The sequence below is a fragment of the Embiotoca jacksoni genome, unplaced genomic scaffold, assembly GCF_022577435.1.
Source record: "Embiotoca jacksoni isolate LCO1_2020_lvr unplaced genomic scaffold, fEmbJac1.0.p SCAF_12, whole genome shotgun sequence".
NCBI lineage: Eukaryota > Metazoa > Chordata > Actinopteri > Embiotocidae > Embiotoca > Embiotoca jacksoni.
In genome coordinates this window covers 16676947-16785786 of record NW_027185252.1, presented here as the reverse complement: position 1 = coordinate 16785786, position 108840 = coordinate 16676947, and the positions used below count along the sequence as shown (strand labels likewise).

The window sequence follows — 108840 nt, the reverse complement described above, 5'->3', positions numbered from 1 at the left end:
ATGTAATGTTTGAAGCCCATGTAAGAACTTTTCCTCGTATTTTCCCCATGTTATCATGTGTTGCAACATGTGGTAAGCATGTGTCATACATGTGATCCTATCTGTCCCATGAGGAAAAGATTGAAACTCACGTATTTTTTCTGTAAGAGTACACCAAAAAGCAGTTGATCATCCCAAAGACAAGAGGTGCAGATATAAGTACAGACCCAGTAATCTGTATTTTTTTTTCAGTTGGTGAAACCTGATGGATCCTCTGAGGAGCCCTGCTCTCTCCTCCGCGGCCCAGTGAGCCTTAGTGTTTTTGCTCCATGCAGGGACATTGATTGGAAAGCGACTGCTGTGTGAGTGACTGGTGTCCTGGCCCGAGGCTGCAGCAATGCATCACTCCACATCATCCAGTCACACAGAGATCCCCACACTTTAACACGGCCCTCAGCCTCGGACACACACTCACACCTCAGAGAGGAAAGGTCGCACCGAGTTTGACCAGAGTCACACAGCTGGTCTACAATGCTGTGCTGATTCTGTTCTGGGACTTAAAGTGTGATTTATGTGAGGATAAACACTGTGGATGTCATTCGTGTGGTGTTATTAATCCATGTGATGGTTTGGGTTGCAGCTCAGCAATGAAATGTTTTATCATTTAACCAAAAATCCCTCCCCAAAGGCAGGTGTTCACTTTATTCTGTCCACCTTGTTCTCAAATTTAAAAAAAAAAATGTGTTTTTTAAATCCACTTAATTGCATTAATGCATTTCAGTAACGAAGTAACTGAACGAGTAATTAAATCGCACACACCTGATGCCCCTTTGAAACAGTGCATGTACCTTTAAAATGAACCATTACACATCTAATGGTAATTGTTGATAATTTTCCCCCGCAGAGCGTTAATGAGATGGCTGACCTGCTGTTAAATTGTGCTCTTAAATTTCCTGTAGATGCTGAGACGCCTGCTGCTTCGGAAGCAGCGGGGCAGTGAGTGGTGAAGCAGTGAACCTCCTCCCCCTGACCAGCCAGTCAGCCCAGCAGCAGCCCGTCGATGGGACACTAAAGACTTCATCTGGCTGCCCGGAGCCGCGAACGCAGGACGCGCACTGGTTTATACACTGACGCTCTTTATTCGATCGGTTTCCTCTTTTTCGTTTTTCTTCAAAAAAGGAACTTTTTTTAATCGCGTTTTCATTCAGAAACTTTCACTTATGGTTCGTGAATATGGGGTCAAGTTGTGGTTTCTCTCGGGGAAACATCGTCGCGCTGCTGCTGCTCCTGCTTGAAGGTAAGATTCATCATCAGTTTTACTGTTGAAGTGATCACTGGAGAGGAAGAGATGAAGAGGTGATGAAGTTGGAAAACATCTTTACATCTTGCACTAAAGTATGTCCAAATTGATGGTGGCTTATTAGAAAAAGATAGTTATATTAATTAAAACTAAATTGAAATGAAATAACACTTTTATATGAGCTCTGATAGTCCAAAGGAGAATATTTTAAACTGTGCCTGCTTTATGCATTTCATACGCATTTGTTCTGAAAGCATCATTGTTTGTGTGAAAGATCTTCTTTATCTCTTCCTCTCCTGTCAGTCAGGGCAGCAGGAACTAAACTATTGTTTGTTTTTTATTTAAATTCACCACGTTTGTGACTCTGCAAAACAGAAATATAGAGAAAAAAGGTTTCTTTGCTGCTACAAACAGCCAATGGACCTGAAATCTAGTTTGCGACAGACAAACACACATGACTGCTCATGTGTAAAGCTGAATCGCTTTGCTAAATTGCAGCATTTTGGAAACTGAGTGATTTTTAAGGCTTTCTGTTTTTTTCAAGAAGTGTCTGAAAAGGCACGATCACAATGCCAGCAGTGTCTCATCCTGCAGAAATTGATACGTGCATTGTGCTCTGGTTGTTATGCATGGTATGGCACATTGAACCCCCAGAGTCAAAATGAATATAGCTCTATATCATAATATTATAATCCCATTCAAAATCCCACAGCCCAACTGTACCAACACGGTCCTGCCATGCAGTCTATATTTAAAGTGTCTCTCATAGCTCAGGAGTGTGTAAATCTCAGCGTGCAGCCTGTTTGTCAGATGTGATGCTCGGACAAATATAGGCCATTGCGTGGAATTCCTGGATTTGTTTTTGGACTTTGAACTGGTCTTCTCAGAGGTTACTATCAGTGCATTCATCAGGGATGTAGAGTGTAAAAGTAATATCATCATCAGAGTCTTTTAGTGGAATTGAGGTGTGAAAAACGGTCTTAATTTTCATGTGAATGGGTCACTGCTATTTCATGCCTGCAAAAGTGGGGGTTACTGAGAAACTAGGAGTACGTAACCACCCAGGGGAGCAGTTTTCTGCAGAGTTGTTAAAATGATTAATTTTAAGTGGGCATACTTGTGTGCAGTGTCCGCTGCTTATTTTTAATTGTATAGTTTTCAGTGCACAGAGTGATGTAAATTGATGTTCCTCTCACTCACCCTACATACATCTACATCTCCCTTCTACTTTGCTCTCCATGTATTATCACTGAAGCAGACATTTCTCCTGATATTTATAGAAGAACACCATTGGTCCAGTTGGATTTCATATGTCAAGGACGTGATGGTAATTAAACGGGTGCTGAAAGCTAAACCCTGCGTAAATGCGGCATCCATCACCTGCCCGTTTGTTGCAACAAAAGACCTGCACTTGTCCAGGGAGGAGAAGAGGCGAGCTGCAGGCAGGTGTGCAGCAGCTGCTCCCATCTCTGGGTAAACACCGGCTGTTTGTTTTCTTTAGGAAAATATCTCCTGTTATACAAGTGCACACACCGCTCCGACTGCAGGTCGGACATTGGCTTCCCCTTCAGATGACACATCAGATTGATTTTACAGGTTCAAGCTAGTGAATTTGTTTCTGACTGCTGATGTCATATAATAACACACTTCTCTCAAACATTTTAAATTTCCAAATGATTTCACAAATGTGTCGGGGCTCATAAATGCTGTGAGGCACGTTTTGTACAGCAATACCTGTAATGTGGATTTTTCAATGCCATACAAGTCTTCTAATATTTGGTAGACTCTAATGGATGGGTTTAAGTCGCAGCACTGTATGTGTTTGGTGCTTTTTACCATCCCTGGTCCAGGTTACTGATTAATTTAGTGTTTGCTGAGGTCATCAAACAAAGGAATTTGGCAATCAGTGCTCACAATTAGAGTAATCAGCACTTTCAGATGTTGCCCTGCACTTAAAACTGGAGTTAAATGGGAGAAGTGATGTAGTAGAAAACATAAATTGGGAGCTTATGTGGATTGTGGAGTTGGATGCAGTTTGGATGTTAACATGTTTATAATTTAGAAAAAGATCCAAGAGGAGTCTTTTGTGGATTTGTAAGGATTTAAGTGTTTTGTTTTTCCACTGAAATGACCTTTAACCAATTTGATGTCTTTAAATGAAGGCTGATTTATGATTAGAGTAGTTTGAAGAAGAGATGAAATCCTACAGTGTTGATTGGCATCTTCGCAAAGATAAACAAAACGCTTGGTCTTCAAACTCAATAGTTCCTTTTGTGACTAAACCTGCTGAAAGCATTTATTGAAATTAACCGAGTCCTCTTAACGCAGTGATCCATCACTCCCACAAGAGGAGACACAGATGTTTTCACATAAAAGCATTGATCCGTTTATCTTCCGCCGTGACCTTGCTACTGTATCTTTGACCCCGCCTCGCCCTGTGACCTTTGAAACCTTAACCAAGTGGTCATCCTCAGTGATGACCACCCCCCTCTTCCTCTATCCCTGAGGAAGCCTCCTCAGCTCCTCCTTCCCTTCCGCGCTTTAGAACGGTCATTTTCATCAGCATCTTTTGCTTTTGAGAAGGACCAGACCGATAAATCTCATTTGATACACGCTGCTATTTGATTTAGCGCCTTATTAAATTATATAATTTAGTAAAGCTTCTGTCTCGTGTTGCATATGGAAGCGTTGTAAATCTTGTCAATTTTCCACTCGTGCTGTCACTATGTCTCTTTTAGTATAATTGGAAAACATTATATTACAAGCAGAGTTTATCTTCTGTATTCAATTGTGTGAAACTGCTGAGCTTTTCTTTGAATCTCAGGAAGAAAAACAACATTTTTTTCAGAAGCTGGACATGGATGTTTTTTTTATGTTATTTTGGAAGGTTTATGCTATTTTTTTTTGTTATGGCACACAATACATCACGCTATGATGTAAAACCACATCAATCTGGCCTCAGCTTCTTTCCACCCATTTCAAGAAGTTAATGAGTAACAGTAAACATGCAGATGCTCTGAAACCAGCCGTGTTGGGGCAGTAAGTAAAACTGTTCAATCAGAGCACGGCCGCAGCATTTTCAGCCTTTTTGACTTTGAAGCTCCTCTTTTTTCCAGCTCAATTGTTAATCACAAAACTTTTTTTTAAATGTTGTCATCTCATTAGTTTACTGACCAAGCTGGACAGTGTTTGTTTTTTTAAGTATTGTGTCTGATGGAGAGGCAGCCCTCACTTCATTACGACTGCCTTCGCCGAGAGTCCCACTGTTGCTCCTGCTGCTGGCGCTGCCGTTGCATGGATGCTGCTCCTACCTGTCAAAGCTCTGTGTCTGATCCTCTAGTCAGTTCAGGGTCACACTTCCCTCTCATGCATGGGTAGAATCTAATTTGCTGTGGTGAAAGAACAAGGAGACATTGATTGAGATTTCGCCCTCGAGGCATTTAGTCCTCTCGTTTCACATGGGTCTTGACAAGTTATTTTCCAGTCGCCTAGCGGAGCGCGCTGTGTTTGACCCATCATTTACAACAATGAACAAAACAAAGAACAAGCTCAGCTCATTTGAGTCCACATTGTCCGTGAGACACTGCAGGAATGAATGGGAGAGAAAGTAGCTCAGATGCTAACAAACATATAATCTGCCAATTTATTGCAATTTCTCCAAATAGGGATATTTTTCTTATTGCTCTTTATGTATATTGATGCTTGCTCCTCCTCCAGCAGCCCCACCCTGGCGTTCCTCTGTTTGATCTTTCACTTTGTTGAAGTTGTAAACATGTTGGAGATCATTTTTACACCACTTGCTCGTGACAGAAAGCTTCTCTTTCATTTGTGCTGGAAGATCAGCGTCCTTCTTTCTCTGCCATTAAGCAATGGCCCTCCGTTGGTTTCTATTCTGTAATCCATCAGATTCACTGTGAAACATGATGCTTGATGCTGTGACACTAAATAACAAGCAGTCAGAGTCCAGCAGAACTACAACTATTTATCTGAGCAGTGCTATTTTAGTTCAGATTTAAAGATGCTAAAATGCTCCACATACCGTTGCACCGTTAAACTGGAAGAGAGAGTCCCACAATTAAGCCATTTTATATTTAATTACATTTTTTAAGTGTTTATTTAATTAAAAGAACAGACCTCTTTATACAATGTGCACTATGTGTTAGTTATACATTTGGCTGAGTTTAGCCATGTTGGCCAGTTAGCTCTAGTATAGCAATGCTGCTTTGTTGTTTCGTCTGACCACTTTGGACCAGACTGAAATATCTCAACAACTATTGGATGGATTATCATGAAATTAGACATTCATAGTCTACAGAAAATGACATTATTGACCCCCAGACTTTTATTGAGCACCATAATTAGGTCAAGATTTTAATTTGTCCACTAGCTGCACAACTAATGACGTTCTCATCAGCCTCAGCTGCACGTTGTGTTTGGAGCTAATTAGCAAATATTTCCATGTTAGCATGACAAATATTAAATGTACCAAACATTATAGTGTTGCTATGGATGGCCATGTTAGCAGCGTTACTGGTGCTACTGATGTTGCACAATGCAATGCCCAATGTAAATACAGACTCACAGAGCCGCTCGACTCTTCCCTGCTGCGAAGGATCTGTTTTGGTTGTGATTGATTCTGTTTATTTGGAAGCTGTTAATAGTAGCAAATTTAAAAGTGGTCAATTAAGCTGAAACCTTAATGAAACCCGTGGCTGCAAACTCTCGATGCAAATACAGATTCTTTTACTGTGTTTTGCTGCAGGCAGTTACAACCTCATGTCAGTGAATTTGATAGCTTTTTGTGATGAGGACAGATAGTTTTATCAAAGCAGTCTAATGACTGCTGCATCAAACTGGAGCTCCATGATGCACCACATGTTAAATCTTTGATGCCACAGTCATCCCCAGAGGAATCCTTAAACTGAATTTGTACTTGCAACTAACCCCTAAGGAGATGTTCTATTAGATTTCTCGATGACGGATGAACATGCTTCATTGGATCCCAGCTCGTGTATTCTCTGTGGGCTAATTGGATTACACGATGGGGTAATTGATTATTATGTTATGGTATGCATCATGGTAAACTGAGTAATCTACCTGGTGCCGGACTGCCTCCTCCAAACCCAGATTAGATATCTTCTGATGAAAAGTTTGACGAGTGTGTCATCATGACAGGAAATGACTTTGTTTCCTTCAGACTGAAAGCATCACAGTCATGACTATATTAAACCCAGGTCCTGATTCCAGTGTGATATGATGAACCGATGGTGCATAATGATACAGGAAACTGAGGGAGAGATATTTCAAAACATTATGATCAATAATAGCTTTCATGAGTGGAATTATGGAGGAATGTGCAGCTTTTTAGTTAATTGAATCTTTGAAGAGAACAATTCCCATAACTGTAACATCTTTGGAAGCAGAGTAATGACGATAGGTTTCAGAGTGATTATAATATTTATAGCGTTTATACCACCGTGATATAACTGGGCGAACTGCTCCTTAATGTTGCTGGCTGCAGCTACTTTGTGACACATGATGGATTATTTGAAAGTGTGGATATTGATGGGATAGATTGTTGGAGCTAGCTGTGAAATTAAACCTGTACAGTCATATTTCTGTGGACATGCACACAGATGCCCAAACAAGTGCTGCAGAGATGATTGCACACATGCAGCCATCAGCTTTTCCCCTCCTGTCCGTCTCATCAGCGGAAAACAATCAGCATCACTGTTGATTAGTACGTTTATTGATTGGTCTGCTGCCAGATACACGGCCTTTCCAGTGGGTCGTTACCAGGGACAGATGCAGCGCAGATTGACCTTGGGAGAGGAAAAGGGCATGAGGCTGAGCTCTCACCACGCAAGCTCCAGAGTACGAACAAGATTACAGAGAGGATGAATCACACAGCAGCCAGACCAGGTCACTTTCCCTGATCTGCCACGCTGTTGACAAGGATGCTCTTTGAGGACGTCTGGGTGGGTGGGAGACCCCCACTTTTGTTTCACTGAGACTTAGAGGTGGATTCACAGAGGTAGATTAGTAAGCCTGTGGGTCACTCCAGAACATGAGCTCATAGCTGGTAAATCTATCAGCCCGAGCACGCATTGAGCTAATTGAGTTCCTGTCTTTGTCTGGGACGATGGAGAGGGCGTCCCACCCTATCAGCTCTGACCAGGCTGAGACACGCTGAGGTCTGTGGCTGGCTGAGCGCATGGCTTCAGATTCTGTGATGAGTTTTGTCCTTTTCTTGCTCTTGCACGGTTAAAATACGAGACATAACAGAAACGCACGCACGCACACACACACACACACACACACACACACACACACACACACACACACACACACACACACACACAGACAGAGCCATAATTAACTCACAGAAACTGCACTCATACGTGTACAGACGAATGAGGACTTTCCACTGCTGTTGTTTTCATGTTTTTCCGTGTTCAATTTCACCATCCACTCAGCAGTACATGATATCTATTGTAAACATGGATTGCTGCAATGGTCCTCCTGTTCAAACACTGGCTTTGTTTGCAAATTTACTCACTCTGGCTTTTGAAGAAATGACACTGTACGTGGAAGCTCAGCACCAGTTTTTTTTTTATTATCGTGATTGGAGGCTGTAAAGCGTCTGCTTATGATGCTAATGTTTACATACTTTGAGGCTCCAAAGCTGCTCAAAACAGCTCATCATCCACCTATAAGTCCAAATCTAAAAAGAGTGCTCAAGGCGTAGCACCAAAATAAAACCTTTGCTACGTCTTTTATCTTTGAAATCTTTATTCAAAATGTCATAAGTGGCGAGATGTCATCACTATCTGTGTTTCTGTCATTCTCGTGCATCATTTTAGGGAAGGTAATGAGTCATGCTTTGGAAAGTCGTCATCATGGCTTCACAGACCAAAGATGCCATTTGCTCTGAGAGGCCTGCTTGATCCATTCAATTAATTAGTTTTGATATAAACTGCTTGCTTTCTGTTGGCTTCTGTCCTGGAAAGAAATTGAATTTTGAATGATATAAACGAATTGTGTTGCACGGGGTCCAGCCACTGTGGCTTACAGCCAAGGCCTGCCTCCATAAATGTGTTCAGCTCCCACTGGTTAACATGTTGGACCCTCTCGTTTTGCTTTCAGAGCTGCTGTCATCTGCTGTGTTTGATTCATGACTTTGTCACGTGTACAATTTAATTTAATTTATTTATCTAATAAAGAGCTGCAGAAAGTGAATATTTTCTAGGTTGTAAAAAAATAAATGAAGCCAGGATCTTTAATATGAAACCAGCACAGACATTAGTCTAATAATGTGTTATGATAATGATTAAGCTGCAGGTTTCCACTCTTTTCGGGCCTGTCTCAGTATGATAATGGCTCCCTCTAATGGCCTCTTTAGGTATACAAATGAAAAGCTCCACATTTTCAAGAGTTTCTCACATAAAATCATCATATTCTGTTTTACCTCGCTTTTATACTTCCTATATCATTACTGAATTGTTCTTTCCAGCTAATTCAGAGTAAGACCATCCATCCAAGTTGAAATTTTAAGGCCTGCACCTACTGTACATTAGTACAGTACATCTTCCAGTCAGAATACATTTGAAAATATATATATTGGTATGTTTAATGCTGAAAACACAACTCTCACCTTTTGTTTATCTTCAGAGGAAACATTTGATCCATGCACACATATCAAAGTATTCTAGTCTGATCTCTGGTGTGATACTATCCCAAATATACTTTGAATGATGTCCTGTACCTGGCAAATCAGGGTAGCACAAACATAGCCAATTTAACAGACTTAATTTTTAATTAAAGGGTGATTGGTACGTCTATTGCTTCAGAAAATGTTTCTTTTCTTAGATGAATTTTCAAATTTGTCTGAATAGTTCACTGAAATTACAGTGAAAGAAACAAAATTGATGAATGAGTTATTTCTGAACCTGCTTCTTCATATCCTTATTATTTTACTTTATTATATTATTATATTTTTTTTACATTTAAAAGCTTTGCCAGTCAATAAACAAACGTGAACTGTGAAATTACAGCCTCTTTAAGCCAAATACAAAAATTTATTATTTCTCAACCATTATGGCATGAATGGTTTTAATTTGGTTGTGGTAGATTTAGGATGTGGAAAATCCTCCCTAAAATGTTGGCAGTCTTGAAACTGACTCCCAACAGGATTAACAAACAAGTGGTGCGCTGTTTGTTTTTGTCCTGGGGACACTTTTAATAGAAAGGTCTGCAGACTCACTGAGTGTATCTCCATCCTGCAGGAAGGACGGCCACATTTATCCATCAGCTCGGCCTCCTGTCATCTAAACCCGGCAAAATTAAATCAATGTCTGAAACCAGAGCTGAGGCCTCAACTGCACCAGCAGAAATAGAAAATCTAGTTTTGCTGTCTGCTAATGACATTAGTGCGTTCCCTAAATGGTCGCCTACCGTCGTCAAAGAGGAACACAACGGGGATATAATTACAGGAGGAACACTCACATCTCCATTTTCCTGTAAAACACACAGCCTGCTGTAGCGCTTTATGGATTACCCCAACACACACACACACACACACACACACACACACACACACACACACACACACACACACACATGGCCTGCACTCCCCTCTGGCAGGTAATGATTCATTTCTCTTCCATATCATGTTATCCCCTGTAATTAAACTTCTCAAGGTGAACACAAGGAGAATCGGAAACCACATGTTATTGACCAGATGAGAAATTCATTAGAGGAGCTGCATAAGTGTCATTTGAGCCTTCCTTTCAATTTCCGCTAAGATGAAGGACGCATCAGAGGAGGGGGAAAGAATTGGACCTGTCATAATCCCATGTATGTGTTAATTTCCATTCAGTGGCCAGACAGCATTGTCAGTTAGTATTGTCGCCACAGTTAAACATCTAGAAAGAGATGAATGATAACTGCTGCTGTCCTGCTTTGTAATAACACAAGGTCTCTGGTCTTATTTTACAGTTATCACGATGTTGTCCTTAAAGGACCAGATTCCCTATGATTCACTAATTCTTATTATTTCTTCTCTGTGCAGGAGCGACAGGTCTCTACTTCCCCCAGAATGTGTACATTGAGACGATCTACGTGGGCCAGCCGGTGGGGACGCCCATCCTCCAGGTCCACGCCATGCTGAACAGTGACTCCGAGCGGGCGCACTTCTACCTGTGCAGGATGAGCTCTCTGCGACGTCCGGCCTACAGCTCCTGGTTCCACCTGGACATCAACACCGGAGTGCTATCCCTGAACAAAACCCTGGAGGAGAGCGATTTTGCCTTGCACTGTGAGTCAGGCCTTTTCATAGTGATGGAAAGTACAGTCCCGTTTCAGTGCCAGGTATCCTCTGGACATGAGGGTGAATTCATTCCTTGATGCTCTGTGCATACTAATTATGCTTTGGCTCTGCGTTCAGGATGATAATGTAATTGCATGCAGGCTAAAAAGAGCCCAGTCATCAAAAAGAGTCGAGATTAAAATGCTTCTTGTTTTTCTTCTGGCTGTGTGTCTCATCAGATCAAAAGTCGTGGTCGGTGACCAAGCTGTCCCTTCATGCCATGGTTTCCCCTAACTACCTCAAGAGGACTCTGTGCATCACCAAAAACTACGCTCACATCATGCTGGACTTCGTCAACGCCTCAATGCCTCAGTGTGCTCACACAGACATGAAGGAGTTATGCTTCCCGCACAGAGACAAGTCCAACCCCCACATCATGGAGAACAGGTTCCCCGGGGCCCTGCGGCAGCTCCAGCGTCTCACCAGACTCAACGTGTGCCCCAACTACACCATCTCCTACAGCGTGGAGTCAGGTTAGACACATTAAACACCTTTTTTTTTTGTCTTCTCTAAGTAGAAATAACATGGGAAAGTCCTGTTTTTTTCTGTAAGGGTTTTAGGATGAAGGTGTGACACAAAGGATAATATAACTAACTTTTAAAATTTGGACACATTGTTAAAGATGAAACCAGAAGGTTCCAACCTGTTTGTCTTCTGACGTCTTACAAACAGCAGAGTGCAGTCGGAGTCACATTTCAGATGTCTGAGTTTTTAAGAGCTCCACTAAATAGTGATTTTTTTTTTTCCCAATAAACGTAATTGTTTCATTTCAATAAATGTTCAAATGATCCAATATCTCACCAAAAATCTAAGATTAGCGAAAAACAGATTTGTGGATGAGAACTTTGTTTTTCCTCCCAGAAATCATCTGACGACCCCTCAGAGTTATCTGCTATCCCTGGATATCCAACTGGAAATAAAGTAGTTCAAACTAACTCCACTGAAGCGTCACTATAATTAATCTAACCATGTAATATATATCAATATATCAGTCAGAGGGAACACATCAGAACTTTTACTTTCATACTTTAAGGACACTTTGCTGCTAATACTTCTGTACTTTCACTGAAGTAGAATTTTCCCTGCAGGACTTTTGCTTGTAATGGAGTATTTTCACAGTGCTGTGTTGGTGCTTTTACTTTAGTAAAGGATCTGAATCTTTGTTGTTAATCCTGTCTGCAGACACCCCGGCACCTTTTGCTGTAGATGAGAACACCACAGAGCTGGTGGTGACGGCGCCGTTGGACCGCGAGGAAAGTGAGTGCTACAGACTCCTGCTGGTTTGTACGGTCCGAACAGAAACTGTCATCACCAAGGTGGAAACTTCGCTGGATGTGTTTGTCGATGACGAGGATGATAACGCACCGTATGTGAACGGAACAGACACAGCAGATATTATCATCAGCTTCAATCGGACAGCGGTGAGACGACTACTGTAACACTGAGCGGATCGATTCTGGATGTTTTATAGACACAACGTCGGCTAAATTGTCTCATTTTGACTTTTTTTTCCCAGGGTGGATCTTTCGGCTCCTTGTTTGTCTTTGACAGGGATTTGACGCCCATCTTTCCCCCGGACAAGAGTTCCAATAAGTACGTGGGGATTCTGCTCAACAGTGATCCATGGATAAAGGAAACATTTGACATAAAAAGCACCTTCAGTGAAAAGAAAGCTGCTCACAGAGGCATTCGAGAGACGGTTCATGACTACAGTGAGTAACATAGAGTCTACTGATAAAGATCTTTTTATGAGGACATCAGCTATCAGGGAGTGACTCATGCTCACGATGTTTCCTTGACTTTAGAGCTCGTCCTGAAGAGGAACTTGTACGTGACAGAGAACCGCACCCTGCGTCTGGACTACCTGGTCAATGACACCACCTATCCCGGTCTGGAGGGAACAGTGTCGCTGCACTTCAACGTCACCATCTTACCCGTCCACATCCGCTTCGCCAACATCACACACGTATTTACAGTGACGCGCAGAGCTTCTGTTTACGCACAGGTACTCCTGACTGCAAACCATACTGACCTGTACCCCTGTTTAGTCTGCTGCTGCTGCCTTTAGTGACACTTATGCATTTTTTTTTAATGCATGAACATGATAAACATGCTCACTGAGAGAGTTATAAAATCATTTTCCAACGAAAAAAAACATCTGCTCACTTTTTCCTATTGCAGACACTGAATTTGATCTATTATATAAACTTTTAACCACAAAGATCTTCAGAGCATTAGACATGCCAAACACACGCAGAACATATAATCTGTCCCTCATTACAGCCCTGTGGGCAGCAGAGAGTCCAGGGTATGGATCCAAAGGAGCCCCTTTTGCAATGATTTGTATCAATATTAATCCCTTGAGAGAAGTACTGAGTTTCAGTGCCAAAGCTCATTATTCATTCTTGAGAAGGGTTCATTACAGACATGGAATACGGTCCAAAGTGTAAAACTGCAAGTTTCCTTCCAAACAACCCAAAGCACACTGTAGAGTCCATGAGAAATGACAAGGCTTTTATTTAACATGGCAAAATGTATTTAAAATGACCAATGCGGTGCGACCCACACAGCTCTTCATCAGGGTCATCATCAGAAGTAGCTTGCACACCTTTATTATGTCGCACTAATAAGCTGAGTGGGAGGGTACGAGCCTTTTGGTCAAAAACCAGGAAGTGATACACCTTCAAATGGAGAGAAAGGAAAAGCCAAAACCCAAATGTCAATTACGAAACAAACAACATGTTGACCCAATCCTTTCCACAGCCTGGTCTTATTTATAAACACAAACATCTACTGACTATAACATCACCAAAACCTGATAATTTTCAATTGTTGGTGCATGAAAGTGACGAGTAACAAAATCTAGTCTTCTTTTTGTTCAAAAATGTGTGAAAGACTGTATGATGCTTTATTGGCTTCATATGTGATTTTCCCACCGGATTGAGGCAGAGAGAAAAAAGAAAACTTCAAACTAAAACTGATTGACTTGTAGGTGGTTCATTCACTTGTGAGGCTCTCTGTTGGGGCAATAAGCCACCAATTTGGTGCATTTTAGTACGCAGTGTCTCCCATCAAAAGCTCTCAGTGTGTTTCAAAAAGATCGAAGCCCATTTGAGGCAGTCTGGTCTGCTAAAACATTATCTGGTGCACAATTTTGTGTAGTCAGCAGAGGGTGAAAACTTCTAGAAGCATTAGTAAATGTTGCTCAGTGATTCGAATGTATTACCTTTATGCATTGAAGTGGCCAGAACTGCAACATGCTTCAATGCAATGCTTTGATACTGTAATAATTGTATGCCTAAATAAGAGGATAAGAATACATCTTAAATGTTTTTCAGTGTTTATTTCATTATATAGAGACAATAGTCAGTTTAACATCTTAAAAAAATTGTCATTGACTCACTGTTAAACATACAGAGAGACTGCCACCTGCTGGCAGTAAAAATAATAATAATAATAATAATAATAATAATAATAATAATAATAATAATAAATGAAATATATTAATCAATATACAGTATATAGCTGTCCACAGTGGTGTTTACCTCCTGTCATTTAAACTTTCCCTCTCTTCCTCCATCTCCTCTCAGGTTGGCAGAGTGTGTGTGGAGAACTGCCAGCAGTTCGACGGCTTCAGCGTCACATACCGACTCGAGGTGCCGGATAAGAACGTGTCGGCCGACTCACAGTCCTGCTACGGAGCCATAAGCATCATGCAGGGCGTAGACGGGAGGTGGGGACTGCTGTATGTGAACGACTCGGAGGCGCTGCGCAGGCCCGAGTGCCAGAACCTGCAGTACCTGGTTGTAGCTCTGGAGGAGGAAACACAGCTAGAGGCGAGCACTCAGATCACCATCATACTAGATGGTGAAGGTAAGAGTGTAACCAGCCAGGGACCACTTTACCTTTTACAAAGCTTTAGAAAATAAAATAAAGATAATTAAATTCTTCACATCGTCATCTAATCTGTGCTAATATTTAATCTGCTTAATTTTAATGGGTTCTGTGATCACTTGCTGCTGTTAAGGAGCACTTCACTTCCTAATTTACACCAAACACTTGTGCAGACTCTTTTCAACAATTTTAACTTCTACCAAATGTCCTCTAAACATGTGCTTATGTGTTCCTTTTGCTCTGTTGTTCATAGCCAACAAGGTGAGTCAGAAGAGCCAGCAGTTCCTGTCCTGTGCAGAGAACAGACAGCGAGCAGACTGCGAGTCTGTCCGAGGCCTCGGGGCGACGATGGGGAGATGCCAGTGGAGGCAGGGCAGTGAGAAAGGTACTCTTTATTTAACAAACAGTTCAAAACAAATCACACTGTGGTTATTTTTTTGTAATCATACATTGTATCATTGCTGAATAATTACGAGACCGTGGCCACGTTAAAGGCGTTACTGGAACAAATTAAAGGCCCAGATCCTTCTTGTGTATCCTGCTCAGTAACATCCTTTTTGGAACAGGAAGACTCATGGAAAATGTGGTATTAATTTAGTTTAAAAAAAAAAAAAAAACCCACTGTGCATGGCCACATGTTGCAGTGTGACAAAAACAAAATTTGTTTTTGGCTTTAAAATACTGGCATAGATACTAGAATGTGTCGTCATATCTTTTGTTCTGGATGTTTTCCTGCTTTAGTTTTTCTCTCCTTTGTGTTCATATTTCAGGAATATCAGAACACTATTCGACATGCTCCCCCGACCTGCGGACGTGTCCCGATAGCTTTTGTGATGCAGTGGAAAGTAAAGACATGTCAATATGCCCGCAAGACTGTACACGTAAGAAACACATGCTTTTACACTTATATAACACATCCTGTGTATTTTTTTTGTCACTTTAACCTTTATTTATTCTTCAAAAATAGAAGGTAAGAAAGAACATAACAGATGACAAACTTATCAACACTGCCTCTATGCATTTCCTCTCCTCTGTCATACGCCTCTGTGCATTTTCACAGTTCTATTCTTACATCACCACTTCAAGTCTTCTATTCTGTCCATTTTCTCAATTTTTCATCTCTTTGTGCTTTTTGTAATCTCATTATATGTGTCAGTTTTTCCATTGAGTACATTTCCTCTACAATTGTGGTCCATTGATCTTTTGTTGATGCTTCTACTTTCTTCCAATTCCTTGTAATAATACCTGTCATTTCCGGTGATGCTTTTTTCGGTGAAATTACAAAGATAAAGTACCTTACAGCCCAAAGGGATCTAACGTTCGTTGTAGCACTTCACATACCATTTCCCAAAACACAACACATCCTGTGTATTACATATGAAGTAACTTCATTCTGCATTGCATAAAATATGTTCACATTTTATTTGTCTCTGCAGAGAAACCTGTGATCGGAGGCCATGAAAGAGGTTTGAGCGGGAACGGGATTAAGGCGTGCTACGGGACCTGCTACTGCTTCTCTGAGAAATGCTTCTGTGAGAAGGAGGACATTGAAGGTAAGTTTTCATAAATCACGCTGAACTGTTGGTATTTAAGTGAAATACTCCCTCCATGTCACTCCATCTTAAAAACGAACCAGAATGATTGCTGCTTTCTTTAAAAGTGCGTCATGCTCTCCTCCAGAGGCGATATGTGACGACATGTGTAAAACCATCATCGCCACGGCTCTGCTCCTCTCCTTCATCGTGTCCATCCTCCTGTCCTCGTACTTCATCCACCGGTACCACAAGAACACACCCAAGCCTCCGATAGCATCCGCTGAGATGACTTTCCGCCGGCCAGCTCAGGCCTATCCAATCAGCTTCCCAGCAAACAACATCCGCCGGGGTTCACAGGAGTCCATCGAAACGGACACCTTTAAAATACCTGTGAGTTTCTCTCAGCCTCTAACTGGCTTTTATCTCCTCTGTACCGTGTGTTGGAACATTTGAGAAGTTTGACATGTTGTTTTATTGTTTCAACAGGAGGATCCAAAGTGGGAGTTTCCTCGTAAAAACCTCGTACTTGGCAAGACTTTAGGAGAAGGAGAGTTTGGGAAAGTTGTCAAGGCAACAGCGTTCAGGCTGAAAGGAAAAGCTGGTTACACCACTGTGGCTGTGAAAATGCTTAAAGGTAAAAGTAGCCAGGCAAAGACCATACGGGCCCGGAAGTAACGATGATATACGAGGAGTCTGAAGAGATGAATGGTTTCATCATTACAATCCCTGCTTTTCCTCCACAACAGAAAACGCTTCGCACAGTGAGCTGCGTGACCTGCTGTCAGAATTCACTTTACTGAAGCAAGTCAACCACCCGCACGTCATAAAGATGTATGGAGCATGCAGCCAGGACGGTAAGACTTCAGTCTTCCTGCCATCCTCCGTCAGGGTGTGTTGCAAACTGAGTCTTAAGTGCTGCATTTCTCTGAATAGGTCCATTGTATCTCATCGTTGAATATGCCAAGTACGGGTCGCTCCGTAATTTTTTGCGAGAGAGCCGGAAAGTTGGCCCGAGCTACATGGGCAGGGATGCCAACCGAAACTCCAGCTACCTGGAGAACCCAGACGACAGGGCGCTCACCATGGGCGACCTGATCTCCTTCGCGTGGCAGATCTCCAGAGGCATGCAATACCTGGCAGAAATGAAGGTAGGCGACAAAGTATTCTGAAGAAAATTAGTGTGTGCTTACTAAATAAATTTTGTAGTTGAAACATTTGAAATTGCTGAAATACGAAACTTAGTCAAAATGATAAAATAACCCCCAAAATGTAAGGTGTCTGACAGTAAAACTCTGAACTGAACTGAATGAGGCTGAGTTATCAATTCAAATGAAACTCTTGACAGTATTTGATTAAGTTTAAGTTCATTCATTGTGAGGAGTTGAAGTGTCAGCTGAAGAATAAGAGACGAAAGCAGTTGAAGTGTCAGCTGACCAGTTTTGGTGAATAAAATTTTAATTTAAACTACGGCAGAAGAGTTGAAGACACTTCAAGTGTGTGCACCGTTAGCAGCTGAAATCATTTGGTTGTGTGAGGCCCTTTAAATGAGCATGTCGGTCCCACAGCTTGTTCACAGGGACCTTGCAGCACGAAACGTCCTGGTAGCTGAAGGACGGAAGATGAAGATCTCCGACTTTGGTCTCTCCAGAGATGTTTATGAAGAGGACTCGTATGTCAAGAGAAGCAAGGTAGAGAAAGGAAACTGAAAGGTATTAATTATCATGTAAACGTAACAATTTAAAAATAATGATTAACGATGTGTTTCTCTATTATCCAGGGCCGTATACCTGTTAAATGGATGGCAATAGAGTCCTTGTTTGATCACATTTACACAACACAAAGTGACGTGTGAGTATCATCAGAAATTAAAGGCTAAAGTTCGACATTTTGGAAACTATGCTTGTGCACTTGCTTGCAGAGAGTTGGCTACAGTCAGGAGTCAGCGAGCATAGCGAAAAGACTGAAACATGGAGATACAGCTCGCCTGGCTCTGAGCAAAGAGAACAAAGCCTACTAACCAGCACCTTTAAATCTCACCAATTAACACGTTGTGTCTCGTTTGTACAAAATCTGATGTTTAAAAACAACAACTTGGAGTCTAAATGGAAAATTGTTGCTATCATCCAAGAAGGTAGCCAGAAAAAAACAGGATGGACAAATGAGATACACTTTGACCTTTAGAGGTGGTGACTTGGAGGCTTTGTTCAGACATCTTCAGACATAATTTGACAAGCTGTTTCCTTCCGGTTCCAATCTTTATGCTAAGCTAAGCTAACAACTTGTCAGCTGTCGCATCATATCGGCAACCAAGTGAATACGAGTATTTCCAAACTGTGGATCTTAGAAGATGATCTCATTCTCTATTTATTGAAATGTTCTTATGGGCTCCTGTGTTTCTTTCCAGCTGGTCCTTTGGTGTGCTGTTGTGGGAGATAGTGACTCTGGGAGGGAATCCATACCCAGGAATCGCTCCTGAGCGCCTGTTTAACCTCCTGAAGACGGGCTACAGGATGGAGAGACCAGAGAACTGCACGGAGGAAATGTGAGCTCTACTTAGTTACTCTGTCATCTCCGCTCTAGCATCGAGTGCTGTAACTCCCCGCCACCTCATTAAGACAGTCAGTCGTGGAAAATGACTGTTGAGAGGATTAAATTCTACTTCCTTCACCCACTGTGAAACTCTCTCCTCTCCAGGTACAACCTCATGCTTCGATGCTGGAAACAAGAAGCAGACAAGAGGCCGACATTCTCAGACATCAGCAAAGAACTGGAAAAGATGATGGTGAAAAGTCGGGTAAGCTGTGGCTATAAAATACATTATAGTAAGTTATTCATGATCCACCGCTGGAAAGAAGCGAGGGGGAGCTATTAATCAGCCTCTTTCCGTGCATTACTGGCGCAAATTTGACCAAACTTGGGTGGTGCATCATTGAGATCTGACAGTCAGAGTTTAGGGATCTTTGCTTTCCACTGCTTGCAGATTTGCAGCAGAGCAGTAAATCATTTCTGCTGGACAACATGTACTGTTGGCTTCACACACTCACACACACACACACACACACACACACACACACACACACACACACACACACACACACACACACACACACACACATGAATGAGCTGTCACTGTTCCCGAATGCTGCAGATACCATAATTGATGTTTAAAGAGCAATCCTAAAATGTGGCCTTGGTGCAGAGCACACCAGTCCGGCTGATGCTGTTGAACAGAGGCTAAATATAGAGAAGTTAAATGCAGACATCCCAGAATGCAGCAGGCTCTTTCTTGTCTATTATCACAAAGGGGTAGTGGCCAAGTCACTTAAAGAAAGGTCTTAGACCAGCGTCTGCAGGATCTTGCATGCCTTAGCGTGCGGCGACTCCTCTCCCCCTGAGTAAGCCTAATCGCACCTTCATCTGTTCCTGCCAGGATTACCTGGACCTGGCGGCGTCCACGCCAGCCGATGCCCTGCTGTACGACGACGCCCTCTCTGAAGAGGACACACCCCTAGTGGACTGTAATAACACCCCTCTCCCTCGAACCCTCCCCTCCACATGGATTGAAAACAAGCTCTATGGTAGAATCTCCCACGCATTTACTCGATTTTAGAAACAGGACACACAACACAAGCTCTCTTTTTTGGCAACTTGTGATTGGCTTTTTCCGTAGTCCAGTGTGTGTGACTGTGATCTAGGCATGCCTTTTGCTGATTAATGCTGACATATCTCCCATTTCACCGTAAATGAGAGGCTCAGCGAAAAAAAGATCTTGTGTCTTGACTTTTTTTGTTTTAAATCGGACCTGCTTCTAATGTACATGAATGCTGACCAAATTTTGTAAATACACCTGAATATACCCTTCAATTCTAATTTATATGGCACTGCTCATACTCATGCTTCACCTGCATTTAATTTGTAAATAGCTCATTTTTCCACTCCATCCCATTCCCACTGTCATCAATTCATGATTTGTTTGCATTGGAGGAAACAGTGTGTAACATTTGAAACAGGTCCTCACTGAATCAATCACTCATCGTGGTTTGAATTCCAGATTGTCTTAAATTTGCTGACTTTTTAATGTATATTAGCTATTAATCAATAATGACTCAACAGTGCTGAACGGATAAACAGTAAGGCTTTTGAATGCAACTCTCGGGGGACACTGATTAAAAGTAAAGACCATATTGGACTAATTACTTACATCTGGATTTGTGAACAGTTACCAAAAATCATTATTGCCTCGATACATCACAGGGGAGCCAATAAATACTGAATTATCATATTTAAAGTCATAACTTTCCACCTCTGAGCAGCAAATCAGGACTTGTTTCAGAGAGCGGCCCTGCAGAGTTTGATTTGAGAGCCTTGCTGTCTGCACGCTGTTTATCTTTCACTGAGTGCAGAAAAAATGATGTGTTCTCGTTTTTAGGCATGTCATACCCGAACTGGCCTGAGACGAGCCCGGTACCGCTCAACAGACATGATGCCACTAATCCAGTCTTTACAAGATATGCCAATGATAGTGTATATGCAAACTGGATGGCTTTGCCTTCACCCGCAAAAGCTGTGGACAAGCTCGATAGCTAAAGACAAACCAACCCTGTAGAAAAGATGACTAATTGGTAGATGTGTATATTTCTGTAAGACTGTACATAAACAATCTGATGCTAAAGTGGGTTCCCTTTTATTTCTGTTGCACGGGTGTTCAACATTTAAAACTGGGGTCTTTTGGCTGCAAAACCGGCTGGATCAACACAGACCATGCTTCATTCAGCTCTTCAGTATGTTAATTATTACCTCACAGGTCATGTTGGCCAAGTTGTATCACTGCATGACTCTTGTACCAGATTGTATGTCAGTGTCAATGTCTTTTAAGTGCCTGTGCCGCTTCCGAAATAGCCTCCAATTGTTAATGTGCGACTGTGAAGATCTTGTTCCAGCCCAGGAGTTAAAAGGGGACGTCTTTACCATCACCTGTTGTAGACAGCCGGGATTCAAGTGAAATGCTGGACTTGTTCTGAAAATGTAAAGTTTCTACTTTAGAGGATTATGCTCCTCAAAATGTCAAAGACCCATTTTGTGTTTCCCCCACAAGATGTTTCAAAGGTGTTCTTGCCAAAGAAAAGTAATGCAGACATGTTCAATGAACGGTTTTCTTACTTCTGTTCTTGTTTTCTTCTTCTCTTTTCTTTTCTTTTTTTTACTTGAAAAATATCATCTAGTGAGAGCTACTCCAGTGAAAGGACATGAGGCTTAAAGTAGACCATGCTCCGTGTCAGACTACACTTCTGGTTTTATTCACTGTAATGGCAATCTTTGTGGATAAAGTATTATTCTGTAAACCATGGAGTGTTATCACTGTTCTGTTGTTATTATTTGTTTATGTTCCAATTAGTAATAAACAATAAAAATGTGCAGTTTTTCTGTCAACTCATGTCTCTGAAAATAGATTTGAAATAAGATTCTGTGAGTGATGACTTAAATGTTCTTTTTTTATTATTTTGGGTGCCTCTTCCAAACCAGAGTGTGAACTCTGCTCCACTCTTGTTTGGATCGTAAGTAATTATCTAATATTGAAAAGATGATAAATGTTGTTTTTCAGGTTTTAGAGGCAGAGTTTTGTGGTGTAATTTAGGGATAAAGTTCAAAAGTAGCTTACCAAATAATAGTTTATTTGTTTCTTTACAAAATAAAGCACGGAGAATTCATTTTGAATAAACTTGAAATAGGTTTAAAAGTCTGCTCAGATTAATTTCTGGTTCTGTAGCTGAAGTGTAAAATTTTTATTATCGAAACATACATGATGTTATAACCAAAACCCCTCCTTACTTGTAAACACTATCATATTGATTGAACATTGATCATTTGAAGCTCTCTCTTAATTTTTGCAGCTCAGTATCAACTGGTTAAATCCCCTGTGACTGAAATACATCAGTATCTCACAAAAGAAAGAAAAAAATAAAGGAAATGTGTCTTAAATATTGATTAAAATCTGTGATGGACAGTGTTTCAGTGCTTTCCACATAATATCTGCTGGGAAAGGCCCCAGACTGCTGCTCCCATAATGGGAAATCATAAAGGAAATGAATAAAGTATGGCTAAAAATAGAACCTCAGGGGAACATTTCCTGATTTAAAAGATCACATGTTTCAACAATGACAATAAAAGATAAATCAGCCAGTTTGAGCCCACTGCAGTTGTAATTCAATTCAGAGTTGTCAGCTGGTATATCATCACAGATAAGAGGGTTTTTTTTTTATCAGATGGGAAACACAGGAGAAAACAAGCAGTTAAAACAAGCAAATTTATGTTGTAATAAGTTATTAGACATATAGTTTGTTACTGTGCACGTGTAAAAACGAATATCACAAAATGAAATATTAACTACAATATTTAAACAACAACGACAATATTTTCATATTGCTAAAATGACAATTAATTGGTTATTTAAAAAAATAATAATGAACGTTATTATTATGAACCGGGAGCTTCGGCGTGTTTGATGACGAAACTCCTTACCAAAGCTCCCATTGGCTGGTTGTTGACCGGAAGTAGACTACGACCCACTCTTTTCCCTTTGCTCCGTGGCATTTTGTTTCACAAGCTGCCCGCCGCTGCTGGTTTCTGACCAAACCCACAGCTGTGAGCACAGGCAGGGATGGACAAAGACAGGGTTGGGTGAGTAACTGCTTTGTTTAATACTACAAGTGATTAACAGGCACTCTAATGGATAAAAAAAAAATAATAATAACATGAAAGCGTAGTGAAGCGCTGCACACCGCTAAGGTAGCTGCAGAAACGTTTGAATATCCGGTTTAGATTTTTCCAAAATAAGTGTACACGACATGTGAACTATCTCTGTGACAGGGAAACCCAATCATTTCATTTAGTCTTCATGTTTTGAGAGAGACCAGGCAGAAAGTCCTGTTGTTTGGCTGAGAGTGACTTCATCACCGGTTGCGTAATACTTGGGTAAATATTATGCAAATCTATTGCTGCTCTATAAATGTGTTGTCGTTTTTAGTGGAGGCCAATCCAAACTTTTAGTCCGGACGCAGGATGTATTCATACAAAGCTAATATAAATGTGAAACTTTGTACCATAGGTTTCAAGCTGGTCTGTAGTTTGAATGATTTTCATGTGGTTTTTCTTTTTTACGCCGAGCTGTTGAACGAGGAGATCTCACAAGTGATCTGTTTGACTTTAAAAGACAACTCCTCTGACTCATTGAATTTAACTTTGCTTTCTGCAGGCGTAATGTTTGTCTGGATGACCTCACTTTGGGACAGAAATATACTGTTTTAAGTATATCACTTCCTTTTTGGGGTTTTTGAGCAGCTGTTAATTCAGCCATTGGTTCCTCTTTTCTGACATGTGGTTAAACACCTTTACAATGTCAGTGCAATGATGTTTGATCAAGTATATTTTAGTTTGAATGGTTGTGATCTCAAAAATGTATGAATTGATAAGTATTAACGTAAACTAACTTCATTGTAAGGTTACATTCAACGGCTGGATTTCTGTTTCGTGTTAGACATTAACGTCTCAAGGCAGAAAAAAATAAATAAAAAATAAAGTATTTAACAATGTAAACCAGCTCTGTCGTGCTACAAAGAAACAGTTCGATAGCATTGGAGCGGTGGTTTCCAGGCTGGGCTCCTTGGACTCAGAGCCCTGCTGGTTTTCATTATGTCCGTCTGGAGACTGATTTACACCCGACAGGTGAAGAGAAATACAGCATTACTTTGTGAGCTCTGGACTGGAGCTGTGTGACCTTCGGGAACCAACTGTGTGTGGTCTCTGGTGGATGGAAGAGGTGTAAAAGCTCCTCAAGGTTAGAGACTGAGGATTTCCCTCCCGGCTTCTTATAAAGGATTAATGAGTCTCGTATGAGATTTCTTTAGCTTGTAAGTCTTAAAATAATCAGCGAACAACCTTAAACTCTGTGGCTTTAAAAAAACAACAACAACAAAAAAACAAAACATAATTTGCTCTCTTGTTACACCCTTTTATTCCACAAGTCACCTCTTGGCGTCTACAGTGCATTGGATTGCCGTTCCACAGTTTCGTGCTTTTATTTTGAAAAGGAAACGGTTAAACCGGAAGGGGATCTTGTGCAGCTTGCCCACCAGATTTCCTCTGTCTGCTGTTGTTTGGCTGAGAGCGGCTAGCCGCCGTGTGCTAGCCCTCTGGAGGGTTAGTAGCTCCTGTCTCTGCTTCCTCACGGTTAAACTGAACCTTACAAATGTGAAGTCCTTGTAGAAGTTGGACACATGTTGAACACGTTGAACAAAGAACAAATCATTGGCTGAATGAGACTGTAACTGGCAGGTTGGTTAATTAGCAAGGGTGGTTGAATGGTAACACACAGCTGTATTATTAAGTTAGTGTCTGATTATCTGCTAACCCCTCAGTCTTTTAATCTGGAGGGATTATCTGCAAGTATTCACAAATGGCTCCCTGACGACTAAAGCGTGTATTTGTTCTTTTGTGGATTTCTGTTTCCCACAGGTGATCACTTCATGGATCTACACAGGACCAATGCATGAAAACACTGATGCATTGGAGCCAAGAAGCAAAGGCCTCATGCGAAAATGAGTGAAACGCCGCTCCAGATCTCCGAGATGATGCGGGGAAACATGCTGCGAGGGATGTGAGCGGAGGGAAAAGGGAATGCAGACGTGCCAGCCATAGCTTTTATGAGAGCGTGATGCCCAGGCGGGGGTTTCCACTCCAGGGTCGGGTCCGCTGGCTCTTCCTGGGCCTCTTCCTGCTGCTGGTGTTGCTGCTGTTCGCGTACCTGCTGGAGTGCAGCCCACCGGCCGACGTCAGCCTGGTCCTGCCCGGCCTGGCGGGAGAGGCGTACGGGAAGGAGTACTACCAAGCCCTGCTGCAGGAACAGGAGGAGCGCCACCTGAACCGCGCCGCCAGTCTCAAGCGCCAGATCGCCCAGCTGAAGCAGGAGCTGCAGGAAATGGGTGAGAAGCTGAAGCTCCTGCAGGACAAGAAGGAGCCTCCAGGGGTGCAGGGTCTGTCTGAGAATAAGGACCAGGAGCCGGGGGATTTGCTGGAGTACCTGCACTCTCAGATCGACAAGGCTGAGGTCAACACGGGGGCGCGGCTGCCCAGCGAGTACGCCCTGGTGCCCTTCGAGAGTTTCACCTCCTCCAAGGTGTACCAGCTGGAGATGGGGCTGACGCGGCACCCGGAGGAGAAACCCGTCCGGAAAGACCGCAGGGACGAGCTGGTGGAGGTCATCGAGGCCGCGCTGGACATCATCAACAACCCCGACGAGGAGGACGGCGTGGAGGACGACGTGCCGATGCAGAGGCAAACCTACACGGAGGGTCACTTCACTGAAGGTGGGACGGACACGCCACCTCACCGCACACCGGTCATGATGTAAATGTCTCCTCAGAGGAGCCGGGTTTTTCACGTTGTCTTATTTTGGCAGGACTGCACAGGACGGAGCGAGACAAAGGGACACTTTACGAGCTATTCTTCGCCAAAGAGGATTCCAGCAGCTTCCGCCACGTCACGCTCTTCAGGCCCTTTGGTCCGCTAATGAAAGTCAGGAGCACATCTGTAGAAACATCAGGAATGATTATCAACATCATCGTGCCGCTGGCGGGCAGAGTAGAGACCTTCTCGCAGTTCTTACAAAATTTCAGGTGAGGATGAATCAGAAACGGCCGCGGCGTGCGAGACGTGACCCGACACGCTTTCAGGAGACACGTGGGCCTGGTTTGAATCACCGCGGTGTAAAACCACGTGAAGTGTTCTCCGTTAATTTGAAAAATGCATCTGTTGTCAGGGAGGTGTGCATCCAGCAGGACCGACGCGTACATCTCACCGTGGTTTATTTTGGGCAGGAAGGCCGACAGGGAGTGAAGTCCTCTTTGGAAAAAATGTCCAGGTTTGTTGTTTGACAAAGATTTGTTTCGTTTTAGTTACTTTCTGTGTTTAATGCGTCTTTAGATGCGACTCTAAATGTTTGGTGTTTCCCGTTTCACAGCGAGGAAAGCTTCTCCAATTACACTCTGATCCCGGTGGACGAGGAGTTTTCTCGGGGTCGAGGTCTGGACATCGGAGCCCACGCGTGGAAGAAAGGCGACGTCTTAATGTTTTTTTGTGACGTTGACATCCATTTTACGCTGGAGTTCCTGAACACCTGTCGTCTGCACGCTGCCCCGAGTTGGTTTCATCAAGTTGTTGCTCAGATTTACAGCATTGATGGTCTTTTTGTTGTCGTTTTCAGCTCAAGCTTAAATGTACTTCTTTATTTATTTATTTTTTCTAGATAAAAAGGTTTTCTATCCAGTGGTGTTCAGTCTGTACAATCCTGCCATCGTCTATGGGAACTTGGAGCTGGCTCCACCTATTGAACTCCAACTGGTAAGAAGTGTAAAACTTCTCTTTCAGCTCTAAAACAAAAAGATGTTGTGATTCTGTGTTAAATTCAGCCAAAAGTTGCGCGTTGACTTGTCAATCACAGGTTGTCGTCTGCTTTGAAATAGATTCACAAGAAGGATGCTGGATTCTGGAGAGATTTTGGGTTCGGGATGACGTGTCAGTATCGCTCTGACTTTCTAAATATCGGTAAGCGCTGTTCATTTGTTTTATGATACGATTCTGAATTGGCTTTTTGGCGTTTTATTCAACATCTCCCCGAACGGACTTTATTCCTCCAGGTGGTTTCGACCTTGAAGTGAAAGGCTGGGGAGTGGAAGACGTCCACTTGTACAGGAAGTACCTCCGGAGCGACCTGATAGTGATGCGGACCCCCGTGTCAGGTCTCTTCCACCTGTGGCATGAGAAGCAGTGTGCAGACGAGCTGACGCCGGAGCAGTACCGCATGTGCATCCAGTCCAAAGCCATGAACGAGGCCTCCCACTCTCACCTGGGAATGCTGGTTTTCCGAGAGGAGATCGAGGCTCACCTGCGCAAGCAGGCCTTCAAGACTCAAAGCAAAACGGAGGCCTGAGCGGCCTCCGGGTTCCCCTCATCATTCCTGCGTCGAGACTGTGAGGTGTTGATATTGTTATTAACGCACGACAGCAAAGACATGTTTACATGGATGCTTCTTGCATTTCACCGCACAGCTGTAGACAAATGAATGTACGAAAATGAACAATGTGAAACTTCACAGCGTGGTACAGTCTTACTGAAGACCTACAGCAGTCAATGATCAAACTAGCAATATTTAACTTGCTGGAGGAAAACGTACTCTTGTAAAAAACAATAATATATGTTGTGGATTGTTTTGATTGGGAAAGATAAATCTCTCATGAAGCCATCAGACCTGCTCCAAACACAGCAGCCAGTTTCTTCTCCACCTTCGCTGCTTCACAACCATTCAGCGTTCTTTAAAAAGGTTTCAGACATCGTCAAAGACTGACAGCTGTTAGTGTTTGGACGGGTTTTTAAATGAAACGAAAGACATGAACTTTTACTTCACTTTTAATTTGGAGATGAAAAATGCAATTTGAAAACACAAGAACCTAAAAGGTTCGTCATCTTCGCCTTTAGATCAGTTTACAACGTTTCACTCATCAGTTTGTTGGCCGTTGTGTTTGGAGCCATAATGTTCAGTTAGTGCTACGTTTTGTTCAGACTGGCAGTGTGGGTTAAAAAAGGGACCTTATTGTGTATTTTATGTGACGATCAGTCACAGATTTCCTTTGTTGAGGACCGCTCCTAAGGAACTAGTTTACCAGAGAAGCATGTTGATCCGATGGAAGCAGCAGAGACCTGCTGACAGCATGCAGTGCAACGACATCAGCATCATCGTCCAAATAACAAACATTTGTCATCTCTGCTCAGAGAATCACTCACAGCTCTACGATTCCTAAAACTGGACTGAGACTGAATGTTACTCTTGTAAATACTTTTCTAATATTCCTGTTTCATACGCGCGAGCCGAATACTTTTGTGCCTACATGCTTAAAGTAATTAAATCCTGACCAGATTGTTGTGAAAATGTTTGAAGCTGTCGGTTTGATCGTCTCATAATGAGAGAGGATGTTACGGGCGTTTACGTCGGAGAGTGCAGCTAACAGAGCAGGCGATAAGTGCTTTACCTCCCTCATCATGGAAGCAGGTCGATCTATCATCTCATCTGGTACTGTAATTATTTCTAAACCATTTTTATTTTGCAGATATTTCAGCTTTTTGTAGATAGGTCTTAAAGTCTCCTCCCCCTGCAGGAGGAAAGTTCTACGTCTTCCTCTCAGCAGAACAAAACAACTCAAACAGAATAAACACGTGCAAGGTAATGATTTATTTTGAAATTTTGGCAATGAAATAAAACTTATTGAAGGCTGCATCAACTGCTACGACGTCATTTCTGCTGTCAGCGTTTGCTCTGATGAGAAATGTTTTTAGTTATCTTGACCAGTTCTATAATTTAAGCTATAAAAATGTAATATGAAACTCGTCAAGTGCCTTTGAATCTACCAACTCATTTGTATGTTTCTTAATTTAAGACAAATGGCATAATACCATTGTATTATTCATCTGTATACGATAAACTACATCAATACAAAAGAAAAGAAAAGAAAATAGAAAAAAAGAAAAGTCCAGTAGAACTGACATGGAATAAACCAAAAAGGAAAAGAGGCTGAGTTTCGATGTATTAATGTGCGATCTGTTCTGGATGGATCCCCGTGGTCTTGTAGATCTCTTTGAGAATCAGCAGCGCTGTGTCTTCAGATTGCCTACGAAACAACAGAAGTTCAGTCACACGGTGAACGAACTGCAGCAGACGAAACAACAGAAGTTCAGTCACACGGTGAACGAACTGCAGCAGACGAAACAGCTTCTTCATTCTGTTATTTCCACCTGAGCTTTTCCTTCTAAATGCAGTCGGAAAGAAAAACTCCGAAAATTAGCAGTAAATTAGGAACCATAGTGCACTGCAGCAGAAATGGGATTATTAATGAATAAATGTCATGTTTTTTTAAACATCACAGATTAATATTAATTAATTAATAATGATTATTTGATCTAGAAAACAACAAAACAGGGAAAACATTTATTTTCCCCAAAAATTAAAGATAGAAAAAAAGACTTAAAATGGAGATCTTGGAATCATCAAACTTTTGAATTTTTTTGAACAGATGAATTACTCAAAAGATTTACAGATTATCAAAATATTAGCCGAATATCTTTCTGTCAGACTAATTGATTAGTTGATTAATTGTTTCAGCTCCAATTTTAACCGCAGATTCCCACTGATTACTAATGGAAGAGAAGTTGTGTGTACCAGTAGCAGAGATGACTCTGGAGGGCAAACAGGTATTCGTTGAAGCTTTCGATGGGTTTCTCCTGCAGGACGTAGTCGATGCGGTTTCCTCCGTTTAACATCCCAACCTTCACCTGAGGCTCTTCTTCTCTTGGTGGCTCCGGGCACTCGGGAATCTTGTTCTCTGTGACAAACCACAACAAACGTGTCACCTTCATACAATAAAGAAAAAAGCTGACGGAAGAGTCACATATCGGGAGGAAACTCACCCTCCTGCACCTGCTTCTCCTGCTCTTCGATCTGATTGGCCACGATGGCCAGCTCGGCCTGAAGTTGGGCCGACGAGGTGTGAGCGCGAGCGAACTCGTTAAGCGTCTGCCAGGCGGTCTTCAGGGAGCTGATGAAGCCGTGCTTCAGGTCAGAGCCCATCCTGGAGAGGCTCTCCTTCAGCTCTGAAACACAGACACACTGGTGAATCCTTCTGTAGGTTCAAACTCATAGAACTCGTTTAATTAGAGACAAAACCAGTTTCTGCACTTCCAACACACAGTGTGACGATGCAGAGAGAAATGGGCACGCAGTTATTTTTGAGATGCCATCATTAGACCTTTGTGTCTTCAAAATGAAACAACAATACTCTTATTAAATGGTAAAAGTTCAATATAAAACCACCGAAAGAAACCTGACTTTGACCTTCACCCTAAGAAGTTCACCATTGTTTTATTGCACCATAGAAATGTCTTTGTATTTTGCCACCACAGTGTTTCAGGCACTGACCTGAGGGCATGCAGGAAAACTAGACAACAGCTTAGTCCAGGCTCTTATGAAGAGTGTCAGCATTAAATATGAACATTTTAAACACCTATAGCTTCATCCAATATGTCATGCCGGGATATTTGGGTCGACGCGAGCAGAAAATAATCCCAGTGAGTGTCATCATACCGAGATGGAGCCTCTTCCTTCCTTTGTGATGTGGGATCAGAACGGGCTTCAAGTCCAAGTCTGGCATTATCATGGGCTCCATCCTGTACGCCACCGGGTCCAACTAAGACAAAGTTCAGCATTAATGATTCACGTCATCACAATCTGATCAAACGTTTAGCTACTTGGTTTGTTTTTTGTATCATTTTTTTTTTGCCATCATTTGACAGCACGAGCAGAGACCGAGGAGTTCCTCAGCCGGGGGTCAAAGTGTGGACATTATGGTTATGTGGTAAGCTTAATAAGCATTTGGCTGCTGAATGAAATGCCACTGCACAAAAGCAATACTTACATACTGGCAACCAAAGACAAAACAACATGCTATGATGAGTTTAATTAGCAGTAATTCCTGCAGAGCTGCATACCGGGTGATAAATGTTGAAGAATCCCTTGCACGTGGGCAGCTGGTACGTCTCTCCGATCTTCTCGAGTCCCCGGACTGTCAGAAACATGCCGATCGGAGAGCCCAAGGCAAAGAAGTTCACTGGCTCAAAGTCCAGAGCGTGATACACCACCGACACCTGCAGAGGAAGAACGGAAGGTCGCGTTGAATCCTGACTCAAGAGTCCGCTATACGTCATCTTTAGGAGCAGCAACGGTTTTCCCTCGTCGTGTGTGCAGTCAGATTTATTTACCTGTCCGGTTCCAACTTCAAAGCAGTTGTAGTTGACGTGGACGGAGGAGACAGCGTTGCCCACCGGACGCTTCTTAACCAGATCAGGGAGAGCTTCAGGAGCTGGTGGCGGCACCGCGACCTCCTCTTTCTTCTCCCGAGCAGCCTGATGCGCAGCCTGTGAAAGCACCACAGACACAAAACCAGCGTGTTAGTTGCTCGTCACCATCTGGTTCTTTACCTTGCAGATACTCAAGAGACAAACTCACCAGCTTAGTCACTCTTTCTTTGACAAACTTGGCGATCTTCTTTCTGGGACCCAGCGGGATTCCCATCTCCTTCAGGTCCTCAATGGTGCACATAAGCTGGAAGAACATGTGAAATGGACAAAATGAAGCCGACACCGATGTCTTATCAGAAATAAATGTAAAGAATAACATCAAGGAACCCCACTGTTATGAAAATACTTTACAGATTTGACCTATGCAACAACCATTTGTGACGCTAAATCGTTTTGTCATTTCCTTAAACACCTTTGAAAAAAACCAAATCATGCCTCTTAATGAAGCAGATGTGGTGTTTCATTCTTACAAAAGATTCAATGTCAATCTTCTCCTCATCAAACGTAGTCTTGTACTCCGTCAGGCCCAGATGTTGCAGCACAGCAGCCAGATCCTCAAACTCCTCCCCGTCTTCTTTGGGCTGCTCCTCCACAGCCGGAGGGGGGGCGGCATTGTTTCCCTGTGTGAGTGGGGCTGTCACCTGATATTAGGAAGCAACATTTACAGCATTATTTTCAAAGTGTCCATTATGAACATCAGTATGTTAAAGAAGACATTTGTCATCAGTTACTACATGCATGGCTTTAAGAAGGAGAATAAATACAGCGTTTAAAATAATAACAGATGACGTGTTACTCCAATTATTTCACATGAACTGTTGCCTGACCTGTTTGGTGTCTCCGTTAGTGGCAGGTATGGTCGGCATGCCCAGTCCAGGAGAGCCGTTCTTCTGATTTGAAAGCAGATCAAAGAGAATCAGGGAACCTGCGAGTACAAAAAAAAAAAAAGGAAACGACGAAGGTAAAAAAACCCAGAAGGAACCATTGACCAGGTGTTGAAGCAGATGAACTGGTTTATTACCTAAACTGTGTCCGGCTACTGATATTCCTCCTCTGTAGTCTGGGTTCCTCTCCATGAACAGGGCACTAAGGCGGTTCATCTCGAGAGCGACTGCATCCATGATGGTCTGGCAGTAAGTGGGACTGTTGTAGAAAAGCACATCTAACAGAGTCTCATTTGTAAAGTGACGTAAACGTCCGGTGCTGGGCAAGGTGATCTTCTTTATCCTCCTGCAAGGACAAAGCAGAGAAGAGCTCATATTCATTTATGTGCTTGAAGAGATTAGTCTGGTGATATTCTATATTTTACTTATTACTCAGAAAAGACAAACCAACAATGGACATGTTATTCCTCTTTGCCTCAGGGAACACTCGTTTTGAAAAAGACACATCACTGATTCACACTGTTGAACTGGCAACACCATGAACACACTGACTGGAACGTATTCAGTCAGACCACTAACAGCATCCAGCAGCTAGAAAAAGAGTCTTTGGAGGAACAAAGATGTCTGTTACACTGCAGGAAATAGTCCTCCGCAGATGTTCTGTTTATCCATGTCTGTTTTATGTTTACTAAAAACTACAGAGGTCAGTTTTGTTTGTTTTTTTAAACTAAAATTATATCAAATGTGACCTTATTTTATAATTTACATGTGACAGACAAATGCGTTTTGGTCTTTTCAGCATCTGTTGACAACAACAAAAACATAGTCTAGTATTTTCACATGTACGTATGCGACATGTTAATGAATGTAGGATGCCATGACCTGAACGTATAACTAACATTTACAGATGCAGAATTTCAGATACTTTTATTCAGACAGACTAATATATACGAACAGGAAATGTGGGGAAAGAGAGCAGCGAGATAACCGGCAAACCAAACCGATGACTCATCTGCCGACAGCGTCTGCACCCATGTTTTATGCAGCCTAACTAATGAGCTGTCCGGCCACTATATTTTAAATTTTGAGCTCGAGCCATTTTTTTTTTTTTTTTTTTTTTTTAAACAAACAGCAGCAGATAACAACCGCAACATGCGAGTCCGCGTAAACCTGCCTGTCCTCACCTGTCCACCCCGGTGGCGTCTCCGTGTAGAGCCGTGTGCCACTGGACAGGTAGGAACTCCACTCGGCTGATGGCGTGTTCTTCCAGCGGTTTTTGAAAGTGGCTGTGCAGCAGCTTCAGAGAGACGCTGCGGAAGTCGTCCACTGAAAGCACAACGCGCCGAATTCGTATAGTTTATGTCATAAATAATCACCAACGGTAAACAGCGCGAGTGTTTTGGTACTCACCACACTCGATCATGCTCCTAAACCTCAGGTCGCACACAGGACCGATCCCATGAACCATGAACACGAGATGATCCGCCTTCGGCATCTCACCTGGAGGAAGGTGCACATGGTGGAAATGTTGAATGTAACTTCTGTTGCTGATCGACAGGCTCAGTTATCGCGCTGCAAACATTGCAACTTCACCTAAAGTCTGAAATATGTATATAATTAGGCTGCATTACATTTATGAGCAGATATTAAAATGCATCTCTCGGTTAAATCTTAATTCATTTATTTTCCATAAAATAGATTCTGATCACTGGTACTTTCCCTTCTATTTTTCCACAGCTACTCTCGGTGGATAATATCTTTATCTCTATAAGTGCCAACAATTAGATTCATTTAATATGAGTAGAGAAACTCCACTACCATCGGGTACTTCATCATGGTCATCATCAATCCCTCTCTTCACCACTCTGGGCCGGGTCTGCCCGTCCTGAGTTGTGCCCCACTCATCTGGCATGGAGGCGGGCTGAAACTGTACTATGACCTGCAGAGGCAAACAGATCAATGTTTATTATCAGGATCCATCTTTACAGCGCCGCCACTAAACACCGATCAAACAGGGCTTTACCTTCGGATTGTGCATGACAATAGTTTCTCCTGATGGGAACTCCAGTCTGCGGTGCCACTGGTTTGTAGACACTGCTTTCTTATATTCCGCCTGAAACCGACACGAATATATCATGAGGTTGACAGAATCAATACAGAAGTTGCACGTTAGCCCGCTGTAGTACTGGCTGAAAAAATGGGAATAGCAACGTCACACAAAGATGTTATAACATTGTCTCGCTGTCACTCAACTAAATCTGGATATACAATTGTTTTTTTTTCTCAATTGCTCAAATTTAGAGGTGAGACGAACCTCCAGCTTGTCACTAAAATCCTCGGAGTAAGGAACAAAGCGACTGTCCGTGTCCCCTTTGTAGAACCAGCTGCAGCGCCGGATCTCCATCGGCTCCTCCTCCCAGTACACCGCCGTCCGCATGCGGTCGTAGAGCTGCACGTCGTAACGGCCTCCATCTGTACGAACTATCACATTCTCTGGGTCTGGTTGAACTGGGGGAACAAACAAAGGCCACAACAACTTAAGAGCAGATCAGAATTTCCCTGTGCGGTGATGATCGGGTCTTTGTGGGTAGAAACGTCCACAGACCAGCACGTTGTCATACCCGAGTTGTACGTCTCCTCAAGCTGAAGGGAGTCGATGACACTGAAAGGAAGCCAGACGCTCTTCGACTCCACCTGCTTGCAGTAGAACCAGTGAGGCTGAACGGCTTCATAGACATTGTAGGTGTATTGCATCATGGGACCTGCGGGAACTATGGCTCCTGCAGCGGAGGGTGGAGGTGGAGGCCCTTGGATGTGTGTGGGAGGAGGCTAGAGGGAGAAAATGTGGCATATTTGATACCCATCATTTTTTTATGGAGTTCTTGGCACGTGTTGAATTATCAAAATAAGCCTGTTTGACAGGCACTGACTGGGTTAAATGTACCTTTGTAAATGTGGGTCCTGACATGGGGAATGTCTGTGGCGGGGAGCCGAGAGAGTACGGGCTCTGCTGCGCTGCGTGTGGCGGCGGCAGGATCTCTGGAGCTGGAATATAAGGACTGGCTCTGCTGCTGGAGGCAGTGTGTCGGTACGGGTTGTGACTCTGCGGCTGCATCTGTGGAGGCGGTGGGGTCATCGAGGCGGGCGGGGGAGTGTGCCGCCCCACGGGGCTCTGGTACACGGCGCCGCCAAACGCCGGATGGGCCGGGTTCACCTGCGAGCCCGGAGGTGGAGCCGCGTTGACGCTGCTGGGAACAGAAACGGGTCCCACCGTCGTCGGGGCCGCGGACAGGGCTGGCGGTGGGCACGGCGACTGGCCGATGGACGCGAAGGGGTCACTGCTGGTTACGGGGCTGGAGAAGTAGTTGAAGGTGGAGGGGGCAGGTCCATTCCCAGAGGTCTGTCCTAGAAAACTGTCTTCTTCTCCAACATCAGTGGAATCTTCTAATGGACATCAAAGTGGAGAGGGACATTTATTTGTGACTGCAATCAACATGTAAACACACCTGAACTCTGCTGGGGAACTGAGCATGGACAAATACATATTCATTTACGATTATCTTCAACTAATGTATTCTTTTTTTTGGTGTTTCATAAAAGTCTACAACGGACTTTAAACTGCTTGTTAACTCAAAAGGGTCTAAACACTTTGCAGACTTCCTCATAATGTTTTGATGATGTGACCCAACAAAATAGGTGTACAGTAAACCACCAGACAGTTGACAGTCTCGCCAAAAGACATCTTTGACAATTACACTAACCCTGCGTGACAAACGCCACGTCACTCAGACACATTGTCTGTCCACGTCTCTTTCTTTTTCACGAGAGACCTGACAGCAGCTCAGGAGCCCGGTTAGCTCGCGTAGCTTAGCGTGCTAACGAGCCGGCTAATGTTCAGACGTTTCCTCGGCCGGTTCGTCATCTCACCTCCCGACAGCACCGCCGGACCGGAGGCCTGACTCACTGGCATGAAAGGCAGGTTGAAGTTGAACTCCGGGGCGGCACTAAACAGTAGATTTGAACTGGTGTTGGGAGCGTTGTTATTTTTTCTATCTGCCATTTTTCCGTTGAATTAACACGTAGCCAACGACCGAGCGGGACACCCTCGGGACAACCCCCTCGGGACACCTCGGGACGGCTCTCCTTTCCGCACAGATGCTCCCGATCTCCGACGTATCGAGCTCGGGTTGTCAAACCCGGACCCGCCGTGACGGATGGTATGTAGATCTGGTGAAACCACGCCGTTAATTCACCCGCAGCTCGCCGAGCGGAGGGAAAAACAAACGCGTCGTCTCACTGCCGCCACCTACCGACCGGGAGGCGCTCAGCGCTCGTTTCACTTTACAAATAGGCACAAATAAGAAGACACGTTTTTCAGTCGTAAGTAGTTTTACATAAAGAGCACGCTATTTGTCCCGCTCGCTCGACCGCGGACCTCACACCCAACCTAAAACACACGGCGCCGTGAACCACCGTCGTACCCGGCGTCAAGCTCCGCGCTCCGGTTGGCGCGCGTGTACAAAACAAACCAACCACGCTCTTCGACCGATGACGCAAGTTTCCCGCCCTCGCTTTCAGCAGCGGTCCCGTGTGTAGGGGGAAAGTCAACAAACTAGTGTTTACAGAACGGGTTTTTTTTTTTTACTTTGGTATCTTTTATATCCTCCCGACGTTTGTCTCTGGCTGACGATGCCTTCGACACACGACTGGACCAACAACCCTCTGGACGTTGTTGAAGGGATGTTTGGTAAGACACCGGAACTTCACTCGGCGACAGCGTACCGAACCCAGCTAGTTAGCTTCGTGGCTCCGGACCATGCCGACCATCCGCTTCACGTGCAGCTGCGTCTTCCGCGTCCTTTCAGAAAATGCAAGACAGGTTGATAAAAGTCTCTTCGTTTAATAAGCAGCTTGTACCCGCAGCGGTCTCACTCTGAGGTGCAGTTTGATCTGAACACACACGTCCAGACTTAAAATCCACAACCTGGGATTTCCACAGCTCGTGAAGTAGCTCGAAATCAATTAAAAGTTATTTCTCTAAATGCACGGGATTGATTGGGACCTCAACACAACACACTGATTATTTGCTGGGTTGTTTTTTTTTTTGTCACGATTTAAATGGTTTGATCACTATCTCAAAAACACATAATTACTTTTTTTGTTTTTTTTTGTTTTTTTTAAAGCAAGCAAGTGCACCAGTTTGTGAAGCACTTGGTGAATCACAGATATATTGTGTAAAAGTACTTTTCACTTTTTTAAAGTGGACAAAAATGTGTAAAATTAAGTATTTCATTGCAGGGTGATGCTATCTTAAGATTTTTAAGTGAGCAGTAACAATATTTTTTTTGACATTATAGAATAATCCTGTTGCTACTTTAATACAGTCATAGTCAAATCCAGAAAAACATGAATATAGGGCCAGTTCACAGTGCTGTGTATTGGCAATAATCTGGTGATACAATATGATGATGCACGATTCAAGATTGCAATATTTTTGTGATACTGTAAGCAAAGCCATATATTGCATCTTTTAAAAATTATAATTTCAGGTAAGATGTCAGAGTATACTTCCTGTCTCAGTTAATGTTGGAGTCAAATGGTTGAAAGTGAATTATAACACTGCTACATCGCAGTCGAGGATCTAAACACGACACAAAATGAATCACTGATCACCACAAATCTTAACGTGAACTATTAATTAAGAATTAATACCGTTTTTTTTTAAATTGATAAAGTACAAAACACATTATCACGATAGTTGAATGTCTCAATATCATCTTCCACCCCGTCTAAGAGTGGGCGACTTGGCAACCTTGAACAATATCACAATATTTCAGGGTGTTTCTGTGATAGTGATATTCTTGATCAAATACTGAGAAGTATTCTGTTATTAATTTCAAGAACTTACAACAGCAACAGTGTTAGAGTTTTATGTGTCAAGAATAAACAGTTTGCCTTAAAATAATAAGGAAAAACTTTGTTGTACATCTAAATCACTTTCGCACTACTGAGGTCGCTCCACTGTGGCACCTTTACAAGTCCAAATATCGCCATTATCACAATATATTTCTTTTCATCATATTAAAAATTATACTGATATTTTAAAGCTTTCCTGAAAAATTATTTCTTTTATTTATCTTGTGCTTTCTTTGTGACATTTGTAATGTAATGACCAATCCATGCTGTTGTGTAGTTTTAATAAAAAAAAAATAACATGATGTCTTGTTGATATTTCAGCTGCGTCCCAGAACAATCCAAACCCTGGATGGGAGGCGAAAGCGGTCGAATTTTTCAAAGATCATCTGAAAGAGCAGGATGCTCGTAGCTTGGTAATGCAGAATGTAAATAAATAGATGGCTGTAAATAGTCCATGTCCCGACCTGCTTCAGCACATTTAAATGTCTCCCCCGTTGATGCAGATCCCGTCTCTGAACGACGTCCCTCTGCACTACCTCAAGCCCGACAGCCTGGTGAAGTTTCGGTGTTTAATCCAAGACATGTTTGATCCAGAGTTCTTCATGGGAGCGTACGAGACTGTCGATCCATCCACGAAGGCTAAAGTACGTCCCTCCTCTTCCTCCCACGTGACGCTGTTTGTAGCCTCTCATGTGCTTTGGTTGCATTCGATCATGTCTTTATTTTTCCCTCCTACAATCCTCAGATGATGCGATGTGGGAAGTACAAAGATGTGACAGAATGTGGGGTGAGTCCACCTCCGTGTCCAACTCATTCACCAGGTCCCTGAACGCCTCATTTCTTTACAACCGCGTCTCTTGTGTTTCATCTCCAGGTGGATTTTAACTCCAAAAACACTGTGACTTCAGAGAGACAGACTTTCTACTGCGTGCCAATCCCCGGAGAAAACCCCTGGGTGAAGGAGATATCCTCATCTCATCAAAATAATCATTTCATTCTTCCCTGAAGGAAGAGCTCCTCAAACAGGAAACAAACCTGTGTGAAAGTGTTTTTGAATGCTGCTCCGTAGTTTTCCTTAATTCTGTTGCACAGGTATGCCGGCGCGAGTCAAGCTCGAGTGGTTCCCTCCACGTCGTATGTGCCGAGCAGACAGAAACGCAGCTACGAGGAAGACGACGACATGGACACACAGCCGCAGAAGCAGCGGGAACAACATACTGGTATGAGCTGCTTCTTAAAGGTTCCCCATCTTACTCGACTCCTGGAGCTTTATTTTCATTCTTGACATCCGTAGTGTAGTTTTAAGAACCACAAAACATCTGAATATAGTTAAAAATGTTCTCCCTTCAGCTTCTCTCTGGAGCTTCACCAAGAACAGGCTGTTTATTGTTTGTGTCGTTAAGGCCCATTGATATCAGTGACTCTCTCTTCTGATTGGCTGACTGAGTAACGCACACCTAAACCAATCACAAGCTTTCTTCAGTCGTGTATTTGTTAGCTCTGCGATGAAACGAGATAAAAAGTTTGGACAATGGGCCACGCTGAGGGCAGACATGTGACAGGAGCACGAGTTTGTGACATCACATCACTTATGGAAATCCAAACAGCACATTTTCTGAACACAGGCTGAGTGACTCTGTGGACCGAGTGTTTTAACACTTTTATATTATTTATACAGCACCTACACATGCTTCATGGTAAAAAGAAAAATCTGACTTTATGCAAAATGGAACCTTTTAGTGAGGATGTGTGGCTGATTGCAGAACAGAATCTGCACATTCAGTGTTCAACTACGAATGTTTTAATAGACACGGATCATATTTTTTCTCTTTCCTGTGAAGATGAGGCCAAATTCACTGTGAACATTAGGAGCAGTTCTTGGTGCAATGAACAGACATTCAACCACCACAAGGTTCATTTAGTGCTTTTAGTGCTTAATCTGGAGTCATCAATTATATCTACTAATTATGAGTGGATGGAGTTTGTAAATATGCACATTTTCTTTAGTTTCAGAGCACTTTCAGTTATTCTATGAGGTTTTGATCGCATGACATGATCTTCATCAGAAATCATTAATATCTGCAGTTCAGTGACACCTGGCCGAACTCCAGAACACAAACTGGATGCACCTCGTGATGACGTGATTTTGCCGTTTCCACGGTTAAGACCTTTTTTTTTTTTTTTAAGGAGAGTTTTATCTGTATCTCGCTGCAGGTCCTCAAAGTCCAGCAGAACACCACGGCAACGGTGACTGTAAGCGGCAGGAGACAGAAGCTCCGTCCAGCCAGACTGCACCTTCCTCCCATCTGGACCTCAACTTCCCGCTGCCTGGAGAGAAAGGTCCCTCCTGCCTGGTGAAGGTGAGCTACATCTCATACTTTCCCGTCATCACCTCATTTCCAGAGCTGAACTCTGAATGCAGTGATTGAAGGCTGATTTATCTCACATCAAACACTTGGTTGTAAAAAGGGGATTTCAGCGCTTTTATCAGCCGACTTACAGAACAGGTGACAGAAAGGCGTGTGTCGTTGGCAGGTGTACGAAGACTGGGACAGCTTCAAACTGAACGACACACTCGAGGTCTTCGGCATCCTCTCCGTCAGTCCTGCTCTCAGCGCTCTGGCGGAAGAGAAGTGAGACAAATGGAGATTAAACTGAAGTTTCCTCCGGCGGCGAGCTGCCTGTTTGTTGCTCACGCTCGGTATTTTTCTGCACAGAGACGCCTCCTCGTCCCTCCTGGACCCGACAGAGTCGATGGAGACGGCGGAGGAGCAGAGGGTCCACAGCCCGCCGGCCTCGCTCGTCCCCCGCCTCCACATGCTCTACGCCAAGCCGCTGCCACACAACAACCCGCTGCTGCCCTGCGCAGCCCTGCAGGAAGACGCTGCCTGTAAGGACAAACAGCACAGTAGGAGAGTGACTGTAAATGCCAGCGATCATGAATATGTTTCAGCAGACGGCTTTTCACAGTCACAGGAGATCAGGAGAAATATTCAGCCTGCTGCAAATTGCTGACCGGGCCACGCAGGTAGATGAGCCAGCTGCAGTTCATCTCGTTAGAATAACACGTTGCCTAATAAGGTTGAACACTGGGTCGGTTCTGACACGCATGTTTCACGTCTTAAAAGAAAGTCATTTCAGACTCTAAAAGTGACACTTTTCGATCCGCAAAAGGACGACTGAGTAAATATCAGTTAAAGGAGCAGTGTGCAGGATTTAGTGGCATCTAGTAGTGAAGCTGCAGATTGCAACCAGCTGAGCACTTCGTCTCACCCTTACAGTTGTGTAAGAGAATCTTAAGTGGCCACGTTGGGATCTCTTTTAAAGCCAGTGTTTGGTTTGAAATGAAGACGTGACAACTTTTTATTTTTGAATATCACTTCGGTGACTTTCCTTGTTTTTTCCTGGACTGTTTGTCCTTAATTAAAGTAAAATCAATAGACGGTGAAAATAATTAGCAGATGCAGCCCTGATCAGATTTATCATTTTGTCTTCTTGCGTCGTCTGTGAGCCACCGTGACTCCATCTATTTTTAAACAGAAACCTCGTCGCCCTCCCGCTGTGTGGGGAAACAGAAAAACGGGCTCATTATATCGAAGTTCATTTGTGTTGTAAAGCTTTCGAAGAAGATGGTGAATGTTTTCCGCTGTAAAGCTTTCAAAGCGCTCGCAGCTGCCTGTAGTTGCCAAAGGACTTGTTGTAACTCTTTGTCTTCCTCAGTTTTGTCTTCGACCCTGAGCGAGATGTCCTCCGTCAGGACGGAGCTGCTCACATACTTCACTCATGTCCTGCTGGGAGACGCTCTGGCTGCCGAGTACCTCCTCCTGCATCTCATTTCTAACGTGTACGTAACGTTCAGTGTGTCACGTTTAAACGAGGAAACCTTTCTATCTTTGTTTTAGCCGCTTCAGGTGAGGAAGCGTTTTCATCTCGCTGTGTGTTTTTTTTCTTTTAGGTACACTCGACGGGACATTCTCCCACTGGGCAAGTTTACTTTGAACCTGAGTGGCTGTCCGACTGTCGCCTCGTACACGGAGCGCCTCTACCAGATCATCCAGCAGCTGGTGCCTTCTGTGAGTTGTCAATCAAAGCAGCTGCTAGTACTGGGTTTATTTATTTTATTTTGTTTTTGGCTGAACTTGCGTGCACTGATTGTTCCCCCACCCCCCACCACCACCTGCAGTCGCACTACTTGGGCATGAGCCTCCAGATCATGAACGAGATGCGTTTGGTGCCTAAGAAGGACTACGTTGCGAACCGGCTCGTGAGCGGCGCGCTGCAGCTGGCCAGAAACACCTCCCTCTTCCTGGATGAAACCCAGCTGGAGCAGGGACAGCTGGACACAACAGGTGAGGCTCCGACAAACCACTAGGGGACGCCACTGAGGACGCACTTCCCTGCAGCCCTCCGACGACACTCCTCGCACTGACCAGGCTGGATCTGTTTCTGTGTTTGTGTCCTGTGCCGTAGGTGTGCGTAACGTCACGGCGCTGGGGAACCTGATCTCGTGGCAGAAGGTTGATTATGACTTTAACTACCACCAGATGGAATTCCCCTGCAATATTAACGTGCTGGTCGCGTCAGAGGGCCGCTCGCTGCTACCGGTGAGGACAAAGACGGATGAGACGTGCAACCGCAGAGTGCAAACTCACCCCAACCCATCTCTGATCCCTCCCGCTCTGCCCGGCCCGGACAGGGACGGGTTAGGTTTCCCGCAGGCTCTCATGAGACCGAGTCGTGTCAGACGCTGGAGGTTGTTTCCAGCCAACGTAACACTGTCCCCTCGGTTGCCATTGGTCGGCCGCCGCAGGCCCTCCGGCGGGCGGCTTTGGCCCGAGTCGCGCTCCGTTGCGAACAGCCTGAGGAATGTGCTGTGTGCTATTCCTGTGTGTTGGTCTAATGGGTTGCCATGGGGGCAGCTGTGTGCCATAGGAACAATCCTGGGAGAGGCATCAGGCTCAGCCATCTATTAGTCCTGCAGTGAAGGGCAGCACGCTGTAAACAACTCCCACGGTTGATTAGAAGTCAGAGGTGCGTGGCTGTGTTTACAATCAGCTGCTATTGGCTGATGAGCAGCTGGAGGGTCCGTCTCATCAGACGCTTCACCGTCAGCTCACCAAGGCTTTGCTCCTGTCTGGCATGCTCTGAAGTTTTGAGATAAAGCCAGAGCAGGCGTGCCCACAGCAGGCAGGGACAACTTTTTGCATAGCAACACCTGTAAAAAAACAAAACAAACAATAGAGCTCTTCTATGTACACAGGATCAATGAATTTCTTCCTGTTTATCTCCACAGTATGACTGTCGGATACACCTCGAGTCTCAGGTGACTCCGTCCCACATGGAGGAGTATCTCAGCAGCATCCACCTGCATCCACAGGCCTCATCGCAGCTGAACAAGTTCAGGATGTACCTGAGCGTGGCTCGGCTGCTGGACTACAGCATCTCAGAGGAAGTGACAAAGGTGAGACGAGCTCTCATCTTCAGAATTCAAAATGAATGAGGAGCATCTTAACAACCAGCTGCCGCAGGTTCATTGTTCCTGTCTGTTTATTGAGCCGCATGTTATCGTTAATTTAACTGCTTGTTCTTTTTCTCCTGGCCTCAGTCAGTCGAAGACGACTTTGTAGATATGAGGAAGGATGACCCTCAGAGCATATCTGCTGAGGACCTCCACAGGATGCTCGCTGTAGCGAGGTGGGCTGGGAATAAGTTTATATAATCATCTTCCCTTCTCTATTGTATTTACTTAGAAGAATAGCTGCAAATAGTGTTGAACACAACAATAATTCATCGTGACTAACAATGCTGTTTGTGACATAAACAGAGTGACAGTAACTTCCTGGGTCAGTGCAGCCAAAATAAAAACGTCAAAGTTATTCACATTGACTCACTGCATGTGTCTCAGCCAGGGGAGTCAGCTTTATTAAGCCAAGCTGTGTTTGATGACTGTGCCTCCGTCCGCAGGCTGCTGTCCCTGAGCTTTGGACAGACCTCTCTGTCCAGAGACAGCTGGCTGAGAGCCAAACACATCGAGATGCAGAGGAGGAGCCGGATGGAGCAGCACAAGTGTGTCAACGGCAACGAGCCCTGATCGCACACTCGGAGGCAAATGAGACGACTTTTGTTTTTTCTTTTTGATACTGAAAAAAAAGTTTGTAATAAAGATGTTTTTCATGTGCCATAAAGTACAGGTGTTGAACTTTATTACTGCACCGAGTTGCTCAACTGGCTCATGTTTCATCAGCACCGGGGACTTTGTGGTATCTGCATGTAGGTCTGTGGGGAGGTTGTCATGGGGTCGGAAATTATGATCGACTGCACACTTCTACTGAGCGTGATGCTCGTGTATTTATGCAATATGTAAGGAAGAACAGTCCAGGATGTGATCAGTCTGTCAGTGGTTCCATAAAGAGGCGTTACAGTGGGGTTGCAGTGCATTAAGCTCTCTTTACAGAGACCAAAGCACATTTGAGAGTTCAGAGGTACAGAGGCTTCAGATGACTCATCCTTCACAACATTCTCGACAAGTGGGTGCCGTACAAGAGATCGGTTCAGGCCTCAACGCTCGACCCCTGCTTGTGGTGTTGGCTGCGTTCTGATGACATAGTTTGTTCCCTTTCATTGTTGTGCCCTGTTCTTCTCCTTCAGGGAACAGAAGTTATAGTCATAACATTTTGTTTTGAGTGGTTTCTATCCTGGTGGGAGTAGCTTCTCCCAGGATGAGTTACCCCATCCACAACACACGAGGGGTCACCGAGTGGTTCGATGTGAATCAAATTGAATGGTCTTCACAGTCACCAGATCTCAACTCAGTTGGACACCTGTGGGAGATTTCAGACCATCAGACGGCGCTTTCCACCACCACAATCATCAAAACACCAGAATAGGGAACATTTTTTGAAGGAACCTAGTTTATCCCTTCAGTAGTTCAGACACTTGGAGAATCAACTAAAGCTGTTCTGGCAGCATGTTTTGGCCCAACAACTCAGTAAGACACTTTTTTGTTATCCTTCTTCTGGTTTTACAGCAGTTGGCATTCATCCAGTTTATTGGTGGATTACTGCCAAGTGTTGCCTTTTCCTGTCAGCCGACTGTTTATCACTTAATGGAATTGATGACATGTAGGTTGTATGTTCAGTAACATCTCAGTTTATCTTTCTGACTTAAATTCACAGCCTTCTGTGGAGAAATGTTTGGTGCAGACACAAATTTATCTGTTTACAAAACAGTTTAAACTTCAAAAATGAATAATGAGGTCAGGAGGATCATTTCCTGTGGTGCATTTTCTGTTGCATTAGTTGGCATGGAGACCGCTGATGGATTTGACAATAAACCTCATGCAACATGACATTTACTTGTACTTTTTATTCCAATGGAATATCTTCTATAGACAAAAAGTGTACACACCCAAAGAAGATAAGAATAAATAGGATACTTTAATATACAATACAATCTCCGTACACCGTGGAAAACAATGACAACAGTCAGTTGGTAAAGAGGAAACGCATGACTTCAGACATTCAAATGAAATGGTGCTAGAAAATGTGCTTTAACAGTGCAAATCAAAATGCTTGGAGATCTCTCGTGACAAGACGAGTTGTCATGACGTGGGGTCCTGTAATGGGCAGGAAGGACGACCACAGACGGAAGAGGTGATTGCAAAAAAACAGCACTTAAAAAAAAAAAAAGATTAAAGAAAAATCGCACCCAGCAAATACAGAATTGAAAGCAACTGCCAGCTTTTGCGTTATAAAAAGCGGACACCGACACCATAGCGTTGTGGTCTCTGTCAGGAATGTTGAGGATTACTGGTCCTTGTAGCTTAATACAGCCTGTTCAGGACAGAACGAGCTTCTGCTCTGCTTGAGAACTGCTCCAGTGTTTCAAATCCCAGTTTTAAAAAAACACCTTTTACCGTCAGCATTTAAAACTTTGCATCGCAGCTATTACCTTAAAGCTTTGGCAGCACCACACACTGTCAGCAGCACCCGCAAAGCAGCCGAGTCTTATTTAACACAATTATAATGACCAGATCAAATATACAAGAATCCCACATCTTCTCTGCTGGTGAGCAAGCTGACTGCAGAAAACAGGTGAATATGAACACAAAATATTAAATGTGTGACCCTTTATCTTGGGATATTTCAGCTCAAAGCGAACCAGATTATTATTATTATTATTATCATCATCATAAGCAGACACCAGTATACACAGTAGGATAAGGTGGCCATGGTTCGTTAGGATTTCCTCTCTCGGTCTATAAACAAGGTCCTACGGGAGATTTCACAACAACCGAGGCAAAACCTCACTTCTTGAGGTTAACAAAAACAATGTTTCCAGCATCTTAGCATATAAATATAACTAGGGCTTAAACGTAAGCACTCCTAAATACCAGCAGGAGGGATGATCTAACAGACAAACTCACACATACTGTACAGTACAGAAACACAGCCAACCCACTGTTTACACCTCTAAAAAACCTGCTCGTTTCCACGTATGTGCCATCATTTAGACGAAATATCCCAAGATAAAGCGACAGTAAACCCTGAACATGATCTTTTTTTATACAGTACACCAAATGTAACATGTAAGAATGGATTTAAAAAGGTAGATTTTGCCATAAATACCTGATATACATTATCCCACTTCAGTTCCCTGTTAAGGCAAATATGCTTTCAGTTTAGAGGGGGGAGTGTGCATAAAGCGTCAGTGTTCCTAATAATTGGGTGGGTGCGATTGCATATATACCTACTATATGCTACTCTCCTGTCTTTGTCACACATGCAGTGTCAATGTACAACCCTAATCAGTACAACCATCAGCAGAATAGTTATTTCAATACATAATATATTATCAAAAACAACCCCAACCTGTACTTTTCTGGTTCTTCGTGGTTGACAATGACAGTACTGGGCGTTCTTTTCCAAAATATAATGCTCATACCTCTTTAAACATTTTAAACTTCCACCCTGCCATCAATACAAAAAAAGCTCTACTCAGGGACAGATAAACAATACTCACTGTACATATTGACAACCAGGATACTCCTACTAAAGGTCTTGTTTAGTCATTATCTCTATAATGATATATCTTCTAAGTTACACTTGACAACATTGATATTACATAGGATTAACTACGTACGGTATGTGGTCTGGCTAGTTTTCTGACAGCTATACAGAGGCTAATATTGAACACGGAGTCGTCCTTTGGGAGTCACAAAAGGTGTTTCGGTCGTTTTCTACAACTACCAAATCGAAGGTTATTACGAGGTCGACGGTAAATCACAAACGCCAATAAGTGACCTGCACACACAGGGATGACGTACAGTACACGGTAGAGTCCGAGTCGGGTCGCTCAACATGCAGCTAATGTCTTTAAACTGCCTTGTCGAGATCAGTTGTTATTATTAACCTCACATGCGAGCATTGTTGGTAATCCAGTAACTTCAGACTGAGGACAGTGACATGTTTACATCACAAAGACACTCTGCATACCACGCCGGAAGTACAGGGGTTTAAAACGTCTTAAAAACCTAAATATCTTCTTTATTCTTAGTTTTTTTTGTCTCTTCAGATAATCATGGTGAAAATAAGAAAAGTGCAGCTATACAACAGTTTACTTGAACTGCAGTATTTCTGGAGTGATCGAGGATTTGGATTAACATGCACTAATTTCAATCAAATTTTCATCGACACTTAGGAATTGTTATAACTTATTACTACGACTGTTACGTTTAAAGCAGAAATGTCATCGTGTCACCATTACTGCCGTCTCATAGGGAAGGACCGCTCATTATTAAAACAGAGGACGTGTGCCAATATTACCAATCGGTGTGCGAGGTTGCACGGCAAAAGATCTGGGAGTCATTTATAACAACAAAAATCAGTGCGCTCAAGAGAAGGGGAACCCATCATCGTGTGGAAGTAAACATGGTCACTGTCATGTTGGTATACTGTATTTGTCAATTCTGTACAAGAGTCCTCGTTAGCGTGAGCGAGTTTAACTGAAGGACGGGTCCAAGAGCACACGTCTCGGCCGGGAGGCGACGCCATGTGCAAGCTTTTGCTGCTGCTACCATACAGGAAGTTTCTACGTGACGAACGACTACAAAATCCTGCTACAAGGAAAGCACTAGATCTGAATGATCCTGGTCTGGCACTGCGTAAACATTGCCTTCAGCTCGCTCTCTTGGGCCTCGCTGACAGTGTCTGGCTCGGGGCTCTTCTGTACCTTTGCAACAGCAAAGTTGATGCCCTGGGTAAGTCCCGCCTGGGTCAGGCTGGCCACCTGGACCATGGAACTCTTGATCTTGGCAAAAGGGGACACCACGCGGCTGCCGTTGCTGTCGGCAGGCGAGGGGCCGAGGCTGCCCTCCATCTGTGAACACAGACTCCTCTGGGAGCCTCCTGAGACTGCAGAGCTGGGCTTCTGGACGGAGAGGAGGTTGGAGCTGGAGGTAGAGGTCTGGACGTCGAGCTGGGATGGCCTGGGGAGCTGGGGCTCCTCCTGATGATTCTGCGGCTCTGAGCTTGGCGGCTTGTCTGAGTCTGCTGGGGTCTTATTCTGCACAGGCACTATGGGTTTGGGTGGAGGTACAGCAGCGGGCAGCTGCTCCCCGAAAACCTCGACAGGTTTGGTCTGTGCATCCTGGATAAACTGGTGGCAGTAGGCATCGATGGGAGTACCAAAGTCAATCAGAATGGCTTCTTCAGCCACTGAGGCGGTGCCGGGAGACTTGTCGTCGCTGACTACAGAACAGCTTTCTTGCTTTCCGTCACAGCCGATGACTCGGATCACGGAGGGGATATTTAGCTCCACGCTACCGATGGACTGGGAGCGGCTGGCCAGTCGTGGGTTTGATGCTACAATGCCGCAGCTGGGCAGCACATAGTCCACATTTTCTAAGGATCCAGAGCACGGGAGCTCCGGGTCTGAATTATAGGAGTCCGAGTCTGACAACATTTCATAGTGCTCATCACCCATGTCTTTTAGGGCTCCGGTGCCGGGGTTGCTATCCGATGTCTCCAAGCTGCTGTCCGACTTCCACAGATTGACATGCATAGTTGGTTTTAGGAAATTGACTTTTACGTCCGGCTTGGAGAAGTTGCCCAGCTTACCGAGGGGCTTGAAGGGGCCGATGTTTACGTTTGTCTTGGTCTGTTTCACCTTCTGGTTGAGCGAGGAGAATTTGTTGAGGAGGAAACTTTTGCCCTGTGCCAGGCCTGAGCTCCCCTGGACCTGGTCGGCAGGTTTGTTCTGGATCCCCATTATATCCTCGTGAGGTTTACTCTGCCTCCTGCAGCAAAGATACAAACAACTGAAGAACATGATCCATAGATTGACTCATTGGCTCAAAGCACTGCAACATGATCGCTGAAAATGTTTACTGTCACCGGCAGAGATGAATGCTTGTCATCTTACAGACCTCCAGTTAGTACTCACCTCTCCAGCTTCTTTTCAACAACAAGCAGGTCCAGCCCGGTGGCCTGTTTAGTTATGCGGAGCATCTCAGCTATGCATTGTAATGTATCTGAAATATGTCACAATGTAGCTTCAACCAGTATCTGCAGAATATGTCACTTTAACAGTTTCCTCCTCTTGCAGTTGAAAAGATCTAAAGAACTGCATCCTACCTTTTCCATCGTCCTCTGGGTTTCGTGTTGCTGCTCTCAGTGTGTGGAAGTATCCACTCATCTCTTCACTCCTGTAGTGCAGACGCATACAGCAGAACTTTGGCTTGCCGAACAAAGTAGGCTCCGGACCTGGACAAGAATAACTCAACTTATAACATCCGGGGTTTTTTGTGATTTGCTTTCCTAACATGAATCATGATCAGTGAAGTTATTGCTAAAAGGTTACTGAGAAACTGTTAAGCACACTTTTGGGAAGTGTTGGGTGACTCAGTGAGTGGACAAGAACCTTCACTTCTCCTTTAAGTTGAACTTCTTACCAATCTCGATCTTATCCAAACCCTCTAAGTTGAGACGTTGGTATTGGTTGACCTTATCTGCCTCTTCATCGTAGCTAGGAGAAAGTGAAACATAAGTGAGTCCATAAGAACAATTTCTAAGGAGACAATTATGCAAAATCAAAGTGTGACTTACTAAGCAATGTAATAGGCTTTGTCAGACAGGAGCAGCAGCACATCCACGTCTTTGTTGGTGGCATCAATGAGGCTAATAAAAAAAAGAAGAGAACGGTATCACGACTCTTCATCTACATCCCTGATTATATGAAGTTAATACGCATCAACCTTCAGACAGGACAGCTGGCCACTGACCTCATGTCACAGTTGATGAGGGCCCAACCTCCGTGAAACTTCTCATCATCTGCCAGCAGCAGCTGCATGTAGGTCTGCAGCAGGAGGCTGACCTGCTCCTGAGCTCCTCTTTGGCTCTCCTTCTCTTTTTCTTCATGCTCCTTCTCCTTACTGAAGATGGAGTAGAGGTCCTCCGTTACTGGCAGGCCCATCATCAGATCTGCAGGGAGAGCCACAAGATTTAGGAGTGTCAACCACGGACAGACTTTTGGACAACGTGGGTAGAGATACAGTATAGATGCACACAAACAGCGGGAATATCTATCTTTTTTTTCATACCAATGACTGCTTGTCTGTAAGCATCCCTGAAGCGGTTCAGATAGTAGCGGTTGGCCGAATTCACGCCATCCTTCATTACACCAGCCAGTTTCCTCTCCCCTGTCCTGGTGAAATCTCCCTAAAACACAACAAAAAGTACGCGATAAATACAAGTGGAAACCCACTGTGACGTCACCCAGTGGTTTGTGGAGTCCTACTTTGAAGTTTTGAGTCTGGCGTTTGGGCCATTGTCACCTTGTTTCTTTTTTTTGGAGCCAGAAGTGACCATATTTGGACGAGGGGGTGGGGAGGAGCGAGGGGTTGATCTGAACGAGAACCTGAGGACTCTACACACGCCCACCTAAACCACCAATCTCTTTGCAGAGCAGGAATCTCAGTCAAACCAGACACGCCCCCAAACGCTATTATTTTGAAGCCTAACATCAGATTATCTGTAGGATTATTTTCAGAAGGAGTGAATTTAGCTAATGACACCAGAATGACTTGTAGAAAACATTTATTGACTTTGTATTTCAGTCTGTTTGTAAGAGAAAGCATTTATCCCAGTATCTTAAACCATCTACTGAACCTATTACTGAAGAGAAGAAGGGCCAAACTCTGCCTCGGTTGTAGATGTGTGTTCAAAGACGATGATGTTACCTTGAGTGCTGCTGTGCCTGCGTACTGTCGGCTGATGGTGTCGCCATTGTTGGCCCACATGACCTGATAAATCCTGTAACATTTGAGAGGCAGCGGCTGCTCTGGAGGCATTACACCCAGTTTCTTCAGCTGCAGGAGGAAAAGTACATCTGGTGAATCACATGTCATCTTTTGCAAAGACAATGTAATCCAAACTTTAGAAAGGTGCCATATAAAAAAAAAAAATCCATTACATGTATCATTATATTGATTATTTTATATTGCTCACACTGGCACTCTTTCTAAAATCTTACTTTAAATGTACAGATGAATTAAAAACAAATGTATAAATGTGTCCACTATGTGGTTATTACAATTACTTCGATAGTTGAAGAATCAAATACAATTTTACAGGCACTAAAATATTTGGAGCAGTTCAGCTTATTCAGCAGGATGCGATTATGATAAGGAACAATGCACCTCTCAGCCTAAAAAAGGTCCCTGGTACAAGGAGTGGAAAAATATATTTAGAAAGCAGCAGCTGTGAGGCAAAACAGACAAACGTAAAAAATGGTTGATCATTTCTTTGTCTGGGTTCAGAAAATAAAATAAATCTCACCTGCTGCTCCATCACCACCCGAGCAACAGCAGCTTGGACCACGTTGGTCCTGTCAAGACAGTCCATGCAGTTGACTCTAAAGATTCCCTCCTGCTTGCAGATGACGCCTGCTTGGTCCACCCTGACAGACGGAGACACGTTCAGAATGAAAGACATTCATGGATATTGGTGTTCATCTGATCAAAATTTCTCTAATCAATTCCAAAATACTATCATGACACTTACCAGGCCCACTTCATGTCAGTGATGATGTCAGAAATCGCGTCTGTCAGGATCTGCACATTTTCAAACTTCATACCACGGCTGAAAACAGGATATAAGAAGTGTAAAGGGGAAGTATATGAACTATGGCATAAAATAGATTGTTACATACACAAGTACATTCACATGGCTCAGAAAAGAGTTCTCACCAGTGTTCATGGAAGTCAAAAGAAACATATGTGAGGTTTGGGTTGTTGTACAGCAGGACTTGCTTCAGATATGCGTCACCAATTACTTTCTCCCGTCCACTTTGATCCACTAAGTTAATAATGACCTGAGAAGAAAAATAATGAGTATCAACATTTTCCTTTGTATCTAGGCCTCTCGAGCCCATTCTCATATTAAAACAGTGAATTGCTAAATATTAGAGGAGGACTAACTATACCGCAGCCTTATCACATTAACAAAGTTGACAACGTTTAGTTCTACTTAAATAACATGACTTCTAACTTCAACATTACCATTTACACTATTTCAAAAAAACTAGTAAAAGATGACAGGAAACATCAGCAGTTCTTGTTGAGTCATTTTAGCTCTTCAGCTCAAACACAAGAACCTCAGTGAGAACATTCAAACTATGTGCAGCCACCTGTGGCAGAATAACCACAATGGAGATAAATATAAAATACCAACACATGACTGATGCACGCAAGTGCACCAAAGAAAACAATCTAGATTCAAGCATTCACTATTGCAAAGCAAAGCAAACCTACTTGTTTCTTGTACAGATTGAGCTGTTCGTCAAAGTGAGAAGCAAAGTAAGACATGGTCTCCTTCTCCCCTGAAACATCAGACAAATATGCATATAAACGATTTTCATAACAATTAATCAGACTAGAGAAATTAAGACATCTGCAGAAAGGTTTTACATTTTGAAAACAAAAGGCTTATTATCTTGGTGTAGCAATAAGAGGCTGAAGCAAAGTTTTACCAACAATTCCTCATACAATCTACGATTTTTCCAAATTCAAGTCAGGAAAAAAGACGTAAGAAAGTAAAAAAACAAAAACAAAGAGGACGCTGGTACTGTCAGAAAAGTATTTGAAGCTACAATAGTAATTGCATCTGTGAGGCCGCCTGTGCCTACACAAAGACTCAGAGAAACCTGCTGACCTTTCTCTAAGCGTGGCCGGGGATTGTAGCGATACCCTGCCTGGCTCCAGAAGACAGGCACGGAGCCACGGCTCTGCACAAAGGACAGAGTGTGGCTGTGCACGTGGATCAACTGCTCCGTCTCCACATAGTTAGCCACATGGCCATCTGTATCCACTCCTCTGCGTTTGTACCGCATCCCTTAGGGGAAGGAGGCCGCATCAACACCATTCAGATTATTTATATCACAGATCATGCTTCACTTGAAGAGTATAAAAGAGGTAATTGTCTATAACAGGGTGTTCAAAGCTTTAAGTGAAAAAAAAAAAAAAAAAAAAACCTGTGCATTCACAGTAGAAATGTGTCCTAGTTACACAACAGAAAGGATATATTTGGACTGAATCAGAGTTCAGGCGCGACACACTCTCAGAAGCGCTGACAGTAACTTGTGGCTCTACCTGCGCGGTGGCGGCTGCGTCTGGAGATCAGAGCCACGGTGAAGCGAGGATGGATGTCATCAACGCAGGTGACCTCCTTCGGTGGGGTCTCGGGGCTGCTCCGCTCCTCGTCAGAGGTCTCATTGTAGTTCACCACCAGCTCCTCCACCTGCACAAAGCCCTGGATGACTGGGATCACCCAGAAGTCAACCTCCGGGACCTGGAGCATCCGAGCAGTATAAACAGAGAAGATCATTAAAATCCACAAAGAATCCAAAGAAGATCATTTTTCAGAACAAAGAGCAGTTAACGCTTTGTTTTAGTACATATTTTGATACTCTGATAAAAACCCTGATAATTATCAGCATGTCCAACTACCACACTCGCACAGCATGGCTATGCTCTTTAAGGCGACAATAGTAAAAAAAAAAATAAAAAAAACACGATGGTGTCAAAAAACAAACCTGGGAACAAAGTGTGTTTATTAAACTCCAATTATTCAATTCTTAAGAAATAAAAACACCAATGAGCTGTTTTTGTGTGTGTGAGGAAATCAGTTACCTGAAGGTTAATAAGATCTTGGATCATGTGTTTATTCCAGAAGAAACGGTCGTCCACCTTTCACAAAAGATAAAAACACAATCAGTCAAAATAAGGAGTTTTTGTAGTATATATCTAGAAATAAAGGAACCTGAACTCCGTGGTGATATTTCTCTCCTCACCTGTTTCCACAGAGGTAAGCTGGACTTCTCCGAGTCTCCCTGGCGCTGCACGCTGTTGGTCAGGTCGTAGGTCATGCTGTAGTAGAAGGAGTCCGAGTCCATGAATACCTTGTACAGCTCATCCAGCAGCCGCCGCTCCAGACGCTCCTTCTCTTTGTTTTCTTTGACCTGGAAGGCAGGGGAATACTGGATTGGGCGAGCAGATAGAAAACAGCGGTGAGTTGACAAAGCAAAGAAGGTGAACTCCTGTGAGAAGTTTAAAGCCTTTAGAGAAGTGAAAGATGGGAAAGTAGTATGTCTGTTTGAAGATGAAGAAACGTGTATGTGCGAACAACAAAACAATACCTTTTTCTTGATGGGCACGGCCACGTTAGATTTGATCTGACTAAAAGTTTTCATCAAGAACTTTGACTCATCTGGAGACTGGGCCAGTTTCTCTGGTTTGTCGATCCCAAAATGATGCTTCTTGCAAAGCTGAAAAACAGGATCCTCGTTTACATTTATGCAACTTTATAAATTTCAACATGACTGAGCTATTTAGAGTGTAAAAAATGTTCAGTATGATGAGGATAGTATACGTGGATTTGGTACCAACTTTCTTCAAACAGCAAATAAACAAACCAGTAGATCATTATTACCATCATTATTATTATTAGCCAAAAAAAACACATGACAGTGCGGTATATAGTTCAATTTTTCCTAAATGAACACAGTAATCTAACATCTACATTGATCTAGAGGACTTCTAGGCACAAAATGGGACAAGTTGTAAGGATGCACAATAACATCAGCATCATTGGTATCAGCATTGGACAAAAATGAACATTTATGCCGATATTATAGGCCGATAAAATGACATTTTAATGATGCTTAAATGCTCAACGCTTGACAAATTTCTTGATTAAATGTTGTGTCTCCAAAGCGCGGGTGATCTTCCATCGAGCATGAACGAAGGAGCAAAAATGTCAGCGGTGTGGAGATTTTTATTAAGAAACAGATGGCAAAGTTGCTTCCTTCAATGCTACAAATTCATTTGTCCCTCTTAAGAACTGTGGTCCTGATCATGAGGACGTATTTGTGAGGAACAAAGAGATTGTAAACACATATCGGTATCAGCATGGGAAATTGGCCAGAAGAATTGGAAAATATCAGCATACCGTATATCGGCCAAAGAGCCAATATTGTGCATCCCTAACAAACAGTCCCTCTGCAGTACAAGGACAGTGAACAACAGGACGAGCTCTAAAAGCGTATCCACTAACATTCATCTTCCTCTGTGATTACTCACTTGAAAATATTCTGCCTCACCGTCCGTGAAGCTTCCCTGAAAGACTGAAATCTCAGCAATATTCAACTTCCTTTATCACCTAATGCAGTGATTTTACATCTGCATTTAATTCTTATTTTTAATGTGTGGGCTCAAACCAAACAGATCTTAAACAAAATGTAAAATATATCTACAACGTATTTTGCACCTCTGGCAGCCCACCGTCACGGATGAATCACACACTGACTCACACAGGCTAGTCTCGAGCACATTAAGGATTCTCACAAGTACTGTTTGAATGACTGTCAGGAGAACTGAATGTGGTAATTAAAAGAGATGTTCATGAATTCTGCTTCTCGCGTCTCATTTACAGTATTAGTATGCACACCTCCAGCTCCAGCTCCTGCGGCTCTTCGTCAGACAAAGGAATGACAGCTATCTTGGTGATCTTGTAGACTTTGTGGTTTCCTGGTAAGTTGCCCACCAGTGCTTTCTGGCGGATTAATACGAGGCCGAGAGGAAGATCTGCCGGGAGGAAAGAGGAGAAGGGGGAGAGGCGTCATGGTGCAGAATTCCTCACATTCTGAAAGGTGTGAAGAAAGCAGCTGCACGCGAGTCAGTAACCGCACATCTATTTCATAAAGCAGCACAAGAGAGCTTGTAAGTAAATATTCATATGATTTTAAACTATCTGATTTACTAATATTAATACAATTATTCTTCCGACGGGTATAATCTCTCACCGAAAACAAAATCTGATTTATCAACAATTGAATCATCACCATCAGCTCCCTCCTCTTCATAACTACACACATTTCAAAGTACATTTGCACTGTTTTTTGTTTGTTTGTTTTTTTACCACCTTTCCTTGTGAATAAGAAACATACTAAGCACTGGATGATTTGGTAACAGCCCGTGTTTCCAGGAAAATACTGGCAAGAATGTGACAAAGCAAAAAAAAAAAAAAAAAATCTGAGGATAAAATGTTCAAGCTGTTAATTCTCCTCTTACCTGTGTGAAGCTGAATCTTTCCAATGACACCTTCCACCAAACCCAAACACACCGGGTTCCAGGCTAACAACAGGTCAGTAGCTGAAATGAAAATATGGAGATGAAATATCAAAACAGAGCCGTAAGATACAACCACAAATGATTAGTGAGGGCCTACAACTGACTCTTGAAAGGTCAGAAACAGCTCAACCTATGAAACAGAAACTACTTCAAAACAGTCATGACTTCCTGTTACAAACTAAGACCTGGTTTTAACACAGGACAACTCTCTAAGCATCAGTGGCATGAAGACTTGATCTGCAACTCGAAGTAACAACTAGAAGGATCCCTCTAAATCTGAGTCAGTCTCGTTTGGCTTCGTGCTCTATATAAAAACCGGGAATTAAACATAAAAGAAAATCAGTCTAGTTTAATTTTATTGAAGAAAAACTCGATTAGTCTGCTTGTGTTTTTTCTTTACAAACATCAGGCCAAGTCAGTCATAGCAAAGGATCCATTCAGTGAGTAACTAAAACGGGAATGCTTAGCATTTGTGATGGATTAAACACTATAGTGGAGGAAATTGGAAAAATGTGAAAGGCGTGGCAGAGGGTGGAGGACCTCAACTGTAGCGGCTTCAGACAATTACTCTTCCTGTTCCACAAGCCACAGAAACCCATGTGCAGAGAAACCGCCTGCGAGGGCCTCAACACGGAGAAGCTCTCCCAGAAAAAACTCTTAAAAAAAAACAAATACTACAACTTCACTCCGAATGTGTCGCATCACAGAGAGACTTCACTGAGAGCTGCGGAGTGGAAACGCAGTGAGGAGTGGAAACCCTTTTTCCAATTAAATAATGAAACAGTGGTGCAACAAAAAACCTGTTCAGGATGGCTGCGCCGCCAAACGACTTCGGCTGGCATGGAGGACAGCGTGCACGGCCTTCTGACTCTCCTGAAACTTTTCTGGGGTAGTTGAGCCGTCCTGTCCCGTCAGCCGGAGGGGGAGAGGTCGTGTGACTCCCACCGAGCCGTGGCATTCATTTGATCAATGCTTTGTCAGAGCTCGGAGCCGCAGCGGTACTCACTTCTGCAGCATGACTGAGGTGTAACGCCAGCAGCTCCAGCTTGACATACTTCAGGAACACATAATATGCTGGTTTCAACTTGTACTGATAGTGTCTTCATCTCCTTTTACGTCAGGAGGGTATTGTAGTTTAATTCAACGTGACACATGCACATCTGAAGCTGTGGTTGAAGCCTATTCACCTTCTCATATTGTTGCATTACGTCTGACTGATCAAAACAAGAAGTAAAAGAGTTAAATTTCCCTTTCAGGTTTGTAACATAAGAACCAAAATAATAACTTTGGAGTCTGTTTGGGGTGTTGGCACTCACGCAATGAAAGCCGGGGCGATGATTTCAAGGCTAAGGAGTGGCACATCAAAATGTTCCCATCTCTTCTTTCCCAAACAGTCAAGTCTTGTTGGAGACACGTTTGGTTTAGTTCAGATGAAACGATCACGATGTCGTGCGTGACACATGAACGAGTGACAGATTGGACTGAGCTGCTGAGATAACAGTCACATCATGTTTGTCAGCGACCAGATAGGCCACTAAATACTTGTTTTTTTTATTTTATTTTATTTTTTAATTTTAAATCGTATTAATGTGTCGTGAGGTTAACGCCAGCGTTAGTTTGAGGTAAATGGCCGGCTGTCACCCAGTACGCACCCGGTCTGACGGTCATCGTCCCGTCCCTCCGGCTGCACCACAGAGCCCGGTCCCCGCTCTGGAGGATGTAGTCGTCTTTGGCTTGAAACAGCTCCATTTTGTGCCCCTTTACGAAAACAACTAACTAGCTGGCTCGAACAACCGGGCGCGGGTCTTCCGCGTCTCGACTAGCCCCGGTTAGCTCGTCTCCCGCGGGCGGGCGGTGAGCTACGGCAGCTAGCTACTGAAGCGAGCTAGCAGCAGCAGCTGGATGCGTGTCGGATTTGTTTACTCCGCTTCTGCGCATAATCGTACTCGAAGTCCCTTTCTGGCGGAGGAGCGACCTTTCCCGCCCGTCATCCCGGGCGGAGCGAAGGCAAAGGACGCGGCGGCGGCGAGCGGGGAAGTGTCCCGGTCCTGACCGGGCTGCTGTGAGCCCGTTCGAGACGTAACCGTCGGTTTCCTGCTCCAAACAATAACACGTGACGCGCCGTCATCGCCGGTGTTCAGGTGATTCACTGAAGACCTGCAGAGTTCAACCACCTCAGTGATCCACCTCAGTGATGATCCACCTCAGTGATGAACCACCTCAGTGATCCACCTCAGTGATGAACCACCTCAGTGATCCACCACAGTGAACCACCACACGGTGATGAAGTCATTCAAATGTTCACGACAAAGTCTTCATTAGTCAGAATTAAAACAACAAAAAATAAATGTATGGCTTCATTTTATTGGCTCTTGTCAGTCATTCACAGTCACACCTTTATTTGTGTCCTCTTTTTTTTTTTTTTTAAATAGTGTGATATTCATATTTGATGGTAAGCGAAGCAGAATGTCTTTCAGTGGCAGAAAGTCCAATGAAGGAGAGGTGGTTTTGTGTTTTTTTTTAAATTAGGGGATTATGTATAAAAAATAATCATCAGTCAAAAGTAATTCAATCTCAATGTTGATGTTATAAATTTAGATCATTTGTCAAAATTGTAAACACATTCCCGACTGGGAATGAGGCGGCCAAAATGTCCTGTTATGACTCAGTGGGTCCATGAGGGAAAAGGCAGGAGGCAGCTGAGCGCAGAGAGAAACACAACTGTTAACCTCACCAGTGTAAAGCCAGACTTCAGAGATGACGACTGGGTCAGGGATGCTTTTTTTTTTGAGGGAAGTGGAGGACACACAAACATTGGATTGTTTTGGCGAGGCAGAAACATGGCGGACCTTGAGTTCAATGTCAGGTGCTGTATGCTACCTTGTGATTTAATTCTCTTTGAATACTACTTAGATGCTCCAATATATACATTTAAAAAGTCTCAGACTTTGCAGAATCTTTAGGAAGCCAAGCATCAGTCAAAATCCATGTCAAATACATTTTATTTTCAACCATACCAACGTGACTTTCTTTCAACAATGCGCCAGCCAGCTACTAATAAACTGTGATCAACACTAAGCCACGATCCATAATTCGTAAAAGTGTGTCAGGCAGTGACCCTACATTACAAATGGCTTACAATCTTATTAGAGTGGCAAATTACTGCACAAACAGTGAGTGTAATCATAGAAAGAGCTGATCCTTTTTAGCTGACAGATCAGAGTGTTAATGAATTGGGCATTTTCTCACAGTTGGCATTTTCAGGCTTTCAGGCCGTTTTTGTGTTAGTGTTATTACAGATGGTGACTTTGGTAGTTATACAATGACTTTCTGACTATCTTAAAACTGTGATTCCTACTTAGCACCAAGTGCTGATTGTCTCACATGTCAAGTAAGAGACACCTCTCACCCCCCGGTTTGTCATTACACATTCATAATTGTACCAAAATACTTTATAATGATATAAATACTGATATCATGATTTGAAACAACAAGTAAACCAATTCACATACAAACACTCAAACACGTCAATCAAAACTCGTTTAACTGATATACTTCAGATGAAGCGCCGCTGATTTTCAGCATGATACATTTCAATGATGGCAAAGTGCAAAGACAGCAAAATCAGTAATGCACCAAAAAAGCAGCATCTAATAAACATCTTCACTGTGTTGTGTGACAAAGCAGCTCCAACATTGCCATGTGGCGGTAAAGGGGGGAAATGCTTCTATGTTGACTCAGTTTTGCAGTGAGTCCTGCTTTAAAGCCCCAAATGTGCTGAGTGGATTAAGAAAAGCTTCATACAATATTTGATCAGACAAAAGGCAACTACACAGAACATTTCTTAAGAAAATACTTCTACTTCTCTTCCATTCATTGATAAAGGCCTCTTATTCAAATTTTTATTTTGCCCTGCGCCTGTTGTCAACATCTTAATCATGACAGCTGTCTTATTATGAAGACATTGGCACAACAACATTGGCTTGAAAAACATGATTGCACTGAGCTATCATCAATTATGTGCTGAATGGCTGGACGTACCAACACTGTTAATCAATGCATGCAACTTTCACAAATGCTGTAGGTCGAGGAGGAGGAGGAGGAGGATGAGGATGAGGAGGAGGAGGAGGAGAGTTAACCAGAGCAGACTTGTTCACTACCAAATATACAGCAGGTGATCCTCCTCTGCTCTTTATCACGGAGTCTGCAGTCATTACGAGATCTCCTTTGCCATCTCAACATTCTCCTTGGTGATCATGCTTGGCTCTCCTTTCTGCGTCAGGTTGTCTCCCTCCATCGCTGTCTCGCTGGCGGGCCTGGCCGGCTGCTCCTCCATCTGCTCTAGTTCCTCCAGTATGTTCTGAACGCGGCGGACTCCGTCCCGTCTCGCTTGCCGTACGTCTGCGCGACCCTCGGGGTCCACAGAGTCCAGCGCTAACAGCTCTTTGGTCAGCAGCTCCTCCAGTAACATGTACTTCTTGTCATTCTTCTTTCCGTCGAAACATCTCACCTCATGCTCCAGTTTAGCAACTCGTCCGACTATCTGCTGCACCTTAGTCAGGCCTGGGTGGGCTGGACACTGAGCAGCTTGTTCGGCCTCGACCCTTACAGGTGGGACCTCAGGGGGAACAGCTGCCGTGTCCTGGGCCTCTGCCTTTGGAGGTATTTGAACTGTGATATCTGCAATATGTTGCTGCGGTTGCTCGGGCTTCTGGGGCAGCGGGAACTGTTGCTGCATTAACTGTTCAGGCTGCTGAGGCTGTGGAGACGTCTGAGGCGGTACCTGCTGGAAGTGCTGAGGTGGCTGAGGTGGAGGCTGTTGGAACGGCTGAGGTTGTTGAGGCTTTTGGACGTCGGAGTCTGTGTGCAGCGGCTGGGGGAGCGGCGTGTTCTCGGGTTTCGGGTGCATGCTTTGTTGAGCCTGGGAAGACAGAAAGAGGTTATCGAGGTCTGTCACGATGTCGGTCAACTTTTCAAAAAAAAACAAACTAAGCTAGAACACATAAAAGTCTAATTACCTGTGGTCTTTCTCCCAGCACTTGCGTTATAAGAGGTGACTGGCTTCTGATATGAGGTGGGAGGTGAATTGAAGCAGCATCTCGATGTTGGGGAAACACTATTGGAGAAGCCCTTTCTCGGGGAGACGGCATTGCAGCTGAATAGCCGGGCCATTCTTCTGTCTGAATGCGATGGTAGGGCTGCTGATGTTCGGGGTAAGGGATGCGCTGAGAGTAGACTGAGGGATTTAACTGAGGCTGCGTTTGGCCTCCTCCGCCCTCATGGATCACCGGGATAGGGATATAACCGGCTTGAAGACCGGTGCTGCTGGGTCGTGCTGGATGGTGATGTGGGACAGAATAAACCTGAAAAATAAAACATCACATTCAAACAGTGAAAATTCAGTTTTTGGTCATTTGCCTTCCATCTGAAAAATATGTGGTGGGGGACATAAAATCAAGTCCAACCTCTGCTGTTGGTGAAACGGGCGATCCGACCATCCCGGCCTCGGTGGGGCAGCTGTCTAACGGTCCGTGTAAAGGTGATCTCGGCCTGCAGTGGAGCCCCGGCGTCGGGGAAGGTGTGCGCCCGTCTGTGCGGATGTTCTGTGCAGTGCTTGGCTGGATGTAGGAATAACATGGATGCTGCTGCTGCCTCAGCTCTGCACCGTCATGGAAGACCGGGATGGGAACATAACCGGGGCGAAGAATGGGGTGCTTCATCTCCCTCACGAAGGTCTTCTGTGTCTCCTGAGGACTTGGTTCTGGCGGTATGTTGGGCCCATTTGCCGATACTTCTCGAACCTGAAACACATTAGGATTTAAAATGTTAAAGTCTCACTATTTATTGACAACAATGAACATTAAGAATCTTGTGATTTGTTACTTACAATATTAAAACCAGTAAAGAGCCAGTAAAATACAGAAAACTACTCAAAGCACTTGCAAAACATTTAATTAACAAAATTTGTGGTCAACTTTGATGTTGTTTTCTTCACAAATATTCAAAGTATTTAACTATTCAACCAAAACATGGTGATGTCCTTTACTATAAACACTCCAAACCTGGTTCGTATTATTATACCTAAGCATGCAGCACCTGTTAATTATTATTAAACATGCTTTAATACATTTTAACCAACCTATTCTTGCTTATAGAGTAATAAAATGAACATTACTTGCATCTACGTGAATAGTTTAGCTGCTTGCTCCTCCACTAAAAGAATTACATTTTAGTCGATGTAAAACTGTACAAATGAATATGTGCGGCTTAAACGTGTTGTCAGAAAAACTTATCACAGACATATTTACACGCGCAACCAAATGGTTTTCAAAACATGGAGGTATTTCTAATAGGGAAGTGTTCTCAGTCCAGAGATAACTGCAAAGGTTAGAGGTCAAGACGTCCCACTCACACAGCGGGATGCCAAAAGTATCACCTCTCCGAGTCTCCGATAAATAAATGATTGACGCAGACCCTGGTGCGTTTTCCACTCGGACAACTGTTGTTTCTGTGTTGGATATTTTGCTCCACAACCAGAGTGACATCACCTGGATGAATTTCATCACTTGTCCCAATAGTTTTGGCACGCCCTGTGAACTAACATGGTGTTGGCTAATCAACATGATGTCATGCAGAGAAAGAAAACTGTTGTTTGCTCCGCCATTTGGTACATTTTAAAGAGAGGAAAGACAATATGTGCATTATTAAACTGATCTGGTCTCATAAAAACAACGTCAAATATCAATACTGACGTCCTTATTGGGGCCTTACTGTTGCAGGAAAATAACAATGATATCACATAAAATATTAAAAACAAAGCATTAATTTACACTACACCTGCTCATGACAGCTGTGGAGCAACAGGTCTGATAGTTCACTCTGTCCATGATGAAACTGAGAAGTGATCAAATGCTTAAAAACAAATCAAAAGGACAAACACTGCATTTAAATGTTTAAAAACCCGGTAGCGTGTTTTCCTCCAGGAACAAAGTTAACACATAGCTGTGAACGACCCTTCGCCCTCTGCCATTTCAGTGTGGGACACCACACGCTGCCAGCACCGTTGCACCAATTTTATCCCCCAACAGCTGTGTCTTTCTAGCAGATTCCTCTGGACACTAACTTTGGACAACAGTGTGTCTCTTCTCTGAGACCGAAGATTACCAGCTGGCAGGCTGTGAGGCTCCATTCAGCCCACAGGGTTGTTGTTTTTTTTTGTTTTTTTCTCTCTTTCTCTCGCTGTCTCTGCAGACCTGATATGTTTTCCCAACATATTTGAATCCAGTTTGAACGTGATATGCGGGGCAGCGCCTCCGGCCGTACACGCTTACACACTCCGCACACCAGCCTCGATCCTTGTAAGGGAAAAAGTTTAATATGAGCCGGACGTCGCAGTGTTTCCCCGCCGTGAGACAAAACGGCTGGTAAAAAAAACAACAACAACAAAAAAAAACCCCATTGGAAGCGTTTACATACTGCAGGGTGAGTCATCGGGTAATAATAGTGTTAGATCATGACACGGGAACATAACGGGGTTGATCACCCGTTATAATGGGCTTATGAGCTGTCCGTGAGGGGGAGGCGACGGCGCCAAACAAGGCCTATAGTCAACAAGAATAATATATAACTGTGTAGCTCACCGCTAACAGACACCGGACCACCGGACCACCGGACCGAGACGTGCACCGGCGGAGCGCGACACCGAACCGTTGTAACAACCGTTAACCGTTAACTTTATCACGCCGCTCTTCTTCTTCTTCTTCCTTTTTTTTTTTTTTTTTTTTTTTTTTTTACCTTTCTCGTGTCGTGTCTCGGGTCATTCCAGGTTGTGGTGCGGTTGTTGTGATCCACGAAGAAGGGCCATCCAGTCTGAGGGTCAATTTTTACTTCCCATCCGAGCGGCAGAGGGTCGTTGTCGTTGCTTGCCATGGTCGGTAACGGCGACTGTGTCTTCATGCCGTTCATGTTGCAGGTTGTCGAGCACTGAGACATTTTATACAGGCGACGGACGCTTTAAAGATTCCTACAAGTGACGTGGGAAAAGTGGGCTGGAAGTTTCTCGAAATAGCAGGGTTAATGTTGGGGGCGGACAGCGCCGGAGACGGTGGCACGGGTTCCCGAACTTGTTATGTGGCAGCAGCCGGACTCCCCCCCTCCCCAACACGGACTCAAAGTGAACCTCTGACCGGCATTTCTTCAGGTTTTCCCAGGACGCTGCACCTCGGAGCATTTCTTGCTGTTGCTGTCCAAGTCGCTTCTTCCGACAGCTCACCCTTTACAGACCCCCTTACAGCCCCCTCCGTGATCCGTGTGCGTCCCTGGACCCAAAGTTTGACAACCATTGTCTGTGTATTAAAACAAGGGGAATCCCAAAGCCTGTTCTCCATAAATAAAAAGCGTCTCCAAACAGACGTACACAGACTCCCACATCACACGTGTTGTCCAAGGAGCCTCAGTCTGGGTTGATTTGGTACACGATTACGTAACTTGTGGTGTAATGCACCTCTGATGACGGATCTCCCCTTCATCACAGGACTACTCCAATTCTGCCTCATACTATAAGGAAAACACGAGTAAATCCAGGTCTTCGTCACCTGGCAGGACATCTGTCAGGAACCCCCACGTGGAAAGTGAGCATCGCAATGGAAGACAACAGATTTCTGTATTTTGGTACATAAGACTGATTAATAAAACGCGTAGCCTGCTGAGACAATTCCTTTAAAATTTTAATTATACCTGCAGCAGCTTCTTTCCAAATTCCCCCATAAAACTGTTCCTGGAGAGATATGCCAGCTTCATAGACAATATCATTTATTATAGGGATTTGGGGTTATTTATATTGTAGATGCAATATAAACACAGGTGAATTCTGAGATTATTGGTCCCCTGAGCACACACACCTAAAAGGCCCCGTTTCCCACGACAGGTACACTGACTTGCAGCCAGTGCAATAACTAAATTCACCTTACCTCAGGGCACATTCAGTAACCACGAGCCTACAATATATTCATGCTGTTGTATTGCGCTTGTTGTTGTTTTTTTTTTATTGTTATTATTATTTCTCTCCACAGAGTTGAAGGACCCATAAGACATTGTGTACTCAGCCGCTCTGGAGTCCTACAGATAATCTGAGGGGATAAACACTCACTTAAAATGTAAGCGGTTTCTTTCATGTAAACATCTTCAAAGCGCATTTTTTTATGCCATTCCTTCATTTTTTTTTTTTTCAGTAGTACTTTTGAGGCTCTGTTTTTGACATGAATTACTAAACCCTCTGATGATGTGACAAGAAATACAAATGACAGTGACTTCACGCAGAAGCTATGGCGCAGGGGATCCCTGAGCTCTTAGGCCCCCGGGCTGTCCGGTAATCCATCGGAGAATGCAGGAGATACAACTAAGACACAAAGCAGACAGATTTGAATTGAATTGAATGCCGATGTGAGTGTGTACTATAGTGAGAAAAGCATTTGTTACAGTGATTGTTCGGCTCTACATTATTCAGCTGTAATAAGTGGAATCATAAATGCGTTTAAATCATGTTGCGAAATAATAATTAAAGGCTTCATTTAAATAAGAAGTTTCCAGCATATTTAATCATATGTCGCCGGAATATTTGGATACTAGGACCAAAGGCCTCTCTAACTTTTGCAGGCCTACCAGGGTTATGTATCTGGTAATCACCGAGCACTGCTCCTGCCTCGACCCCGCTGTGAGGTGTCGTCAGTGGACGTAAAGTCATCAGTGTTGCTATAGCACAAACCGGATCCTCCAACCTCAAGGAGAAGAGTAACTTCATATAGGTTTTTTTTAGTTTTGCATTCTTCGTGTTGTTTTTGTTGAGAATCTTGATTATCTTCACGTAAATCAATCAAACTATTATATATTTTTCAGTTTTGATTTGTTTGCCACCTTCAGTCCCCCGGGACAAATGTTGATGTTGTTTAGTGTTGTTAATTTATAAAGAAACAAATAACACGTATTGATTATTGTGTAAATGACCAGTCTGTTTATGGACCTATCATTTGTTTAAACTTAAGATTAGCTCTTAGATCTTTCTCCTACAGTAGTGAGCGCAGTTTAGTGCCGTTTGTACAGTTAAAATATAAAAACAGAAATGATGAATCAGACATGAACGTGTCCGTCAGATCATGATCTCTCTGGTGTCTTCTTCACGCTGACAACTGCGCGTGTTCCAGAAAGGTCCCCGCGGCTCGAGGCGCCGCCGTGAACCGTCGTACAGCGGTACATAAAACAAGTGCACCTCTGCATCCAACTTCAAAATAAGAGTCACTTCCGCAAAAAAAAAAAAAAAAACTTTGCAAAATATAATAAACTAAACTAAACTAAACTAAACGTGTTAGCTCCTTTGGATTTCACAATTATTCATTAACCGAAAATAGTTTCCTTGAAGAAGTGGGTAATTTGCATTGTTGTTGTCTTTTTGTTACTTCCTCGCCAGGTCTTTTCACGCGCATGCGCGCTCTCTGGACTCGCAGTGTGACGTATGCACTGGTGCCCGGTTAGCTAGCTTATCAGCTAGTTAGCTAGTTGTTGTTGTTGCTAACCGCGTACATCGCCAGTTACCGTCAGCTGACCAGCGAGTTACTCACGTTTTGTCGGCCTGGTCACAGTCAGCATCGGTCATGGACGACGAAAGCCACCCAAGAACCCTGTAAGTAACTGAAGGTGTCCGGCGGGGGAGCGTTACTTATCGTCAGCTTTCGCCGACGTCGTGAGCCGGTGGCTAACTTAGCTCCCCGTTGTTTCCACAAACATGGCGAACACCGGACGACGCAGATACACGCTTCACTTTAGGATCATTTACATCACGGTTAAATAAATACAATAACAACATGCTTCGTGCGCGTGTGTGTGTGTGTGTGATCCGTAAGCGTTTCCGGTGACGACCGTGTATGTTGTCCGTGTCCGTGACACCGGGCCCGGTCAGAGGGAGAGACCACCGCGTCGGGACAAAACGTCTTCATTTGTTTACGCGTGGCATCTTTCCAGAAGTCTTACTGTCTTGTTGGCTGTCTGCCATGAAGCAGGGTGAGCTGTCCTTGACCCGGCCGTCCTCTGTCCTCTCCAGATATGTGGGGAACCTCTCGAGGGACGTAACAGAAATATTGATCCTGCAGCTCTTCACCCAGATCGGACCTTGTAAAAGTTGTAAGATGATCACGGAGGTAAGCAGGTTGTTTCCGTCATTCACGTCCTAATATTTCACCCAAAAGTTGGGAGGAAAACCGATAAAAAAAAAAAACCGACCCGTACTGTTGTTTAAAACATGAACACAACAAACACAGCCGGTTGTTTTGAACTTTCGTGTCCGACCTGGTCTCTTGCAGCACACGAGCAACGACCCGTATTGCTTCGTGGAGTTCTTTGAACACCGAGATGCTGCTGCAGCCCTGGCAGCCATGAACGGGAGGAAGATATTAGGAAAGGTAGGACAGCAAGTCTGCTCTAAAACTACATGTTAGGTGGGTCTTTAGTTGTCTGAAATCCCCGGTGAGCTGTGATCCTCGTTTCTAGTAAAGAAAACATCTACTTCTCCGGTTCTCCGTCTTAGTTTTAAATGCTGTCTGTGAATTCTCTGTTTCCAGGAGGTCAAAGTAAACTGGGCCACAACTCCAAGTAGCCAGAAGAAAGACACATCCAGTGAGTGTTCACCATTTCCTTTTTCTTTTTTAACTTCTGAAATCAAAGTTTACCAGAGGTTGGTAAATGGTTTCTGTCCTGTTTGCTTGTCTTTTGTTTTGTCCCAGATCACTTCCATGTTTTTGTGGGTGATTTGAACCCTGAGATTTCCACTGAGGACGTCAAGGCTGCATTTGCACCTTTTGGGAAAATCTCGTAAGTTTTCACTCTGAAGGTTATTTCTATTAAGGCGCAAATCAATATTTTTACTGCCTCAGTACCAGCATATTGATTTCTCTTAAGTCAGGCTATATTAAGGTACTTCATAATATTCCTTTGTAAGCTTATGCTCATCTTTGACCATGTTTATATGCATGCAATACGGGTACAGACTTAAATGTAAATCTAAAATATTTACAATTTCATATCAGCGAAATTTAGATTTTCGTGACTCAAACACTGAACGGTTGACATCCTGAAGGATTTTGTTCCTCTTTAACAGTTTATGAGCTACATTTGATCTCGGATGCATTATTTAGTTTTTGAATAAAATCATAACCTGCAGCGTCCCTGGTTCTAGTCTGGTTGGAGATCTTTCTTGTAAGTCATAACCACCGCCACACCTCCCTCTCTCTCTCTGTGTCCCTAGCTCTCACACTTCATTTCCTGGCAACCTTCTCCAATAAAGGCATATGATATCCCATTACTCTCTACAAAAATAAATACATTCTAATAAAACACACAAAATCAAGAAACTGGCTCATAAACTGTGATGGGGAAACAAACACAATGTGGCCAACATACATTACCTACCATTTATATTTTTGATTGTTCAGAACTACAAATCTGCACTGTGTGTGCACTCCTTTAACTCCTTTAAAGAAAACCCGACCAGGCAGGCTGCTACATGAGCAGGTTTTATTCTTAATGTGTAATAGGAAAAGAGTAAAACCCAAGTTATCTAACGTGTGACTGAATGCTGAGAGGATAAAGCGGGTATAGATAATGGATGGATGGATGAATGCTGAGAAGTAAACAGAGATTCAGTGTTCAGGAGAGCACCTTTTATTTTTGCGTCATCTTCTTTGTCACACTTACATTATGTGCAAAAGACCTTACATCCATGCATGTAAACATATTTGATGGTCCTACATAATGTTAAGTATTCAGTAAAAGTAAACATCAGAATGGACCTTTTACATAATATGTATTGTCTTGTTTTGTTTTTCAAAAGCGGATTGGATCGGCCTCATTTATGAGATTAACACAATTGCAGTGAATTTACTTGCTCTTTATGTATTGTCTATTTTTATAACTAAAGTGTCAGCTTTAAGCCTCTGCTTGCTTTTGTATGCATATTTAGGGTGTGGTAAGTAAAACTGTACAGTGTGTCAGCAAAATGTAAGCTGTGTGTATGAACCTGAACAGCTTTTAGTTGTGGGTCTCAGTGAAATAATAGCACTTTGGTTATTTTACAGAAATGCTCATAGGATTGGACAGGAGCTTGAAGGCTAACAGCAAGGAACTGTGCACTCTGGAGACTCAGATGTAGTTTTTTTCTCTATTTATTCCATTCTTTCCATATGTCTTTATTTGTAGATGCCATGTATTAACATGATCTAGCTTAGATTAACGAATTCCAATACACAATGTACTCCTCTAAAGCCATGTTTAAATTGTCTCATTTTGATTTGCATAGTGTTGTTTTGTAGTGCAATGATCCTCTTCCAAAATTTCTGAAAATGTCAATTTCTCAAAATTTGCAGCTCCCCAAACTCCATACTCCATATTGGTGGTAAAGAATTGACCAGGAAAAATAAAGAAATCTGTTAACAGGCCATGTATGCCTTTTAATTCCTTTTTTCTCTTTTGATATTTTCTATGTTTTTATCTGTAGAAAGAGCACCAACAACAGATTTTTTTTTGAATGCATGGTAACCCATAAATCAGTAGCCTACTGTTGTGAGGATTGAGCAAAAGAAGTGGTGCCCTAGTGGTAAAGATCCATTAATACATCTGAAATTATTTACTATAGGCTGCATGTTTTTGTACTTGTTTTTTTCTTTTCAAGTGTTACTTTGAAGTTATTATGCGAGTCAGCGCTCAGTACAAGGTCATGATAGCTAATATACCTTAATGTAGGCCAGAGTAGAGGATTCACAGTTCAGTGTGTTTTGCGTGGTTCCTTTTGGTTTGAAGATTGAAATTGTAAAGTGCTCTGAAGTTGTTTTCACGTTTCCCTCTAGGGACGCCCGTGTTGTGAAGGACATGACGACAGGCAAATCAAAGGGGTATGGATTTGTGTCCTTCTACAACAAACTGGTAAGGCTCCAGTGCAAGAACACAGACTGAAGGTTATTTCTATTTTCTGTTTATTATCCTAATTACAGTAATTAAAGTCAAATTATTTGTAGTTAGTCACAACCAAAATCATCTAAAATTACATAGCTTCCTGTTTGCCATCACTAGTTTCAAAATTACTTCGTAAGCAGTAATGTGTTTTTCATGATTGATTACGGCCATAGATAAATTGGAAAAATCGATCAAATTCGGAAAGGTAATTATGTTTGATTTGGGTTTGTAGGATGCAGAGAACGCCATCATCAACATGGCGGGACAGTGGCTTGGAGGACGCCAAATCAGGACTAACTGGGCAACGCGTAAACCTCCAGCTCCGAAGAGTTCTCAGGACAGTGAGTATTGTCTGTTATTCTTTTTGAGAATTCAGGCTCAAAATGTGTCTAATATCATCACTGTGTTTATATTTTGGCAGCAGAAGAAACGGAAGCATTTGCTGTTCATTTTTCTCGGCTAGGGCAGTCAAATAAGTTCAGAAACCCGCCTCACCTAAAGAACCTACCTACCGGCAGACTTTATTTTAGCTATGATGCATTTCGTTTAATTATAGATGATAAAAAAAACGTATTGGAGTAGATTTTTTTTTATCATAAATCACAGCTTTGTCAAGGAGTTGATGGTCAGCACAAACCTAACATGTGAAGTTTGGGATATCTGATTCCACGTGTTGTTTCTGTCTCAGATGGTTCAAAGCAGCTGAGGTTTGATGACGTCGTGACTCAGTCCAGCCCACAGAACTGCACCGTGTACTGTGGAGGGATCCAGTCAGGACTATCAGGCGAGTGTCACGTTCCCAAGATGCCATTGTTACACCCTGTCGTCACACACTAATAGTGGTCTTATTAGTTAACGTACGGTTTCCTCAAATAGCCTTGAACTAAACACATTCATCTTTTTTTCCTGACTCCTTCAGAACATGTCATGCGACAGACCTTCTCCCCATTTGGTCAAATCATGGAGGTCAGGGTTTTCCCGGAGAAAGGATATTCTTTCATCAGGTAGTGCCTCAGTCCATCGCTGCATTTAGCCTCTGGATGTCACACGCGCATGTTTCATGACTCAATTACAGGCCGGTTAAATCCCTCGTTCGTTGTCAGAGACCTTTTCTTTTGTGTTTGTCTTTACTGCAGTGATGTTATGGAGGCTCAGTCGTCTCAAAAGTTTAAACACTCTGTATTGTCTGATAGAAATTCTTCCTTCTTATGTGCTTGTTTTCCTCTGAAGGTTTTCCTCCCATGACAGTGCTGCCCACGCCATTGTATCAGTAAACGGCACAGTCATTGAAGGACACATAGTGAAGTGCTTCTGGGGCAAAGAATCTCCCGACATGGCAAAAAATCCACAGCAGGTAGAGAGACAACATCAATGATGAGACAAAAGTGATGCGGTTTTAAAAATACATATATTCATGTGGAAATAAAAAAGAAAAGAGAGACAGTCATACACACATTATTACAAATCCCAAGATATATTCTCAGTCATAAAACAACAGACTGAAGGGGTAAATTACGTGTCTTTTTTAATGACATTATTCTGCAGTATTCGTTATCACTTGCTGCTGATTGAACATGGAGTTAATGGGGCTGTTCAAACATTTATTTGCTTTTCTCTCTGGTTGTGTCACTCAGGTTGAGTACAGCCAGTGGGGGCAGTGGAACCAGGTCTACGGGAACCCACAGCAGCAGCAGTACGGCCAGTATGTGACCAACGGGTGGCAAGTTCCCTCCTACAGCATGTACGGCCAGACGTGGAACCAGCAGGGATTTGGAGTAGAGTGAGTTTCACTGTGTCGCATGTTTTCAATGAAACATTTGATCTGACTGTTGTTAGAGGCCCGTTGAACTACACCCGTCATCAAAAGCCTCCGAGGCCTGATTTATGCTAATTTGACCTTAAAACACTTCCTCAAGACAAAAAAAAAAAGAGCTCTTTTCCTCTAGCAGGGGGATCGTTGATTTATTTTACAACACAACTGATATTTGTGACCACAGTCACACTGACTCTGTATCTGTGGGAACTTTTACAGGCAGTCCCAGTCCCAGTCCCCGGCCTGGGTGGGAGGCTTTGGATCTCCGTCAGCTCAGGCTGCAGCCCCACCCGGCACAGTCATGTCCAACCTGGCCAATTTCAGCATGGCTGGCTACCAGACGCAGTGAGACGCCCGAACCCAAGTGTGACACCAAGGGGACACGGCAGTCTTGAGCCGGACAGCTGCTGTGGTAAAAGAAGGGCCAGGGGCCATATTCACAAAGCCTTTGTAGCTAATAGTTGCTCCTATACTACCAGTTTGTAGGGTTTACAGTTTTTCATCGCTTCGGCGGATTTTTGTTAGTTGGACTCCAGAAAGGCCTCGTAGTTAACCACCCAAACCCAAATATTCATATCGGCTCAGAGTGTGTACACGCTGTCCAGCTTTTCTCAGCTGCCTCTGCTGTTTTTCACATAAATTAGTTTTAGTTTTAGTGTTAGTTTTGTCACTGTAACTAAGTGTTAATGTTATCTAACAATTTTGCCTTTCTTCTCAAGCCAAACTACTAAGCAGTGTTTTAGCAAACAATTAAGTGATTCATCTTCGGAAAGAGGTCGCTGCTCTCCGTCGGGGAGGACGGGTATCTGTGTCGGTGCGTACACGAGGTGAGCAGCTCTGTTCAGAGTTTGGAAGTGATGACATTAACGGGATTTGCTGAAAAGACTCCCATCTCTTGTTTGACTGCAGAGGACACAGAGCCTTTTCCATTAACCTCACGATAGACAGGAATAACGGCGGTAACCATGGTAACTGTACACAAAGATGGTGACGGGGGCAGCCTGGAAATGCTTAGATGAGATTCAGAGTAAACATGCAAAAGTAGGACCAAAATTACTTCAGCTTTTGTCGATTAGGAAAAAAAAAAAAAAAAATAAATATATATATATAATTGCTAGGTTTAGAGAAAAACGAATACACATTTTGTTCAGGCTGAAACTAAATCAATATTAAGTGGCAAAATTAACATTAATAAAAATCAATGGGAATTGACCGCACGGCAGGAAAAAAGCAGCCGAACTGAAAAGATAAAGACATTTTTTTGAAAAGCTGGACATGCGTGTATGCGTCCTACTGCAGGGCCTCCCTGTCACTTACTTTACAAATGGTTGGAGCTAGATTGTATCAGCATGCAGGATGCTCACCTGTGATTGGTTGTGACTTTGTCATGTTACAACCAATCACAGCAATGTGGAGTTTAAAGCCCGTGTCCCTCCGGCTGGTTCAATATAGCAAAAAAACATTTACAATTTGTTGATGGGAAATCTGACTTTAAAAAAAACTCTCGGAAGATTTTTTGTTTGTTTGTTTGTTTTGTTTAAATCCCCGAGTTGAACAGTATGTTTTAAATGACAGTCTGTGACACCAAGAGGTTTTAAAATAATTCATGAATTTAAAATAATTAAAAAAGTGCTCTTGGGCCCCTGAAGTAAAGTCAAACTAACTCTGTCTGTTCAACTGTTGATGTTTCATGATAAAACAACGTTTTGAATGTTCAGCCCGGAAACCTTAAGCAGTATGTGATAAGAGGATTCACAGAGTTATGCCATCTTAAAGGTCCCATGTTTTACACTTTTTTTTTTTTTTTTTTTTACAAAAAGTTTATTTGCAGTCTTGATATCCGTAAGATGTTTTTGTGAATTTAAGTACCGAAAATCCATCTCAATATAGTTTTACATCTCTGTTGAGCTTCTCTGGAGCTCGACTGACAACAGGCTGTTTTATGTGTCTTTGAGTCACTCGGTTACCCTCTCTTCTGATTGGTCCGCTCTTTTGACGGCTTTTCTTTGGTCGCATAGTTTCCTAACTGCAGACAAAATGACAGCTCAGTGTCCCCCCCCCCCCCCCCCTCCCCCCCCCCCCCCACACACACACACACACACACACACACACACACACACACACACACATAAAAGTTTGGACATTGGTCTGCTGAGGGAGGACATGTGACATGAACGAGGGTTTGTGACTTCACAAACTTAACGAAGTTCAAATGGCTTGTCTAAACACCGGCTGCGTTTCTACGCGTTCACAGTATTTATACAGCACCTGTTTTATAATCAAAAAAGAAATAGAAATCTGAATTTGTACAATATGGGAGCTTTAACAGACACAAACTTTTCCTCTCATCATCACACTTTAAGTAAGTTGACCAGCGGGCCAAACCATCCAGAAGTATAGTTTTCCAAAACTAATTGTTACTCCCAGATTGAGAAAATAAAAATAAAAAATAAAAAACAAAAAACGTTCACATAACAGTTATTTTGTGAACCTTAAAGCACACCTACTAAAAGCCATCGAGTTACTCCAGCAGCTGACTGGAGTGACGAGGATTAAAATCCCTGGAAACCTCAAACTTACTAACATCAATATTAAATAATCAAACTATAGCAATACCTGCTTTGTTTGCCAACATGTTTTTAAATGTTTATTTACTGGTTATACTCGGGGCATTTTCTGTCATTTTATAACGGCAGGAGACAAAACCACTCGAGTGTTCACGCATTGATCAAGTTCATGTTTGTAATGTAGGTCAGTTTTTAAATCTGCATACAGTGATGACAGTGTTGCACAGATCAAGCCGGTGTGATTAATCACCGTGATTAATTTGTGCTCCGAACTTTACTGAGCCACACGAATGACCTGCTGAACTTCAGCTCATATAGTTTCTAGACTCAGTCCTGTTTTGATATATTGAGGATGAAATGCTTTGTGAATAGAGGCCCTGCGACGGGAGCTTACCTTTCCAGTATCTGTGACGAAACTATTTGTATAAACAACTGTGGCTTTAAAGGAGATTTAGGCGGGATGATGTATCTCTTGGATAAATTTTGTGTACAAAGACAAATTCATCTACACAGCTCGGAAAGCAAAAAAATGATTTGAATTTTAATGTTTTGTATTGGAGTGATAAGCATGTTTGCAGACTTTGATGGATTTTAGTTTCCACCTTACTGTAGCCTAGAGTGACTAATTTATAATCTTGTGTCTCAAAGGAAAGGCAATAGCACATGTTCACTGTATAAAGGAAAATGTTGTAAAAACTGCTTAATCCCCAAACTTTATAATGGTGACAAACTGTGTGCTGATTCTGGAGCTGGTTTCCTCGAGGAATACTGAATCTTAAATATTTTCTTCATCTTCTCCCTCCTCGCTAACATCAGCTAATTTATAGTCATTTCTTTCCGATGGCTTTGAGGCTGTTTTTTGTTTTTTTTCCGGTAAAATCTTGCCCCGAGTTATATCGCATCATGTTTTACATCATTCAAAATGTTATAATTTAGTCACCCTTCTGCATAAAGACAAACCCTCCAATGTTTTAGGTTTACGTTAATTGGGGCTTGTTTTATTTGGTTTATTCTGAACATATTGAAAGTGGAGGGTTTCCTAAATAGTCTGTGTTTTTTTTTTTTTTTTTTGAGGCAGCAGACACTTGTTCTGTATCTCTGTTCATTCAAATCTTTCTATTTAAAGAATATTTCTATACATCCCAGGGAAATTATAATAACAAAACAAAAAAAAAAACCATTCACCGTCAAATAGTGACGAGGATTTCTCACAGACTTCCTGCCATTTGGATATTTCCTGTGTATGTGCCATTCTGTACAGTATGTTACACTCCCTGAAAGCTCACCCTCCCTCTGTTGTATTAGCCAACAAACTTGATGATGCTTTTGATGTTTATTCATTTGAGCTGCGGGAGGAGGAGGAGGAGGGGGAGGGGGGGGGGAAGGGTGTCTACGAAGAAAACAAAAAAACGGGGTCATGTTTGTTGAGAGTGTAAATATATACCTTGATCACAAACCCTCATGAAACTTAAAATAATGTACATACTGTAGGTAGAAATGTTTCAAAATGAAATTCCATCATTAAATTGCAGCAAAATAATTTATGAATAAGCCTTAATTGATTTGTTAACGAATTCAAACTCTATTATTTAAAGAAGCTGCACTATAAATCGAAATTCTTTTTCACTGGATTTTCCCGTTTTAAGTTTGTGTGCCATTTTCAGGATGTAGCAGGAAGCAGGTGATGTATCAACTTGAACTGCACGCTTATGACATGTAATATATTTGTTGCTTCAAATACTGAATGTAATAGCAATTTGCTTTTATGACAATAATACACGAGTTGAACAGCGGAAGTGATGTTTAATAATAAAGGATGAAATACATTTTCCATTCAACGGAAAAACTCAGCAGGTCACTTCAAATAAAGAAACATTTGAACCTCGTTGCTTAGTACGTTTATTGGACACGGATCAATTGTGCTTTATGCAGAAATTGTGACGGGAAAGCATACATTCAATGTAAGTTCACCAGTCCGACAGTAAGGGACATTAAACAATTATTAGACTGAAGTTTGTACCATCTGAAATTAAATATACTACACAGCACATGCTTTCTCTACATTTGCTCTAAAACCTTTTTCCCCTTTTTGTTTGCAGTATTTTTGGAAAGTATTACACCTGATTAGTTAAAACTGTCTACTTGGATAATAGAGTCCCAGGTCTGAATATTTAGTATTTGATGGGAATATGATTATGATAAGATGTGAATACTGTCATTATTATCTTGTGACATGAGATTTTGTCAGCTCAGGAAAAGAGTCCGAAGGATGTCAGCTGGTTGATTTTATTGGCCGTTACTGGATTTTCAGTTATTTCAATATCGGCCTGTTTGTTGGTCGATTTTTTTTATTTTTTTATTTTTTAACTTCAGGGGGTAAATTTGAAAATTTTTGATTTGCTTTTTTTTTTTTTTTTTTTTTTTTTTTAAAGGTTATTCATGATTATTCCTTTTTTTTTTATTGATGTTTATTGCCTAATTGCACTTATAATAAACTGTATTGCCTCCATTACATTACAACAAAAGTGTGTTTATGTAGAAAGAATATCGGCCAATAAACCGATATCTGAAATTTTTCACTTTCTAATATCAGTATTGGCATCGGTCCCAAACTTCCAGTCTCGATCGGGATCTATTCAGGATAATGAATAATCATTGAACCGTTTCCTTAAACTATTAAAGGGGCTGCTAGTAACTCTGGAGAACTTGAACGTTCACAAACATTAAATGACTAAAGCGAAGCAAATATTCAGTCAGATGTTAGGTGGCATATGCATTGCCTAATATTTTATTATACTGCATAACTTTACGTGACTAACCTACTGTTGAAATATATTTATTTTACACAACACTAATGTATAGATTTACATTTGGCTCTTGCCTACAGCGTTGTTGTCTTCTATATATATAATCTGAGCTTGAACCAGTTTGTTATATCAGCTCGAGTGCAGTCGCCTAAGAAGCAAAGAATTTCAAAAACACATGTACAGTATTTACATATTTCCATGAAATGAGAGTGCCTTTGAATATTGCCATGTGAAGAGTTTATTCTTTATCTAACCAGCTAATTGTTGTTTTCTACCTGAAAACCCTTTTTCACTGAACCGTTTAAAGGAAAGTCAGGGAACAAAATAATGTCGGTGTGTGAGCTGGTTTCCAGATCATTTCCTGCTTCTGTTTCTCAGAGTTGAATCACATGCGGTAGCCGTACGTGGAGCTGCTGTGGACTGCTGGTCTTCTGGACGACATCTCGGCCTTCGTTGCCCGGTCGACACAAACCAGCACACGGCCATCTGAAGCAGGCTCACCACTCTGGATTGGGGTCATTTCGAGAAAACTATTCTGATTTAAGAAGGATAAAACCAAGTCTAACTTGCTGGGATGCTAAAGTACAAAATCAAATTGTACAGTTCCTCAGCTTGAACATATCTTTCAGTGTATTCTGAACACCTGATATTTGTAGGGTGAAGCCTCCTTCGCTGTTTACCGTCTGATGAACACGAGGTGGTTTAAGAATACCTTTAACCTATTTCTATACTTACATCATGATGGGTCACAGGCAGTTTCCCTGCTGTTTCATTCCCTTTAGCTTTGTCTCGTCGTCCCAGTTGCTCCATAATCAGCTCAATCCTGGATGTGATGCCTGCTACAGAGCTTTCAAGCTGGAGGACCTGTCGGGTCAGTCTGTTGTGGCGAGAAAAAGGTAAATCGCATTTTATATTAATGTCTGTCGTAATTAAATGTATTGATCTTGTTTGGAGAGCAAATTAGACACTTCATCACATTTCATACTGCAAGAACTTTTCCCACCTTAGAAACACTTCGTGGTCCACAGAGGTTTGACCCGAGTGGCTCTTCAGCTCATTGGATGTGACAGGAGGCTTTTCAAGTGGTTCTTTCCCATAATTCTTTCCAAGATTGTTGAGTTCAGCGCTGAGAGCATCCTGACAAAAATGGAGAAACTGCAATGAAGCTAACGAAGAAATATGTCCAGAAATGTATGAAAATCCAACGGAATTATCGCATTTATGTTATAAATTACACAAATCATCACACAAACCCTCTTTTCCTCCAGTTCGACTTTCATCCTCTCTTGTTCGTCTACGTCTAGAATTTGGTTCCCGTCACGGTCGAACTTTGAGAAGGCTGCAGAAATTTCATCGTCGGCATGTCCCATCCTGCAAAGTCGTCAGAGAGGTGAGGGTTACGTTCAATACGGAAGTCTGTGTTTCCTTTTCGATATTTTGAAACTTACTCTTTAAGAGTCTCTCTGAAGTCCTTGAATTGGATCTCTCCAGATCCGGACCGTAGAGCCTTCTGAACATCCGATATTTTCTCTTTCTTAAGTTTCAACTTCGTAAATGTCTTCATATAGCTCTGAATTACAAAATATTCTGAATTACAAAATATTCTGAATTATAAAATATTATCCACAAATGTGTCTATTTTACATAAACTAGATTTATTGTGTCTTTACCTGTTTGATGATGTCAGTGATTTGCAGCTCATCTTTTTGAGATGAAAGCTCCTCCTTAACCTCCGAATATGTGTCGTTGATGATAGCCAGAAACATATTCTGAGAAAAATATGTGAAGAGATAATTAACTGCTCGATTATATTCTTTTTAAATCTAACATCTTGTGTAGGAGAACTACTTACCAGCAGGACAAAGAAAACAAAAAACACATAAGTGACAAAATAGATCGGACCGAGAACTCTGTTAGCACGATCGATGGCATCGTAATCAAAGTCTCCAAGAATAATTCTGAACTGTGTGAAGCTGCGGGGGGAAAAAAAAAATGAAAAGGGTTGATTAATTGATGCCCAGTCATCCCAGTGAAAGATTTCCTGCTGCTTTTTGCAACACCGCTTACATGCACTTCACGAAGGTGCTGAAAGATTCAACCTCCATGCCAAAGAGCAAATATCCAAGTTGAGCGTAAGCAAAGAACACGATGAAGAACATGATGGCAAATCCCAAGATGTCTTTAGCACATCGACCCAGCGTGGAGGACAGCTGAGTCATGGTCTTGTTAAAACTGATGTACTTGAAAACCTGCAAGCACCAGAAGAAAGCACACATTTGTTTTGAATGACACCAAAGCCACGTAAGAAAATGTGTTGGAGCCAAAACACGTCAGTAGGTTACCTTGATCCACGCGAAGAACAAGTTGACTGCGTTCATGTTGTTATATTGTGTTTGCCAGAATGACAGAAATTCAAAGTCAGCGTAGATATCGGGCTGCTCCAGGAGTTTCCCGAGCAACTTGTCTACTTTGATGGTTCGGAAAATGTTGAAAACAATGGCAACGATGGCGAGCTGAAAGGGAAAATAATCGTACTTTTTTGAGGCGAGGAAAAATCTAAGAAAAGGATGTTTGATTTTAAGATTTTACATTACATTTACGTACCATTATGACAACGATATCCAGTATGTTCCAGATGCTTTTGAAATAGGAGAACTTGTGTATCCGCAGCTCGAGAATCTCCTCCACAACGTAGTAGAGGATGAATACACAGAAGACCATCTCGCAGCCGAGGATGAAGTAATCCCAGGTGGTGATGTAACGAATCAGTCTGACTGTTCTGATCTGGTAGGACGGGATCGCTCCACCAGTTGCCGGGAATTCAACCACCAACCTTTGAGAGGCAGATAAAACGTTTAGTCAACCGGTGGATGAGTACAAGTGAGGGAAGTTGTTATCGTCAGCGATGCTGCTTACCTGATGACACAGAACATGTTAATGTTTGCGTTGTAAGTGGAGAAGTCGATGAAGGCTGATCTGGTTCCTCGGTCCAGCCAAAGATTTTCCACCAGTCCCATCAGTATGACACTGCTCTCCTCTTTGGTCCGACTAAGGTCTTGATAATATCCCGCTCCGCTGTACGTAGTCAACAAGCCCCAGTGAGAGGAACCCTTGACCTCCTTCTCTGTGTGGTAGGTCCAGCTGCAGACAAAGAAGAACATTTATTTTTACCTGCTGCAATTCTTGTACAAAAAAGGGTATCGACAAAACATTTAGGGAGCAGCTTACGCAGTGCCGTTGATGAGACCGAAGCTCAGGTCGTCCTCCTTCTTGTCATTGTAAACATCGAAGCATCCCGTGATCTCATCTTGGAAGTCTTTGTGGACCATGCAGGAGTTGTTCTTGATCTTGATCTGCCTCATCCTGGGGACACCGAGCAGCATGTTCTCATAGTAGATGAAAGACTGGTCGCCGCTGTCCAGGGACTGGTCATTGTACCATTTGGTCCAGTAGAGGCCGTCCAGTAACGGGCCCTGAGTATACTGTTCATATAAAAAGAGAAGGGATGCAGTTTGATTTGCCCTTTTGTTCGTATTCTAATTGGTAAGTGATTTCTCATTGTGGTGAAGGTGGAAGACATGAATATGGAGGAAAACTCACAGTCCAGAAGTCGGCCATGGAGCTAATGGACTGAAACCTAACCCCACCTTCGCCGGCTGTATTCACAAACAGGTCCGTCATGGCTTTCGTGTAATAGTAGGTGCTCGAGCTGGTCATACCGTATGTCACTGAAACACAACGTAATCACATTGTTAATGCCGAGTCGTTGCTTCCTATCTGGCTTTGCTCAGGCTCCGCTCTAAATGTCGCTCCATTCAGCAGTCCAAGATAAGACAACCTGAGAGGCAGACACGCAAAGACTTTGTTGTTCGTCTGTGTTTATGTCACAGCAGCGGTCAAATAGATCCAGATTAGAGGCTGTAATTTGTTTGAAGAGGGCGCACGCTGGCCTGACGCAAATAGCCTCATCAAACAATGTAAATCTAACCGAGACAAAGCAACAAAGGGGCCAAATGCTCTTATCTGTAAAAGGCAAGAGAGAAGTGCCTTTCACTGCTAATGCTCAGCCGGACAATGGCTCTTAGCAGAGAGATGGGAAGGGCATTTGTGGTAGGCATTAAAGCAAAGAGGAGACTTTTGATGGTAAATCAACCATCCAAAGTGCTCTAATATCTCATCAAATGTTGAGCACGTCAAAGTTATTGAAAATAATGCGTTTAGTGTTCATCAGACTTAGAGACATTTAAATTCTCTTCATCCCTTCTGTCACATTGAGGCTGATTAATGTGTGAAGAGCGCACATTTGTCTTTGGAAGTAATTTCCAATGCTTGCACACCAATTCCACATCTTTCAAATGTAGGAAAATACTTTTGTATTTTATAAGTACAACAGGTGCGAATAAGCACTTGCAAATGTTGTTTGAACATGTTATTACAATCATTTTGTCTCAAGACTTTGTGCATCCATTCACAACTCTCAAGGTAAGTGCCAGGCATCATATTTGTGTGCGTAGAATACTTACAGAGGCAAATGTCCACCAGGAACACCAAGTAGACCAGTAACTCCCGCAGAGTGGTTCGGACAAACAGTTCCCTGTTGTTAAAGGTGTTTTCGGTCAATGTTGTTCCCCACAACCCTACAAGAAATATCAGTGAAAGGCATCAGTTATGTAATAAGTTCATATCATGGAGGGTAACTTTGACTCTGAGTTAAAAAGAGCAGGTGTCTACATTTTTAAACTAACAAGATGGCTCAAATCTTTTAGGATAAAAACAGATGTTGAGTGACTAGTTGAATTTACAGACATACTGTAGTAGACTAAACCATTAATAATTGGTTATATTTATACTCATTAATCTGGTTGTACCGTCGATATTGGAAGCAGAAGTTCTGTTGTAAACCAGAATGTGTTCCTACCTTTGATAAAAGAGCAGCAGCCTCCTCGTTTCTTGATCAGACTTTGGTCAGGGGAAGGTGTTTCCTCTGGGAACGGGTCCGGCGTGTCCAGTTTGTACATGCTGTCCATAGAGCCTTGGAAGAAGGGCTGGGAGTTGTAGATGGTGCTGACAACCCGGGGAATGGGTGGCAGGGAGCCACAGAAGCCCTGGTTCACCCAGGCCCCGTTACCCATGCTGTCCAACTCGCACTCCACTTGCCCGGTCAGGTGGCTCTCGGCACGGTTGTTCAGGCACTTCATGCTGCGGGACACGTGCGTTTCTCTGGATGGTCTGCTGGTGTTTAGGTCAGAGAGGGAAGTGAAGGCGAGCAGAGTCGTCAGCTTTTGAACACCTGCTGGAGAAACGATGATGACATAAGCTTTGTTGAGGGAGGAGCTGCAGGCCCACTGTTGTAGCTTTTGTTGTCTTGAGATTGAGACCTAATTGAAGCACATTGACGTAATAACATGATTGGTGTTGCACTTACACAACACTTGTTTTCTGCTGTGGACACTTACTGGACAACTGACCCCACATTTAACCTCATTAGACTGAGCATTTGGTAAAATAAAACGAAATGACCAGAAAACAAAACATGTAAAATTAGTGTAGAGACCACCTGCTTCCCCGTCACTTACTATCCTCCTTTAAACCGGCAGCCAAGAGCTCAAATGACCAAAAATAACTTTCCAAATTTAATGAACTATATTTTATAGTGGGGATCTCTACCATATTTATTAAGCTGCTGAAAATGTCTTATAAAAGAGAACATGCAGCCATGTTGGAAGACTAAATAATTCAGCAGTTGAAAGACATTTTAATTTGTTTTGGCCTCTCAGTTACTTCCATGCTGAGCACATTGTTGTCACTATTGATTAACGACTCCTCCAATAACGTGCTCCCATTGAGGAAATCAATTGATTGCACGTCGATTTTAGTCTCTGCCACCAACTGTTCGCTGCTTGTGGCGGAATTAATGAGCAGCGTGATTGCAGTGTCACTGACGGTCTCTGCCTCATTAACATGACGCACTTTTGACTCTATTCATGTTTCACATGCCAACTGTCAGAAAGCGTTTATTAGGTATGCAAACATTCACCGTGGCAGATGAATCTTTGTGACCATCTGTATCAGTGTTTGGCACCTTTTCTATTGGATGTGTCTCTTCTGCCAACTTTACATTAAGCCTCCTGCAACACCCGACATGTATTTAAATGTTCTTGGCTGATATCAGTGATCAGTTTAGTAGCTAGAATAATACATGTTTTAGCTTCATTTGTTTTTTTTTTTAATGATTTGTTACATGCTTTTTTTATTTACATATGCATCTTTGTGTCTATGTACGTGTTTGCTTTTTGTGCAAAGTTTAAGGCATTAAACCAAATTTACTGTAAAATAACATAATTCCAAATACTACCATCCATACCATAATAGTGTATTAACATTAAAGTTGGTGCACTGCTGTGTATGTCTTCTACTTAATGCAGATAAAGTTTGGGTCCAGCTATGGGCGTTCATGCTCCAGCGGCTCTGAACAGAGCGATTACCCACAGCCATTAGCACACAATGAAGTTTAATTTCTGCTCCCCTGCTGAAGCCGTGGTAGGATCTGGCACACAGGCCTTCTTAATCTGCTCCGGCTTGTGCCACCTTTCAAACTTATTTAAATCTGCGACGGTCACTTTTCAGTGGTTGATGATTGCCATTTAAATCTGTAGCCGCGTGGCTCCAACAATGGACAGTTGCTGATCATATGTCATCCTGGTTTATCTCTTCATACACCGGACTATCCTGAATGCATTATAATACTTTAAAACTCCAAAAGCAGTTGTTTGTATAGAGAAAATGTTAAAATAGATCGACATAATGATTGTTACTTACTCACCAAATAGTCCGTTTTAAATGTTGAGAGTTTTGTTGCCTCCCAATGACGTAAAAGTGTCTTATCTCACAGCACAGGAAGTCTGGACAAAAGGAGGATTTATTCCCCAGTGTGCAGCGCGAGGCCGAGCAGCGGACTTGACCCGCAATCATTCCTACTGAGAACTTGACACTCACAAAACAAACCGTCCTGTAAATCTTTTGTTCTTTGCAATAGACCCTCTTTTAACCAAACAAATTGAGATGATGAGCACTTAAATGTCGAGGCTTTCAAAGTATAAGGGTATGTTTTTATTGAAATTAGAAAATTATGCAGCGAATTTTACTTTTGTGCTCTAAAATATCTAAAAATGTAAGTTCATTTTAAAATGCCAGGTTTATACTTTAAATATTTACTATTAATATTTACTTTGTCTATTTACTATTCTTAAAAATAGTAATTACTAACATAGCATGTGCTGCTTTTGCAGTCATCATAATGAGCTCACTACTGTACCCAATAGAGGACAATAAAACCAAAACGAAGGATTTTTCATTCAAAATAATTTTTATTTTTGATGAAAAACTATAATTAAACAAAATAGAAGTGTTTGAAAAATAACGTCCATTTTTCATCTCTACAAATATGCGCTGACACTTTGACAAAATAGTTACCGGTACATCTTGACTTAATCAATGCAACTAAAGACCACAATGATTTTCTCAGAATCCATTGAACATTGCACAACATTTTAGGGCCATATCAAAATAACTGATAAAACACGATACACCATTTCCTGCATCTTCAGTACAATCTAGAGGTCATTGTGATGACACTACGATTCTTTCGCGGCTATACTTTGAACAAAAATTTGCTCAACATTGCAGGGTTTGCTAGCGAAAACAAATCAAAGACTTCAAAGTGAAACAGAAGACTTTCTGATTGTCATACAAAGACTAGATTAGTAGAAAATGAAATGAAAAATAATGTAATACAAATGTATTTACTGTCTCCTAGACTGGAGGAAACATATTCACATTGTCACTCACATCCGACAACATGACTGGTTATCTACCAAACAGCGGCAGTTTATGCGTGGACCTGATGGCCGTCGAACTGATACGAGAACGGCGACTGGTTGAACTCCTGTCCGGTGGGAGAGTCGTACCTCATGAGGCAGGAGAAGTTCTCAGGCTGCACACAGTCAAACTGCAGGTCCAGCCACTGCCTGTGAGGAGCAGTGTGCCTCCTGGCGTCAGTCAGGATCCGGTTGAGGGCCATGATGTAGCTGAGGGCCATCTGCAGGGTCTCATACTTGGACAGTTTTTTGTCCTGGCCCCACTGGGGGACCACTTTACGCAAGCGATCGAAGGCCGTGTTCAAACCCTGCATCCTCTTCCTCTCTCTGGCGTTGGCCGCCATCCGTCGCCTCGTGGCAGTCTCGTACTTCTCCGGGCTCATGGAGTCCAGCTCGGAGGACTCAGATCCGGAGTCAGTGCAGCTGGGTCGACAGGACTTCATGGTTTGTGGTTGAAGAATCAAATGGTCAATGTCCTTAGATCAGAAAGACTCGACTGCAAATCAGCAGATTTCCAGATCCAGTTTCAGGTTCAAGGTTCCTCAGAGGTTCCCTCAGTGGTGCAGCTTTGATTTTGACCCCGTTGGGTGTCTTTTGTGCTGAGTGTCAAATATTTACCTCCAGATATAGTGAACAGTCTGAAGAGTCCAAGGTGTCTGTGATCCTGGAGACAGTAAGGGAGCAGCTTTTATAAGATGGAGCAGATGAACAGGTGGCAGCAGGTGGAGTCACCGCCCCCCAACTCCACCCTCAATATTGCTTGTAGAAAAACACACCCATGCACACACACACACACACACACACACACACACACACACACACACACACACACACACACACAAACAAAACCTTAATGAAATTCCAATTATCTTGGGCTGGGCTATCTGGCCGTGGCTTCACTCAGAGCCATGTGTCACAAACACCAAAAGTCTACCATCTGGTAGCTCAACTCACCACAGGCGATGGTGCAAACAAACTTTTAAAGGCTAAAATTTTGCCCAACAATTATCTCAAATCTATTAAGGACTGAAATCTTAATGAAACCTTAAGTTAAACAGATAATTGAGAAATGATCTAATATTAGCAAATAAATAAAACTGTACCAAAAACTTGCTTGAATGGAAATCAGAACTGAAATTTTCTTTTTTTTTCTTTCATACATTTTTACAAGTTCAAATGTTTTCTCCTTCTACATTAAACTTTTTTTTTTTTTTTTTACTTTTATGTAAATTTCTGACTCAATCCTTGTTATATTTAGCTGTCATGTATCTCAGAAATGTTGTGTGGCTATCACAACTTTATATCTCGTTTATGTATAAATTAAATATAAAGCACCTTGTCTTTAAGGTTTTATTAAGTTACATAAGCCATCCAAAAAGTGCCCTTTCACTTCTCATGTAATTGCCCTCCATGTGATGCTCGAGAGATTAGCCTGAGGCAACAGAAGTGTAAGTGTGGGCTGCAACATGAGGGATTTTAACAGCACATCAGGGGATTATAGATTTCAAACAATATGGACCAAGATGGTGGAAAGATTACTGACAGCATCGAGGGCTCGGAGAGCAGTTTGTCTACAGGTGTAGAAATATTTAGCTTTAAAAATATATTTTGTTGTGTTTTTAATGAGTCTCAGTATATGAGATGCATTATTGTTCCTTTTGTACCGGGGACCACATGTGAAATAAATAATTGATCTGTTTAGTCGTCCGAGAAAATGAGACAGACAGAATAATTTGTCTGTCTGTCCTTCCCATCTGCCGACATTGAATTCTGTAATTCAGCAGGTTCCTGACACGCACACACACACACACACACACACACACACACACACACACACACACACACACACACACACACACAGATCTGCTACACTGTTAACACAGTGTTAACCAAAAGCCACAAAAATTTTAAATTGAATTCAGAAAGGCTTTATGGCCCCTGCCTCGACAATTGTATTTGTACTTCATATGAGTATGTTAATGTTGTAATCCTTTGTAGTTCTAGTTTGAGATAGAAATATTTTTTTTTCCTGCACTATATTAATCTGTCACCTCCTGTCACTTTTCAGATTGTAATTTTTTACCAAAAAATGACCAATCTGTTAAATATGAAACATTTTTACAAATTAAACTTCCCAACAACATAGAAAGCAGTTAAATTGAACTTAAAATTACAGTTCACGCGCGGATCGATCAATGACCACAATCCACTGTATAATCCGTTATAATATACATAATTATATTGCATACTAAAAATTTGAAATTCTATATGACTACTTTGGACTATGTTTTGTTTATAATACCGAAGTAATTTTAACTTAAGTAAAATTGTTAATGCAGGACTTTATCTTGTGATTGAGTACTTTTACTTGATGAAGATATTGCTGCTTTTATTTAACTAACTTAGCAGAATATTTCATTCACCTCTGCTGCTTTATCTGCTGGTGTCATCCTTTGTCAGGGAGGACACGGAGCTCCTGTCTCTGTGTATTGACAGACTCAGAGCTTGGGTGTAGAGACAGGTTATGAATGATTAATCACTGTCAGAGGCCTAGCATAATGCCTGTCGCTGGTACTGGGTCATGCACACAAGCTGATGCTGTCTGGTCATTTTGGGATGGACCGGTTAGCTGTGCAGTTAGGCATATAATCCCATCTACCAGTTGGTTCATTGATTACAGATTTATGTAGTTTGCCAGCTGCTGCTTGTCTTGTCTGAGGGGCTCATCTCAGACTTGAATCTGCTCTTACGTGCCTTTTTTGTTTTTTTGTTTTTTTTTGCGACCCTTCACGTGATTGGCTTATCTTAGCATCAATGGCTGAGCCATGCCCTCTGTCAAAAGCCATATGTCACAACCAAGGAGTGACCGGTCTGCCCTGTTAGAAATGTGTACCCTCATAAATCCAGATCTCCTTATGGAGAAATGGAGATTAGGGCCCAAAGCGTATGTTTCAGAATAAGAGAAAGTGTAAGAGAGGGTTTATTCTACGTGTGTGCTTTGACTCAATACATCTCATTATCATCTCAGGAATATTTTAAACAAGCAGCACAAACAAGCTGAAACTCACTTTTACGAGAAATACACATTAATACTTTTTTTTTCTACAAATGTGTGAACTTTTATTTTCCTAAACTTCTTTGTTGCTGGTTTTAATTTTAGTAATTTTTGCTGCTATATGTTCTGCTGATATTGCCGTAATCACTAGAATTTAGAACTTAGAAACTTAGGAAATATGAAACATTATGACAATATTCAGTATAAAAGGAACCTTGAGTGAAAAAAAGAAGTCTCCAAACAATTGGATTTTTTTTTCCAACAACAAAAGAAAATCTCATTCAACGCCCACAGATCTTTACTTCTTCGCTACAGACTGAGCACCCAGTTAACAAGCAGGTCTGGCAGCTGGTCAAATGAGGCTGTGAGTATAATTAGGTCACGTAAGGTGAATGTAATTTTATGCCTATTTGAACTCTCATCCCGTCTAATTGGACTGATTAGCAATGCTTAATTGGCTTCTGAGATTTCCTGTTTGTTTTGAATTTGGCATCAGTTTAAGCGAATATGGCTCTAATTACAGCAGGCTCAAAACAACCTCAGCTGTGATGGCAGACATTTAGATTTGAAGTGCCACTTTGATGGAGATAATATCCTAAAGTATTAATTATTATCAGATTTTATGAAGCACCAAAAAAATCACCCATTTGAATAAATATAACTTTATTCTGAGAAGGACAAAACTATTTTACAATGTGCAACTTTACATCAGTTAAATATGTGCTTTCAAACTTTTATTCAGTATGTTTTCATACTGACTTGAATTTATTAAATCAAAGTCAACCAATGTTCAGTAATAATCTCTGCATGATATATTCGACAGCCAACAATCTGTCGTATCACAAAACAAACTTTTTTTTTTAGTCTCGTGACTCTCGTCTGATCACACATCCTGAACTGCAGATTAACTAAATCTTTGTCAAAACAAATATTAATTAAATCATCTTAAAGCCAAAAAACTAAATCAAAGAAAGTGTTTTCAGTGTTTCAACTACAAGCCATCAATTAGACTTGAATAACAGCTTAGTGGTATTATGACTGAGAAGACACGGTGTTTATTTATATCTAAATCTTCTTCAGCCGTATGCATGCATGCACATGAAAAACATGGTGCAAAAAAATTGTGAACCAGTGATGAACTTTAGTTAAATGTAGAAAGAATCCCACCCTGCTGGAGCCATTTAAATAAACTCATCTAAATGGCTCAATCAAATTTATATTAAGATACTCCAAACTGTTTCTGAGTATTAATAAACAATAACCTATGACTACTTTTTATGTAAAGTTTAAAAGAGACTATTGCTACCAGTACAGGTATATGTGACTCACAGTAAAAAGAAGTGGTGCTACAAACACTTTGAGATCAAGGCTAACAATTAAGATCAGATGTTATCAGCAACCTCCCCATCATATGATGAAGACAACAAATCATTCAAACCTGTCAGAAAACAATATTCAACTCCGTCGATGGCTCATGAGCTAAGACTTTGCACATCTGTGATTTTCCTGTATGTGAAACACTTGTCACATGACTCGAGTAAATAGGAATGGTGACAAACCCACTATCATTGCTGATAGATTTAACACAGTAAATCTAATCTGAATGTGTCACGTCAAATGCATCACGTAAGATCTTCTCTGATGATCATTCTGCTTTGAGCCCTCTGAGGGTTCCCCATCTCGCTGCTCACAGCTCCTCGCTCTCCAGCGTGGCCTCGGGAGGGGAGCTGGAGAACAGGATGGGGCTGGTGTCCGACGTGGGGAAAGCTGACTTGATGTCGAGCCCCTGGCCCGTCAGAGCGGCGTAACGGCTGCCTGGTCGCGGAGCTTTCTTCATAGGTGCGGGGATGCTCTGATGCCACTGGGCTGAAGGTGCAAGCGGTTAGCTAGCAGTACCACAGAGTGACGTACTGAAAATGTGGCAGTTACACGGCTATGCAGAATATTTACCATAAATATCAAGTCTGCACGTGCAAGATATGATTCCAGCCTCGTTTTTGGCTGACACCGTGTACCAGCCAGCGTCGTTTTTTGTTGTTGGCTGGATGAGGAGACACACGTATCCTGTGGCGTCCTGGGTCACACTGAAATAAACAAATAATGGAGAATTTATTACAACTCTCAAAGAGATTTTAATTTTTTGCATTTTTATACAGACACTTTTGTTGGACATTGAAGGTAAACCAATTAAATTTTGATGGAGAAATTACAATATGCCACTGAGAGTCAGAGCCCCCACTAACCTTATTCTGTCCTTCATTTTAGGAATGCTGTCATTGTCTTTCTTCCAGAAGATGACCGGAGGAGGCATACCCACCACGCGGCACTCCAGCCTGACCGGGGTCCCCTCAGGAATCCCCATGTTCTGCAGCTTCTCCACAAACTGGGGCGGGTGCTTCATCTCTTTCTCTAAAGTGGATATGACTCATATTACTGAAACGTCCGAACAAGACACAGGACACTGCAGCACAGTACGGTATTACTCTGAACTTCATACATTTAAATGATCTCTTCTTTGTCACCTATCTAAAGGTTTGTTTCCTGTCCTTACCCACAACTTTCAGTTCCAGGCTGAAGGAGCTCTGCCCTGCTTTGTTGCTCGCAATGCAGGTGTATGTGCCGGCGTCGTTCTGCATCAGCGGGTCAATGACCAGTGAATGGATGCCGTTCTCCCGCACCAGCATCTTGTGGTAAATGTCCGGGTAGATCGGCCTCCCGTTGACCAACCACATCAGTTCTGGGTTGGGAAGACCACTCACCTGGAAAACCCAAAAAGCTGACAGTGAGGCGAGTCAAACATTCCCCATATTTATTATTATTTACAGAACCTGCTACCTACCTTACAGTCTAGTCTGCATAATCTTCCCTCATGAGCCAGCATGTCCCCCGGAGCCTGGAGGAAGTGAGGCCGAAAGAAGCGCTCCTGGGTTTGTTCACTTTCAACTTCCTGTATGCGGGCTCGCACCCTGACGAGAAGGAGGTGAGTGAAGTATGTTATAAAGCACATATCTTGCATTAACCTATAAAGTGTTTTTGTCAGTGGTGTACATTAGTATTGGGATTTCCGTATAAACAGATACACATGATCCAAACATATCAGTAACGCTTGACTTTAGGTCTATTTATCATTTATAGTCAGTAAATAAACACTCACTAAATAGTTTGCACACACTATAATGTAGTTTTCATTAAATGTGAGTCTTTGTTTGTGATACAGCACATTCATCGATAGTTATAAATACACAACTATATTATGGTTTACATTATAAGCCCTTAATTAAATGTTTGCATGTTCTTTCCCAATGCTGATTCGAAGGACGTGAAGGGTAAAGTGTTACCAAAATATTGTCATTGTCAGGGAGGAAAATCAATAGTATTTTCCCCAGGCTGCAGAGGGATTCCTTCTCACCTCCGCAGATCACATTGCACACTCAGGCCCGCTCACCTCTGAGAGTGAATCGGTGTCATTCGGTTTCGGGGAGGTCCCGTTTGGACAATCAAATGACCCGAGCAGCTGATTCGTCCCTGATGATGAAAAAAATATCAAATTAAAACTCAGTTCAAATAGCTGGATAGGAGGTGCTGAGAGTATGAATAGGAAACTGAGAGAGAGGTGTCACCTGTGGATTAGCTGCCATGATGGTGTAGTTGCCGTCATCGTCGTTGGTCGTGGACTCTATATGTAAAGCACAGGTCCCGTCCCCCTCTCTTATCTTCCTGTAATGGACGTTCTTCCTTAAGATCTGCTTGCCATCCTTAAACCAGTAAACCTGATGAGAGACAGAGAAATGAATGTGAGGGTTGAATTTCAAAGATTATGCTTTCATTTTCTACAAGCACAGCTGTTGACCTCTCACCTTTGGAAGCGGGATTCCCACTATTTTACAAGAGAAAGTGACGGGAACGCCCTCCATCGCCCTGAAGTTCTTCAGTTTCTTGTCGAATATGGGTGCGATGCATTTTCCCGTGGGGACGTCATCGTGCTGCACCTCGTCATCCGACTCCTCCACCGGCGTTCGCTCCAAGCGAAACTCGATCTCACTCATTAACCTTTGCTCAAAATTGGACACTTTGTACTCCTGGAAAATTAAAAACCACTCCATAAAAGCAGTCACAACAGTCACAGTACTGCGTGCACAATCTGTCTTTGTGTTAACGACCACATTTGCCTGCAAACTGATGACTATAACAACATGCATACATGTCACATAGAAGCAAAAAATGCTCGTGGGATGGCTTGCAGTAATCAAGAGTATGAGACAACATGCATCTGTTTATCAACAAGCAACAATCCATAACTCAAATATCAAAGGATTATAGTACAGATTGTGACTCTAAACCACTTGATGATGATAAGGATCATCTGTCGCACACTATCACTCCGGTTTCGTAAAAAAAAAGACATTTTTTGCTCATCCAACCAAAACAAATAAGGCTGAGGGTAAAACAGAGAACAGAGGAAGAAGAGTTCAAGTAGAAAAACACAATCTCAAAATATTAGACACCTTATTTTGCTCACATAAAGTACCTCTTTAAGATTTGTGGGCTAGCAGAAAGAGACAGCGATCAGGAGATGATTTAAGTGTGTGAAATGTAATGCATGTGTATATGTGAGTTGAGCCATGTTGGCTTTTATGGGGGGGAAACTCTACATTGAAATCAGGAAACAGGGCTGCAAGCTTTAGTGAGGAAATTAAAACTCTGGAGGATATTACAAACAGTTCAACAAACAGTAGAGTCATTACATTTCATTAGCTTACTGAATTTAAATCCTTAAATTTGTTTAGATCACTCGTGCAGGTTATTTATTAGTTAACAAAAACTTGAATGCTTGATTAGAAAAATTAATTAACTGTAGTTTTTGACAATATCTGAAGTTTTATGATCGGTCTGAAACATTATAATAACCCATACAGCCTCGAGCAAAGCAGTGCTTGGGACGGGAGGATCCTTGTACCTCATCATAGTTAAAGACAGTGGCAGGAATGTTTGGTCCAAGGGGTCTGCTCGCTGTTTTCCCCTCATTACTCCGCTTCTATGAGAGGATAGGGATGGATGATGAACACCGAAGACACACAAACTCTACATACAAAACATATAATGATGGAATAACGCACGAGCTGTTGTTATTAGCATGCACAAGTTGTTACAGTACACAGACACACAATGATGAATGACTGTGAATGACTTGGGAGGGAATGAAGGCTGAGTTGGCACGTCTCTGTATGATTTTACATCTCTAAAAGGATAATCATCTCAGACTGTATACATATTCTGTATACACATGTATACAAAGCTCGGCACAAGTGAGAAGGCAGCACAGTCACTGGTTAACATACGGTAAACATAAGTTTTGTAAGTTTAAAAGACCAGACTGCTACATTTGGTTAGTTAAAAACTAGCGATCACATACTAATGTTTCAACCTGACATTCATTTTCACACAATAGTCTAATATAAAACAGAGCAAAGCATGTAATACACATGCTTTGCTCTGTTTTATATTAGACTATTGTCTGGGGAGGAGCGACTGGTGGATCTGATTCGATCTGACTGGAAACCCAAGGACACCACACCCCGCCCCCCTGTAGCAGAAACCTGACTGCACCACAGACCCGTCAATCAAACAGACACACCCCCAAACATAATGCTTTTTGAGGCCTAATATCAATTAAATTATGGGATTATTTTCAGATGGGCCACCAAAAAACTAATAAGAAGAAGTGACTTCAGTGACTTCATAATGAGTTTCGGAAAAAAATGATTGACTTTGTATTTCATGAAAGAAGTTGAATGGGAGTTCATGGAGCAAGAGCCATTTTGGAGCCAACCTCTAGTGGCACTTCTGCATTGGCCTTAGTTGTCAGATCCAGATACTACGCCCACTTTTACATACAATCTGTTTGTCAATTAAACCCAGAACTTTCAACAGGGAGACTGGTGTTGGAGTCTGTGAAATGGCAAAAGTCAGCAAGGATTTCTTTGAAGTAACTTACGTAAATTATTCACATAACGTAACGTATTCAAGTTACGTGATGTATGTTAAGTAACCTACATCGGGTTATGTAGGTAATGTTATTTACATATAATTAACAAACCATCATATTTTCGTAACCCTAATCAAGTAGTTTTGATGCCTAAACCAAACTAAGTGGGCACCTTACTTTTCACGCCGAGGAGGTGGAAAACTTAACACTGACACGGTATCTAGTGGACTGATGGGTGAATTGCATGCTTAGAGTTGAGAATCCAGGGGATCCACCTTTTGGGCTGAGCTAAATCTTTTCAACATAATTTTTGTTTATGCTGGTAGTTGTCTGCAATATTATATATTCACCGCTACATCACTGCAACTGAGGCAGTCATAAATAAAAATAAATCAGAGCTGCAGAGACTACCAAGTACCTGTTGATGTACAAAATGTGGAGTATCGTCTTTGAATCGAAGCTTCTTCTCGATGTCGTGGAGGAGCATTTCTTTGCTCTCACGGATGTCTTCAAGTGAAGGGATTCGCATCTTGGGTATCTTCTTTTGTAGCCTGAAGAGACAGGGAGCAAAATTGTGGTAGAACGTGTGACAGTTCGCAATCTCATCAGCGTTGTACTCTGTTAGAGAAGACGTACCCTGATGGAGCCCCCTTGGGCAGGCCCATTGAGTTGGTGGGCTGGCTTGGAGTCAGCGATGGCAGGACGGAGCTGAGGAAGGCTACGGGGTTTTGAATGGGACTCGGGGTGGAGCTGCTGGAGGTGGGAGAAGAGGCATGTGGGGGCGACTGGGCTCTTAAGGCGAACATGCTATTCAGGAATGTGGCCGACCCTGGTGTAGGCGACGACACGATTGACGGAGGACTGGTGGGAGACTTGAGCACCCTTGTAGGGAAGATCCTGGGCGCCGGGGAGAACGGCGGGATAGTAGGGGAGCTTGCTGCGGAGGAGTTGAGCTCAGCGGCCAGCTCGTTTAACAGAGGGACTGGCGATTCTGTTGGGGAAGGACTTCTGACTGGCGAGAAGGTCTGAGCAGCGATGAACTCTTTCGGCCGGGCATAGTTGAAGGTGTGGGAGATGGCGGTGAGATTCATGAGGGAGGCGTGAGTGCTCCTCAGAAGAGGAGTAGGAGATATAATCTGCTGGAAGGCCGGGGTTGAATCTGTTGGGACTGTGCTGAGCTTCGGTGCAGGTGGAGAGCAGAATTGGGGTGTGGGTGCCATTCTGGCAAGAGCTGCAGGGGACAGGTTCAGGTGGGAGGCATGGATGGTGTTGGTTACAGGTGCCGTACTAAGAGAAGGAGCTGTGTTGAGCTGTTGGGCAGGTGGAGGGGAGGTCACCAGCGAGGAAGTCTTAAACTGAGGAATAGAAGGAGGGGAGCTCAAAGGAGGAGCAAGAGAAGTGTTGAAAAGAGGCGGAAAGGTGGCGCTGAGTGCTGGAGCAGAGGACAGTGAGGGAGCAGGAGGGTTGGTGGTCAGTGGAGGTGCAGAGTGGGGTATCTGCTGCGGAGGGTTGGTGGTCAGTGGAGGTGCAGAGTGGGGTATCTGCTGCAGAGGGTTGGTGGTCAGTGGAGGTGCAGAGTGGGGTATCTGCTGCAGAGGGTTGGTGGTCAGTGGAGGTGCAGAGTGGGGTATCTGCTGCGGAGGGTTGGTGGTCAGTGGAGGTGCAGAGTGGGGTATCTGCTGCGGGTGTGTCGTCGTGTTTAGGTACGACTGGAAAGGCGGCACGTGGGATTCACGGTGTATTCTGGGAGACCACAGCGGACCTTCGTGGGAGCTTTGGACCTCGGGTTGGATCTGGATCTGGAATGGGGGGTGGGACTGAGGCTGGGTGTGGGTTTGGGTCTGGGTCTGAGGTTCTGTGTCCTGCTGTTGCTCCATGAGGACCTGGTTGTGCAGCAGCTGGAGCTGAGCAGGGTCCCTGTTGATCAGAGCAAAAAGCTAAATGAAAGAACAACCAAAACTATACATGGTGAAGATGAGGCTCAGTGAGCTGCTCTCATAAATTAAGTCCACGCAGTAAACCCCGGCAGGAATGAGCCAAAGTCAGCATGAAGAATACTCTGCCCTTTTATGGGCTACCAACAAGTAGCCTGCAAACAATACAATCCAAGATTTAGACACATTAAATCTTCACTCTAAACAGGATGTTTGCTTTGATTTACCATCAAATTCCTGCAGATTCACTTAAAAGATACTTTACAGGACTAAATAACATATTTATCTGTTTTTTTAGCCTCTGATACCTTAAAAAAATAACAGTGAACCACTAAGATTGAATTTACAGCTCTGTCTGAAATATTAGATCAATATAAATGCATAGAAGTAAACTTACAAATAGAAAATGCCATCCTTTGTTTTAGAAAGCCGAAAGGTCCACATTTGAAGTCCTCATGCATTCATTTATGAATTGAAATGATTACAGCTGCTATCTGAGCCAGAGGAAGAGGAACCGCCCACCTCCTCTGCTTTTCTGAACACAGCCCATCAAATTCATTCTAATACAAGGCAAAGTTTGGACACAATTTGGGTAACTCATGTACAAAATCAAAGTTTTGACAGTGATTTTTTTTTTCCTCCTACTGTGCTGCTCCACATAGTGTCATAACACAGAGACTCATCTACATGGGGTTGTTTTCTCTACTCACAGTTTGGGTTTAGCCCGCACTGGTGGTGGTTCTTTGCTGAGTGACGACTGATTGACATCTTCATCAGAGTGACTGGATTCCCCACTTTGTTCATTCTCCTCATCCTCAGGCAGTTTGAAGTGCACGCGCAGACCGACTCTGGAGCTGGAGCGTGAGTCTTTGTGGTTTGTCAGAGTGCCTGTCTTCAGGCAGGAGTTAGGAGGAGGATCGGGCAACGGCACCACGATGGGGCTGCCGTTCTGATGGGTCGGGGTCACCTTAGGTTTGGGGCTAATGTCAGGCAATGTCGCTGAAGGTCTGGACACTTCCTGTTTAGCTGAGTTCTCAACCGCATGTGAAGGAACGAAGGGTTTTGGGTACGAGATAAACTGCCTGCCACTCTGTGGTTCTGGCGGTCCTCCACTGGATCCAGGAGGGTCCTGGTGGAGGCAGAGAGGATCTAAGTTTGGGGTGCTGGTGCTGCGAGAGTTCAGGCAGGAGATACTGGTAAGACTGGAGGGTTCCAGACTGGGCAGGCTGGTGCGGAGCAACATGCCAGAGCTGTGGGGGTCCAGACGGAGGCTGCTGGTGTTTATGGGGTCCAGGCGTAAGGTGCTAGAGACAAGGGGGTCTAGACGAATGGTGCTGGAGTGGGGCTTAACGCTGCTGGTCACAGGAACCTCTGGTTGAGGGTTTACAGGAGGAGCTGATGGGGAAAGTTCTTGGACTCCACCGGGCTCCACCATTAAACTGTTAAAAGGCCTCACGTGGTTGCTGTTGCTGCCTTTACCTGAAAATAAAAGTTATACATACTAAAAATATAGAAATTTCAATGTAAGAATAAGAATGTTTGATGTTTTTGTAAAGTGAAAGAGAAGTGTTACCTTTGACCTTCAGTGCAGCGGTGCTAGACACGGTTCCATACTTGTTGTTTGCTGTACAAGTAAACATCCCCGAATCTTCAGGAAAGACCTCGGCAATGACCAAAGTGCATATTTCCTCTGCAGGTGAAGGATAAAACAGTGAGAGTGTGATAATCTCTAACTACATCGTATCAGTTTCTCGACGAGCAAAGTGTCTCACTGCAGTAAAGAACGATGCATGACTCGTGTATTTAAATGCTCGTCAATGAGGTTTTCTACGTATCACTGGGGCTGAGAGTGTATGTGCAGCTGAGGCAAGTTGCAGTGATCTGCCATGGTGGTTTGACACAGAATGAGAGACTACCTTATAAGGTCCAGAGTCATGGAAAAGCAGCCCTGGCTTATGTACTGAAGGAGAGCAGAAGCTTCAGCCAAGGACTATAAACACTTGAGCAGAGTAACAAGTACACAGCGCGGCGTCGCACACAGACAGGCAGCTGCTCTGGGGCAGTCAACACGTGTACTTTTGACAAATGAGGATTGAATGAAATATGTACCTAATTCTGCTGGAGATCTGGGCTCTGAAACAAACAAAGAACCAAAGTCTGTAAAACACTGCAAAAATATTTCATAATAATACTAATAGTAATAATAGTAAACTTTATTTTACAGCATCTTTCACACAAGAAATGCAGCTCAAAGTGCTTTACAGCAAGAAAATTACATGTAGTGTTTCGCATGAAAAGGAACATTAAAAAATATAGAAAATACATTTAAAAAATAGAGAAAAGAAATAAAAGCCACATAATTGAACTATGATTTGGTTTAATTAGCTTGTCTGAGACTAATTGTCAGCTCACAATCATTCGACTCTTATTTTATTATTTCCTTTAATAAATTATTTATTATATCGATGGGACTCTATTCCACAATAGCAAAAAAGATGTAGAGAAATGAAGAAAGTGCTTTAACACAGTGCTTTAAAGAATGACACCACACACAGATTTATACAAGCACAAACGTCCTTATCCTTAAAATATTTTTGCAACAATATCAGCATTTTTAGCTTTTTGAGCTCATTAAAATCCCAACATTTGTTAGGAATCCGAATTATTTAAGATAAAGGACTTAATGTGTTTATGTCTCAGGATATTCTAATAGACATTCAATAGACAGCACATGAGGAGCCTGTTGAAACGAAGTATAAATCTTAAAAACGTTATTTGCTTGCCTGCATTCATCAAGCAATCGAAATGCTAAGCTTTTATTTTTATCATAGCGTTATTAAGTTTTGGTTTTCTTGCTGCACAGTGAGATTCATAGGAAACAGTTGCCAGGGAGACAGCACGTGTTCGGTGGGACTGCAGCTGAGCTTACTTTTCTGCAGGATCCTGAAGTCAGGAGAGTCGTAGATGGGTTTTCCCTCCCTGTACCAGTCCACCCGAGGCGATGGCACCCCTTTCACACGGCTCTCTAGCACCACCAGCTGGCCTTCTGACGCCAGGAGGTCCTGCAGGCTCTGGGAGGACATCACAGACTTTAGTATGTTACATCAATAAATGTACAGTCTGATACACAGCAGCAGTATTACATACCTTTGTGAAAACAGGGGCAGCCATGATTGGTTGTCCGTTTAACCCTTGTGGGTAATTGTAGTTGGAAGTTTGACTCTAAATATTTAAAAAAAAAAACACACACAGACCAAGTTGATCAAAATATCTAAAACGTATATAAAATTATAGTGGGAGGAGATATTTTAGTTTTTGTACCTCCGGTTGTTGTGCTGGAGCTGATGTTGACACCTCCGGGGCTTCTGTGAGTTCTGTATCACCTGATGAAGCGGGAATCTCCTGCACAGGTACCTCTGCTGTCTCCTCCAGAGCAGGGCGCGCCGTGGAGGCCACAGATACGTCAGGTAGCTCCGGGACGGGAAGTGAAGCAGCGGCTGTCTTTCGGACCGGTTCTGGGACTGTTTGGTTGGTTGTTGGAGAGGAGAGCTCCTCGGCCTCTTCCTCGGGGTCTGCTGCTGCTGGCTGGGACGACACAGAGTCTTCCTCCTCAGCAGGGACCGTTTGGTTTGATGATGGAGGTAAAGATGACTTTGGTTGTTTACTCTGCAGCCTTTTCAAAATCACAGAAGAAAGAAATTGTGTTGTTTAATGTCGTTATGGTCCACACACTTATATTTAAATGATGGGTCTCTTTGAAGCGGGTGTTAAGGTCTCTTAACTCACTGGGCTACATGTTCAAAGTGCTGCTCCCCTTCAGAGTCCGAAGAGGAGGCCCCTGTAGGATTGAACAAACAAAGTCTGCATTATCCATCACTAATCATGTTATTATACAGCCTTGTAAAAGTGTCAAAGAAAGAAACATAAGAATCACCTTCAACGTAGATCTCAGCTGACGTGGAGTCAGTACCATAGAAGTTAGAGGCAAAGCAGGAGTAGCGACCTGTATCTTCCTCGAACGCCTCCGCGATGATCAGAGAGTGCAGCTCACCGTCGGTGATGATCTGGATGTCAGGGCTGTTCTCCAGCTCCTTGCCCTCACAAAACCACCTGGGATTAAACAAAAACAGCAAAACGGGTCACATTTAACTCTCTGAGCTTCTTCCAGGGCTGCAATTCTTATATTTTCGGTATGATTATAAGCATGTTTGACAAATCATTACAGTACAATCCTTATTAGCTTCAGTGCAAGTGGACATGGATTGGATGATAGTAGCATTCCTCCAAACATAAAGTCATTTTCATACTTTCATAAGTGGTCACTTACACTCTGCATTTTGTTGTGCTTCTACACTTACTTCTAAGGGTTTTTCTAACCTGTCTGTAGCTCGGCTTGAGTTGTTTTCTCACAGCAATCTACTCTTTTTCAGTTGTAGTGATCGTACTTTAATGTGACTATTAGTTCAGTAGGATATTTTAAGATTCTCCAACCTTTGTGTTATTATTTAACACCCACTCTTCTTCAGTCACTTCCCTTTTTTCCCTTCCGTTAACCCTCTGACACTGTTTCTGTGCCGCCAGTACCATGTGGTGTTTGTCCCAGTTCCCTAATACCACTTCTGGCTCGCTGCCACTCAGTAGTTATGCAGGCCGAGAGGAAAACGTTTTGATGAGCAAGCCCTATCCCTTTCCATGTAAAATAAGAAGCAACACCAGCAAGCCATTCCAGTGTGTTGGTTGCTTCAATGCACTGTTGATGTTGTGATGATGAAGAGCACCAAATAGAAACTCTAAAGCGGAGGTGCCCAAGTTTTTTCCCATGAAGGACCAAAAATGATTCTGGATGGAGGAGAGTGGTCCAAAAATCCATGTTTGTCATATGTAAAATTACTGTACATTAAAATAGGGCATATTTTGCAGAAAGTTAACATTTTAAATTCAGAATAATTAAAACACCACTCTTGCGTACAAGTAATATTAGTATTTTGCAGAAATGATTGTCAAAAACAGACATCTTGCCAATTTTTTTTTTTATAAATTGTCTCTTGTCAATGAGCCACTACCTCGATCTGTGGAAAAATGTGTCTGCTCTGCTCGAAAGTAACAAGTTAAAATTGCATTTTACTATCGAATTTGAGTTTTTTTGTTTATTGAAAGTTGTTTATTAAATAAGGTCAGAGATGACATACAACAAAGGCCGCCGCCTAGATGTAAACCAGGTTACATGAGGTCAGCACCCTAAAGCCAGTAATCAATATCGTATTCTGGAATTTCATGCTGTTAAATTAGGATTAAATGTATTCAAACATGATAAAATGAGAAAAATCTCCTGTGTGGCTAAAACCATGTAGTAGACTGGAGCTGTAGTTGGCAACAGTCTATTTTTTCATTGTAAAACTACTTATAGTAAACCTCGAGCTTCATCCCCATCCTGACCAGCAACATATGCGTCGGCTTCTACGTCAGCGTGCATCTATTTCGAGACGATGAGGCCTTGATACTTTATAAAATCCAGCCAATAAACAGACAGGAATAGGGGTGATGTATTACTCTCTGACAAGACGTCATCGTGTAGCCGTAAATCTTGGGAGATGGGCTCATCTCTACGAGTATCCTTTACTTTTTCAAATAAATCAAATTACTATGCATTCAATGGAGGTCGAAGATGCCCCAAACTTCAGGCTTTAAACTTATTTCCAAAAGCAGGTTACAAAAAAACAGCCTGGGTGTGCTCCAGAAATCGTCTAAACTTCTGGAGTATTATCCAGTGAAAACACAAACCCACACTAGAGATCTGATCCTGATATTTGGACTCAACCCGTTGGGAATGTGCTGGCCATGTTCAGCCTGAGCCGAGCTATGTCATCTCTAAGGAGTAAGGCTCTAAATTGAAAGCATGAGAGAGGTGGCTGGTCGGTGAGGCACAGAACCAGATCGCTGCACCTGTCCGGGCTATTTTTCCTCCGGAGCTCCAAACCAGAGAGGAGATTCCCCTCTGGAGCCCGGGATCTCTGACTGGCCGACCCAGTTTCATACGCACAATGCTAAACATAGACTCTGAACACACACAATGGTGCGGCCTGACACACCGGAGACAGCACACCACTGCAAACTGATGGGAAATATGAAGCTGACAACTCTGTTGAGACTCCTTTAGGTGACACGCTGCATGGACTGAAAGAGAAGCTGCTGTACAAACATCCCACTGAAGTAAATATAAACAACTGTTACTAAAATAAACAAAATAAAAGCCAAGAGTTATATTTGAAGTAGAAACCACTACAACAGAACTCTGCGCTTCAGACTAGTAAAACACTGTGAGGCCAACAACTAATCCTATAAAGATGCCCACCAAACAAAAACTACATAAATCATCTTACCGAACTCTTCATGCTTCTGTCAAAACCTGAGTCGAGTTCCATCATCAGACGCGACTACAGCTCGCACTGCCTGTCCAGTCTAAAAATGGCCGAGAGCTACATTCTCCCCGCACAAGTATAAGTTAGAGGCTCGACAATGTTCAGAGGGACTAACAAGCCCATGCCCCCTACAGTCTGACACCTCAGCTTCGCCCTTTCAAGTCTCTCTTTGTTGACCCGAGAGGGGGTTTGTAGTGATTTAAAACACATCTAACAGGACAACCATTAAGACAAACATGAACACAAGAGATTGATTTTCAAATTTAATACCAAAGGCTGTTCACTGACTGCGATAAAAGTTGTAAACTCTTCTCATATTTCAGCACATTTTGACTGGATGTGATTGATGACCGGTGTCCTTCTTAACATAAAACCTAACACAAGGATCATTTACTCCCCTGACCACACACACACACACACACACACACACACACACACACACACACACAAACACACACCTGCACAAACGCACATTCATACCATTCACAATCAGCTGTCGGCTATCATCACAAGTCACTTCTGTTTGGATGTCCCAAGAGACACTGCATCATTCATCTATGACCAACACTTCTTAAAGTACTTATTCAGTGAGCAGAGCTGCAGACACAGACAGGACTGAATCTTTAAATCACTATCTGGCAGTTACTGACACCATATCAATAACAATATCTCAACTAATTGACCAATACATGCTTCAAAATACCAAAAACACACAAACATGAACGTGTGTAATATCCTTTATATTTGGTTATTAAAGAATAGATACCATGATACATCCTGAGAAAACCACTCAGTGCTCTCTGGTAGATAAACTGACAAGCGACACAACATGACCTCAAACGCGTCTTTGACACGTCTCACCTGCCGATGTGGTGTTACATATAGGACGACATGAGTGCCAATACATGGATAAGAAGTTAATATCTACTACCTGATCATATTTGGCTCTAGAATATACCTGCATGTCTGTTTATATTTTATTAAAGCACAAATATAATATTTCATCTGCCAAATGATTCATATATTGTAAATTATATATTAAAGTGTATTTTTGGGGATAATTTTTACGTGGAAAAGTATCTTAGTTTACTGCACTTAAAGTCTCAAAAGTGAAAATAACCCCTGTGAGTCTTAGATCATTACAGAGCGTATAGGTGGATTATTATCTCTGAATAGGGCCGCGAATAGAATGGCAAGAATCTGGCGATCTAATACGGGTGTTACGATTTCATTTATTGTGATACTTCTATATTTAGAATAAAATCTAAATTTTAGAAAACTGTCATAGAATAAAGAACACACAATCATATTCATAATCATATCACAGTCCGTCTAACATCCATCACCACAGCACGTCTGTGTGCAATCACAGCGAAGGAACTGCCATCAATATTTCAATATAAGCTGTTACTTTTTGGAGCATCGATACGGAATCACAATAATGTCAATATTTCTAACACCCGTGTTACTGATGCATTAATATTATAATATAATTATACAACATATATAATTAAGATATAATTACTTTGACTGGTGTAGTTATTTGTCTAACTTGTTTTGGTTAGTCGTCTATTTAAATGCGGTTAAATCTATAAAAATCTCATCATATTTTACAGTATAAAGTCAACATATATTTTACTGTCAAAACTTAAACTGAAAAGTAGCTGATACCTACAGCTGTCAAATAATGATTTTTAATGAGACAAAAGCAAAAATACACTCGTATAAAGGGGAGAAACTGAGTGGGTTTCCTTACCGGACCTCAGGCACAGGGAGTCCTCTCACAATGCAGTCTAACTGGACATTGCTGCCTTCAGGAACCTCCCTGCTTTTCAGTTTCTGGATGAAATGAGGTGGCTCACAAACAGTCTCCGACGGGTATGGACTTTCTGTTAAGTCAAAGCTTTCAGGCTCTCCCTCCTCCTTCTGGGACACAGAGTCATACTGCTGCTCCTCAGTACTCCTGCAGTCCTGAAACTCCACATGTCCGGTCTCAGAGTCCAGTTGGACGGCCGGCTGGTGGCTGACAGCGGGGCTCGGTCTATCCTTCTCCGCCTCCACGGGCATGACGGCACGCTCCCTGTTGTCAGAGGCGACGGGATACTCGGCCCCATCGGTCTGGCTCTTGTTCTGGTTCCTACTCCTGTGGGTTTTGCACGCTCTCGGTCGTACCCGTTTGGAGCTGTTGGCCTTGAAGAGGGAGGAGAGCTCCTCGATGAAGTCCGCCGCCTTGTTGAGGAACTCCTTCTTGGACTGGGTCTCCACACCGTACGGGGCGTTGCTCCCTGACCTGTTGTAGTCGTTGAATCCTTCGCTGGAGTCCTGGCTGCTCCTCGTCATGTTGTCCTGCCGTGTGGACGCTTTGTGCATCTTTCTGTCTTGTGTGAATGTCGTGTGTGTTGCTGGCAGTTCTTTAAACTCAGAGGCTGGCTGCGTGAAGGGCACTGCTGAAGGAGCAGCCGAAGGAGCAGCCGAAGGAGCAGGAGAGGGGTTGGAAGGGGGTGAGGAGGAGGAAACTGAGGCGGAGGAGATGCTGGACGGGGTTGACGGCGTGACAGAGGCCTTGACCTCTGCCCTCTCCTCACGAGGCTCGTGTCCGATGGCCTGGCATGCCAGGTTCACGCTCTTATCCAGCTCCTCTTGGCTGAGGAAGGCAGACAGGTCTGAGAACTGGGGATCACTGTGACCCACAGTGTCTTCAGCTTTGCCTTTGAGTGACCCGTAGATCTTGAGGCGTGAGGAAGAAGCGTCTGAGCGGCTCATCTCGCTGTGGCGCTGCTGGGCTCTGGCCTCTGCCAGGTAGCTCTCCCGCAGGAGCTGAGACAGTGACGGTGGCTGGTCAATGTTGTTCTCCTGCATGTTGCTGAAATGAACACAAGGCACGTAATTAAAAGACTGCAAATAATATTACAAAATATTAGCAAAAGATATTCAAGTCCACTTTAGTGCCGACTGTCTTCCAACTGTTACTGAAGGTGTTCAGAATGATTTCCTGCTGCACAAGTAGGTCATTACCAAATGGGAAAGAACAGAAATCCTGCACACTGAATACCACTTCATTTATGATGTTTGGGTCCTCAGACATTCATCAGATATGTATAAATTTAATTGGATGATTATCTGTGGACCAAAACATCATGAATAGAGATTCTAGTGATCAATGAATATTTAGTCCCCTAACATAGAGCTGGGTAATATGTCAATATTGTACTTACACCATGATATAAGACTGGATATCGTCTTAGATTTTGGATATTATATCATTATCATGTTTTGTCTTTCCTTTTAAAAGCTGCGCTACAGGATAGCGAAGTAATTTTCTAAATTTATCACTGTTGACAGTTCATCATCACTACATGACACCGTAACACAAATATAACTGAACTAAAGGTACACTGTTTAGCGCAGATTTCTGACTCTATAGGTTTATTTAAACGCTGCTCTAAAAATGACAAACCCAGTGGCCATCTGGAAGAAATAAAAGTAATCGAAAAACTTTATGGCGTGACAAACAGAGATAAAAAAAACAAAAAAAACATCAATTAATTGAGGAGTCGATTAACAATTTTTATTTGATGTCAGTTTAAATTTTTTAAGCAAAAATGCCATTAAAAAAAGAGAAGAAAAGCACTTGTTCCACATCCTCAAATTTGAAGATTCACCACTTTTTGTTTTTCCTTCAATAGAAAAATGCCAGTTTTATCTCGGTCAGTTTTTCGCTATTTTCTGGAAAAATTATTTAACGATAAACTGAGAAGCTAACTGCATTCAAAAGGAGTAATGTCAAGCATACACAAATTGTACTAAATCCCGAGGTGGTGATGTTCAACAGACTCTCTCTAACATACTGAAGTCAATAAAAACAGATAGTGACAGACACCTCAGATATAACTGGCATTAATATTATACTTCCCTCATGCTCAAACAATCCTTGAGAAATATTTGGCTCAAAGACGGGGCATGAATACAGAGGCTGTAGTTAAAAGCAGGGGATATGAGGTAAAAATAGCTTTTTATTTGAGCTTAAATTCATCCTTCAGCCTCGACGGGGTATCAGGTTCATGTGCTGACATGAGAGCTGCTGATTTCTTTCCCCCCCGTCCGTCTCAGACCGACACTTACATGACGTTTAGACTTCGCACACCTTTTCGACACTGAGCATGAACAAGTTATTGAATCCAGACATGAGATAGGGTACACATCTGCTACTGACACTCAAATCAGTGCAATTAAGAGAGACAGCAATGCCCTTCCAACAGACCTGAGGCTGCAGCTGTTGTGTACATTAATCCTTTGCAAACAGGGTCCAAGGCCACCAAGTCATATCTAATAATAGCGAGGGGTCAGTTTACATGAAGAAAATCAACAAAAAAATAGCCATGCCTCTCCTCCTGTGGGCCCTTGTTTTCAGGAGTTTGATCAGTCACAACAGACATTAATCAAATTACACAAACAGAAATATAATTATCATACATGATTGAACAGTCACAGCCCACGGAGGATAATCAGGCCCCCCGGCTAAACGCAGCAGCACACACCCGGGCAGGTTAAGATAATTCAATTAAATCAGAGCATAACAGTGCGACAGAAATAGACCGAAGCTTGATGGAGGCTCAATGTCAGATTTTCTGAGGCTATACACAGCATATGAGGCCCATGACAGAAGACAGTCAATGGGACACTGTGAACAATTAAATTAGGGGGTGTTGCATTTTACCTTCAGAATAAACTCAGCTGGCCCCTGTGAAGGACTGGTATAACCGCAAAGTGCACCTGTGTTGAAAGGGGGGAGATTCCAGTCTTCTGGTTGCTGCCACCTGGGAAAACCTCGGACACGGCCAGCCTCCCCCGGTGTTTCTTGCACACAGCTAACCTTGAAGTTTACAGGAAAAATGTGGAGCAGAGTAGCTACGGTAACCTGTCACCAGTAAAAGTAGCAACATTTGTCAGTGCGGTGGTCGCAGGTTATTTTTGGGGAGGCCTGGCCCCATGTGTCTGGGTGGCGTCCGTCCTCATTGGCCAGGGGGGGCGCGTGCTGTAAAGGGATTCCTCCTCCAGTGGTCCATCAGAGACCTCCGTCCTACAGAATTAGAAGCTCCTTGTTGAACCTCTCACACGCTCTAACGTCCACACTGCAGATCAACAGCGACGATCTATTTCAAAACATACATTTTAAGTAAGATACACTGTAAAGAAACAGAGGCAGTGACACATCTGGCAATAGTGTAACAACTTCACTGGGTTTAAATAAAAGCAATAAATCTCTGCTACAGATTTCTGACAGCTTTTGAGTCAAGTGGAATTTTACTGTTGTTTTAAACTGGATATTTAAGCAGCTTCTTTAAGAAAAAGTGATTTACACTCTCCAGTACACCTGTTCAACTGCACATTAAAGCAAGAATCTAATCAGCAAATCACGTTGCAGAAACTCACTGCATGTAGGCATGTAGACATGAAGAAGAGGACCTGCTGAAGTTTAAACAAAGCATCAGAGTGAAGAAGAAAGACTTTGATTGTGTTATGGTTGTTGGTGTCAGACGGGCTGGTTTTAGTGTTTCAAAAACTGCTGCTCTCCTTGGATTCTCAATCAGGAGCCTCTTCCTGTCAGCTCAGAGCAGGAAACCGAGGCTACACAGGGCACACCCAAATCCTACAATGACAGATTGGAAACACATTTCCTGGTCTGATGCGTTTCAATTTCTTCTGCTACATTCAGATGACCGGGTCTGAATTTGGTGTAAATAACATGAACGCATGGATCCATCCTGCCTCGTATCAACACTTCAGGCTGCTTGTGGTGGTGTAATGGTGTATGGGACATTTCCTTGGCTCATTCAGGGCTCTTTAGTACCAACTGAACATCATTTAA

General features: G+C 42.7%; 10 protein-coding genes across 20 annotated transcripts; 4 read left to right on the top strand and 6 right to left on the bottom strand.

Annotated features, from left to right (window-relative positions):
- Positions 1–1016: 1016 nt before the first annotated feature.
- Positions 1017–21505, top strand: ret (ret proto-oncogene receptor tyrosine kinase). The gene is made up of 20 exons (XM_069145165.1): positions 1017–1276; positions 10350–10595; positions 10826–11119; positions 11829–12067; positions 12163–12358; positions 12452–12651; positions 14237–14519; positions 14794–14925; positions 15311–15421; positions 15977–16093; positions 16221–16465; positions 16562–16709; positions 16822–16929; positions 17009–17223; positions 17641–17763; positions 17853–17923; positions 18480–18617; positions 18770–18869; positions 19506–19653; positions 20505–21505. The coding sequence occupies exons 1-20, from the start codon at positions 1213–1215 to the stop codon at positions 20660–20662; spliced, it is 3336 nt and encodes a 1111-aa protein (XP_069001266.1). The 5' UTR covers positions 1017–1212; the 3' UTR covers positions 20663–21505.
- A 1142-nt stretch (positions 21506–22647) lies between these two features.
- Positions 22648–28398, top strand: csgalnact2 (chondroitin sulfate N-acetylgalactosaminyltransferase 2). 3 transcript variants are annotated; one of them, XM_069145161.1, is made up of 8 exons: positions 22648–22753; positions 24587–25437; positions 25530–25746; positions 25890–25991; positions 26091–26269; positions 26376–26470; positions 26593–26674; positions 26767–28398. In XM_069145161.1, the coding sequence occupies exons 2-8, from the start codon at positions 24786–24788 to the stop codon at positions 27057–27059; spliced, it is 1620 nt and encodes a 539-aa protein (XP_069001262.1). In that variant the 5' UTR covers positions 22648–22753; positions 24587–24785; the 3' UTR covers positions 27060–28398. The 3 variants fall into 3 exon arrangements, with proteins under 3 accessions (XP_069001262.1, XP_069001264.1, XP_069001263.1); XM_069145163.1 differs by lacking the exon at positions 22648–22753 and adding an exon at positions 24209–24271; XM_069145162.1 differs by lacking the exon at positions 22648–22753 and adding an exon at positions 24311–24406.
- sec23ip (SEC23 interacting protein) lies at positions 28335–36184 on the bottom strand. The gene is made up of 18 exons (XM_069145160.1): positions 35845–36184; positions 34862–35361; positions 34539–34746; positions 34232–34425; positions 33941–34030; positions 33736–33856; positions 33328–33417; positions 33102–33243; positions 32055–32263; positions 31861–31958; positions 31504–31674; positions 31182–31277; positions 30935–31090; positions 30665–30820; positions 30261–30363; positions 29588–29770; positions 29340–29502; positions 28335–28791 (listed from the first exon to the last, which is right to left on the bottom strand). Exons 1-18 carry the CDS (start codon positions 35975–35977, stop codon positions 28710–28712), a joined length of 2895 nt encoding a protein of 964 aa, XP_069001261.1. The 5' UTR covers positions 35978–36184; the 3' UTR covers positions 28335–28709.
- Positions 36185–36488: 304 nt separating this feature from the next.
- Positions 36489–44018, top strand: mcmbp (minichromosome maintenance complex binding protein). Its single transcript, XM_069145164.1, has 16 exons — positions 36489–36664; positions 38155–38246; positions 38337–38477; positions 38579–38620; positions 38708–38797; positions 38924–39053; positions 40048–40193; positions 40369–40466; positions 40551–40723; positions 41554–41677; positions 41789–41906; positions 42017–42182; positions 42304–42437; positions 43127–43294; positions 43439–43527; positions 43798–44018. Exons 1-16 carry the CDS (start codon positions 36607–36609, stop codon positions 43922–43924), a joined length of 1896 nt encoding a protein of 631 aa, XP_069001265.1. The 5' UTR covers positions 36489–36606; the 3' UTR covers positions 43925–44018.
- A 1232-nt stretch (positions 44019–45250) lies between these two features.
- Positions 45251–58627, bottom strand: inpp5f (inositol polyphosphate-5-phosphatase F). 2 transcript variants are annotated; one of them, XM_069145158.1, is made up of 20 exons: positions 58171–58627; positions 56459–56539; positions 55836–55972; positions 54526–54654; positions 54181–54366; positions 54020–54076; positions 53480–53678; positions 53043–53222; positions 52643–52710; positions 52079–52203; positions 51894–51971; positions 51669–51789; positions 51071–51199; positions 50432–50549; positions 50114–50312; positions 49938–50009; positions 49784–49857; positions 49467–49595; positions 49276–49363; positions 45251–49129 (listed from the first exon to the last, which is right to left on the bottom strand). In XM_069145158.1, exons 1-20 carry the CDS (start codon positions 58265–58267, stop codon positions 47965–47967), a joined length of 3432 nt encoding a protein of 1143 aa, XP_069001259.1. In that variant the 5' UTR covers positions 58268–58627; the 3' UTR covers positions 45251–47964. The 2 variants fall into 2 exon arrangements, with proteins under 2 accessions (XP_069001259.1, XP_069001260.1); XM_069145159.1 differs by having other exon boundaries at positions 54181–54348.
- A 235-nt stretch (positions 58628–58862) lies between these two features.
- bag3 (BCL2 associated athanogene 3) lies at positions 58863–67646 on the bottom strand. 2 transcript variants are annotated; one of them, XM_069145152.1, is made up of 4 exons: positions 67132–67646; positions 61984–62319; positions 61537–61881; positions 58863–61439 (listed from the first exon to the last, which is right to left on the bottom strand). In XM_069145152.1, exons 2-4 carry the CDS (start codon positions 62236–62238, stop codon positions 60732–60734), a joined length of 1308 nt encoding a protein of 435 aa, XP_069001253.1. In that variant the 5' UTR covers positions 62239–62319; positions 67132–67646; the 3' UTR covers positions 58863–60731. The 2 variants fall into 2 exon arrangements, with proteins under 2 accessions (XP_069001253.1, XP_069001252.1); XM_069145151.1 differs by lacking the exon at positions 67132–67646 and adding an exon at positions 64313–64860.
- Positions 65060–76778, top strand: tial1 (TIA1 cytotoxic granule-associated RNA binding protein-like 1). 4 transcript variants are annotated; one of them, XM_069145155.1, is made up of 13 exons: positions 65060–65148; positions 65590–65673; positions 67611–67707; positions 67870–67968; positions 68128–68182; positions 68290–68377; positions 70408–70483; positions 70746–70854; positions 71202–71297; positions 71433–71517; positions 71744–71867; positions 72148–72293; positions 72546–76778. In XM_069145155.1, exons 3-13 carry the CDS (start codon positions 67696–67698, stop codon positions 72673–72675), a joined length of 1020 nt encoding a protein of 339 aa, XP_069001256.1. In that variant the 5' UTR covers positions 65060–65148; positions 65590–65673; positions 67611–67695; the 3' UTR covers positions 72676–76778. The 4 variants fall into 4 exon arrangements, with proteins under 4 accessions (XP_069001256.1, XP_069001255.1, XP_069001258.1 ...); XM_069145154.1 differs by lacking the exons at positions 65060–65148; positions 65590–65673 and adding an exon at positions 67022–67193; XM_069145156.1 differs by lacking the exons at positions 65060–65148; positions 65590–65673; positions 67611–67707; ... (1 more) ...; positions 68128–68182; positions 68290–68377 and adding an exon at positions 68396–70002.
- Positions 76779–78085: 1307 nt separating this feature from the next.
- On the bottom strand, positions 78086–82898 carry pkd2l1 (polycystic kidney disease 2-like 1). Its single transcript, XM_069144126.1, has 15 exons — positions 82619–82898; positions 82224–82337; positions 81301–81428; positions 80929–81182; positions 80617–80841; positions 80305–80533; positions 80043–80213; positions 79768–79949; positions 79553–79673; positions 79371–79469; positions 79149–79270; positions 78954–79071; positions 78704–78837; positions 78436–78577; positions 78086–78205 (listed from the first exon to the last, which is right to left on the bottom strand). Exons 1-15 carry the CDS (start codon positions 82896–82898, stop codon positions 78086–78088), a joined length of 2439 nt encoding a protein of 812 aa, XP_069000227.1.
- Positions 82899–85588: 2690 nt separating this feature from the next.
- atoh7 (atonal bHLH transcription factor 7) lies at positions 85589–86020 on the bottom strand. The gene has a single exon (XM_069144086.1). It carries the CDS (start codon positions 86018–86020, stop codon positions 85589–85591), a length of 432 nt encoding a protein of 143 aa, XP_069000187.1.
- Positions 86021–89284: 3264 nt separating this feature from the next.
- Positions 89285–107974, bottom strand: mypn (myopalladin). 4 transcript variants are annotated; one of them, XM_069145146.1, is made up of 21 exons: positions 107689–107970; positions 104728–105834; positions 100487–100662; positions 100339–100390; positions 99874–100225; positions 99700–99774; positions 99482–99623; positions 98662–98685; positions 98126–98242; positions 97263–98031; positions 95255–96535; positions 95037–95169; positions 93590–93667; positions 92490–92711; positions 92253–92402; positions 92078–92157; positions 91472–91598; positions 91184–91391; positions 90876–91041; positions 90583–90716; positions 89285–90498 (listed from the first exon to the last, which is right to left on the bottom strand). In XM_069145146.1, the coding sequence occupies exons 2-21, from the start codon at positions 105828–105830 to the stop codon at positions 90320–90322; spliced, it is 5568 nt and encodes a 1855-aa protein (XP_069001247.1). In that variant the 5' UTR covers positions 105831–105834; positions 107689–107970; the 3' UTR covers positions 89285–90319. The 4 variants fall into 4 exon arrangements, with proteins under 4 accessions (XP_069001247.1, XP_069001250.1, XP_069001249.1 ...); XM_069145149.1 differs by having other exon boundaries at positions 93590–93664; XM_069145148.1 differs by having other exon boundaries at positions 107745–107970.
- Between the last annotated feature and the right edge of the window lie 866 nt (positions 107975–108840).

Coding starts and splice junctions, on each gene's coding strand:
- csgalnact2 (XM_069145161.1), top strand. CDS start 24,786: ATGCCCAGGCGGGGGTTTCCACTCCAGGGTCGGGTCCGCTGGCTCTTC. Junction 25,747..25,889: donor CAGTTCTTACAAAATTTCAG/GTGAGGATGAAT, acceptor ATCTGTTGTCAG/GGAGGTGTGCATCCAGCAGG. Junction 25,992..26,090: donor TCTTTGGAAAAAATGTCCAG/GTTTGTTGTTTG, acceptor CCCGTTTCACAG/CGAGGAAAGCTTCTCCAATT.
- atoh7 (XM_069144086.1), bottom strand. CDS start 86,020: ATGAAGTCCTGTCGACCCAGCTGCACTGACTCCGGATCTGAGTCCTCC.
- ret (XM_069145165.1), top strand. CDS start 1,213: ATGGGGTCAAGTTGTGGTTTCTCTCGGGGAAACATCGTCGCGCTGCTG. Junction 16,930..17,008: donor TGGAGCATGCAGCCAGGACG/GTAAGACTTCAG, acceptor TTCTCTGAATAG/GTCCATTGTATCTCATCGTT. Junction 19,654..20,504: donor GATTGAAAACAAGCTCTATG/GTAGAATCTCCC, acceptor TCTCGTTTTTAG/GCATGTCATACCCGAACTGG.
- pkd2l1 (XM_069144126.1), bottom strand. CDS start 82,898: ATGAAGTGCCTGAACAACCGTGCCGAGAGCCACCTGACCGGGCAAGTG. Junction 80,534..80,616: donor AACATGTTCTGTGTCATCAG/GTAAGCAGCATC, acceptor TGCCTCTCAAAG/GTTGGTGGTTGAATTCCCGG. Junction 78,206..78,435: donor TGCCTGTGACCCATCATGAT/GTAAGTATAGAA, acceptor ACCCCAATCCAG/AGTGGTGAGCCTGCTTCAGA.
- bag3 (XM_069145151.1), bottom strand. CDS start 64,510: ATGTCTCAGTGCTCGACAACCTGCAACATGAACGGCATGAAGACACAG. Junction 62,320..64,312: donor CGAGACACGACACGAGAAAG/GTAAAAAAAAAA, acceptor AATGTGTTTCAG/GTTCGAGAAGTATCGGCAAA. Junction 61,440..61,536: donor TGCTGGGAGAAAGACCACAG/GTAATTAGACTT, acceptor CTGTCTTCCCAG/GCTCAACAAAGCATGCACCC.
- inpp5f (XM_069145158.1), bottom strand. CDS start 58,267: ATGGAGCTGTTTCAAGCCAAAGACGACTACATCCTCCAGAGCGGGGAC. Junction 52,204..52,642: donor TCAATCTGTACAAGAAACAA/GTAGGTTTGCTT, acceptor TTTTCTTCTCAG/GTCATTATTAACTTAGTGGA. Junction 50,010..50,113: donor CTCATCAACTGTGACATGAG/GTCAGTGGCCAG, acceptor TTTTTTTATTAG/CCTCATTGATGCCACCAACA.
- tial1 (XM_069145154.1), top strand. CDS start 67,165: ATGGACGACGAAAGCCACCCAAGAACCCT. Junction 67,969..68,127: donor GGAGGAAGATATTAGGAAAG/GTAGGACAGCAA, acceptor CTCTGTTTCCAG/GAGGTCAAAGTAAACTGGGC. Junction 71,518..71,743: donor AAAGGATATTCTTTCATCAG/GTAGTGCCTCAG, acceptor TTTCCTCTGAAG/GTTTTCCTCCCATGACAGTG.
- mypn (XM_069145146.1), bottom strand. CDS start 105,830: ATGCAGGAGAACAACATTGACCAGCCACCGTCACTGTCTCAGCTCCTG. Junction 95,170..95,254: donor CCCAAGGGGGCTCCATCAGG/GTACGTCTTCTC, acceptor CTGTCTCTTCAG/GCTACAAAAGAAGATACCCA. Junction 91,042..91,183: donor CCTGGAACTGAAAGTTGTGG/GTAAGGACAGGA, acceptor TATCCACTTTAG/AGAAAGAGATGAAGCACCCG.
- mcmbp (XM_069145164.1), top strand. CDS start 36,607: ATGCCTTCGACACACGACTGGACCAACAACCCTCTGGACGTTGTTGAA. Junction 38,798..38,923: donor AAAACCCCTGGGTGAAGGAG/ATATCCTCATCT, acceptor ATTCTGTTGCAC/AGGTATGCCGGCGCGAGTCA. Junction 40,724..41,553: donor CCTGCAGGAAGACGCTGCCT/GTAAGGACAAAC, acceptor TGTCTTCCTCAG/TTTTGTCTTCGACCCTGAGC.
- sec23ip (XM_069145160.1), bottom strand. CDS start 35,977: ATGGCAGATAGAAAAAATAACAACGCTCCCAACACCAGTTCAAATCTA. Junction 35,362..35,844: donor TCCGGCGGTGCTGTCGGGAG/GTGAGATGACGA, acceptor GATGTCCATTAG/AAGATTCCACTGATGTTGGA. Junction 34,747..34,861: donor CAGGACCCACATTTACAAAG/GTACATTTAACC, acceptor TTCTCCCTCTAG/CCTCCTCCCACACACATCCA.